At 46.2% G+C, this 144,179-nt stretch overlaps 1 protein-coding gene across 1 annotated transcript; it reads right to left on the minus strand.

The window, feature by feature from the left end:
• Window positions 1-12,177: 12,177 nt before the first annotated feature.
• LOC119373621 (cyclin-dependent kinase-like 4) lies at window positions 12,178-98,579 on the minus strand. The gene is made up of 10 exons (XM_049410970.1): window positions 98,453-98,579; window positions 43,174-43,369; window positions 39,442-39,563; window positions 34,788-34,860; window positions 33,495-33,585; window positions 27,840-28,037; window positions 21,223-21,305; window positions 17,997-18,056; window positions 15,057-15,188; window positions 12,178-12,622 (listed from the first exon to the last, which is right to left on the minus strand). The coding sequence occupies exons 1-10, from the start codon at window positions 98,536-98,538 to the stop codon at window positions 12,449-12,451; spliced, it is 1,215 nt and encodes a 404-aa protein (XP_049266927.1). The 5' UTR covers window positions 98,539-98,579; the 3' UTR covers window positions 12,178-12,448.
• Between the last annotated feature and the right edge of the window lie 45,600 nt (window positions 98,580-144,179).

Genomic DNA, 144,179 nt, shown 5'->3' on the forward strand with positions numbered 1-144,179 from the left:
CAAGCAAAAAATTCGAATTGGAACCCTAGCACGTGAGCTCGAAAGGGCAGGGCCTTTTACGGGGTATTTACCGCAGAGTGATTACAAACTCGGATGCGCCGGCGGAAGGAATTGCGAAAAAGCTGTTCTGGATGAAGATCCATGGATAAATATATCTGAGGAAAAGCGTCAACGCGTTTCCAGCGTTCGCGTGCTCTTCCATAAACGCGAAGCAATGAAAATTCGATATTGTCCCATATATATCTACTGCGAGCGATCACAGATTTCATTCCGCGATGTCCGGAAACAGAAGTGACAGGCATTTTAGCGGCACTCATGTAGTTATTACTGAACATTGCTTTCCTTACGTGCCGTGCGACGCTTGAAACGAGCTATCAGCAGCGTTTCTGGAACAGACGACGTCCGCCGATGAATCGCGGTCGCACTTTCTCGCTACCGATAAGCCTAGACGTCACGAGCCTCGCGAGCCTCTGCGGAGAGCGCGTTTTGCTGTCGAGCCGACTTGCAGAACAGAAGCTGCGTCGGCACCGTGCATGGCATCGTGGCTTACTCGGAACGCACGCGCGAGCGCTATTTATTCAGCGGAATAATTCTTGGTCCATGATTGCGACTTTATTGGCAGCCCCAAGATCGAGCTGCACATGTTCTGACGCGCCGGCGGTGCGATTGCCGGTGATAGACGCCCCCAAACCCGAGACTTTGGCGCAGTTTGGCGCAAATTTCGTCGATATTATCAGGATGGCGCAGTAAATACAATTGGGCGCACTTTGGCGCAGTTGGCGCAGGAGTGGAATCACTGGGAGCAGGAATAATGCTGTTTTGGAGCAGCTTCGGAGCACCAAAATGTGTGTTTTGGAGCAATGGAAGTTAGTTTTGGAGCAGAATTTTAGCATCAAATATCACTGCTTTTTTTGTTTCTGGTAAACACAAGAAATTCTGACGATTTTAGAAAACATTCAATACAGATGAACCAACCACAATTAACACAAATGATATATATATATATATATATATATATATATATATATATATATATACGCGCGTGCGTGTTATCATTAAAACGTCACAGCTGTGATAGAGCAATGACTCAGGAAAACGACATAAGCGATGTGTTCTGAATAGCTACACTTGACTAGACTGACAAATGAAAAGCGTTAAAGGTAATGAACGTTTTTCAGCAGCGCCGTTTTCGCGCTGCGTTTGCCGGGTTGCTACATTTTCGTCAAAAGCCTACGCCGGCTTCAAAAAGTTCCTTCGAAATGCGCGGAGGTCAGCGCCGTCTGGAGGCATTGGAAGAAACCAAAGAAGCACGCGTCTGCACCCTAAACCCCACTTGGCGGACGAGCGGGCGAATGTGCCGCGCGAGGCATTTTCTGTTCTACTTCGTGTAGGAAGACGCGGCGGCGCGATTTTGAGATGGCGTTCGTCAAAATGACGCCCGCAACCCTCCGACCACGCGTCAGTCGCGCATGAAATCACGCCATTCGGGACGCAACAGCGCGATTTCGCGAAGGCGTTCGTCAAAAAACACGCGCGTCCCTCCAAACACGCGTAAATCGCGCCCAAAATTGCGCCATGCGGTTCCACCTTTTCTCTTCAAGTTCCCTTCAAATTCCCTTCAAAGATTTGTCAATTATTGGTGTCGGTTATGCACGCAAATATGGAACTTGAGATGCGATGATACTAGATGTTGCAATCGCACAATTTGTATCTCATGATTCTGTTTTCGTACTACCTCACATTTGTCTTTTCAGTAATAAACGTTCCAAGTGTCTAGCTTGTTCTTTTTGGTATATTTCTTCACTCGCCACCTCATATACCAAGCCACACACAGCAACGGCGGCGAGCGGCATGTCATGTTGTGCTGCGGATGGTACGAGCTACAGCGTACTCGACCACGAGCCGAGCGCAGGTTCTGACGAGCCAAAATCGAACAACGCGACCGATCTCACTCGCGAGAATAAGCTCGTCGCTGCACTAGCGCGTTTACATGCTGCATTTATAACGTCTAAAGGTTTGTGTGCAGTGCAACGAATTCTGCACGTGGAGAGGCAAAAAACGAGTTTCGGTAATGGTCCAACCGACTCACACAAACCGAAGCCCTGTGAGTGGTTTCGCAATTGGTAGTGGCTTCATTGACCGCAAACGCAAAAACAAATTTTTCTTTCTCATGCAAACTTATGACACAAAATCCATATTACACACTCAGCTATACAGTGGTTTCCTTAATGCAAAGTTTCTGAATAATGGTCGCGCGTACAAGTCCGCGGCAGCTGCTCGCACTATCCTCATGGCTTCACATCAAATTCAATATTCTCAGTAAATAGAACCTTTTCGACAATATGAAGCGTCAACGCACTTACTTTTATTCATGTTCGCAATCCCAGGCCACAATAACAGCAACCGCATCGTGCGCGCAGCGCGCCAGAAAACTCCGTTACCGCCGGCACCGCCGGCGTCACAATCGAAATATGGCCGCACAACTCACTTTCTTGTAGTTAGCTCTGAGGCTAGCTCCTGTACAGACTCGCTAGCTTTTCTGCGCCTTCGACAACGTCACGAGAGTGCGCCAAGTGATGTGATGATGATATAAGCTCGCATAGGCGCGCCCTGACACGGATGACAGCGGCACATAAAGGCACCAAACGCAGCCTCGATGATCGGTTCCGGAAGCGCACCGGAGACCATCGCGGGGGCCGTGCACCAAAGACCGCTTGGGAGCAGTTTCGGCGCAATAATGCGTTTTGGAGCAGGATGGCGCAGCAGAAGCGGATTGGAGCAGCGTAGCGCAAATGGCGCAGTACTTCCACCCCTGCAGTAGTGAATACAAATGAAAAAGCAAGGTTAAATACATCAGCGTATTCTTGCTCAGGAACCGCAATGTCGTCATGGTCAGTGATGATAACAGCAGAAGGTGGCTTGGGGTTTAAAATTTGCCAGAACCTTTGGGGCTTGCTCATGAGTACACAAGGTAAGGTGTCATAAAAGAAGGAGGGTCATCAGCCACGGTCATCAGCCATCGAATGACGACTCCATAGCCTCAAACGATTACCGTTCTCAAACGCCTGTTGCTATGTCTGTGGACTCCCACTTACCGCGTTCGTATTGCATACAGTATTCTTTGCAGTTACCGTGCTTCGTCGCTGCTTCTGGGAGTAAAGGAGGCACTTGCGAAATTCCAGCCACGATAAAAATTGAAAAAGAAAACATGCGAAAAATTCGCTCACTTCGGGAGAATACAGAAATTATCAAGCATGCGTTAAACAGATGTTTTGAAGGTTTTGAACTTGACAGTACAACATGCTTATTTTTTTTTATAGGTACCAACTTCCATTTCGGCACCCTGTTGTTCCCGAGCAGTACTTGATAATGTGGGACCTCCTCTATTTTAATAAGATGCACAGAGTTTTCACTGATGATGAGAAGTACGCCCACAAGTACGTGTTTTCCAAAGAAGGTATGTTTTACGTCGGTTCGTCGTTCACTCTCATGCGTGGCTTATTGGCGTCTGAACTAAGCCCGGCCAGAAAGGTCCCGGGCAGGGGAGTAGTGCGGTCCAAACCACGCGCAAGTGATATCTCTAGGGCCGAGGCCCTTTGTAATTTACGTTCGCAGCTGGAAAGCAACGGCGGCGGTGCTTCCGCTCTCTTCATTTCAGCTCCAATAGATGCGTTCAATATTGGTGCAAACTAGAAAAGTTAACATGACATATTTTAATGATCAGCATGAGTATATATTTCTTATATATATTGGATAAACTGAAGACTTTACACTCTAAGAAAAAATCGAGTATTTGGGGAGTATTTCTGCTACACAACAATAATCGTCATCCACCTCGCGTACTTTCCTCGCGTTATCACCGCGGTCGCGGCACTTGCCGGTCACGAACGGCGCGCGGGTTATCAGCGTGACATAGCATTCTTGATAGGAAAGTGACGACATCCGGGTTTTCAAGAAAGGAAATGCGAGCAAGCCAAATGACGATTATTGTTGTGTAGCAGAAATAGTGCCCAAATACTCGCTTTTTCTTAGAGTGTACATGTGAAATATTTACATTTGGTGATCGTGTCCAGAATGTAATGTACAGCATCGTAGCTCCGCTCCGAATTAGGTAAACAAAATAATGCGCACAAGTAAAAGTGGTGAGGGGGTGATAACTTGGTGATGACGTCCCCGAGGTCGCACTGTCTTAGAATATTTATGAAGCTTTCACATAAGGCCAGAATTATATTTCTATTCAAAAGCCGTGTTCGAGTCACGACAAAGCACCTAAAGCATATTCTATGAACAAGCGCCCTGTGCCGAACAATATCCCGCCTTTGTATGCAAGTAGAAAGTTGTTACGAACTAGTTGACCCCGGCTCAAAAGTAATGTGGGCTCAGGGTCAAGACTTCGGGGCCAACTGCATTCAGCCCCCGGGATGGCAAGAGAGCATGCAGCCGACGTAATAACGGGATAATGCTTTGCTTATCGGCAGGGGCGTAGCCAGAATTTTTTTTTTTTGGGGGGGGGGGGTTCAACCATACTTTATGTATGTTCGTGCGTGCGCTTGTATGTGTGCGTGTATATATACGCAAGCAAAACTGAAAAATTTCGGGGGGGGGGGTTCAACCCCCTCAACCCCCCCCTTGGCTACGCCCCTGCTTATCGGCAAGAAAATCAGTTTCGCGGCAAGGGTGAAACAGTCAATGCGATAGCAACAAATTGTAGCGCTATACGAAAAAAGGCTAGCACCTCACTCCTTTAGCAAACCGACCGCAGGAGCGAGCAAAGTCACTTTCGTACTTCCTGTGGCTTAAACGCAAACTCTAATGATGAGGGAAAAGTACGTACTACAAAGCTATGAGCTATCTGTTGAACTCCCCTCTAGAGATAAGCGCGCGAGTACAGGCGACGACGTGTTGTAAGCCAAAGTGCGGACGCCCTCCGGCTCCTATATCTATGCAGCGCGACGAAACACGGGAGGGGCAATGCCGTTTAAAGCACGCCCTTTGGCCCTTTGCACCATCTCGTGGCTGATAGCGTACGCGCCTCGACCACGCTGAACCACCTCCGAGACGTGCGTACCACTAACGGCAAATGGTGTATAGAAATAGCTGGCAGTTAGTTTGATAAGGAATGTATCTCTCTATGGCCGAGTGGCTTAACACGTCGCGCCACGGACCGAGTCGTGACTAGTTCGAATACGTGGTTCCGCGCTTCCGAAAATTTCTCTTCTGAATTATTGTTCCTGATATATATATATATATATATATATATATATATATATATATATATATATATATATATATATATATATATATATATATGCGGAACCGCCCGGTGAAACCTGCCGACAGTGTCCATATAATTGGTATCGCAATAAAAAAAAGTTCTTAGGCCCTAAGTATAGAGAAAATCACAATAGCAGAGTTGCCTAAATGTAACTGGCTACAAGCAGGATAGTCAAGTGCTGTGAAATGAGGCATGCTTCTTCAGCGTTCATAAGCTAGGCCAATTGGAGAGATGGGGCTGCAAGCTTTAGCGTTAGTTTAGCCTTCGCGAATTTAAGTATTATTTAAAAGGAACTGCTCAAAATTTAGGGTGAAGTTTCTTGACATATATGTCATGAGCAGCGGCAGTAACCTGTAATGAATGCAATCAGGTCATTATTCACTGATAAAGAAAATATGTATTATGTCCAGAGGGCTAATTGTATTATGTTCATTGTATTATGTTCAGATGGCTAATCATAATGCGGAACTTCAGTTCAGCTCTCTGTAAAATGACATTTGCGTTAGACGTGGGAACTAGGAATAACTGCGACACTGGCAACTACATTCTGAAACAGCGAATCCGAAACCGGGGTCCTGACTCAGCTGTGACCGCACTCTTCGAAGAGATGTTAGTGCTTGTGCTACCGACAGGGAAGCACCCAGCGACTCGCGGCTCCCCGCTCTCTGTAACATATATGCAGACCGAACAAACGAGCTCGTGTGTTCCGATGCTCGGGGACTTTAAAAGCGACGCAAAGTCCTCCACGTGTACTCTCAAACATTGCGGCTTCGCACCGTCTGTGAGCAGGAGGTTTTTTTTGTCAGTGTTTCGTGAATAATAGCTCTTTTTCTGTGGAAAGCATGATTTAACTTGCGCGCAAGGCAACGCCAGTATTCGAGGGCCGATGATCCCCATGAATGTTTCTAGTTCGAAAGTATATTAATAAATATCTTTATTAGCAGCTAAATAACCCGTATCACGAGCAACGTGATGACCGCTGCCGCGACTATCATGTCATCGACAGAACTGTGCCTTCATTGCAAAGCTGCTATTCTCATATCTTAGTATTCAAAAACACTCCGCATATTCAAGTAAAAGTTTTCGTGTTGATTTATTATTTTAGCATCAACGGCCCGCCGTGATATCTGCATTGCTTAGAGCAAAGTTACATTAAAAGGAAGACGGGAGGAAAGATATCACTGTTGGCGCGGGCGGTTGCGGGATTAGACAGCCGCGGAGTGTGAGCGCCAGGCCCGTAGCCAGGAATTTTTTTCGGTGGGGGGGGGGGGGGGGGCGGCACTTGCTGAAAGCCTTGACTATTCGAAAAAAAAACGCCTATTTTCATTTTCTTATTTTCGGTAAAACACCATGTATCATAAAAATTTCGGGGGGGGGAACGCCCCCCCCCCACCCGCTTGGTGAGCGCGTGCTCGGTTTTCGTGTTTTCTCAAGAACATCAAATAAACGTTTTATTCTCTCTCTCTTTCTTGTTTTTAGTGAGCATGCGGTCTGCGCCGTTTCCAATTGTTGCCCTATTTGTGTGACTATCTTCGTGTATTCATTTTCTATTTCTTTTCGTCTTTTCCAAGGTGCACTGACAGGAGCTATAAATTATTACCGTGCCTTCAACAACGACAGCAAGCAACTGGGGAAGTTGCCTTACCGAAAGATTAACGTTTCCACTCTGATTCTTTGGGCGGATGCGGATGAATACATAACGAGTCCTGTTGCGGAATATAACCAGGAGTGGCTGAATACTTCAAGGATCGTATACTACAAAGGTGCTGGACACTGGCTGACAAGGGAGTGCCCATCGCAGGTCACTCAGCGCATCCGCGAATTCGCAAAAAATATAAGTGGAGCAAGCACTGCAGGTGTCGAAGAAGTGAAAATGGAGACGCAAAATGGCGGGCAATGCGAAGAATCAAGCTATCCAACTGAGCATTCATTCCTGTCGAACTTATTTCCTTGGCTTCCACGTGACGCCAAACTTCCGAAAAAGATGACCGAATGAAATTCGACCGGCGTGCACCGACGTACACATTCAATCCACTGTAAGTCGAACACAAAATTACGCTCGTTTCCGTGTTGCACATCTCATTAATAAACGCACATATATACCTTGCTGCCTTCAGTGAATCTAGCTACAAGAAGACGAACGTAAATCTGCTCTCTCTTTTGTTTTCCTTCGCTCTTCTGAACGGTGCATATGCGCCCGCCTATATCAGAGCCTATATCTTTCGGGGGCAAGCAACTGCTCGCTTGTCGGTGCCTAACACTTTGGTTCCGCCCCGCCACGGTGGTCTAGTGGTTATGGCGCTCGACTGCTGACCCGAAGGTCGCGGAATCGAATCCCGGCCGTGGCGGCTGCATTTTCGATGGAGACGAAAATGTCTGAGGCCCGTGTACTTAAATTTAAGCACACGTTAAAAAAACCCCAGGTGGTCCAAATTTCCGGAGCCGTCCACAACGGCGTCTCTCATAATCATATCGTGGTTTTGGGACCTTAAACCCAAGATATTACTATTAACATTTCGGTTCCAGCTATGTAATGTGTGCACAATTATTTAACAAAAATCTGTAATAATAACATTTGCCTTATTATGCTTCGTGACAGCACACATTTTATTCCCAGAAAATCCGCGAAGAGTGCTGCATATTCAATGCAGAAACGCGTGCACCGGCATGGTGTGGCGGACGAACATTCATTGTTCTAATTACTGTTCGTGGCAATGAATGGAAGCAAATAGACAAAATAAAAATTACGAGGTGTCAAGAGGCACGCCTGGTTTTCACCCTACAAAGCAATGGACGATGATGTCGGTAAAAACAAGCAAGTTAGGAACATTATAAACAACGTGCTATGCACCCGAGTATAGGCAAATGATGTTGTATTACTGTACGTAGGTTATAAATGTATTCTCGTGCGTCGGCAAGAAACCATTACATACGGTGCTTGGTGTACAGTAGAGTAGCCTAACAAACCTTTGTTTCACTAACAAAGAAGCTTGAAAGAAGATACAAGGACCGCAAAAGAAGAGATTGTGAAGAAGTCTAAGTTCTACCCAAAAGATTAAAGGTCCGCATCAGTAAAAATGTATTAAACTGCGCGAAGTAAGGTTCACAGTTGAATCGGCCGCTAACATTCGCTAACGTTCGTTGGGAAGTGATGCAAACGGATGTTAAGAAGCCCGGTGTCAGGCGTGTAGACGCAAGTGTAACCATGCCGTCTGGATGACTACAGACATGCAAGGCGGATAGGTTCAACAGCGTGCATTTCACAGGTCGCGGTCCCGCTTTATCATTAAGCATCATAGAGTACCAACCAGCCTAAATGGGCATTCAAGTTACATACTTGAGTAGCAGGTGATGAGAAGAAAGCGGCTTTTTATTGAGCTCCAATGTAAAAGTTGCATCTAATGCAAAAAAAATAGAAAAAAACCTGGAGCTTGGGTTATGTGAGACCCAGCGATCAGGGCCCCGAAATTATATTATTGACGCGCGCAGCACGCCGCAAGAGCGTTTTTGCATTCTGTGCATATCACAATGCGGTCGTCGGGACCTGCTACTTCCCATCAGGATGCCATGAATGCCTTTGATGACTTTTCGCAACATGCTACTGATGCAGTGCGGCAGACGCGTACGTATAGTGTCCTTTGTAGATTACTATGAGATGCAAGGTACATTCCTGCGGAAAGACCTATTTAAAAACTAGCCAAATAATCATTTCGGCAACACTTCTCTCTTTGTGTTACGGCGTTGCTTTAATTTAAATACTCATCAGTGACACACCGAAAATGTAAAAAAAAAACAACGGATACTATATAGTGCTATGTAATAGGTTATACATTTCGACAGCAGCGCAATATGCCATAATATGTCATCTGTTGAGCGAGAAAAAGACGGTTCGACTAACAAGATATGCTGGAAGAATATGAATGCAGTACAAAATAAAGAAGGCAAGTGGTCGTCGAAGACCTTCTTGCTAACATTAACCAAGCAAATAAGAAGAAATTGCAGAATATGCGATTATCGGGTGTATGGTGTTGGATCATCAGTTCTTTTCCGCCACCTAGAGAAATTGTCCGCTATACTTATGCTGCTCATTAGACAAAATAGTTGTCAGATGTTTAATTTTCTAATCAGGGCGCGTCAGACAAAGGCTGTCATTGCATTCTGAAATAGCATGCTCAGTCGTTTTCGTCACGCTCAGCCCTGATTACTTTTTCACGCTTTAGTGTTACCGCACGATTATTAAATAGTGCGACGGGATAATGTGCTTGCGCAGCGGGACGCCAGTGGTCACACTAGTGATATGAATTTATTAACTAAACTGAAAGCTTCAATGACCAGCCGCCTCATCGTTGCGATAGGCTGTCATGCTCACAGCAAAATTTGGCAGTTCACCATGAGCGATAGCCAGTTGAAACCCACCACATGCCACTTCCACACGGTAGCGATTTGGGTGAAATTAACTGGAGTAAGCTTTGCGACAGCTGGTGCACGAGCGCGCGGTCACGCGACACGTCTCGTGTACCAAAAAAAATTAGTTAGACAAACTACGAAAGAGACAGATGAATTTACAGCCGCGGCTCGCAAAATGATACATAAGCGCAGTTGGCTTTCCTTGAAAGTAATCACCAATGTTCACACACCACAACGCCGCTGTTTTTTAACCTTTTGTGGGAAACTTTTATTCAAACAAATTCACTAAAACATGCGTTTTTCGCCAGAAAAGATAATCAGTCACTAAAGCAGGATTGTAAAACAATCGTTGAGTGTAGGTAGAGCAATTTCCCCATTTTATGACGACGCCAGAGACAGACCCTCGCTCACCCTTGCCACCTAAAATGAAGGCGAACAGATGGAAAGGAACATATTTATCTCTTCTCAGGAGGTTGTGCTCAAATTTCATTTAAAAAAAAGCTTTTAAAACAAGAGCGTTTAACGTATAGTACCCCTCCCCCCTTGTAAGGACGGTTATCCGTAGAGATTCTGAACGTGCAATGCCGTTGCAGTACTTTTTTTTCCACATTCTTTTCGCGAGACCTGCACACGGACCTGTTTACGTCATTTCGAAGGTTCACTTTATTTCTCTTGACACATTTTTCATTCACTTTCTATGAAGTAAAATGACATTATTTGACCACACTTGTATTTCACATTCAATAATTACTAGAACTATATGCTAGCATTCTCATCAACATTGATTCTCCGGCATGGCACACAATCACTGTACATTAAGACTACCAAATATCAGGTATGAGAAGAGAAGCATACACAGACATAAAAGCGCCGTCGTTAATCGCCAGCACAGGAATGCTTTGTCGTCGAACCAAATAATGCAATAGCAGAGGCCTCCATATACTCCTGCAGAAAATGCACATTGGTTTAGACCCATCCAAGTAGACATTCGTCCAGTAACAGAGAGAAGGCACTTTTGAGCGCCACATTTGAAATGAAAAGTAATTTGTTCTATCAATATCCCTATAAGGCCCATCCGCTGGAGATAGCGGCCAATGAATATTAGTACAGTGTCGTGTCCGCCCTTACTTGTCTTTGTGTTGCTTCGACGCTAAATATTCGTTACATTAAAGATGCCCGCGTTACATAACGTGTACGGTTTATTCCAGGGTCCTTGTTTAATTCTGCATCTTATACGGTTATTGCGATGAACAACAATTCCTTACTAAAATAAAGCGGTCCTAGATCAAACCTCATAACTTCGCTCTTATACTGTTACTTCTACGTTTTCATTATTAGAGTTGCGGCACTTTTTAACAGGCCTGTGTCGCCACTGTTGCATGCTTTGTCGCATCAAGTGTGCCAACAAATGTGGTGATTCTGAATCGTAAAATTTAAACGGAAAATTCGTAGTGCACGTAGGTGCTCGTGTTTAACAGAAGTCGAATGATTTTTTACACAAAACCTCGATTTTTGCGGGGAATGCAGATTAACAGCGGTGCGTCTGAACTAAAACTCATTCGTAGAGTTTTCCAAGAATGTGCTCAATGGTTAATGTTAAGCCTTTGATTGAAACACACGCGTTTTTTATATTGAATTGATGAATACAGTACAGTGTTTGTCCTATGAGGAATTAGCATTTTTTTCTCTTATTCCATATTTACGGCTTTGAACAAATATTCCCTAATAAAAGCATATTAGTGGTTGTTTATGATGGCGAGCTATCGAGATTCTTGGCATTCTGCCTGTTATTAAGCAAATGTAGATTCAGTGTTCTGGAAGTGATATCAGCTATATTTCCTGTGCAACATCTAATGTGTAACAAAAAGGTAGCACAATTATGGTCAACTCATATGAAGTACAGGGTTCCACAGAAACCCGTCTGGTTGGGCAAGGTCATGGCAGAAAAATGAAGCGCCGACCAATCATTAGAACACACGCATACACAAATACAAAGACGTTTCGGTCCAGCTACGGGAACCTTGTTCACAGCGAACAAGGTTCCCGTAGCGGGACCGAAACGTCTTTGTCTCTGTGTTCTTAAAGATTGGTCGGGTAAACTAACATATATTTGCAGTTTTAAAGACGTGTTTACGGGCACCTATTTCATGAATACAGTTTACACTGGAACATCATAGGATCGCATAACTTCTTCCAGTCGTTCCTCACATGGTATCGGAATGTAACTGCTACGTATGCCCGCATAAAGCAGCTTCGCATGCATATCGTAAGAGTTTCTGTACACTTCACTGTTAATTTCAAGCAGTCAAATTTCTTGACATAACAGTGTGCCAGATACGCATTGTCACAAAACCACTCATCGCTTCAACAATTGTGGGCGACCTAAAGAACGAGGTGGCTGTCTTGAATTTCTCCAAAAAACAGTTGCGGAGTTTTATTTTGGAGAGCACTGAGGCACGTGAATAGGAATGGTCGTCTCTCATCTCACTGTGCGAACAAAAGCAAATCACGAAAACGGCCGTCTGGCGCATCAATTGAACATAGCCTTGAAAACACACGTCCTCTTGTACGGGTCACACAGTCTCAAACTTCCTGGATATACAATGACAACTCTTGCAAATCACAGCGTCGAGGTCATCACGGTATTCAGCACGGAGAGCGCACATCATTACAGAAATTATGCCAGCCTCTGCCTCGGGACTACTTCCAGGACCATCCGGTGAAGGACTTTGGGACCGAGTGGTAGAGTGTCCCGGGACCTAGGCGTCAGATGTTTGGCAAGTGGTCGAACTTGCGCGAAGACGACTGCTGCGACTGCTGACTCTGCAGCGGCTGCGAATGTCGGGAGTGCAAGTGCGATGCCCGGATGTCTGGCGTCGGGTAGCCACTGCCGGAGTGACCAGGAAGGTGTGGAAATAATGACTGGTGTTGAGCACCGTTCTGCATAGGAAAGAATCGTGCAGTGCATACAGGTTTCATCAATGACAATAAAGAGAATAATCGAAAATGTTCACCGTACGCCAGTATTCGCAAGAGCGAGAGGGAAAAAAGAAAGCCAGTATTAGTACTGCCATTCAAGCAGCCGTTCAGCCAATGTCTGGTGTAGTATTTCTGTGCAGAAAAAAATGATGTAAATAAAATCGATTGAAAAACGCTATCAGACTGATGAACAAGACGTTTGTCGTAGTCGAAGCCAGGCCTTCGATTCGAGAGAGTCACAGACGGAACGATATCTACTATTTAGAGCGCCTAAAGTCATATGCATCGAAAATGTAGCCGAGTAGACTAAACAATGAAAGAACACATAATTATTAAATATCTATGTTTGTCAGTGTCTACTTGCACGTTTGCTGAAACAGAAAAAAATCACATTCCCACGTCTATTTTTTTCATATAATCTGTACAAGAAACGCCATCTGCTTGCCTGCAACAAGCGAAGGGCCGGCCACACGACTGACCCTTTATGCAGACCCTCTCAAGGCTGCATCGCAGGCAGCACGATGACATCACTGCCAATATTAGCAGGTAAAACAGAAAATTTCACTTAGAAATGCTACCGATAAGTGAAGGCAACATTCCAGTTTAGTACAGTTGTAGAGTAGCAGCTATCCAGTACATAAATGAGAAATGCTCTAAGCCAACAAATTCAATTTCAAAGCAGCATTCTCGGGCTAGTTCCTTAAGTGCACACGATTTGTAGTATTTACCATAGGGTGACTCGCTCTTCTCAGGACCAAATAAAGTTCAGTTCAGTTCATTCACATGTTCCCACAATTTGCGCTCGCATACCGCATATACAAAGACTGGAAGAAAACAATTCGGCAGGTGTTACAAACTTCCAACGGCGAAAGCCGTTGGAAGGTAATGTAGGACAATATGCCCAATAATGTAGGACAAATGAGCCGCGACGAGCAGGTATGTATGTTTTGCATTAAATTGAATCTTTGAACGCCTCATACGAGCACCTTTGTCTGCATTTGTAAAGGTGTGCAGACTTTAGCGAAGTACCCACTACGCGTCTGTAGGGCTGGACGTGCACCTACTTAGCTGCACACTTTTTTTATGCTGCAGCCGGCTGATGATAATGATGAGAAACGATGGCCGAGCCCTTTATAAATGCGTGGAAAGGTTTACAACACCCACTCGTTACACGATTGACGGGTGTTACGCTTGGTGCGATTGTACACTTATGCCACGCCATATTGCGTCGTACATTGCGTCGTATGGTCGTACATCGGCAGTGAATAAATGCTACTTCCCACACACAATAACGCTGTGGAAGACGCTTCCTAATGGCATTGCTTGCTGCTCAGATCGAGAAAAATTTCGCGAAGAACTAACCCGCCACTTGCTCAAACCATGTGCACCTACCGTAGTGCGTTGTTAAATTGTCCTTGCATTACCCGATGCTGCATTTGCTTGTTCTCTTTCTCTTCCTTGATTTGTTTCGAATTACTTTTATTCTACTGTTTATAAACCTGTTTATGCCCCACGTTATGTAATAAATGAAATGAAATTAACTGAAATTCAAGATCTTAACACGCGCGATGTGTCCACAATACGCGTGTCATCAATTTCGAATCCTGTTTCACCGTTTTAATTTGAGATCTGCCAATTCGTTAGAGTCAGTCAACAGCGACGGAATATTTTCGCGGGAGAAGGTCTTAACAGCAACCTGTCAATACACATGGAATTCGGTGTGATCCAGCAAAAACAACACAGTAAGTTCTTTGTGGCACACATATGCAGCTGAAACTCCTTCCGGAGAAGCCTTACTTGTAAAATACTAAAGTGAAAAGCATGTCGAGCGTGTTCAATTACTGCAATTAAGCCGTCTACAATGCATTTTCCCCCCAACGGCTGTAGTAAAAGAACGTTTTCACTTCGAAATGTTCTCGCGACTGAGACAGCGCTTCATGCGCGTGCACTGAGGGGCCGCGATATCTTGAGCGCTGTGCCGAAGCAATACTACATCGCACCGGTTAGTTGTCGGTGAGTTCGTGACGGGGAAAGGGATAACTACGCTTTCCCTGCCACCATACAGTCACGACCTCTCCCCAGTGATGTTTCCCATTTCCACGGATGAAACGCCCATTGAAAAGACACCGATATGACATAGCCGAAGGTTGCCCATGGTCGCAATAAAGGAACTCAACGGCACATGAGCCAAGGACTTCCAAGGTACCTGCCAATACTGGGAGACAGCCTCTATGATCCAAATTCTTAGTCTGACGAATAGTAGTGGTATTCAAAAACTTGGTATTCAATAACCTAGTCCCCTGAATTTCCAACTATATCCTGCTTAATTTTCAGTAGTGTGAAAAAAATTTTGAATAAGTAATGTTTCTAGACAGTAAAACTCAGAGCTACGTACCCTGGACTTTTCCCTTCGTATTCGAACGTTGTCCTCGACGTCCACCTCCGAAGCTTTGCAGTCGGCGAGGTACGGGTGCTTCAGCAATTGCTCGCACGTCCATCGTTTGGCAGGGTCCTTGTCAAGACATTTCTGCAAGGCCGACACGCTCTTAATGTGAGCTTTTCGAAATTTCCTAGTATGATTTCCACCAGTTCTAACAGCCAGTTAGTGAATTTCGGGAATGTTCGTACTGTTCCTCGAAGCATTAAACTCTTGCAATTTAATATATCCGATCGTAGGAGTGCAAGCAATAGTTTATTAACAGGATGACGAACAATTTTATGACTTCCCGCATTATAGTTATATGCGGGAAGTTATATGTGCCTCGTTATATGTGCAGAAAAATAGCTGACGTACTCTGTAGCCGAGAAAAACAAAAACCGACGGCACATAAAGTGACACACGACTACTATTGTTCCTGTATTTTTTGCAATCACTAAGCGTAGAGCATCAGTTCATGGCAATTTACTGCATCTTATTCTCCCATCCGTTCTCTGAGGGCAGTAAGCTATCGGCATCATCGACAAAGCGCTCCGGTTGGCGCAGGGGCGCCGCGTTGCCTAAATGTGAAATTTGCAGAACATACCCTAAGTAGAACGTTGGTGAGTTCAATTTCACATATAGCGTTATTTAGTGAGTCGGTTCGAACAAATCTACCCGCACACAGCGAAAAAATAGCTGTCTACGACAATAGTTGAACACCCGTGTATTTGACCTGCAGCGGAGGCAAGATAGCCTTCCTGTCATAGTTTTGTACTGGCGTCGCCCCTGGCCCGGTATCGCCTTCTTTTCCCATACAGGGCTGAAATGCGCGATTTAAGCTCACTGTGTCTTTTTCTAAGACGCCGGTAGGTGTGGCGTGATAAATGTGGATAATTACGATCCGATCGTAGGAATACAAGCAATTGTTTATTGACAGGATGGCAAACAATTTTATGACTTACATGGTTTACTCCACCGCTCAATGACCCGTGGTAGGTATACTATGATGAGAGGAGACGCAATTAAGAAGTACCAGACGCATAGAAATTGAATGGTTCTTTGGAGAATTTACGAAGCTATGAGAGAGGCCGTTGTGGAGGAACTCCTGATAATATCGATCGCCTGTGCTTCTTTAACAACAGAACCCCGCGAGAAGTATCCGTCGACAAAAGAAACCCATGTGCTACCGCGGCATGCAAAACAGCACTGGCTCATGCGTCGCGAAACGACCCAGTCATTTCGGTGACCATCTCAAATGTATCCGAAAAAAATAGTGATGACTTGTGACACTGAAAACAGTGAATAACTGCAATATTTCGGTGAAAAAAAATTGGTCATGTGGAAGCCTTCCGAATTTCGCAGAGTGTGTTATGAGTGTTGTTTGTCAGAAAATGTATTCTGAGCGCATCCTTCCTCCTTCCAGTGTCAAATTTGCTTTACATATTAAGCGAAGGCGTTTGTGTAAGGTGTTCGAATTTCAATAATATTACTGCCATTTCTGTGCCATAAACGCCGCGAGAAATCTCACCAAAATGTTCGATGTTTGCCTTTCTTTCCTTGTAATATTGCACTATGTATGAATACTTGAGTGATGAACGCTTACTATACGGAAGGCATATCCATAGTTCCAAAACATCGCGAATTAAACACAGACAAGATGTATGCAGGACTAGCGCTGACTGTTAACTGCTTGGTTTATTGTCAAAACACGCAAATAGACATTGAAATGGTACACATGGGGAGAGGAAACTATGAAAGCTTCTAGCCACGCATACGTCCAGCGGCACAATATTGTTTAGTCGAAACAGATTAGTTACGGAAATAGGAACACTCCTTGTCTGTTAAATTAATCGAGAGCGCGCCAACACACAGCATCTTCACACTTAATTGCGAAAGCTTCAAACACTTCACGTGCAGTCTGGTCTTTGTATGTGCGCAGGACCCGGGTCTCTTGAAAACGTGGTAGCCAGCCCCACCTTGTACAGTGGATGGCTAAATTGCTGCCACGTGGTGCCTGCCGTTTCCTGTGTGAAAAAGCACTCGAAGAAATATGTCCCATGGAGGTGTGAAGTAGTGCACGAGATCGCGAATCATGAGGCAGTTTCTATATGGCCACACGGGCCGTTGCCTGAACAACCATCTGCGCGAACACGCCAACAAGCGAAAGGTAACAAGCGGCAGCAATTCGGCCATCCACTGTGCAAAGTGTGGCTGACTACGACGTTTTCAGGAGACCCGTGTCCTGCGCACATACAAAGACGAGACTGCACGTGAAGTGTTTGAAGCTTTCGCGATGAAGTGTAAAGATGCTGCATGTGTTGGCGCGCTTTCCAATAATTTAACAGACAAGAAGTGTTGCTATTTCCGTAACTAATCTCTTTTGACAAAAAAATATTGTGCCGCTGGATGCATCCACAGTTGGAGGCTACGAAAACTTCCCCTCCCCCGTGTGTTCCTTTACACAATAAACCGAGTAGTTGGCAGTCAGCGCTAGTCCTGTGTGCATTCGTGTGCGTGCCTACTTCGCGCTGCTTTTAGCTATAGATACGTACCAACTGGCTCGCATTCGCACGCTTATAATGAAGGCATATTTTGCGTTAAACTTATTTTCAGACCACTGATCTTTTTCAATTTTACGAGAAAAAGGTTCACGAATTTGAGAAAATCATCGGTTTGGTCTACATTGAGAGGCAGTTTACACCGCGTGGTGTTCAAATTAAAAATGAGCTTTATGACTCAATCGAAAGCAAATAAGCAGTTCTCATAAGGTAAATTTCATCATTAGATTTGTTGCTTTAAGAAAAAAAGTAATTTTTGAAGTTCCCATTTGACGGGAATGGCGAATTTCGATGAGGAAACTGCCGTGTGACCAAATGGGACGCAATCCTCTTGAGGCGACCATTGATAACTACTCACCTTCAAGAAATCGATACCAAAAGTGTCTACGGCTGCTGGTATTGCAGACTGTAGGGACTCCTGCAAGGATGCGTAAAAAGACTGAAATAAGGAATATGTACAATAGAATAGAACTTGGCTCATGACCCTGCATTATGGAAAAATACTTTAGCATCCAGCGCTTTGAGTGCTTTGGTGCCAGTCATCAGCTTGCCGCGTTTTTGAAATGTGGCAACCAAGACATCAAACTTGGCACCCTACTGCTAAGCATATATTCGTAAAAAAAAAACATGGCTGATCCCTCCGTCATAGGAATCGGTATAACACGAAAGTGAAACATGTCTTCACAGAAGTAGTGCTTATTGTGTAACGATATATGAGAGCTTGTACAACGTCTATTCGTGTTTGGCAGCTATAGCACCGTTTGATGTGGATGCACCCATGTTGACAGCATGTCTCTATCGCGACGACTAACGCCCATGATCATGATTAAACCGTTGTGGTAGCTGACGGTGTGAACATATATTTGGACACAGCGAATCGTGAATTTCGCGTAAGGATGATGTCAACAAGCTCATAATCAACACTGGTACCCGGTATGCACTTCTTCAAAGCGTCGTCAATTAAGGAGAGAAACGGCACGGTGTGCGCTTTCTAGTAATGGGTAGCCGACGCCTGTGCTCATGCATACACTAACACACACTGCGCTTCAGCAACACGGGAGGTAGAGGTTGGTAGCCTGAGCCGCAAACGCGTGCGTCCCGCTGGCCTCTGTCTCGCAGGCGCTGCTCTAGCTCCACCAAGGCACGACATTCGCCCGTCGAAATCGCGTCCTTTCTGCAACGCATATTGCAGCAGTTTTGTTAGTCGGTGCTCTCGCAATTGAAGCAGTCGGCGGGGTCGGCGGCGGAGAAATCCCGTTGGTGCACGTGGAAGCCGCACTACTCCGATGAGCCGACGCACGCTAACACGAAGCCAAAGGCAAAGCAGAGAACATCGGCAAAGAACGTAACTGCGTCAAGGGTGCCTCGGCGACGCCAGCGCGGCCACTCCTACCTCTCCGGTATCGAGACGCTTTAACCATGACCTCAGATATAGCGTGCAATCTCGGAGTAAGCGCTAGTAAGTGTCTATCCTGAAGCATTACTTCTTTTCACCTCTCACAGACGGCGGCACTGCCCCGCTCCGCCCGCCGCGAAAGAGAATCTGTGAAAGATATAAGGCGCGTTCGCGCCGTGCATAGCATCTCCCGAGATGGCTTAGTGGGTAGGGCGTCGGGCGCTTGCCGTCGCGGCCGCAACGTCGTGGGTTCGATTCCCAGCGGGGCATCTTTTACTTGTTTTTCTTTCTCACCCGTTGGTGTCCATTTTATCAACGTCATATCCGTGACGGATGTACTTGGTGGACCCCGGCATAAAACACTTTCGTGTTAAAAAATAATAGAACGGCACTAGACGTTTGTTGCAAGGACTGTATACAAAGTTCTTGGTGGCATGAACGAACTATGTGAGCCACACATCTTAAATTTGGAGGAAATAAGATCCATGTATAAGATTCATCTTAATAATAAATATTTAACCACGTCTAGGAGAGCGCCACGGCCAAGTACCAAAACAACACCTTCTGGATAACCTACGGAATGCAGTACAAAATTTGATCCGCACATTTGGTACCATATGCACTTTTTCTTTTATTGAGATCTGAGCAGAAACTGATTTATAGATCTGATTTAAGAAAAAAAAACAAATATTCGTATTTTTCGAACTACGCATGAAGTCGTTCCACAACACTGGGACAACTAAATGTGTCCACTATATTATATTTGGCGAAAATACGGATATAATCGCAAATACTGTTCATGCATGACAAAAGTATAGAGCTGAGGTTACTTCCGTATTCAGCGCATTGGTTAGTTCAGCCCCTAGAGTTATACAAACGTAGTATTCTTGTTTTTCTGAAGCTCTGAACGACGGAATTGTGACACTAAAAATGTAACGTAACTACTGTCCCTGTTACGCCTCATTTGCTAGTAAACGTCAAAACCACCTGGCCTAATCACTGCCAATAAAGTTATAACTACGGCTGCTTGAATGAACTTGCATCAGTTAAAAATGTCTTCAAAACGCAACAAAAGAACAGGGGAAAATGAAGGCTTCGAGCGATGAGAAATCGTTGAACAGAGAAGGTCGACGTGGTCCAGGCTTCTACAATAGGACTTGCATTTGTCCAGGTAGCAATTGACAAATACACTTGTCGAAACATTGGCTCCGGCGACATTCTCTGTTCAACGATTTCTCATCACTTCGAAACGCTCGTAATTTTCCCAAGTTGCCTCAGTCAGACCCGCAGCCAGCGGCCCGACCCCCCCCCCCCCTTCCTCCCCCCACCCCATGCCTGCCCAAAAAATATTCCTGGCTACGGGCTTGAACTAAGGGTACCGCGTTTTATCACCTCTATGTCTTCTTGGAAGCAAAGGTCGGACCTCGACTTTCTTGTTTTTGAATGCTTATTTTCACTCGCTAGATCAGGCTTCTGCCATTTTACCGTCGACTTTTCTGACATGTTCTGATGTGTTCTTGACACTATGTGTCATCCTCAACTTCATCACTCTGCTCGGTCTGTCGCTGGCGAGTTACAACAGCCTTCTAATGTCCTAAATGACGTGCACACCGCCGCTCGTATTTCACTTTGTCGTGTTTTGAGTGGTAAACTTTTCGCTTTCACTGTCTCTGAAGTATCCAGCCATAATGGTCAGTCTTTAGAACTATGTTCACGCGTAATGTCATTTTATTTCCACACGGCCTGTTCCTTTTTCTGTTATTTGTATCCTCGAATGCAATGAAGAAAATGCGATCGGTGGAATGTCCAACCTCTGTGGCAGTTTTGTGATGCGTGCGTCCTGAAAAAATATTACCCTCGGATAAAAAAAGCCTATCATTTCCTTTGTTTCTTTCAAAGAATAGCTTTGCATTCTTTGGAAGCCTGTATTTAAGAACACCTCCGATATTTTTCATCTCCGATGTGCGTACAATTTATGCCAAACGCGAAAGTTTCACAGAATAGTGTCCTGGTTTTGATACTTTCTCATGCTCTCTTGTCATTAACTAAGTATTACACAAATCCAAATTCTTCGGGCACTTTTCGCCCTAAAGTATTCATAGACCCGTAACAAGACGTAGTCATTGTCGAAACATGTAGACAACGCGTCTTCTATTGTGTTATCGTTATAAAAGAAATATCGGCTTACGACTACATCCGGGTCCGGAATGCTGACCCCAGCGAAAAAGTCGTTGGTTTTGAAGATCTGCAAGTGCCTGGGTATGAGCTCGCCTGCGAAAAATTGAAAACGACATTGACAATATACACAAGACAGAAAAAAGTCAACGGGCAGATGGACGCTTCAAGTGATGAGAAGTCGTTCAGCAGCGAATGTCGCAGTCATTACCTAGAATAAGACAACTACATGCGTCGAAATATTGGCTCCAGGGACACTCCCTGTCAACGACCTCGCGTCATTTCAAAGTATACTGTTTCACTGGGCACATTTGCTTCAAGGTGCCGCTATGCAACAATCTCGCAGTAAGCATTGACGTGCATATCTGATGCATAGGTGAAAACAGTGAGGGACGCCGACCAAGATGAACAATATTTACTCACGTTTTGGCTCCCACACAGAAGCCTCTGATTTATATTCATATCCAACGCTATCGTCCCCATTTAGTTGGCCAATTAGCAGAGTCATGGTATAGTGGAAAGTGAGCCAGAACAGCAGTAATTTCAGTAATGACCGTTATCACTGGTATAAACAAAGGACGCGTGTGAAAAAAAATGATTCACAGGTAGCACTGCTGATGAATCTCAGGGTGTCACCAGATAAGACCGAACACGAGGTCCCGGTCACCATTCCCGATTGTGATGAAATTTACTGTCGGTCGAGGCACTACACCCAGAACAATGGTTTCGCAGTTAGTTTTGCGAAAAAAAAATTTGTTCGCCTGAAAAAAAGATATACAACTTTGGCAGCAAAAAACGCTTTTCCGCCAATTTCGCGATTTCTGAATTTTGAGCGCACCTAGGAAAAAAACGGTGCACTTCTTCGTCACAATATTTATTCTCCTTAAAGAACAAGTGAAATACAATCTTATGAGTCTGTTATTTCCCTTGCTTGTCGAACAACTTTTGAAGAAAAAAATTACGAACTTGGCAAATCGTACAAAATACCTCTATTTCAGGAATTTATTGCTGCAAGCAAGTTAAAGTGAGGATAATACAAATCGGCACATATTATCTTTGATACTTTCACTCTCTTTTAAAATATTTTGTGTGGTTTTATCGCGCTCCCTTTTGCTTGATAATTGGGCTGAAACGTAAGTGATTTACCAAAAACGTCCAACTTTGAAAATGATTTTCTCGAAAAGGCCATTCTTAATTTTTTTTAAATCCCTCTGATTGAAGTCAAGGACGTCATCTACCATTGTGCAGAAAAAAAACGTTGCATTATTTTGGTTGCTAACAAGTTATAGTGCGTCAAATGTGACCATGCCAGACTAGCGGCCGCGTGGTTCGTTATGGGCTGAAACTCGGATATAATATGCTAAAAAAACTTGTACGTGACACAATCACAAATAAGCAGCTCCACACCAACAAATGCGCAGCCCGGTGTCATGGTTAAGCAAGCTTTGTCTTGGGATCAGCCGCTTGACAAACCCGCAGCAGCGGCCGCTCGATGCTGCGGGCACTGACATTACATGAGTGCCGCTTCGACGGCGGATGAGCTCCGCTTGCGCGCCAAACTACGCTAAGCAGTACGCGCAGGCGCACGAAGCAGCGCTAGCGCAAGCGTCGTCTGCCAGGCTGTTCCTTTCAGGATGAAACACTCCCTTTCTTTGTTAAAGGCATCCGGAGTGCGCACAATTGCAGATAGAAACGTCACGAACGTTTTGCTTTGTTTTTATTTCCACGTTTGCGTTCAACAGCATGCGCTGCTGCCAATACTAGCACTCATCGTTCTTGTGTATTACTTTTTTTTATTCAAATTTCCCTACGCATCAACTTTGAGCAGTTTCTCTGACTGCAATCACAGGAAAGATTAAGAGAACATGAATCGGTAGATCACGGTTTAAGTTGTGCGCATGGTTTCCTTCACACCGCTTTTTTCCTTTTTTTTTTTTTTATCTAAGGAGACTAATACAGTCATTAAGTTGGGCGTGCATCGTCCTGAAAGGAACATCGTGGCAGGCGACGCTTGCGCTAGCGCTGCTTTGTGCGCATGCGCGTACTGTTGCCGGTCTCGCAGATTATCGCCGTTGTAAGGCTCTGATACTGCGTGCGGTCGACGCTCGCGCGATATTATTAAGAATGCTGGAGGCTGTACAATACCAGTCTGTCGGTCGTATTCACAGGTTAGGCAGGCAAGGTGACAGGCGACCGATAATTTTATATCTTCAGAATTTCAATGAAAAGAAAGAAATACTTCAGAATGCTAAAAAATTGAAGGGACCTAGCATATTCATTCAAAATGACTACTCGGAAGCCATCTTAAAGAAGCGCAAGCTTCTGTGGGAAAGTGCAAAAAATAATAAACTACAAGGGAAGAAGGTGTCACTTATACATGACAAACTCAAGATACACACGCTTACTTACTTTTGGGACGAATGGCAAAATAAACGCGTGCAGGCTGCGCAAAGCCGCCCTCGGCACACAGAAGCATGAAGTAACGTATATCCGCGAAATAAACGTCTGCGTTTAATTAATGTTAACGCTAGAAGTATCATAAACAAAACAAGTTCGCTAGAGATACTGTTGCTTCAACATGACCCCCATATTACAGTTACCACTGAGACTTGGCTTCGCGAGCAAATTAACGATCAAGATGTACTTCCTCCTTGCTATAATGTTTACCGAGTGCATAGGTCTTCTAGGGGAGGAGGTGTGGCAGTCTTAATTAAAAATCAGATTGAAGCTGTCGTTTTAGAAATAATACCTGCGTTGGAATGCTTGTGCATTAAAGGGGTCATGAAGCACCCCTTGGGCTGATTGAAAAAACACATCCTGTGGAAAGCTGACACGGCTATGAACTGCTCTGCCAAATATTACAGTCGTGCGCGCCGCGTAATGGCCACAAGCGGAGCGCGAAGTTGCCGTTTCCCCAGGCACCCTCTTTTCAAACAGAGGCCGGTTCTCACTCTCGTCGGTGGGCGGGTCGTCTGTCCGCTGTACGTCGCAAGAGACATCGCATGCTTATTGGCCGATAGCCGACGTAAATCGAGAGCGGCGTTCGGATCAGATGCGCTTCTTGCCGCGGGGTGCCGCCACTTGCCGGCGCCGCACTCCTCAGTACACGGTAGCCGCACTCGCGCAAGCGAATCACAGCGGGAGAGCGATCGCGTTTCATGACGCGCGCTGGCGTAACTTCTTTCCCCCATGCCATCCCTCCCTGTCTAGCTTCCAGTGCGCTCGCCGGCACGAGAAAAGAGAGAAAGCGCTGGAAGCGTGCGCCAAACCCCCGTAACTCCGCTGATTCTTGACGGATTCGAGAAATTTTTGCGGCAATCGATTCGGGAGGCAGTACACTCCGACACTGAGGCCATTAGATCATTACTTGGAAAAGTGGTTCATGACCCCTTTAAGGTATCGCTTTGGGGCTATAACTTCGTACTTTTCGCGATTTATAGGCCTTCAGACGCCCCCACTGAATTTGTGCATGAATTGCGTTGTTCTATGAATAAATATTTGAGTAGTAAGGTTATTCTTGTTGGTGACTTTAATTTGCCCGGTGTAGACTGGGTGCGCCTCGACTCTGGGCTTCATCACAGTCGGGATGTTAACATACTTTGTGATATCATGTTAACCCATGATCTCGTGCAAGCTGTTCTTGAGCCTACACGTGTACGAGGTTCTTCGTCCTCAGTTTTAGACCTGGTTTTCTTTGCTCGCAAATTTGTTGAATTCACAGTGGTGGTCGAGCATGGGCCATCAGATCACTATCTCGTCTACATTTCCTTGCTACTTGCTTCCTGTACAAAAACTAAAAAAATCATCTGCCCATTTTGTCAAAGATTATTCTCGCGCAAACGAAGCATGTGTGATTCATTACTTAGAAAATTGCTTAACTGAATTTGACGAAAATAATATGAACATACTTTGGACTCGCTTCAAAGATATGTGTCATTTTTGTATAGACAATTACATAGCAAATAAGAAAAAACGCGCACACAAGCAAACACCATAGATCAATCGTAATATTATTCATATGAAGCGCAAAATTAAGCGATTAAAGAAGGCCCATGCGCAGTCAAACTTGATATCCGAATTGCAAGGCGAGCTTGCACTTGCGGTGCATAGTTCGAAAGACTATTACTTTAACTCATCTCTGCCAAATTTCATTAAAAGTGACCCAAGTAAGTTTCGGAATTACATTGCCGAGAAGAAAAAAACCAATAGCACAAATGACAGTGAACGGACAGATGGTCACTGAAAACATAGAACTTGCCAATCACTTTAATACGTTTTTTCACAGTGTTTTTTCTAATTCTGGTAATTGTTCACACAACTGTATAGTGCCGCAATGTTCTGATGTAAATTTTATATCGAAGCCGGGTGTACTTAATATGCTGCTAAATCTCAAAACCAAATGTTCCAGTGGACCTGACAATATCCCCAATTTGTTTCTTCGTAGATATGCGGTAACTTTATCATAGTTTCTTGTTATAATATTTCGTGCGTCACTGTTGTTGTCAGAATTACCGAGTGACTGGAGGACAGCCCGCATTACACCAATTCATAAGGGAGACCGTCTTCTCGTAGAAAATTACCGTCCTATTTTTTTAACGTCATCATGCTGCAAACTTATTGAACATATTATCGCAAAAAGCATAACTACATATTTAGATCAGCATTCTGTTTTAACTAATTCAGCATGGATTTAGAAGAGGGCATTCGATGTCACACAGCTGATCACTGTTGTTCATTCTTTTGCATCAACTCTTGACAAAAACCGACAAATCGACATAATTTTTCTAGACTTCCGGAAAGCGTTTGATACTGTCCCACACGACTAAATTAATTCTTAAGCTTAAACATGCAGGAATTCCGGGAATGTTTATTTCTTGGGTTGCTGCATATTTGTCTAACCGGAATTAATTCATAGAGATTAATGCTGCAAAATCGGGCTGCCTTCCAATCACATCGGGTGTGCCGCAGGGCAGTGTCCTTGGCCCTCTTCTTTTTATTATATATATTAACGACATTGTTAACATGGTTGAAGGTGGTGTGCAGATTCGATTATTCACTGATGATTGCGTGCTTTTTAAAGATAATAATTCTGTCAATGACCAAATTAGTTTATGTGGTAGTTTAAATAATATCCTTGAATGCTGCATGTGCTGGGAAATGACGCTAAACACGACAAAAGCGTACTAATGCGAATGACTCACAAGAAACCACCTTTGCTTCATACGTATAAATTAGGTTCATCCCCTCTGCACGAAGTAACACAATATAGGCATCTAGGAGTCACCTTTAACAACATGTTAACATGGAATGACCACATTAGTAACACTTGCACCTCAGCCTTCTGAACCTCTTGAGGCACAAACTTAAAAAAGCCCCTTCCGATGTAAAATTACTATGCTATAACACCTTAATCAGAACTGAACTGGTGTATGCATGTATTGTTTGGGATCCGTATACTAAAACTAATATCAATAACCTCGAGAGAGTGCAGCGAAAGGCAGTTAGATTTATTTTTTAACAAATTCTCAAGATTGGATTCACCCACAGAACTTATGAAAACTAATCATATTGAACCACTCGAGATAAGAAGACAAAAAAAGAGAGTGGGATTTCTTAAACTGCTTTACACGAATAATTCACAACTAGACTCATCTCTATATCTATCACCCCTATTAACCAGACCCACACGCCACCATAGACAAGATGCATTAACACCTTACGTCGCGAGAACCAATATATTTAAGAATTCTTTTTTCCCTCGTACTGTAACTGAATGGAATTGTATAATCAAATCAACATCATAATCCTCATTATTATTGATTTGTTTTATAGCGTTTTGCCGGACATATCGACTCTATTTCTGTAATATTGTTTTTGTTTCCTTTGTTCTTTCCAAGTTTTTTTCCAAACGTGTTCAGTATTGTACCATTTATTGCCCTCCCTGCTTGGACTACGTGTCCGCAGTATTTCATAAATAAATAAATAAATAAATAATTAGTTCTATGCAACTAATATATTTTTTTTTGCACTGCCACACCCCACTTTACATCAACGTATTCTGAGTGCTGCAAGCAGATTTTTTGTAATAAACAGCAAGATGTTTCATTTCATTTATTTTTCTATTCTTGGGCACTTTGTTCAGGTTTTTATGCCGATGACACTAATTTGCGCGCGTATACTGAGATCTTGTTCAGCAACGGATGTCAGTTTCTGCTGCCCATTACCGAAGTGTCATTGGAACAAAACATTATTTTCAGACCCACAGCAGCCGACGGTTATAGGTCCATTCGGTGCGTGCCAATGTTTTACAAAAAAGAAATAAATAAAGTTTCCTCAAATTCAATTTGCTAGTTGAACACATGAAGCTTTATTTGATAATCAAACATTTACCTAGTTCGAAATAAACCTTGCAAACGTATACTACGTCCCTCGTGTACGCGGTGTTTGTTTCCACGTCATATCGAGAAAGGGGCGACCTCGCTTTCTCATTGTACCTTGGAATGGCCGGGTGTATTATATACTGCTTTCCCTCAAAGACGTAGTAATAAGTCAACACAAACCTACCAGGCTTGAACAAACAACTACTGCTTTTTACAGGACATCCTAAACAGCCGTAGTATTCACTCTCACCAAGTGTCCTGCGGATGAGGTAGAGTTGGTCGACGTCCGACTTTCCGGGCCACAACGCCTCGCCACGCATCAACTCGGCGGCGACGCAGCCCACAGCCCAGACGTCGACAGGCGGGCCGTACTGGGTGTCGCCCACCAGCAGCTCGGGCGCCCGGTACCAGCGGGTGGCGACGTAATCCGTATAGTTCTCCCCTGGACCTTCATGAGGAAAGTGAGAAATACTGATTTGAGACACATAAATGGGGCAGCGAAAAGCTGCCAGATTATGAAGTAAAATGATCGCCCCCTGTTCATGTTGAAAGGAAAAAAATAAACATCACCTCGTTCAGTTCTCACCTTTAAAGAGACTGAGAAGTCAGAACTAGTGACAAGAGAGCGGTGAAAGTGGAAAGACTGTGAATTATTGGGACAGAATCGAGTATTCCTTTCGCGTTTTGAATAGGACTCGTTCTTTTTTTTTAATTGCGTTTAAAACACACAAAATCTGGCACGTCGGCTCGCCTGTAACATGCCTCAGTACTGCCTGAGTTAGTCGTTCGGATCTCTGTATATAGTCTGCTGTTATGTCGGCGCATCAGAATTCTGGCTTAAAATTTTAGCACGTAAATTATTAGGCACCTCCGCTTTATTCCATGCTTATTACGAAGTAAAAGAACAGGACGTTGAGAAGTGGTGCCGCCTTCACGGCAACTAGTGCAACTATGTCAAATCTCGGCGCATGCGCATGCTGTGAACGTATGCTCAGCGAGCCTCAGCGCACGAACATGAACCGCCACCGCGTTTACGACATTATCGGCGCTGCAGGTAATGAATTGAGATAAAAAAATATTTCAGCGGCATTTGCCTCGCGTTACCGCTCCGTGATTAGAAAGCCTGACCGGTAAGCGTTAAGTTGCGCTAAAGAAAGCAGGTATCACGAAAATTCGTAGAGAACCCTTTTAAGACACCTGCGGTACTGAGTTTAAGAGAAACAAGGGAGCGGCTGGTGAACACATCTTTATAGAAATGGTCTCGCGAACAAGAGAATACGACAGCAACGTGCGTCCCTTGAAAGGATGAAGGAGATTGATTCCCTACACAAATAATGCACAAAATCAACAAAGTGCAATATAGCGTCCATATAGGCCACAAGCGAGCTTCGCTCAATAAATGACGGTATATTATAAAAAGATGTTACGTGCCCTTGCGTATTCGCTTGGAAATGATGTCCGTCCGCAACCACATCAGTTGCCCTTCTTCAGAATGATTGTGAACAATCGTTGCTTCCATTATTCACTATCTCTCGATAGTAATATAAAATGTTTTGTCTCTGATCTATTATAAAAACAAATAATCAGTTTCGCTACAATGGCGAAGCAATGAATGCGATAGCGAGAAATTGGAGTCTCACATAAAGAACGACAAGTAGGTCGAAACTTGCAGCGCGCCGCTGAAGCACTAAAAAAGGACGCTCGAAAAGAACGCACAGATACACACAGGTCAAGCGCGAAGTAACATATGTCACAATTGTTAGGTCTTTGTGTATGAGCAGCGCGCTGCAAGCGTCAACTATGCAGAAGCAGACGCTCTTAGATATTTCTCTTTCTTTTAAACTGCGGCGCGTGGAGTGACCCCACTGCGTCTCCTGCCACGCGGTGGCATGTGACGCTAGGTGTGCCCGGCGTTCTTTTTTACAGCGAAAGCTGTTATGAGATCACAACAACGGCCGTTTTTGGCGCCGTAGTTGTCCGCCGCCGCCGCCGGTGTCCGTAACCACTATCGCTCGAAATAAAAAAAAAAACGAAATAAGAAAAAATTTTCAGGATGGAACGAGGTTCGAACCTGGGTCCTCTGCGTGGGAGCCCAATATGGACCCAGGACGTGGGAGCCAATATGGGCCCAGGACGTGGGAGCCAATATGGACGTGGGAGCCGTGGGAGCCGTGGGAGCCCTACCTCAGAGCCATGTCAGTGCTTGAAACTGCTTTGGAAAAGACCCTATACCGGCTTCATGTCAGGAAGGAACCATATTAACATATGTAATGTAGCGTGGTAGAAGAGTAAAACAACAACCAAGTGTCACACAACGCGAATTCTGTAACAAGGCGTCACACAATGCGAATTGCGCAACGAGTGAGTTGTTGAATGCTTCCAACCCATTACAAAGGGCTCTGCCATAATTATTCATCGTCATTAGCCACAGCATCAACAAAGTGCACATAATAACTTACAGGTGTTAAGCAGGTACCACGGTTCTTCGCAGAATGAAGAAAAATTGCGTAGCGGCTGCTTCCTTAATTCTCAAAAATTATGATTCATAGCGTAGTGGGTTCCTCGCAAGTGCACCTCTATTGGTTGACAAGAAAGCCCATAAGGTTCCCATGATACATTTTCTCACGGTTTCAATAAAGTTAATTCCCCTCTCTCTATCTCTTTCTCACGCTAGCGTATGTTATAAAGCGTGGTGGGAGAGTGAAATAACAACCTGACGTCACACAATGCGAATTACGCAACTAGTGGGTCTTTAAAGCTTCCAACTCATTACAAAAGGCTCAGTCATAATTGTTCATCGTCATCAGCCGTCGCATCAAGAAACTGCACATAATGCCTTACAGATGGCACCTCGCTTCTCCGCAGAATTACGAGTAATTTCGTGGTGGGTTCTTCCCAACTTCACAAAAATTATGATTTGTAGCGTAGTGGGTGCGTTGCTATTGTAATTGCATTAGTAGCCACAAGAGAGTTTATAACGGGTTCTAGAAATGCCGCTCTTCGAGCTTTCGCTGTGACTGTGCTGCGCTTTCCGCGCAGGCCTGGCGTTTTTTTTTTCTTTCCACATCGCCAGTGGGTACAGAAAGGGGCCACTTTTTCACGTGTGCCTCAAGAGGAGTTTTCAAATTTAAAGAAAATGTAGAAGCGGCGCGTCATATAGGACACGCCCAAGCTACTCCAAGATCTGCGTACCGCCAACGGTAATTGCTGTACATAAATAGCTCGCCGATATTGTGCCGGCAGATGCGTGGCGTTTGGTAGAGTCCTCTAAGGAGCGAGGGGTCGCTCGTTCGAAACCCCGGTCGGGTGATTCGGAATTATTTTCTTCTGACTTATTTTTCTTAGAGCCTATATATATATATATATATATATATATATATATATATATATATATATATATATATATATATATATATATATATATATATGCACAGCGACCTCCGGGGGTGAGCGCGCTGCTGATCGACCGTTAAAAAACCCTCCTCCGAACAGCCTGCCGACATCCGACGACTCCCTTTCGCAACGTATACCATCGACAACGAGCGAGTATCTGCTGACATCTCCATTCTTGTCGACAACTACCCAGCACCTCCACCAGAAATGTCACGTTATTACTAATAGTACCGAACCTTTGTCTATCGGAACACCAGGACGTCGAGCAGAACCGATCCCACGAAACACGACTTCTCTCTCCCGTCATTGACGGATCAGATCGCCGGAACAGCCGGGACATGTCCTCAACGAACATGGCAACACTCTCGTTCGGAGCGCTGATTCAGGGAATTGAGGAGACGTTCTGCTTGCTCCTTTCGGTCAGAACTTCGGAAGGTGTTCTGCAGCTGAGTGCAAAACTCTGGCCATGTTGCCATGGTAGCCTCATGGTTTTCAAACCAAGTGCGCGCCGCGTCCTCGAGGTAAAAGTAGACATACCGAAGGTTCCGGCGTTCGTCCCATTCGTTGGCGCTGGTGCAACGGTTGTAGTGGTCAAGCCAGTCGTCAACATCCTCGTAAACGACACCATGAAACGGCCTCGGAGTTCGTGGAGCCTTGGAAAACCATGGCGAAGGTGGGGTCGATGCCTCTACGGTGTCGTTACCTTTCTCAGCTGAGGAACGAGGTCAGCGCTGATAATGGAATAATCGGCGCCCGTGTCTACCAATTATATATATATATATATATATATATATATATATATATATATATATATATATATATATATATATATATATATATACGGGCACGGCGGCGACGGAGACGGCAAAAACCCGCCGAGAGTGTCCATATAATTGCTATCTCAGTAAAAGTGAATACCGAAATCGAACCCGAATTCAATATTACGGTCCATTCCATTCTTTGTGACAAATTTGAAAATTCGGAAGCTCCTAAGGCATTTCTTACATATGAGAAAGTGAATTAGGACTCACATATAAGCATCTATCGATTCCAACGCCGTTGTGGTTCTAAACCTTTCGAAGCTGCGTTGCGATGTTCTAAACGTAGACATAGGCGCGCAAAAAAGAGACCTGCTCATTAGCATATATACGCGCATTTTTGTCGGCCAAAACGGAGGTATACGTGACTTTTCGCGGATAACATTTACTTTATTGCAATGCATATGAGGCAATACAAAGCTTCTAAGCTGCAATAGGTTCCAGGTTACAGAAGCGTACTCATACGACTAAGTGGAAATAATATTAATCAGTAGTACTGACTGACGGGGCTTTCCAAAACCAGAATATGATTGGAAGGCACGTCGTAGCGGGGGAACCCGTAATCGAAGCCCTTCATTTACAACTCGTGCGTGACATTTACAGATCGATTTTAGTGAAGCGATATCGTACTTGCCCAAAGAAACAAGATTAGTTTCTGATTTAGCGCGTTTAACACCCTATACCTGGTTTTCATTAGGCGAGCCCTCAAAATTCCTTAGACACGCAGTAACTGTGGTCGCGAAATGATGCCCTTTTTAGTGCGACTAACGTTAAACAGTTCCTTACAATAAATAATCTATAGCGTTACTTTCTATAAACATTTTTCTACACGTTTTAGAATGCAAGTCGGCATAGTCCTCAAAGAGGTGATTTGATATTGTATAATGACTAATGATTTCATGCTGCGTTTGATATATAATAAATGGGGCGAAAGCCTTTGTTAAGCTTTAATGGCTAATGGCTTTTTGCTTTCGCCCCTCAGCATCACAGTTGTCACTATTGTAATGTCTCCTGTCATGTCGAAATAAGCTGACGAATTGAAATTGAATTTTAAGCACTTGGGTTTCCTTAACATGAGTCCCTAAGTGCACGGTTATTCTTGCGTCGCACACCCATGTAATGCGGCCGCCGGGGCCTGGACGACGTCGAGCTTAGCAGAACGACACCCTACATGCTAAGGTGCCGCGTTTGGCGCTTAATGGGCTAGTTAGTTAATGGAGTTTAACTAACGACTCCACTAAGCATCCAACGCACACTAGTTAATAATTGACCTAGTTAGCTGATGGGGTTTAACATCCCAAAGCGACTCGAGAAATGCCTTAGTGGAGGGCTCTGGATAAAACCTATTACCAGGGGTTCTTTAACATGCAGTGACATCGCACAGTATACGAGACTCTTAGGATTTCACCTCCATCGAAAGAGCGCCGAGAGCGGGACCAGAACCGCGTCTTTCTGGCCAGCAGCCGAGCACCGTAATCACTGAGCCACCGTGGTGGCATTTTTCTGTCGTTTACTTATCCATGAACGGAGCTCAACGTGTTTAAAACGCAGGTTGGAAACCAGCAGTACTCCAGACTTGCGTCTACGCCTTGCTCGACGCCCCAATAGTTAGCAAAAGAGCTCCCACATAATATATTGTCAAAAAAAATCAGTTGCAAGCAAAAAAACCTGCCTAGTTGTAATTAATTACTCACTTAGCGTCCTAGCAAAGCCAAAGTCACAAAGCTTGACAATTCCATCCTTGGTGAGCAAGATGTTCTCCGGCTTGACATCCCTGTGAATGCACTGTGGAAGAAACATGACGAAGCGACCGGAAAATTATTGAAGCCTACGATGTGTGGCACTAATTAATCCCAAAACAGCCAACTCATTTTTTGCTGACCACTTCCCGCCCTCACCCTTAATTAATGACCATTGCCCCGTTGGCGAATAATCGCCGAGGAATAGGCTCACACCAAGAGACAGATGCAGTTTGAGCGAAGCTAAGAAGGATCGTGCCTAGAAAACAAGTAATGCGTACAAACAGAGCGCTTACGTCCGACCGACAACATGTGATTTCTGAAAATTAGGCGCAGGCTGTAATTCATTGTACATATGGACACTTGTGCCGCCTTTTTTCCAGCCGAATTTCTGTTGCGCAACACTTATTCCACCACGCAATGACCAAGAACTAAATGGTGAGGCAGAACTCTGGTTTTAAAAGGGGCCTTGCATAGGAGGACTTGTTCTTGGGGCGAGGTGGTGCCTATGTTTGCTAAGCATGTTATTCGTGCCGTAATGCCTGACATACATGAAGGAGAACGGAGAGAGAGGGAGAGCCCCCCCCCCCTCCCAACTGTCGCGCTTTACAGGGGAGCAGAAGGGGGGGGGGTGGACTCGACAACGGGGTAAGTTTTCCAGTCAGCGCCGAGAAATTACGCCACGATAGAATTGGAATGCATTATGTTTCTGCAATAATAATTCTGTGCTTGCTTGTTTCATCTTAGCGCCGGCAGATGACCCACCTATCCGGCCTCTGACGTTTGCGGCTATGGTAGCCCAGTATAACGCTAACGTAAAATAAACAAACTTCAATACTACAAAGAAAGAACCCCCAAGTAAGCCTCCTGATTATCACATGCCCGACAGTTGTTATAGGAAAGGTGGATTTTTTGGATATAGCAAGATCGTCTATTGTTTAATGTTGACAATATTGTCTTATTAGCAATAAACTCCAATGCGGCATACACCATCCTGTTGTTTTCACCAATAATAGTATCGAGTGTATGAAGGCTTCCTTGCTGCAAGTGAGAGTGAACGGCGCACTGCTTATCAAGTTTCCGTATGTCGGACTGAGGTGCAGTTTCGGTGCAGTAGCGAGCGCTTTCAAAGTTTCACTACCCGCGCATTTTGGCAAGCTCTATGCAACCTTTTGTTTGCATTTTGTGAGAAAATAACATACAAAGAGCATTCCAAAGACAGCGAGAAAGGTACACGGCAGCACCTACGTTATGCGAGTGGCAGAAGTTGATGGCTTGTAGCGTCTGGAATATCATCCTCTTCGTAAGCGCGTCTGGAACGCTGCAAAAATAATTTTTGAAGGGATGCCGTTGAGCGCCCAACTAAAGTCATTGACTGGCAAATACTATTTCGGCCTATAGAGTTAAAACTCCATTTAACGAAACCCTACTTTACGAAGTTCCTGGTCTAACCAAGAAATTTTTATTCCTTGGCAGCTACCAATAGCAATCAACATTGTCATCAACCCTATTAAACGATGCCAACATGGCACTAAATGTTATTTAACGAAGTTTGCCCAAAATAAATGAGCAATGAAAGGGGGATGTCTTTCTAATTTTGACGCAGATGGCTTTTACTTATAAAAGAGGGCCGCCTTTGTCAGGACCCCGGTTTTATTTTGACGAAGCTGCACGCCGCGCCCATGCACGAAACAACGAACCCAACCGCGGTAGCGCAGCATCATTGCATTCATTCTCCTCGTATTTGTACCACGGCGACTTATCACAGCTTCTCGTGGCCGTATACCTGGCCTGCATCGCGCTGACATGGGAGGCACCATGTCCGCGGGTCGCTCTCGCGTACTTTTCAAACGCGCAGGCGTGGGTCAGATGCAAATACAATGCCGCCAAGGTTTTTGGATTTGCTACGATATAATTTTAAGGACCGAGATATCTCTTTCTCGATTTCACAAACTTTCCGATTTAATCAAATGGTTCGAGCGTGGTCATTACTTCGTTAAATCGTGTTCCAACTGCATGTATAATGTACAGACGGGCCCATTGTTAAAGGGAACACTTGCGTGAAGTTTGTCTAGATTTAGATCCCTTGAAAAAGCATCTGGGCATAAGGAAGGAAGGAAAACGGGAGAGAGGAAAGACAGGGATGTTAACCAGTTTGGCGTAACCGGTATGCTACCCTGTACAGGGGGAAGGGATGGCGGAGATTGAAAGAAGAGTAAAGAAAGAGAGAAAGAGAGGGGAACACACACGCACACACATAACTTTACAGCGCAGAGCGGCAGTCTTGTGCGGTATGCGGCATCGTTAAAAAGTCTACAGCCGCTCGTGTAAGCCTGTTGTCTTTAGGAATTTGAGCAATGCCTTGGTTGCTTGAATTCCCGATGACTTATCAGGATGACATTGTAGAACTGTTTCTAGTGTCAACGGTCTGTTGTGAAGACGAGCGAGAGCGAATATGAGGGATCTTCTCTGCGCATCGTAGCGAGGACAGTCGCAGAAGATATGCTGAAAGGTTTCCTCGGTGCCGCAGGCGTTGCAAAGAGCGTTGTCGGCCATGCCTATTCGAAACGAATATGACTTCGTGAAAGCCACTCTTAGCCACAAGCGGCATAGCAGAATGGCCTCTCTTCGGCGGAGTCCAGATGGTAGTTGAAGTCGCCACAACTCGTTGAGGTGGTGTTGCCGATAGTTTTGGCTTCTTGAGGCATTCAGTTTTGAGTGCGAAATATTCTTTGCGATCCTTTGAAGCATTGCAGCAGCATCAGACCTTGAAAGGGGTATAGCCTCTTTCTTGTCGCCTTGCAAAGCTGACCGAGCAGCATTATCGGCATGTTCGTTGCCAAGCACGCCGCAGTGACTTGGCAACCATGGAAATGTCACTTGGTGTCCCTTCTCGAATGACGTATGAATGAGGTGTCTTATCTCGAATACCAGTTGTTCATATGGTCCACGCCGCAGGGCTGACAAGAGAGATTGTAGGGATGCTTCGGAGTCACTAAAAATTGACCATCGCTGCGGTTGTTCGCGATTGATAACACAAAGTGCAGCGCGAAGAGCTGTCAGTTCAGCAGCCGTTGATGTTGTTGGGTGGTCGGTCTTAAACCTTTCGCTGGGACTACTACTGCTCCGGACGAATCACGGATGGTCGTTGAGCCGTCGGTGTAAATATGTATGTGGTCGGTGTATTTCTCGTGCAGTAGAAGCAGAGATAGCTGTTTCAGGACAGGCGATGACAAATCAGATTTTTTTCTTGATTCCTCGTACATTGAGGTGTACTGCAGGACGAACCAAACACCAAGGTGGAATTGGTGGTTTGGATGCAGGGCTGAAGCCTGACGGTACGTTGGCGGAGTAGCTCCAGATTGTTGCGCAATATGATGCTAGCGGTATTTCTGAGGGCAGTGTTGCCAGGTGGTGGTTAGGAGCTCGAGCAAAATGCCTGATGTGAGCTCTCAAGGCTTCTAACGCAATGTGCGTTTGTATCGGTAGATCCTTGGCGATGGCAATAGTCGCCTCCGTTGGCGCACATTCGGGCAGACCTAGGCAAACTCTGAGTGCCTGAGCTCGTGTAGCCTGTAGAACGCGAAGAGTTGTCTTGCAGGTGTTGGTTAGTACAGGCAGACTATATCTCAGAAACCCAAGAAAGAGTGCTCTGTATAATTCCAACATTGCATCTACTGACATGCCCCAGTTTTTCCCTCCCAGGAACTTGAGCAGCTGGGCAATGGCCGTCAGGCGCTTCTTCAAAAATGCCACGTGTGGGCTCCAATTGAGGTTTCTGTCAATAATTATGCCGAGAAATTTGTAGGTTCTGGCATAAGAAATCGACTGCCCGTCAATAGAAATGGCATATGGTGTCATTGGTTTGCGCGTGAACGCCACCAATGCACATTTCTCCGGGGATATTCTGAAGCCTTGTTTGCTAAGGTAGTGCGCTGTCAATGTTGCAGCCTTTTGAAGTCTCGCACGTATTTGAAGTCGTGTAACGGCTGAGGTCCAGACACATAGATTTACATACGACTACTGGTGGTTGACATTTCTGACTCTTTTTGACTGAGTAGTGTTGTGCACGAACCAAGTTTCCACGTGGACGTGCATTTAGGGGGCCAGCAATATGAGAGGTGCTCATTTGAGTGTTCCCTTTAACAGCGGACCGTACTGTACACGAACCACAGCAGATTCTAAGGTGTCCCATATCCCTAACTTCAAAATATAGCGAAACATCAAAGTGGGAAATGTGAATCAGATTCGTTACATCGAGCGCAGAAAATGAGAAGTGTTTTGTATGGCTGTTTAAAGATTAACAGGTTGCTTCTGAATATCTAAAATGAATAAAACTGTAAAATAACCAAATAGAGGTAATTGAAGTTACGTCATTTAAGCTTCAATCTCCATTCTTCGTCGTATCTTGCTCATTTACATTCTACTGCACGTGATCTTTCGAATGATCTAGAAGATTTCCATCTATATTTTTTTCTCAATTGAATGTCCGATGTCTATTCAGTTATAGGGCATGTTTGCAGCAGATTTCGAGGAAGAGGACCTCATTTGATATTTCCTCTATTATGGATCCATGTACGCGGATTGCTGCACTGAATTTTGCCGCGAGTAACAGTGAACTACCGGTGACTGTTTTGACTATTTGCTCAGCTGGAAAGAACAGCTATCATTCATTTCACGCAGAAGCCGAAAGCTCCACTCAGGCATTGGAACCTCATGTCTTGTGAGTGCAATCAAGAAGGTTGGTATAGCAAGCGTGCACCTACGCTCTTTCTTGATCATCAGAAAAACAATGACGCAGAAAGAAATCACAGCATATCCACGGAGTGAATGATGATGAGTGGGCGAAGCTGCGGAGGTTCATCGGTAAACCGTGAATCTTCCGTGAATTCTGCCCAGTACATCATCACCGACGTGAGATCGGGCGCGTTTATACTAAAGGTTCGATGAGACTTATGACGACTTGCAGCTCACTTTAATTTTACATGTACGCTGTGAATTTTCATTGTTTAGAAAACCATTGCTTTAGAAAACTTCTGGCGTCTTTCGTTAAGCAGCTGGCGTCTTTTCGTTTTGCTTTAGAAACATCTGCCGTTCTTTCGTTTTGCTTTTAGAAAACATCTGGCGTCTTTCGTTGGTTTACTTCATCAATCAACGGCGTTTTGAACAAAATTTTTATTGTTTAATCACGCACACGAGAAATCTCACCAGGCACTATCTTGGAGGTAAACAATGGCTGCTAATGGGTATGAGAGACAGAAGAAGTCGGCTTTTAGCTAACACTTACACTTCTACTTCTACCAACGTTTCCTACTGGAACATTCCAATGGCTGCTAATGGGGAATGAGAGACAGAAGAATTCGGCTTTTAGTTAACGCGCACGCTGCGAACTTTTTTATTGTTCAACAACGCACAGGAAAAATCTCCCACCGGCATCACCTTGGAGGTCAAGATCTGGTACTAGCGTTACGACTGGATACGCACTACTACGACTACGAGGGACGAACGGGTGCCGCCTTAAGGAGCTTCGCCCCTAAAATTTTCATATTTTCAATTTAGCCCCGAAATCTCAACCTTGGTGTGACGGGGTGATGGCGTAAACCTAAGATTTTCGTACACACTCTGCATGCGTAAATTGCTGGGCTCTCTGACAAGCAAATCTCTAAAAATTTTTCACAGCCTGCCAAAATACCGCGATATACCATCCTATATCTTGTAAATACTGTAGCGCGTTATTTTTAGCCCACACGCTTCCTTTGTAGCGTAGCCATTTCGTTAGCGCGCAGATGAAGCCAAGCAGGCGCCAAGTGCTGTCATGTAAGTGTAACGAAATTGCCGGACATACACATAACAAATCTACTGTAGTCTTCGCTACACTAACAGCAGATGCATGCAGTCTCACCCTTTTGGATGTTTGTCCAGGAAGTCTAGGACGGTGTGTTCGCAGTACTCGAACACTAGGTGCAGCTTCCGTTTCCGCCGGAACACCTCGATCAAGTTCACAAGGTTTGGGTGCTTCAATTGCTGCACCGTAACGTAGAAAAAAGGCATATTTTAGTAAAAGCGATTTTTATCCTCCGCATGCAGAGGAAAAATGAGTGGTGCGGCCGGCTATGAATTGTCTGCCTTTGTTCTTGTTCTATGTGTAATAAGACTCTATACTTAACACTACCCTACTGTAAAATATCCAGAAACGTTTTGTTCGCACACACTCATAATTTATTTGACACACTATTTGAGCCAATTGCAGCCAACAGATTGTAATGTTCTTGAAACACAAAATTTGCGGTGAGCGTACACCTGGTGATTCATCTTAAGTACAGGACGCTTATCTGTAAGTTGCCGAAGCATGGCAAAGAAAACCAAAGAAACAATCATTTCATTGCAAGCACAAGAAACATTGCGTCTCATGCCGCGAAGTCTGGATTTTACTGTGCAATCTTTGTTCCTGCATCACATCGTATTTTCAATTTTACAGAAGTTTAGTAAGTGGTTCTTAGGTAGATAAGTTAGGCTGGTCGCTGTAGCTGTTGCTGGCCTGTCTTGGTACGTTTCTGCGCTGCTACCACGCCAAGTTAAACATCCTTATGCACATAATACGCTGTATATTCAGGATGAGCCAGAAGGAATTCAGGATAGGAGACTTCGCGATTTTAAATTTTCTGCTCCTCTCTTCTTCGGAATCTGCACGAGACCCGATCGTGCAAAATTTCGCTACAGGGACACAATATAGCGGTTCGATGACGTATTCTCCTTACAGTAACATTCATTTTTTTTTCAATGGAGCTGGCGTAATCACTTCAGTTTCTTCGAGTTCGGAAGAGTCGGTGAGATTCTTCACACAACAGAATCATGGTCGTTATCTGTGGATACCTCTACATCACGACGCGACGTACCGAATTGCTTTTCTTTACCACCGCTGTGATCTCGTGGTCATTTAAATTCCATGTTGCAAAACAAATATAAAAAGTTGTGCAAACATCTATGTGCGAAGAAGGCAAACACAAAGAACACTGTAGACACGGCGGGCATAGGCGCGACTCTAGCTCACTCTAGAAGGTCATTCTTCATCGCCTCCTTTATGTTCTCATGCTTCTATGGTGAACTAGTTCGTACTAAAGCTTTGCTACAGATGGAAAGGCATCCAGATGTCTCCTCTCACAACTTGTATCCACAAACACGTTACCAAGCGGTCTACGCTCACCAATTTTGCCCGCGAACGTTTACTCGCCTTTAACACCCCTGATGAACACGAATTTTGACTTTCAGTGCTTTTAGATGAATAACAAGGGCACTGGCATATATTGGCTGTTTTTTTTTAGGTATTACTCATGTTTTAAAGAATCCTATCACAGTAAGGCTCCTGTCGTTTGCGCTCACGAACTCGATCTCGAGGCGGAAATACTTTACCGCAGTTAAAATCACACTGTTGCGACTAATTACCAAAAACTCCTTAATTAACTTTTAGGAGCTCGCTCGCCAGGTTCTTAAGCTGAGGCAAAGTCCCGCGCCGTAAGCGTTACCTTAACTCCAGATATGACCGCTACAGGCGCAACTCGCGCGATAGAGAAGTCTGCTTCCTCTTGTTCTTCGAGAGCCTTGATGATGATAATAACGCAGGCAAAACACGGTTATCTCCGAGCCAGCACCTCAATCATCATTCACTTCGTGGAAATGGCGTGATTTTTTTTTTTATTATTGACTTGAGCAAACGTATTTACATTACAAAGTTGTAGTACGTGCCAATTCATGGCATACCCATTTTTATCACGAAAGTTGCACGTAGTTCAAGATACTAATAATCAAATTTCAATGGTGAAATCGAAACTGATCGTGCGCGGCGCGCACGAAGCGCGACCGTTCTGCTACGGGAGACCGGAACTGCTCGCGACAAGGGAGTGACGAAACTTGAATGAAGGCGCGTCGCGGCCGTATATTTTCGTGAAAGGCTGCAAGTAATCTCACTTGTCCCAGCGCATGGCCTAACTTTTGCGTGTAGTGTTTAGTGCTTATCCATTTCTTTCGAACTGTGCACAATATAACCGCAATATCAACCTTTTATTTGTCTGGGAAGCATAAAACTCAGGGTCAGCCTCTCCGGGGCTTCTCCTTGCAGACAGGTGAAATAGATGTTCGCGCCTCTTTGTAGTTTAAGAAAGAAACAAACAAGCTCCTCCCATCGGACGCAAACATTAAGCTATAAATTGTGTATTTCGGGGTGCTTCCCGAGTTTTCTGACCGGATTCTGCTTCGGGGCGCCTTGATTGAAATTTCGTCCCTTCCCTGTCACGGGTCGTTCCGGTGTTGCGCTGCGCTTGTGCTCGCCGGGCGCGATCAGTTTAGATTTCTACTTCAAATATGATGATGAATATTTGGAACTACGTGCAACTTTTGCGATTTCGAAAACACGGGTATGCCATAAATTATCACGCACTACAACTTTTTTAATAAAATACCCGCACTGAAGTCAATTACTGAATATTTAATTACCGAGTTTTTATTATTTGTCGCGTCATGTCATTTTAGCTGCGGGAAAGTATTTACGGCTCGAAATAGGATTCATGTGCGAAAACGACAGGAGCCTGACTGTCATAGAGTTTTGATAAAAAATCTGTATTGTCTAAAAAAAAAACACCCTGTATTGTGGCTACATTATTCTGCATAAGCAGCACTCATTACAAAACATAGGAAAACTTAGGGCTTGGTCGCCGCGCGCTGCGAGACCTGCTCACCACGGTTTTATTTTGTTTGCATCAGCCGTTGATGTTGACTTCTGCTGCTCGCTCTTGGAGTATGAGTAAATGAGACTAGCATACGAAAGCGCGAGTTTTCAATGGCGCTCAGCGGTTTGCTGTGTAGTCTGCTTAAGAAGTCATGTCCACGGTCGTGGACGCTAGCAGCGAAGAGGTTATAGGAGGATTCGCGGAGTTCCGCGACACATACACATGCGTATTCAGGCCGCTCCTAACAGCAAACTCCTGCGCACTTTATCAAAGCTAGAACATGATAATTCGTACATTATGGCTCCGTACTGCGTGTTTCTTCCTTTGTTCATTTCATAATGCTTTGCGCCAGTCATAAATACTTCCACTGATCAGTAGTTTCTGTGAATGGCATGTGGCTGTATAAACACTACAACAAATAGATGGGCAAGGTATATAGAATTTGCACTTCTCTCTCCGTTATTTTTTCAATGCAACGTGGAGAAAAAAGGCACACATCTGCCTCTCCCTCATTAACAAAGGTAGTGGATTGGCGTAGATAATCTTTCATTGTGCTCGGTTATATAGTTTAAATGAAGATAAACGAACTACGAAGAACGACCATGTGCCTTTTATTCTATGTTAGAGTTACATAAATTCCAATGATGGAGACAGTCCTTACTCCTTTTGTTAACAACCGGTGCATTCCACGATCCGCCGAACACTTATTCTGCCCAAAGTTTCTTTCTTCGTATATTTTGTAATCATTTTCGAAAGACACATCAAGAACGTTTTTCCGCTGCCTTTATTGTCATAAGTTTTTGTTTCACCACAGATGTCCCACTACGTTCGTTCACGAAAACATCGGCCCCAAGCTAGCTGTGAACATTTTCAGTTGCACCTATAGGTTCAAGCATTTGATGCGTCATCACCTTGAGCATACGGATCTCCCGCAGCGCGATCTTCTTGATGAGCGGATCGTCCTCTGTCTCGACGTACTTCTTGACGGCCACCAGCTGACCAGTGTCCCGAACCCGGCACTTGAACACCACCCCGTACGAGCCTTCTCCAATTTTGGATATCTTCTCGTACTTCTCCATCAGCGGCGTGTAGTAGTATCGGTTGCGCCTGCACAAACGTAAACGTAAGGTGGGGGTATGGCTAGCATTTACAGCCTTGCAATATGAGTCATATCTAATAACTAATACCAAAAAAGACCTCTGGCAACGTCTTCCTTTGAATGTCACTCGCACAGTCACAAGTATTCCATGTGCTTTTCTTCGTGGTTCCTAGTCGTTGGCTTATGAAGACTGCCCAGAATATATATTCTGGCTAGCTGCTTTGATACGCTTGCTGGGCAATATCTACTAAGTTACGCGAGAAAATGAAAAAAAAAAACCGGGCGGCATGCAAGAAAGATAGGAAACAAGTGATTGAAGGGCCAGCAAGGATTCTTATGGAGCGCGCCTTGCAGCGTCTTCTTTCCCAATAAGCCAAACGATGAAGATCCTTACAGCTTTCTGTAATTGAGAAGCCGAAGATAATTTGTAGGTACCGGTGCGCCGGCCGACGCTTAAAATTAAATCTGGGAAGAAGATCAAACAATTCATACAAGGCTTGCGCACGTACTGGTATACTGTTCCTTGGCGTATGCTTGATCCAAAACACTAAGTCGTCCAGTAAAGGTTACCGTGTTTGCCGTGTCACTAGGCGTACTTACCAGGCGGTCACTATTGAATTTTTTGCCAGATTTCTTCCGGCTGTTCATGGATCCCGTGAAAAGCTAAGCTACGAACAGGTACACTGCGATAGTCTTTGCACGCGTCGAACGAACGCTGGCGACTCTGTTTGAAGGGCCAATTGATTGCCTCGCCGTTGCTACCAGAAACAATTACGTGCAGCGCTTTGCGAATATCACCTAGTGTGCATGATCAAGTATTTCAGACAGAATATACGCCAACAATCGGCAAACCGTTACAGCTTTTAAGCAAACAAAACTGTCAATAAAATTCGTAACTTGTCAAAGGACGTGCAGAAATTATTTGTAATCATTCAAAATATCAACCAACATGAAATCGTTCTAGGAAGCTATGAGCTTCATTATCGAAAGAATAGCATGAGTTTGCACAGGCCGTGTTTCAAGAAATGGTGTCCGAAAATTCTAAAACACAAGGAAAAGTAAATATTTGCTCGCTGCCTTCATGATTGCTTTTTCTGTAGCAGCAGGCATCTTAAGATGGCTAGATAGATTACTTATGTCAGTAATTAAAGAAATTAAAAACTAACTTTTTTAATTATTGGATACAGGTGGTCCAGGCAAATGGGTGAATTGTAGCTCTTTCCGCGGAAAGCCCATTGGCACTTTGTTGATGAACGTTGCTAGTGGCTTCTCTGATGGGCGAAAAGGTGCAGGTGTCGAAGCATTCACGGTTTTATTTTGATTAATGAGGCGATTTCACGGGAAAGCATCTTCTTATCGGTGTCTTTGTGCTCAGGAACTCAGCATACTTCGACACGTTGAAGATAGAAAATAAAGCGAAATAATGCGGGATTTGTTCTTTTCATCAGAAGAAAAAGTTAGAGCAAAATTTTAGAATCCTGGCAATATTATTTTCCGTAGTAGTTTCGGTTCTTGAACGCGTTTATAGCCGATAGTATTACGTATACTTCGGCCCAAAAATATTAAAATAACGTTTATGCACTCACTGGATGTCACCTTCTGAGAAGAATACCTAGACTTACAGAAAAGACAATGGAGTACACCATTTGCATGCTGGCTAAAAGGACGGGGTAATTTAATTTAAATAATCCTCTTTGGGACGTTTCGTGGCTTCGATAAACCAAGCGCCACATTCAATGTGCTGCCGCTGCTACATCGGTGAGTCATTCGAGGGGACATTGGGCGATACAAGCGCTGGAAGTCGATTTCTTTACGTAGTTGCGTATGGCGCTGTGAGAAAGGCTCTCTTCCTGACGGCTGAGAACGACAAATTATAGCCATCTTTACGGTTAGAACGCACTTTCAGGAAATATATTGAAATGATGTGTGTTTTTGAGGCGAAAGCCTTAGATGCCTCATCAAAAGCAAAGTTTGACCATCGGCGGTGGCATTGGCAGCGTCAACAGGAGTGGTGCCAAGTATCATCATCATATAGACCAAAGATCACCAACATAGCGCCGAGACTTCTGACGTCACATTATGACGTCATCGCATGTCATCGTCGCTTCGTCAAAGGTGGGTTGATCATGGAGGCAGTGCAGAACCAGGTGAGGTGCAGATAGCTTGCCATGCATACGATCCTGGATGCCGTGCAAAAGCACGTTAGTTGCAGAAAGCTATGGGGGGGATCAATACATCGATTGAGAAATAAAAGAAGAAGATGGTTTTCGCCATCGAGTCATCTTATGTGAATACATGAGGGACACTGTGAGTTTTTGCAGATAGTGATGACTCAATTTATTTCAATATGGATACTCTGTAGGAGTTTTTTTTTCAAAAGTTGCTGTAACAAGGCGGATGTAATAATGTATTTGTTGTGAGCATGTTTTCACTGAACACAACCAAAGTATCTTATGTTCATTGGCAGTGTGATTGTTTGCCAGTTTTCTTCTTGCTTTTCCGCGTTCTTCCTCTTCTATTTTATATCTGTGACTGCCATCCACATGTACATGTTTACAACCCACTTTTGAATGGGCCTGTGCAAAGTCTCATAGTGTTGTTAAATAAATGAATAGATAAATATATAAAATAAAGAAAACGTTTACTCAGCGACTATAGGTACATCTCTTCGTTAGTACTGAAAGTGAAAATCTGGAAATAGTTCGCAGTTTTTCCGTGAAAAAAAAAAACAATACGTTTTCGAAGAGTAAACTTCAATTCGCTTCGCGTTCCATTTTCATAAACTTTGTTTGAGCCTCACGACCATGTTCGTTCTATGCTACAAGGCTATACTACTTGAAGCTTATCTATATGGAGTGCACCTGACCACTACAAGATGCATTACGAAATGGCGGGAGGTTGACACAACGCGCGCGAGAGCTCATATTCGGAATGAAAAGCGTATAGAAGGCAACACCGCTGTGAGGTACACCAGTATTCTGCGTAAATAACGGATCGCACTTCTGCGACAAACCAAGTGTTGCAGTTGAAGACATCAATGCTAGCGTATTACATTATTGATTCACTTATACGACGGGTATGAGGGCGACGACGCCGTACACGGCATATACGTGAGCGGCACGGCAAGCGGCATATCGAACTTGTTGAGGTCAGGTCGCATCGAGTTTCCCTTTGTGCCTTTTTATAGACACTAACCGTTTCCGATAACTCCACTGACACTTCGCGGAAATGTGTGTGTCTGCTCTGGTTCAGCAGCAAGACTAATCTAGCCGACGGAATAATGCAACCCTTCGCGGTGCTCAAATTTGACGTGACTTCTTAAGCTTTAGTGATTCTGTGTACTAACCGTCAATAAAATGCCCTTGCAGCGCTTTTCATGTGGTAGTTCAGTGCTTCAGCACTAAACGCATATGCGCCACATAGTAAGAAAGCCGTAGAGGCAAGACACTGCACGCCATTTGTTAGGCGCGAAAAATTGATCGGCCGTCACAGCCCGAACCATGAATGAAGGTACACCGCAGGGGCAATCGACCTGTCAAGAGTGATCTTGTAGATGCTCGGTGTGACAGGTTCGCAGCCTCTCGCAAAGACGGCGAGGCAATTTATCTCACCATATGTAAGCGCTCTGTCACACAACGCGAAGGAATTCCCTGCTTAACATTTTCACAACTTAATGTATTTTGCATGACTTTCCAAATGAGTACAAGCATAAATTTTTGCTTAGAGCGCATCACCAATCTGCATGAGGGAGGGAATTCACGCATTTTCCCTTATTTGCGCCTATTCCACTTCAAACGTAATCGGTCCCCAACCTACATATTTCTTGCAGCGCTTATTGCCAAGTACCCAGCCATGTGATGCAGCTGTACTGTGTTTCTATACTTTGCAGAACTCTTAAAAAATTGTTAAAATAGGCACATGATTGCTGTGTTGCTCCACCGCAGAGCACATCGTGAGACAAAGTAGTGTACGCCGGTGGGAGAGAATTAAAAAGCGCCACTCCTTTTCAAGCGACCAATCGAGATTTAGGGCGCTCCATGTAGTACTGTATGTAATATCGGTAGTGTTCTTTGGCAACCTAGGTTTAGCCCACTATCCCAACACTTAGTTGACCGCAAATGCGCAGGAATTCTTTTTTTTTTTTACAAATATACTCTATGAGGGCGAAGAGGGGACCAAAATGATGGCCTACAATTTTTCGAACAGTATCTGAGTGGGTCAAGCGCAATGTCTGAGCCGTTTGGCATGGACTGATTCAGAAGCTTGACTATAAGAAACAACAAGAAAAGCATCAAAAAATAATAATGCAATAACTGTGAGATAACTTAAATGGAATAATAGACGTAATACAAAAGAATTATGATGCCAGACGGAAGAAACATAGCACGTTTTTGAAAGTATACAGGTTAGGTGACTTTACATAGGGGTGGCAAATACTTCCACATTGAAATGGCTCGAAATGACAAAGTATTTATGTCGTAACTACTAAAAATCCAGGTAAAAAGAATTTATTTTGGAAGCAAAACGTGTAAGGTAAGAACTCTTTAATAGGTCATGGTTGATGAGGTGGAAAGGTAGCTATTGATCATTAAAAAATAAACATGTGCTACAAATTGACAAACAGGAAACGAACTTCATCGTGTGCAATAAACAGAGATAACATTAGTAAGGCGAGGGCTGCAAGTAATAATACAAATTGCTTGGTTGTGGACGTGTTGCACTGATCAATTGTAGGATAGGTAAGCGTTCTCTCAGGTATACCGGCATACCTACAACAGAGTATAAATGACTGTGGATAAAAGCGGACTAGCGAGATGATAATGCATTAGTGGAAAAATATGGTCTAGCTTTAATGAATGCATGCATACCGAAGGCGGTCGTTTTCTTGATGCTTGTCACGTGTAAACCATTATTGAGAGTCACGTCTGAACGTACTCCAAAAATGAAACAGGAGCACAAGAAGAGATAACAGTTAGGTCCGATGGTTAGAGTATCAGGAGTAAATATGGACTTTTGAGACAATCTTGAAATCATAAATTGAGTTTTGGAGGGGCTAGTAGTGAAGTCACTATTATCACACCGCTTATTAACTTTTTTTAGCACAGTTTAGCCTTGATATTTGAGGGGAAACCGTTTTTTTCATTTACAAGACACCGTAGTGTCGTCAGCAGGTAACATGCCATGCTCAGAGCATATGGCGTCAGGGAGGCCATTCAGACAAATGATGAATGATAGCAGGGGACCAAGAATGGTCCCCTGAGCAACACAAGTTGATCAGCAACTTAAACGCTAGACTGAGCGCCACCAATGAAGACCACGTGTATTTTTATCAACAGTATGCTGAAGACTCACTGCGTTCCGTCGAGCACTTGCGTGTGCTGATCCGTGTGTGCGGTTTGTGGCTCTACAAACACTTTTCCTCTTAATCGCCTTCTGGAGTTTTTCACATTGTGGTATAAATGTGCAATGACTTCATACTGTTGGAAATTTGCAGCGAAATGCGCGTAGCATGACAAAAGAGGCGCATTATCTCGTGATTCGTCGCACGGGAAGCGCGGCCATCTCTTAGTGCGTTCCGCTGCTGCATGAACCCGTCTCGTGCGAAGTAGTTACCAATAGTAAAGTTCATTTAGTGTATCTGCTTCTACAGGGTGCCCCAGCAAATTTTAGCCAGTTTAAACATATGCAGATGAACTCTGAGACAAGCCGACCACATTGTTGCTGACTCTTGCAGGGAGTTGGTCAGACTGTTTTTGTGTGCTCGATACTTAATTATTTGGCGAGATTAATTCACCAACATATGAAGCGACGAACGAAGGTCGCGGGATCGAATCCCGGCCGAATTTTCGATGGAGACGGAAATTCTTGAGGCCCGTGTACTTAGATTTAGGTGCGCGGAAAAGATCACCAAGTGGTCGAAATTTCCGGAGGCCCCACTACGGCGTCCCTCATAATCGTACCGTAGTTTTGGCGCGTTAGAACCCCGGTAATTATTATGAAGCGACGATGCGGCGGAAAAAATTCCCATGTCATCGACGCAGGCAGTGGTTGTGCAAAATTATTGACGTCAGCAACCGCTATCGGCTTGCTGAGTAAAGCGACTGACAGACGTTGCAGTTCCAGAAAGTGCTAAACGGATCATTGCGTAACGGCTGATGAAGTGAGAACTGTTTCGAGAGGCCCTTTTAAATGCGAAGCATTTCTTAGCGAACCTCAAGCACTTTGGCCGTTTCTATCTACGTATCTATCTATCTATCTATCTATCTATCTAGCCGCCTACGTCTGGGCGCTCTCCTGGTCGTCTCCGTAACTAGTAATATACCAAAATTGGCACAGCAAGGGATCAGTGTATGACGAACACGATTCACTGACCATGGCATGAATAATACAAAATACCTGTCGCGTACGTCATGAAACCCTTTCTCTCAGTCACGTGTGGCACATACCTGCATATCAGAGTTCATGTAATGCGGGTATGTGCCACAGGTGATACAGAGTCCCACCGACACAGTAACGGCGAACACACACATTGACACGCAAGGAAAGTGATAATAATTATAATTGTTGGGGTTTTATGCCCCCAAACCACGATATGATTATGAGAGATGCCATAGCGAAGGGCTCCGGAAATTTTGACCATCTGGTATTCTTTAACGTGAACCGAGATCGCACAGTACACGGGCCTCTAGCGTTTTGCCTCCATCGAAATGCGACTGCCGCGGCCGGGATCGAACCCGCGACCTTTGGGTCAGTAGCCGAGCACCGTAACCGCTACACCACCACAGCGGATGCAAGGAAAGTGACGTAGTTCAAGACAGAACACCTCTGGAAGACGCTCAACTATCATCCACTCGTCCACGTGGATTAAAAAACACCGGGGTCAATGCTTCCCTACAATAAATATGCGGAGAGTACCAGGCCTCTCATCATTACCGGTGACTTCAACATTGATTTATTAAAACCTAACAACGCCTGATCTCTATACTGCGTGAAAGACGGCTTGGATGTGCTCAGGGCATCAAAAGACCTCGCTGCCACGTACAGGACAGGAGACATCATAGATCATTTCGTCGTAAGAGGCATCCAGGATTTCCACCACCTGTACTATACCTCGCGCTTCGCTACACTTAGACCCCTCGTAGCCGCAATAACGAACGGATTCGATAACAAGTCTGGTCCAGCTGCTGGTGCTCGCTGATCACCGTGATGATGACCTTGTTCAAGAACTGTCAAGAACCCCTTTTACACATACACACAGGTTCGTGAAACGTGCGTGCGTTCTCGGTCATAGCCGACAAGTATAAGCACAACAAGTGTAACACAACTGTAGCAACTGCAACTGTGACTGTAACGTACGTGCAGTGCGCCTGCGCGTGCCACTCTGCTACATACCATATATCTAGGGAAACCTTCCAGAATGAAGCATGGTTGTGAGTAACGCCTGTCCTGTGCATCTGTGTTCCTTCTCTGTCCGGGTCGGATTCGCGCTATCCAGTATTGAAGAATATAAGCACTACATATCAGCTTATTGCTTCTGGTGTTAGTAACACCTAGGTTGCTGTTGGCATCGTTACGCAAATGTAAACAACTAGTTATATATTACATATGTGACTCTTCAACATATGAGTGTGCCTATACCACTTCCACATTTCTGTACCGTCATTCTGTAACGTTTCGGTCAATGTGAAAAATTACGCCACAGTCACCATCCCGCGCATGCTTCGCATAACATCGGTTCCCAGGGTACGTGGGATCTGCCGAATTTTTTATATCAGGAAAATGCAGGTATCATCCTCGTGCTAGGAGCTGCAAGCGGGCAGAGAGGCAGGCTGCAAAGATATTCCGAAGCTGCCACCTTCAAACGGGACCTAACGCGATGAACAAAGCGGAACACCACGAGGGACTGAAACAAAGCGGCAGCTTCACAAGAATATGCAAGCAGCTTCAACCATAAATGATGTGAAGTGCGCTCCAACGATTTGGCCCTCATGGCGGCTAATCCATAGGGTCGCGACGGATAGTACGAATTAACTGCCTAGAATATTTAGCACACAGTTGGACTGCACCCTTTTGCAGTTGCATCAATGCCTGGAGACCATGGATCTGCAAGACAGACTGAACTTCGAGAATTGGATTTTGATTCAGGTGGGGCAGGATTTTACTTTCTCAGCAAGGTTCTCTAGACTGACGAGGCCGCCTTTTCCCAACAAAATACCCAAGTAATTATCCACAACGCACACTACTGGAGTGAGAAAAATCAGTTCTGGCTCGGAAAATCCCGCATCCACTATCAGTGGTCTTTCAGCGTTTGGTGCGGGATACATAACGGCAATATCATTGACCCACTACTTTTCAACACTCGGACCGATCGGAGTGTTGTAAGTGGGATCCTAAATGGGCAGCTTGAAGGCTTACACTGCGACATGACGCTTGCCCAGGTCGGCACGATGTGGTATCAGCACGACGGGGCTACAGCCCACATCTCTAGTGAAGCAAGATGATTGCTTTATTTAACCTTCCCAGGGCAGTGGATAGGCAAAAAAGGGCCCGCCCAGTAACCGGCAAGGATCATTCGATCGTAACACTCGTGTTTTCCTTGCGGGGCTACATTAAGGACCGCGTATACACAATAGTAACGACGACTCCATAAGCCTTATTTAATGTGATGTTGTCAGTGGGCTCACGCCTCTTGCACACAAAGGTCTCACAGAAACGTCGAGACTTTAATGAGGACGCGGGACGGAACTGACGAGCACGTTGAACAAGCACATACACATAACACACACTTCGGTCTATACGTTTAGTGAGGAGCGTCTATCGGCGCGGCGACGGCACACTCACACACTCACGGCACGTCGACCGCGCGGCAATGCTGTCACCGACGGTCCAGGCGTGCGTGGGAACGAAGGGCCGGCGCCGGTTGGTCTGGAACGTCGCCCAGCACGGCAGTGGCCCAGGATACGGCTTGACCGCACCGGAACCCGTTGACGCCCGTGGTACACAAGACCCAGGCACAAGTCTTCAGTGGCCGCACACTTGGTCGGGAACGCGGGTCCCGCCCATGCAGCTCAGCTAGCACTCAGCCGACCTCTCCCGCGCGAGCCAAGCTCATCGTCCTCTTCTTCTCGCGATCAGACGGCATATACGCGCAATCGGCCGCGCACTTCAAATATTCTAAATTGCTATCGCAATAAGAAGATAACTGAAGTATGGCGTTGCATTTCACCGACGGTGCTCAAGGCAGCGACAGCAAACCTACGCAGAAGGTCCCAGTGCTATATAGCAACAGCAGGCGGCGTGAAACATTGCCTGTGGACATTTCAGCCACTGTTATTTCACCATTGTTAGAGTTCTGAATAAGGAGCATTTTTCTGTCAAGAATGTTCAGTATGTTTACAGCTATTGTAGAATTACGCATCTGTTGTTTGCAGCAGCACAGGTGATATGCTACGCGTTCATTGTTAAGCACAGACGTAAGGGCCGCACGCCGAACGCGAACGAGATTTTAGCGAGGAGGCATTTGAGCATGTCATTGCATGTAACTGGAACCATATGAAACCACATTTCACAGAACAGTCAAGTGGAAGAGGTTTCCTTCAATAGACGAAGAAATAAATCTATGCAGTCGAGTTTTGTGGGTTCGTCATCGTTCTGATTGTAACTGCCAGCTGCATAGCGAACACTACGATGCTTAAGTGCACGAGCAATAGCTGTGTGCGTACGGTCGGGACCCATCGGCACTCCCCAACCGGCTCATCTTCTCAAGGTGGGATCGGTGTCACGTGATGAAAAACATCCAGGCTGCGTTCCTGGATGGGATGGCTGTGATGTCATGGGTAGTTATGCAGAAACTGTATGCATATCGGAACCGGCTCAGAGTCGAATTGGCTCGAAACTTCATGAGAAATCAAGATGATCCATTCGGCTAGTTGGTGATTCATGATCTTGGTTTCGAGCGCACACGAAAACAGGGACGAAGAAAAAGACAGAGGCAAGCGCACAATCTGTCCAAAAGACGAGCGCTGCCCTTTTCTCTTTGTTTAGCGGTCTCCCTTTTCGCCTGAGCCGTAAACCAAGAAGTTGACAAGAAAACTTATCCGTCCAACCTAGAAGAGGAGAATCAAGATACACAGCACGCCTTTCAAGTGTTCTCTCATTGCCGCTGCACTAGTGTATTTGCAGGAGAACAGCTGTCCAGATTGTAATTTCTAGATTTTAGAAGGAGCAGGCTATCTTATCTTTTGAGAAGACATTCAAGGAATGGTTCCACATGCATGGCAATTTGTACAATGAAAGTGGTTGCAGGTGATGTGATGCGATCTGTGATGCGCAAGATTCTCGCTTATTTTGCTTTAAAACAACTTCACTTTTATTTTAAAAAACTAAGCAGGCAAGTTTGGTCGCTTAAGGCAAAAACGCTCCTAGAGAAGAACCATTCAGACTTTGGTTTTTTACAATACAATCGACTGTGAAAATAACGCGATTCCCCTTGCATAATGGTACCAGTTATTTGCTTACACTGAAATTAACACTGACCACAATGGGTTATTTTACGTTGGAATCCCGCAAATCTGTGTTATATGGTTGCATAATTTGCGTGCCCTATGCCCATACATCCTACACAGCGTGCACAAGCCGTTAACGTGCCCCACCGTGCCTTCCTCCCTGATACGTTTTCCTGAAACTCGCACCAAAAGGTTGAAGCCGCATACCCACTGTCTTTAAGTTAGTGACTCACTACATTTTCTCGAAGCACTAAGAAACGGCACCTATATATTTCTTACGCATACCGCCTCTAACACCTCTACCGACTCCAAACGAACCTCTGACCTCAGTCTAAAACACGAGGATGTTGGCCCTGAGACGGTGCAATATCGCTCACAGTGAACACGAGAAGAATGCTATGAAAATTACCCCTCACCACCAGCTTACGAAGCGCATGAACGCAAACGCAGCTGCAAGCACTCCTCAAGGGAAGCCTCGACAAATATATCTGTCTGACCACAGATCGAGTCATGCCACGCGCAGCAATACCAAATCAAAAGCCTAGACGAGGACAGTTTCGACGTCGTTCGAACTGTGCATGCGTGCATGGATAGTGGCAATCCGTCTTTCACTAGAGAAATCGAAAATGTCCGCGGCCTAAAGGCAAGAGAATGCAATTAGAGTTCCCTTGCACAATACGAGACAGTTTGGCGAAGCCCCGAACAGAAGCCGTTCTACTCAGCGAGCGCCATTCCTTATCGACGTAAAACACAAACACATGGCATTGTAGCCCAATGCAAAATAACTTCCAATGTGATCACCAGAGAGCACATTTTAGGCAAATGGCTATTTTGTTCCTTGCGCTCCTATCGCGCCACTTTGATATATGAGCATGAATTACGGGCTGAGGAGAGCTTATATTTTGTTTCTACAGTGCCTCTAAATGCATATTTTTGGCGTTCGGGCCTATACGCCTATAAGTGCCTATAAACGCCTATTTTCATAACTGGCGCCTATATGAACACTATTTAACCTCACGTTTCGCTTCCCGGTGCAGTTTGAGCCCGTTTTTCGTGTTACCACGGAAAATGGACTCTTTTGAACTCTTTTGTCCTCTAGTTCCACCAACTCGCAGAAATATCCGCTATCGGCAGTGAAATCGGACGCGCCAGTGAGCATACGCCGCCGCACTGACATGGCGCGAGCGGTTGGAGAATGCAAAATTGCGGAGAGCCGTCAGCGGAGAGTGCAGTGCAAAAGACAGGAAGAGCAAAAGAAGAAAAAAAAATGTGATGTACACGCGGCTTTTCTTTAGTTTTGTAATATATGTTTTAAGGTGTTCAACCCCAGGGGGAGAAACTGGTTCTACGCGATTCGACCCGGCAAATAGGAAGAATCCCCTCCTTCTGGCCTTTTAGCGATCAGATGCCTGCTCCTAGTCTACCCTTCTCAGTCATGCAAATATAAAGGCACAGAGGTGTGTGTTGATTTGACAGTGGACACTTGATTAACCATGCAACAGAAAAAAGTCACAGTTTCACCGCAAGGGCGAAGCAATGAGTCCGATAGCAAGAAATCGAAATGTCACGCGAAGAACCAGAGGCAGTTCGATACTTGCAGCGTGGCGCAGAAGCACAAAGAAGGATGCCCTAAATGAACCCACAGGCATGCACAGGGCAAACGTGAACTAACAACTGTGACAGTTGTTACGCCTATGTGCTTGAGCAACACGCTGCAAGTGTCGACAATGGAGAATCAGACGCTTGCTTGCTTACTTGCTTGACCATTAATTCTTGGCTCTTACCCACTACGGGGGATTGGCCATCAAACCGGGGGTTAATATAAGTGGGGAAATTTATAATTTCGACGCTCTTAGACGTTTCTTCTTTTAAACTGCGGCGCGTTGAGTGACCCTGTGCGTCTCCTACCCCAGAGGGCGTATGAAGCAAGGTGTGCCCGGTGGTCTTTATCTTTTTTTTTTCCCTTCCACATCCCGAGTGGGTACAGAAAATGGCCATTTGGTCGTGCACGTCTCAAGAGCAGTATTCGAAATGAAAGAAAATTAGGAGCCCTGCGTCTGCAAGTGTCGACAATGGAGAATCAGACGCTATTATATATTTCCTTTTCTTTTAAACTGTGGCGCGTGGAGTTACCCCCTGCGTCTCCAGCCACACGGGGGCGTCTGATGCAAAGTGTTCCCGGTGTTCTTTCTTTTTTTTTCCTTCCACATCACGAGTGTGTACAGAAAAGGGCCACTTTTTTGTGCGCGACTCAAGGGCAGTTTTCAAACTGAAAGAAAATTAGGAGCGTTGCGTGATAGAAAACACGCTCACGCTCATCCGAGATTTGCTCACCACCAGCTGTACATGGTGTATATAAATAGCTCGCCGTTATTTCGCATTTTCATACGCATTTTATCAAATACCATGATAAAAAAAACGTGGCGTGTGGCTAAGTTGTCTAACGCAGCATGCTGGGAAGCGAGGGGTTGCTTGTTCGAATCCGCGGTCGGGTACTTCAGAATTTTTTTCTCCTGCTTCATTTTTCTTCGAGCCTTTTTTATATATATACATACATATACATGTCAGGGATATCATGGCGTCGACAGAAGGCGACGGCAAAAATCAGCCGAGAGTGTCCAGATAATTGCTATCGCAATATTAAGCGGAGAGATGGTGTTATGCAAAGCGTGCGTCACAAAAGACAATTGCACGGCTACGTTCAACTGTTGGTGCCCGTGTACCAACTTCAATTTTAACATTTGTTTTTCCTGTCGTGAATGCAGGTCGCGCACGCCTTCCTTTGAAATTATTTGCATTTATGTAAAAAATGTTTGTGCCTATATTTACGACATTGGAGGCATAAGCCGTTGTTCTGCCTGCTACTTCTAGCACCTAAAACGCGCTTTTTTTAATGCAAAAAAAATTCGGCCTCTAGTGATCACCGCTATCCTTGACAATAAAACCTGCTAAAGAATACGCATATTGCAGGTGCCCAGATAAAAGCTCATGGCCTTCAAAGCACAAGCAGTGTTTCACACAACAAGAATGAATCACCGGGCATTAACCTAACAGACTTTGCGTTTCACGGTTGGTGCCAACACTGAGTGTCCCGACCAAACAACTCTCGACTTCAGAATATGTGAGGTCATTTTCCACACGGAGAAACAGTAAAGATAAAGCTTGGAATGAGGACAGTGCGTTTTGGCAGTGAAGTTTCGGCTGGCATTCAGCGCGTATCCTGGCTCTTACTCTTTCCGTGCGTCCTTTTTGTGGCACCTTATTTTTACTAGGCAATCATGCCAACTAATCACAATCTGCACACTCCTTAAGAATCTCGCATGTATAAGGCGTGAACGGTTATTTCACTCAGCTATAGATCAGAAGAGCAACAAAAGCTTCCATATCTGAGCGCTCATACTGCCATGCTTCGGCGGTCACATCCTCTGAAAGAAGACGCCGTCAGCCGCAAGGTCGTCCCTGTGCCGCGTAGTCGCCCACATATCAGAGCCATGCGTCACTGCTTTGTACAAGCGCAACAACGCGTACAGCTCCAAGGCTTGCGTGCGAAAAGCATATTAGCGGAGTTCCAGGAACTACCTCTCCGAGTGTCACGCTTCAGAAAGCAGCAGAATGATCAATGGCGAGCGCGGTATTCCCCGAATAACCGATGTCGAAACGTTATACATCTAGCCGCGAAACAAGTCGTGATCGGTTCGTGCAACTGCAGGAGAAATGACGTCAAGTGGAGAAAAAATAGATGGTGCTGTTTGAGCCTATAGATAGGAAGGAACAAAAGCAGAGAAATTTTAAGGGCTCGTTTTTCTTTGTTAGATACAAAAATAATGGAAACTAAAAGGAAAACACTTTCCTTGTGCGCAGAACGTTAGTGCCAACTAACCATCAAAGGAAAGTATAGGGGACCTTATTTGTAGTAATTGGGGCATAAATGAGGATACAGTTGAAACACGCAAAAACGATTTTGGCGGGGAAAGCACAAAATTTCGCTCTTGCGGGAATTTCGTTGGCGCGAGAATGCAGCAGTAAAGATATGGAATTTACAAAAAAACACATTTTATTGCGAAAAGTCAGTAAGTTTGCTTCGCAGACCTTACCATGCAGCAATTTCATGCCTCTAGATCGGGAATCTCGTTTGCCACGGCACAAAGTTCACCCCGTGCACTGGTCAGTGACGGCGGCCATGGAGGAAGGAAAACTCAGGAGAGGCCCTATCGTATCCCAATGCATTGCGAAAAGTGTGGCGGAAGTGACGTCAGATTTATGGGGCAAACAAACCGGTATGGGGCAAACAAAACAGCAGACGCCCCGCGGCGTGCTCTCCGCGGTGGTTCGCTTCTGCTCAGATTTGTAGTCCCGGCGTAAACTTAGCGCGTATTGTGCGGTTTGCACGTAGTAAAACGTTGCAAGCAGACGTTTACCAGGCTGTTCGTGCGTGGCAGGCCCGAGCGAGCGTTTTTGTGCAACAGTACAGAAAGTACCGGTACGTGCCGTAATCAAAAACATTCAGCCCCTGCATCATTGTATTCGAACTCACCTAGCAGTGACTTACGCGTTCTACTGGGCGTTAGATCTCTCTTTTCCGTTCTCGTAGCCCGATTGCCCGATTAGCGGTTGCGGCGCAACGCCAACCTATAGTTGACGTAACTTCACGTCGAAAAGAGGACACCGCTGAATTGTATAGGCGATCGTGCACGTAAAGTTTGTAATTCCAGTGCGCACACAACACAAGCACGCAGCGAGCGCACACCGAACAATACATACATCACGTAGTCCGATAATAACAACAAAAGTTTATTGCCCTTTCGTTGAACGACACAGCCTCTAAAACGTACGATGCCTTCAGCGCATGTTATGTACGGCGCGTCAGAGGCCAAAAACAAAAGTTCACATGAGTTCTGAGTTGACAGAATGAGTAACAAGCAACAGAGCGCACATCCGAGAGCTTCGCACGCAAATACCATGCCTTAGTGATCAGCAATGAAGCGAACGTATACGTACGCATGAAAAGTGACACCAGGTACTGTCCGCGTGCACGCGATTTGCACCGGGTATACGCAACAGCTGGGCATTGCGTAGCTTTCCTAAAGAACACACACAAAGAGCAGCATGCGTGAATCGACTACACCGCTCGCACGGCGAAAAACAAACAAACACAAACAAAAAGGCTGCAAAGTTTCGCGATGCGCGCATGCGCTTGCAAACATCGAGACGGAAGTCGCGAAATGTTTCGCTGCGCCTTCGCTAGGAGGCAATGCGGGTGTTTGCGATGTGGAGGCTTCACGAATGTGACGTCAGGGCCTCTCCTTAGTTTTTCCTTCCTCCATGACGGCGGCACTGCGCTGTCACCAGTACCGCCATCAAGTGCGCCTAGGCGAACCTTCTTCCCGCTCCGCTGGATCAGCGCGGATCAGCGGAAACTCATGGACAGCGAGCTGCACGCAACGCCGAATTCTTCGGCGATGTCCATTTTTTCCCTGCCCTTTTCCACCTCATTGATAATTGCAGCCTTATCTTCCAACGTTAAGAACTTCCGCTTTTTAATTGGAGGCGGCATCTCCGCAGGCAGCGAAATCGGACGAAGCAATCGCAACACACAGTTCACGTTGCACCAAGCAAACGCTCCACAAATGGCTCCACACATGCGACCATGTGCGCGCAAAGCCGACAAAGCCAAGCACAGAGCCAAACCAACGAACGAAACTCCATGAGCAACGTGGATTTGGCTACGTAGATCACGATAACAAGCAGGTGTTTCGGCAAGCCACCATCATAATGATTGTCGCCAGCTTTATGTTTTTTTTTGTAAACAATGATGGCGGCTGCTTCTCAAGTGCGCTGTAGCGACAGTTCTGCACAATTTAAGTATGGCATGAATGCATTTCAGCAGTTTTGGAATGTAGTTATGTTACTAGAGTAGATTATTTGCGCACTCGTATTTCAAAAATTTCGTTAATGAGGGACTGCGGTATGAATATATTTCGTAGTCGCGAGTTACCCTATGGGCGTTCGCCGGTGCTACGAAAATATTTCGTTGCAGTGAGAATTTCGTTCCCTCGGGATTTCGTTATGGCGGATTTCGACTGTAAATTAAAGCGGACGAAAAGACAACTTGCCGCAGGCGGGGAGCGAACCTACAACCTTCAAATATCGCGTCCGATGCTCTACCAATTGAGCTACGGCGGCGGTCATCCCTCCGTGCACTTTATCGGGTATATCTGTGCATTTAAACCTCGGAGTGTTAATCAGCACCGCTCGCGACCTTGACGGCGTGTCTAGAACACTCTTTCTTGTGCCTGCTGGCGTCACGTAGTACGTGATATATTTACGAGCTGGCAGCCGACCAATAGTTCCTCGCAGTGCTTAAAGTCTCCCTTCATTGGAGGGTGGTAGGGCGGCGACCTGTATAAATACACACATACACACATAGATACAGCCCCTCCTTAAGAAATGGAAGGGGGGCTGGACCCCCGAGCGCCCCCCCGACTTTAAGCCCTGATTCCTCGCATATATACCTTTAAGGCATGAAGTCTGTCAGAATGAGACCCTTGCTATGAATGTACGAAAGAAGGGGAACTTTAAGAGGTCGTTTTTCTTTGTTATATAAACAACAGTAATTAGAACTAACAGATCAAGCGAAGATCAAGAAGGGAGCCGACGGATGGATACACGTTATAGGTTTCAAAACAGGAGAAAGTGCCTCAGATCAGGCTGGCCGACGTTTCGATAGGGGACCTATCTTTGTCAAAGGCGCCTTGTCATCCCTGGCGTGTTAGTTTTAAGGGGTTAGTGATGACGTCATGTCCACGGTGGCGCGTCTGTTGCTGGTGGTAATTTCTGCCTGGAAAGAGAGAAACTCGAAAGCAGAGGAGTGTAGCCCTTGCCACATTTCAAGAGAGTTTGCAAACACGTTCGGGTCTGCCATGTCAGAGTTAAAGGTAGCTGCAAAGAAAGAAAAAAAAGGGGGGAGGGTACAACCAAGCGAGAGGGCGAGTGCAGCCATCACAAAGAGCTGCAGAAGGTGGTGAGGAAGGAAGCATAGTCATTTGGCCAACACAGAAGTACAAGCACGAGGCTTACAGACAACTCAATAGCCCAGAACACTACCGCAAACTAGACAACGATCCAACAGAACAATACACACTCACAATCACTAACACACTTAGATCCCTCCTTGCTGATGAATTAATAACTCCATCAGAATTCAAGTTTCTGAAACCAAACAACAAAGCAGCAGGGCGGTTTTACCTCCTCCCCAAAATTCACAAAGTACCATCCACCGAATTATACACTGCCAATATTCCAGGGCGCCCAATAGTATCAAATAACAACACCCCAACCGAGAGCCTCTCCGAATTCCTTAACCACTTTCTCGGGGACATTCCGAAGACATTCCCGTCATTTGTACAGGACACCCCACACCTACTGCGAATAACAGAAGAGATTAATAGCAAAGGCACTCTACCACAAAACGCCATCCTCGTCACACTAGACGTTACCGCTTTATACACGAATATCCCGATCCCAGAGGGCCTAACCTCAATAAAGCAAACTATAAATCAACATAATGTACAGCATCCTACTGAAGTATATTTATCATTACTCGAACTAGTACTATCACACAACTATTTTGAATTTGAAGAAAATTATTACCTTCAAATACAAGGAACAAGCATGGGCAACCCATTCGCACCCACTTATGCAAACATATTCATGGGAATTCTGGAAACAGACTTCCTGGCTCGCTGCGCAGACAATCCCCACACATACCTTCGGTGCATTGATGACATACTTATAATATGGGGTCACGGCAGGGACAATCTAGCTAAATTTACATCATTCCTAAACTCCTTTCATCCAACGATAAAGTTCACGTCCGAGACCTCAGCTAGGTGCATCAACTTTCTTGACACAACCATATATCTCGAAAATGGTATATTAAAGACAACGCTGTATAAAAAACCATTTGACAAGCAACAATACCTAGATTATGCTAGCCATCACCCAAAACATTGTAAACAGTGCATTTTCAGGAGCCAAGCAACAGGGTTACGTCGCATATGCGTAGAGGATCAGGATTACGTAAACAGACTTACTACCCTAAAAGAAACACTAGCAAACAGAAGCCATCCAAACGCGTTCCTTCATAAGGCTTACACGGACGCACTAAAATTAGATCACACTGAGACACTCAAACCACGCCCTAAAACCACAACAACAACAACGCCTCTTCTCACTACAAAACTTTCCAACGCACTTCCGAACATAAACAACATCCTCGCAATATACTATCCGATTCTAACAACCAACCAGCAACTTAAAAAAGTCTTCCCCGAACCGCCTAAGGTTGCCTACAGACGCAACGCCAATTTTAAAGATATGCTCGTACATGCAAAACTCGCAACAAGAACTACACCAACGTCTGGACCCTTTGGGCGTCCAAGATGTTCTACATGCAAACATATACAGCCCGCCACCAACGTAAGAAGCACAGCATCCGATTACCTTCACAAGGTAACATCGAACTTCACGTGCACCTCAAAAAACCTGATCTACTGCATTGAGTGTGCCACCTGTAAAAAACAGTACATAGGCGAAACTGGACAACCAATTCATGTGAGATTGAACGGCCACCGCGCAGACACAAAGCACAACTTACCAAAAAGCAGTAACCAGCCACTTCAATCAACAAGAACACAATTTCGATCAAGCCAAACTTTACATTCTACAAACAAACTTCCGGTCACCACGTGAGAGGAAATACATGGAATCGTATTTGATACACAAATTTCAATCCCTACACCCATCAGGAATAAATCTAGCTCGTGGTAATTTGGAATCATTAAAAGCCATAGCATGAGTCCTATAATATTAAGAGACATGAAGTACGCTCAGCTTTCAAAAACCTTAACCTATTCGCAAAATAAAATCCCGACCAGCTCCCATAATACACTATCAATATTCTTTTTTAATATCTCTTAACCTTGCATGTATAAATGTGCACATACGTGTAGATATTACACTCTTAAGATGTTTTCATTTTCTAGTGAATCCGAACCACGGTTTCCTTCCCCCTTTCCGCGCTCCAAAGGCCGCTTCTGGCCAGCATTGTCACAGCCCTCGCCTTCTCAGGAAGTTCTACGAGTCTTATTCCGATTGTTCCCCCCCGGCCGCCCCTCGTTCCTTTCACCTTTTTTATTTCTTTTTTTCCCCTCTTAGTTGACGGCCGCCCAATTTTTGGAAGCCACCGACGACACTGGATGCATATGCCAGCCAATTACTTCACCCATTAAGCAGGAGCTTGCTTGTCAGGCAACCCTTTCAATATCACTTAAAGTAGGCAGGCGGAATTTTAAACGTACGCCGCCCGAGTACCTTTTTTTTTCGTTTGTAGCTGCCTTCCCCACCACCTTCTGCAGCTCCTTGGCGGACATTTAAACGTAAGCCGCCCGGTTTTTCTCCCCGCCCGTAGTTTCCTTCCTCACCACCTTCTGCAGCTCTTTGTGATGGCTGCACTCGCCCTCTCGCTTGGTTGTACCCCCCCTTTTTTTTTCTTCTTTCTTTGCAGCTACCTTTAACTCTGACATGGCAGACCGGAACGTGTTTGCAAACTCTCTTGAAATGTGGCAAGGGCTACACTCCTCTGCTTTCGAGTTTCTCTCTTTCCAGGCAGAAATTACCACCAGCAACAGACGCGCCACCGTGGACATGACGTCATCACTAACCCCTTAAAACTAACACGCCAGGGATGACAAGGCGCCTTTGACAAAGATAGGTCCCCTATCGAAACGTCGGCCAGCCTGATCTGAGGCACTTTCTCCTGTTTTGAAACCTAGATCAAGCGAAGGAAATTTAATAATTTTATGTGGTGTTTAACGTCGCAAAACCACCATATGATTATGAGAGACGCCGTAGTGGAGGGCTCCGGGCATTTCGACCACCTGGGGTTCCTTAACGTGCTCCTAAATCCAAGTACACGTGCTTCAAACATTTTCACCTCCATCGAAAATGCAGCCGCCAGGAATCCCGCGACCTTCGGGTCAGCAGCCGAGCGTCATAACCACTAGTACACCGTGGCGGGGCCAATCCAAGGAATGTATAATTCTTGTTAACATATTGACATATTAACATAACACGTGACAATATATAGGAAAAGCCCTTATCGATAAGGGACTTGATGTCTGGTCAAAAATATTGGAGGCGACGACATTAATCCTTAAGTATCTGGTCGCGTCACTCGCACGTAGGCGTTCGTGGGCCTTGGGTTAACATTGCGTTTCGTCGCTCTGCCGAAACGGATCTCAGAGGCCATGTAGAAAGATGCACGTGGTTGAGAGGTGCTCGGCCAGGTACCGCTACGATCTCCGCTGCTTACAAGAAAGCCGTCCGCTCTCCCCATGAACTCTTTCAATTAATTTTCATTAGTAATCCTGACCATTATTTCACCCTTACCTTAACTAACTAAACTTATGCTCCGATATCATGTGTATTTAGTATAACTCCTAATGAGGTCCAATAGTCATCATTTTGGTAAGAGTTTTATATTTTAGGAGACTTTTTTTTGAATATTCTGAAAACCGGAAGCAAGTGCTCGACCGGAAGTGCTCCGAAAAGAAACAAGGGTACCACTCGGTACTCTCACCCTAAATATGGCCCGCTGTGGAAAGCACTTTTACGTCCTGTTCTATGAGAGCGTTTTCCAGGGTTAAGCTGCAGGCGCACAGACCGCAGAGGCAGGAATGCTAAAAAAGCTCCCTCCGTCCATCACTAGGGGTGTAGCCGACGTATTTGGGTTTAAAACCCCCGCAAGTCTCGTTGCTTAATTTGAGCTTTGATGAGCGTGAAATGCCCATTGCGGCCGTAAAGGAAGGAGTTCCTCCCTTGTTTGTGCTCTACTTTATGGGTGCAGGGTTTCTTGCCAGGAGCACGTTTTCAGGACGAAGCAAGCGTTGCCCATAATTTTTGTCACCTTTTTCGCGAGCCAGGATTGTACCGATTGTACTCTTGGCGTTTCCAAAGCAGCTGTGAAGTTTCACTTCGTTTCGCTCTTCTTCGAGTCTCGTGGCACACCAATCAACCACTTTTAGGTTAAAAATAAGCTTAAGTGCATGCCTGCGATTGGTCCCCGTGCTTTGTGCATCGCTTGCTTACGGAGTTGGGTGTTGTAACATACAAAGGATAGCAAAACATGCCTCAAGAACCTGATATTGGCATTACGTTAACAAACTGTGCAGACATTTCTCATAAAGTATGTGCCCAAATGCGTTTAATTACGTCCAAACCATACATCCTCCTTCGTACAGTGTAGGTCTCAGCCGAGTCTGTATCACTTATTCTGGAGCAGCTTCAGGCCGTGCTAAGGGAAGTGCACGTAAGATAGTGCTATCTTACCCTATCGGGATAATGGGGGCAAGCGAAGCTAGCGGACCTGCCTTATCTACTATTCATTCATTTCTTTCTTTATTTATTTATTTCCTTATATAGCACTGGACAATGCTCCCTCGTCACTTTTGCGTTCCCTTATGCGTTCCTCTATGCCGGTGATCCGAACTTCACCCACGTGCTTAGCAGCGCCACACTCGTGCTGCTACAGGCAACAACGACGGTCGTGCGTGAAACAATGAAATGTTGCAGCCTGAAATGACAAGTGACCTCGATAAAAGATGACAATTGCAGAACTGGAAACGACCGATAGCCCACAAGCCCACGGTCGAGAGAACACGAGTCATTGGAAAACGGCGCATAGGAATGCGCATGTGACCGGCGTTTCTTCGAGGGCCGATTTGTGCGCACCCTCACTTCTGTACGCTAACCGGCGCCGGGTATTTTCGCGAACTATGCCGCCGCCGCCACCACCTAAATCTGTAACTCATAGAAACTTCTCTTAAAAAGAAGTCGACGGCAGAGGCAGCGCGAATACGAATTCGACAAGACGACAAAGACGAAGAAACAAGCATGAGCGCTTGCTGTGCAAAAAAACAAAAACAAAAAAATTGGGGGACGCTTAAGCTCCGCCTTTAAGAGTTGAACGCGATAGCGATATTCTGTTCCTAGTGCGCAGTTCCAACACTACGAGTGTTTAACAGAATGCGCGCACTAAGGTGTGTGCCTTATGTAATGGGTAGCATGCTTTAAAGCAGGAGCAGTTATGCGCGAGAAACTTTTTCAAAATTGCGATGCACCCACTACGTGGTCTTAAGGGAATACGCGCAGTAATGTGTCTGCCTTTTGTAATGGGTGGCTGTCTTTAAACCACAAAGTCGTTAGGATATTGACATGGTGTGACGCCCGATGGCAATGTACGCTTGTACCACGCAATATTACTGCGATATTACATCTCGTATTGTGACACTTGTATACAGGACGCGTATTTTTCTGTAGCATGAAAGTTACTTTCAGTGCAGCTCCAAGCAGATGCGTGGCTGTGTGGTAGAACACCTGCTTGCCACGCAGACGACCTGGGTTCGATTCTCACTCGGACCCAACATTTTTATTATTTATTTTATTTGCACTTTTTCGATTTTTCGGGCACGGACAAGATGACGATTTTTCGCTCACAACCAACGGCCCCGACGCCGACGGCGGAATTTCTGCGATACGAGCTCTTTAACGCTATCGCGTTAAAAGAAGGAATTACTAATCCCGCAGACCACGGACCTTACCCTACTGAAACGTTCCGTATGCCATATAGATTCCGTATGGAAACATATGGAATTATTGGAATCGGATACGGAACGTTTCAGTAGGGTAGAAACAACCAATTGTTCGGAACAACTAAACTAAAGAAAACCAGCCGAATACTAGCCCGGCGCTCTGGAAAGTACTAGAAGTACGAAGAGTTTGATGAAACATGGCGTCGTTGTCGCATACAAAGCAAGAATTAGAGCAATAAATGGTGGTGTTAGACTTGCCGTCAAGTACGAACCGCCAGGTTTCGCACCGCAGACACCAGTACTTCATCCCAGACTGGAGCAGCTAAAGGAGCCTGTCCAACACGGCAGCGACAAGTGTTTATGGTCGGCAGAAACGTGATGGAGGTGCTTTAGGAGACACCAGGACGGAGCCGGCCGCAACTTGCCTTCGCACACTCTTTCTCTCTCTTCGTTAGTCATCGTCTTCTTGTGGCAAGTGTGGGTCATCTGGATGCGGTAATTTACTAATACATACGAAACTGTCGTTCTCTTTTGCGTCATTTCAACCTAGGAGGATTTGGCCAGGGCGGTGCCTCAGTGGTTACGGTGCTCTTCTGCTGACCCGAGAGACGCGATCGCATTTCGACGAAAGCATCGTCACAGAGGCCCGTGCACTGCGCAGTGGCAGTGCACGCTAAAGAAGCCCAAGCGGTCGATATTACCGGCACTACACTGCGCCGCCTCTCAATAGCCATAATCATTTGGGTCGTAAGGCCACCGTAGAACAACCGCAATTGACGTGGACTGACTGCTCTTCCGTTGAATAAACGAAAATACTATGAATCCAGTAGCTATACCAGATGGGAAATCAGCGTAAAACCAGCACCAAATTGTTAAATGCATCACGCAGTTTCTAAAGTCACCATTTCACACGCGGTCGACGCAAAAAAACAGGCACTGTCCAGTTTACGGCAATAGCGTTTACTGGACGTGAACCTACGTGAAATACATTTGTTTCATTGATAGACATTGGAGCTGTAGCTAAGAAGTCGCCTGCGCTTCAGTGATCGTGTTTCTTTGTCTAAGGCTTCTGATTGCCATCGTTTCGAATGACGCTTGGCAGAGCCTATGGGGCGAGCCAGTGAACAGAACTCGCTTGGCAGAACCCGAGCCAGTGAACTAAGTCGCGGCGGTTGCTCCTTCGCGCTAAATAATTATGTTGAAACGTGAGGCACACTACCTATGAAATGCAGCTTTCATACAGAGTTCCCAGGCCTGCATTTGTAAAAGAGGTCAACGAAGCCATCTATGAGTTAGGCTAACCAAGTTATTGGAGCGATGTTAAGTGCAGTGTTCGATGTTGTGAACTTGTTGAAGCAACAGGCATCAGCTTGCAAGCGCACTTGAGCATACTGGCCTTACCATTTTCAACAATAGATACACATTACAACGTATCTTCTATATGCGCAGGTTCATTTAATGATATGAAAGCTTTTAAATATGCTTATAGCAAATCTTTAAACAAATCAGTTGAATAAACTGTATACTAAACTACTTGCTATAAAAATACTTTATTGCCAATGAGTTCTACAGAATACTGCAAGGTGTACAAAGAGTAATGGAAGGCAACACTGCAATTCACCAGTTTCCTGTAGAAAGCGACAAGTGCAAATCACTTTCGCATACGTAGAGCTGGAGTGGCCTTCTCGGTGGATGCATTCGGATCCCCAAGCTTTCACCGAATCTCTATAACTGTTGGAACATGAGCATATCTTACATGAAAACACTGCGTAATGAAGAGAAAAATTGGTATTGTCTTTGAAATTGTCACATCGACGTCACGATTATTCTAATTACATTAAAAAGCTATCATAATATATCTGGAAACATGGGCTCTACAAACATTGGGCATTCACATTAGTGACCGGATATTTATCCCTTGAGCTTGAGACCTGCAAGTCATGTGTGTCGCTGGTTTGAACAATTCGACTAACGTCGATGTTTGAACGCAAATAAAAAAAAAAGCCTACATATGATTCATAGCATTAAACATTACAGCAGTGAAAACGTAACAGCGCGCAATAGATACGTGAACTAGCATTTTTCTCGACGAATGCGTTAAGAATATCAGGTGAGCAATGCCTAAATATAAAAACGAAATGTTACTGCAAAATTCTGAGCTGACGTAACAACCGTGCAGCTTAATGAAGTGCACTACCCAGTTCCTTCTATCAAGGACGAGAATATCACTCCAGAAATGCGCAGTTGTCTAGGAAAACACACATGTACCTAAGCGTGCATAACTGTATAGACGCCGTTTATAGGAATGGCAAACTTTACCTTAACCACGAAAACATTTTCACTCCGGTCCACTGCTGCATTCGAACACTCGACTGGGACTGCTTCCATAGCTCGCTTGCTCCTCTCTGACGAACGTCTCGAATTGAGGTTTAAAGAGGATCGGCTTCAAAGCGGTATCAAGCGCTGTCCTCACTGCCGACGTAGCGTAATGAGCTGTACGCGGAACATATCGCGTGAGACTCGCGAAGAGTGCACATTATCTGAAATACTTCGTCTTTCTACAAGTCACGGCGAAGGGTGCACCCGGCAGAGTTGGCGGGGGGCCAGCCGACAGCACAATAGACGCCGGCATTTGCATTGTTCGGCCAGATCACGTCATGGCGGTAGCGGTATGGCCAAGAGACATGCTTCCACACACGCGTTGAATTACTTGCTCGATACGCGGCTCCCTCAGCGACGCTTGCACGAGCCCCCGCTTTAGGCCTATTCGGAGAAATCGGAGCTTATCACTCACCTCGGACACTGCTTACTTCAGGTTGGTGACACAATTTCTCAATGACAACGTTCCGCAGAAACAAGCACATGTAGCCTTCTCTTCAGCGCCTCTCCGTCTTCGTCCCTGTCGCTGTGTCTGTCTACTTTTAGTCCCGCTTGACTTCTCTGTTGCCAGATGACGGCCCACTTCAGGCGTTCATAACGATTCGATGAAGACCATAATTCTGGCGACGGTCATTTCGATCTGCTGAAACTGACAGATGACGTCTGATGACTACAGTGCTTCAATTGGTTCTTCAATAAGGACACGGAGTGGGATGTCCGCGACGTCGATGTGATCTCACGCAGTTGCCTCTAGCAGTACGATATGGGCGACATGGTTGCGAACGCAAAACAAGGTTACCCATGACTGGCTCCGCGGTCTAATGTAGACAGTGCATGATAAAGTAGAGAACACATAAATATGACAGGCGTGTCGGTTAGCTAGACTTGCTCGCCCGACGCGAGAGATGGCACGTTGGCGAAGCGTCCGCCGAGGCGCCGCCAACACGCCAATGCACGTCGATACGGAGCGTATGGAATCCACGCACGCGCCAAAGAAATCACAAAAAAACGATCCTAGGCGTGCACACAGCGAGAAAAAAGTCAATAGAAAGGAAACAAAATTTCGCGATACAGGCGAAGGGTCTCTCTCGCGCTGTCTGTTTATCCTGGTAACGGTTGCCATGGAACTTCAAAAAGATTCCACGTGGCCGTTTTTTTTTCGCCGGTGCTGCCATCGTGCGGCATATTCTGTATACTTAGTATGGGTGGCGCCATCTACTGCCACATGGATTTACTTCTCGAGCTTGTTGGGTGAAATTGGTTTCGGTTTCGCAAAGTGGATCGATTCCTGTAGCAAGCGAAGTGAGCCTTTCGGCTTTCGAACGCTTTCGATGTAAGAATTACGTCGTATTTTCAGTTGCCTTTATTACGAAAAACTGGTCGTTTAATTCGTGCCACCAGTTTGCCATAATGTCAGCGCTCTTCCGTTGCTCCCGATTTACATGAAGTAACAGAAGCACGAGCAACCGGTTTTCTATTGATGGTCTCAGCGACAGGGAGTTATTTCTACAGGCTTTTTCAAAACAAATGCAGTAGGTACAAGAAAAGTCGTTACGGATTCGATACCTCAGTTAGAAACTGAGTTACCTCAGTTAGATGGATAGTTAGAAAATATTTACAAGACGTTGCGTTATTGCATATTTCAGTGTACATTAGAGCCAACCTCACAATTCGATAAAACGGCCACTACGTGCATGCATATACGGGATCTTTTTAAGTGTTTGCTCTGCTATGCCCACTAGATGAGAAATCTATGCGAACCACCCGTCGGTCACTCTGTTGCCTCAGACGAATCGCTAGAAGGAAGTATGCGCATAATACAAAAGGAAATTTGCTTGGCCGTGGTGGGTTCGGAAAGAACGCTCCCACGCTCAGAAGCCGACTGTCTTATCCATTACGTTAAACACACACGCTTAAGAGTAGGTGAATGTATCCGATCCATAAGTATGCGTTGTGCTGACGGCTATCAAGTAAAACTGCAACAATTTCAATGAAGGCATTGTGGAACTATTTCGTGATGGCATAATAAAGCCCTTCTCTAGGACAGCCAAGTAAAGCCGACGTGGAGGAACGGAGACAACATGAAAGTTACGAAAATTTAATGCCAAGCACGCGCTTAGTTCATCGCGGGATGCGCCTGCCGTTCTGCCATTTCAGACGCTGACGAACGTTACACAGAAAGTGAAGAATATCGTACCAATGGCGCTTGACAACAGCCTTTTACGGGAGGCAGCCACGCGAAGCAAGCGCAGGGAGGGCAAGCACGTGGCACTGGACACATTTTGTTGCGGTTCTGGATGGATGGTTTATAATTGCTGGAGCCGCCTTTTCTTTGAAAGCGCGTATGTCTTGATCAAGGCTATCACGTTTCAGTGCAAAACTACTCCGCAGAAGCAATTTAGGGAGAACATCCTGCATCATCGTCTTTTTCGCTGGAATTACATTTCAGGAAGAATTATTTCCCAGACGATTCGCGAGAGCGCCATGCAACGTCGAATGCTTCACTGCAGTTGAAACGCCGCATATGCAATTTAACCATCCTTTGCTGCCAGATTTGCGTATTTGTAGATGTGCTTTCGGCATCGAATACGTTGCAAGTAGTATTTTCAGAAAGACGGATAACATGCTGCTTCCCTGAAATGCAAAAGCGCGCGACACGCCTCACGAATGGTGTGAACTTATCGATATTTTAGTTACCCAGGGGCGGCGCGGAGGGGCAGCAGCCCCCCGACCCACAATTTACACCTATGAGGAAGTAACTTTAAAACACAAGTTCTCCGCTCCCCCCCCCCCCCCCACCCGTCCAGTAAAAGAAAAGTCTTGGCGCCGCCCCTGCAACTATCCCATGAAGAATCCCAGGTTTTGTCGTTAGGACCAAACTTTAGTCCCTACCGGATCTTACAACGAATTTCGGCTCAATACCATTTCGGAATACCAAACTTCATAACTTCCTAGGAAACAAACGCTTGCGAGAATATCTTTTCAACCCCCTAGCATGCGAACAAATAATTTCGCGCTACCACTAGCTCCGCCTACTCAACGCGACAGATGCCTGTACTTATAGAAAGTAGCAATACAGGAGTAAATACTTAAAGCGCGTAAATTAAGGTCATCGTTCCGGCATAGTATGGTCGTGAAAGAAGCTGAAGCCATTCAAACGTTGGCAAACCGCGAAAGCAGCTAGAATAATTAAACCGGCAGACAAAGGTGCAGCTGTCGCAATAGATACCGGTAACTACTGGCATAAAGGGGCAGTGGGGCAGGGGGGAGGGTTCTTATTTTCTCCCCGAAAATTTTCAGCTTTGCATGTGTATTTGCAGTGTGGTAATGCTGTTGCCGATCTTAGTAAAGAAAACAGAATCGCGTATTCTGCATTGCGTACGCTGATTCCACATAGCCCTGTAGCCGGTAGGTTTAGTGCCCTACCAAAAGTTCTTGAACAAGAAAATATCGGCGGATCGATTGTCTGGATTAGGTGCGGCGACGGAGAACCTGTCAGGCTACGTCGATAGCCTCATTTGTGCCTTTACACTTCCCGCTCCCCCTCCCTTTCTGCTTCCTCGTACGTTAAACACACGAACAGTTTTTTTTATGATATCACTGATCTACCCGTTCTTGTCGGGTCTTCTCGGGTGATAGTTGGCGCTTCCACCTTCCAATCTAATACTAATAATTGTTCGGTGTCCCAAAACCACGATATGAACCACGATAGGCGCCCTATTGGATGGCTCTGCAAATTTTCACACACACACAAACACACACACTAATATTGCCCATTCTAACGGTATCCCTGCTGTTCTGCGTGAGCACAAGTCCGAGCTCGATAAAACAATGGACTCACATACACTGGCTACGCTCTTTCGCTTAGTTATTCAACTGAATAACTTAAAGCTCAACGGCCAACACCACGCTCACGTTAGCGGCACTTCTGTGGATTGTAGAATTGGTCCTAATTGCGCCAACATTTTCATGGGCCTAACAGGAAGCAAGTTTCTTGCTCGCCACGATCTGAAAACCTTTTATTATAAATATTTCATCCACGACCTGTTTCCAATCTGGCATCATGATGAAAGTGAGCTTCGTTGTTTATTGAGAATTTCAGTAATGCCCACACATATAAATCTTCCTCCCACTCATAAACGGCTATGTCAACTTTCTTGACGTAACAGTAACATTGTACAAACGGAGACTGCCGACCAAGCTTTATGGGGAAGCTACCTTCGTTTCGCTTGTGCCATGCGCGGAAACAGAGACGAGTTATTACATGAAAAATGTAAGAGTGCCACAATGTGCTACTGAATAATAGATAATGGCGTGGCGTTCCATTCTACTTCAGGACGCGCTAGTGAACGGTCGCAGAATGAACGGCTCCAATGGAGCCGCGATAGCGGCCCGTGCATGCCGCGGTAACAGGATGACCGTCGAAGAAGATAATCAATACCAAATCGAGCTGACTTCTCTGGCCACCGGTCGTGTTGTTCACAACACCTTGTTCTTGCACTGAGACATGCGTGAGCGGCGACACAGGGTCGAAGACTTCCTAGACGCCCTCGCTACTGCTGGTGTGCTCCCCTGCATCGTGGCGTTAGGGCCGTGCCATATCAAACATGCCTGGGCGGTGACCCTCATCACTGGAGCAGCGCGAAGAGACAGGCGGCATTTAAGGAGCTGAAAGTCAAAGGCCGCCTCTGTATCGTGTTTGATCTTGACGACAAGCAGGTGAAATTTCGCCTGCATTGGATGCTTCATGGCGTCCAAGATGAAGACATCCGGACCGCACTTGCAGTGTTCGGGAACGTCAACGATGTGACGCGAGAGCGTTCGCGCGTCTAAGGCATGAGAGAAAAGGGGCCCACCACGAGAACCGTGCCGCTCATGTTGAAGCCGGGAGTTAAGGTGGACGACTTGCACTATCAGGTCTGAGTCGCCGGGGACTTGGCCCTCGTGGAGGTGCGTGGGTGGACGTTGCACCGCCCGCGACGCCACGGCGCGCGACACGTTCGCCGAGACTGCAAGGTGAGCCGGTGCTCTAAGTGGAGGCGTTACGGACACGCGGACGCTGACTGCGTCCGTACCTATGCGTCGGCGACCGGATCGGCAAAGGCGGAAGACAACAAGGAACTCGTGGACGTCGCCAAAGCTGAGGAGGAAGCGAGGTGAATGGACGAGGCGGGAAAGTGGGCGGGGCCACTGGACATGTCGGTGCTTTCCGGCAGTGACGCCTCGAAAGACGATGGTCCAGCAAGCCAACAAGCTACGAGGTGACTCGTCTGCTTCAAAGGGCAACCAGCCGGACACACAGGTTCGGCCAGGCGACATATCAACGCTTGAAAAAGAGGCGGGCGACTCATCTGCGTCAATGGGCCTTTTTCAGGAGGGTAGTCTGCGCATGCGCGGCGGCGGTGACGACACGCGCGCCATGTTTTTTGAGGGTCACAGCGTGGCGACAGGAGCGGACTGAGCGCCACCTGGCGTGGAAGATTTGCAAATTTTCCCGGAAAATACCAGGCCTCCGAGAATATCTACCGGCACGCGGTGGGCAACTTCGGAGTCCATGGACCCTCAGTTTCGATTTCAGCGATCTCCACTAGAGGCGCTATTCGGACCTGAAAAAGGCCCATTGAGACGACGGTGCAAGCGGCGGAGAGCACACCATCACCCAAGATCGGCGAGCTTAGGAGATCGAACGAGCCACAACCAGAGGAGAGTGGCGTCTACACGACTACGAATGTCACCGCGGCTACGAAGCGGCCCCGTCCCCCGACTAGCAAAGATGGCTCTCAAGCGACGACGTACGGCGTCGAGGAACCCCCCGCAAAGACTGCGCAAGGACGGCGGCTATCTCGTCGACCACGCCCGCGCCAGATGGCACCGCCTAGCCAGGTAGAGACGAGAGGTACGCACAGTGTTGCTGGCGTCCTTTCGTTTCGTTAAAATGGCACCTGCCCGTTAAAAGTCGCCACCATAAACGTTAGAACATGGGCAGAGAAAAGAAAGCAACGCCAGCTTTACCGACTTGTAACGGAACGCGACATAGATGTGCTGGCAGTGCAGAAATGAAAGTTGACGGCGAAGAAGTGACCGGCAGCATGGTGCAATGTTTCCCGTCTAGGTTCTTTTTTTTTTGGGGTTATTAGCCACACGGTGGACACATCGGCTGGCTGCGTACTTTTTGTTAAGAAGTTGCCCGGGCTTCAGTTGAACGCGCGCTATTCGTGTGTGGCGAGCCGGTGTGCCACTGTTGACTTGGTCTTCACTTGTGCCTTTGTTGATCATGTGCTTATCCACGCCCAACAAAGTCGAAGAAAAAGATTTTTTTCGTTTCACGGCCTACATGCACAAATCAGTGCAGGAAGGCACCTTTTATTCCTGGGCTATTTTAACTGTGTCCTCAGTGCACACGAGAAAACAAGCACTGGGGATTTTTTAGATAAGAGCACCGATATTCTGACGCGGATAGTCGAGAACTGGATCCTTGAAGATGTCGAAGAAGGTCTTGAAAGTACAATTGCAGTAAGGTATAGCCTTACGAGCTCCGACCCCATTTATATATGGGGTCGGAGTAGTAGTCCCAGTGTCGCAGAGTAGCAGAGTAGTCCCAGAGTAGCAGTCCCAGTGAGTACGGGGTCGGGACGAAGTAGTCCCAGTGTCGTTTCTCAGGGCACTGGTTAGCTCAATGCTCTATTGGAATTTCAAGGCGAAGGAACTCATTCTCGTGATAAACGTGCACATTGAATAGTAAGCTGCTTCAGGAAGAAGTTTTTCAACCTGGTAGTAAAGGCGGCAGTGAGCAGACTAAACCCCAGTGAAAACCTTCACATTTGGCAACAGTGGGGTCTGTGTTAGGAAACTTAAAAACTAAATGCAATCGACTGGTCCACGTGGATTTGGTACGTCGCTAAAATGAATTACACTGAGTTAAAAGAGGTACTTGATAAGCTGCTCAAATAGGAATGCCGAGTTCCGATAAAAATGGATGGAAGATAGTAGAACCGTAAAACAAAAGATGCAGGAACTGCATGAACAGCGTTATCGGGGTGCGCTTCTGAGGGCAAGGGCAGAGACCAGAGCTGCAGGTGAAACGCCATTGAAACGCGCGCTATGCTTGGAAAAAGCAGGAGCCGAAAGGAACCACATTAACGAAACAGAATGGGGTGGGGCCGTGTCAACCAATACAGAGGATATCAAACAAGCATTTATTCAGCATAATCGGGGGCTCTTCGCTTTGCATGAGATGCACTTTGAAAAATTCAAACAGGAGTTTCTGCCTGGTACACCCTTGCCTGGACGACGAAAGAAAAGCGAGTTTGGAGCGGACAATAACAGTAGCCGAAGTTGAAGAAACAACAGAGAAGTTAAACCCTGGATAATCACATCGACCTGACGGATTCACCGCCGTTTTTTATAAAGATTTTGAGCATGAAATCAGCCCTATTTTGATTGTTATCTTTAATGAAGCGTACACTTTAAAAACATTTCCTCCGTCATACAGGTCGTCCCATACTGTAGTCGTAATCAAAACAGAGGGCATAGATAAACTAAGGTCTGTTTCAGCGTATCGACCCGTAGCGCTTACTGACGCCGAGTATAAAACCTATATGAAAGTATCATTAGTTCGAAGATTACAGGCGCTGATGCAGATGATATCACCGGTGATATCATCGTTGTAGGTCATTGTACAGTGGAGGCCCAGGTTTCAAAGAGAGTGAAAAAAAAAATGCATGTAGAGCTCGGAAAAAAACATACATACTGTAACTTCCCGCGGCAGCTTTTTTGGAGAGAGAGAAAGGGATGCTTTTAGGTGCGAAGCTCCTTAAGGTCGAGGCTTGTCTGCCGTCGCGTCGTAGCCAGCCGCTAGTACTCGGAGTGCCCACTAGATGGCCCTGCGGCGCTCGCTTCATTCCTACGCGTGCTCTAGTTTGATAGGAGACCGCTAGAGGCGCAGCTGCGCTCGTGCTCTCGTTGGATAGGCGACCGCTAGAGGGCCACAACTGTAAGCCGCGTTCGCTCACGGCGCGCTTCCTCTCTCTTTCGACAGTCGTCAGTCTGTTCGCGAACGAAGAACACAAGGCGGAAGGAAGAATATGAACGAAGAAGACAAGGCAGCGGAGCGGAGGGCTCGCAAAGCGGGTGCAGCGCGGGCTCGCCGTCAAGACCCGGAGGTGAGATCTCGAGAAGCCGAAGCGGCACTGGCTCGCTGTCAACAACAACGAGCCACCACGGATCCAGGGGCGGCGAGGGCTCGCGCAGCCGAAGCGGCACGGACGTGTCGTCAAGCCGACCCTGAGCTGAGAGCCCGTGAAGCGAGCTCTCCGCTCAGTATATACACAACATTTTGTTGTGTATATACTGTATCATCGCCGTGTTTGTCACGTCTTTACATGATGATCGAGTGGGCAAAATGTACGGATGATTCACGGTTTACCAGATTTACCTCCGGAGCTTCGCCCAGTCATCATCCTTCACTTCGTCGATATGGCGTGAAGTCTTTTGCCGTGGGGCGCGCATTGTTTAATTTGCAAGCTGCCAGAAAGAATCGATCATAATTTTTTACATTGTTGGGAATGGCTTTAATTTTGGAACGCATTACAGAGAGCAATCAACAAAGAATTGCCACTTGGCCCGTATGACAATTGGTTCTTAAATTTAGATAATGATGATGGGGTAAGTTTTGATGCAATTACGCTTATGAACCTCCAATCTATGTGGATCTCGAGAATGACAGGACGCCATTTTGATAAGGATGCGCGGCCTGTACGACTTTGTTTTAGATAGAGCGTTCATTTGTTTCTCGAAATTGATAAAGCAGTGCCGGAACCAGCCGAGTGGCTCTGAAGGGCAGAGCCGCCGGTGACATTGCGCGAATTTTAATCTGACGACAGCAGCACGATGCTGACTGACTACCCTGTCACCATATGTACATTGCACATTGGGTGGTTTCCTTGTCAGTGTTTGTTTTACATGTTATGCGCCAAAGCGAGGTAATAAACAAAACAAATATCGTGGTTTTGTGGTAATGTGTCCGATTCGCAACGTAGGACACGTAAGTGGTTTTTCTGTGGCATTTTCCCTTCGTAGTGTTGCATGCTGAGTCGTGTATACCATCTGTGCACGATCAAAATTGCCAAGAGCCTTCTTAAATCCCGTTTTCTGGCTTCTAAACTGTGCCACGTGCAATGCGCCACTGTTTTAGTGTCAAACGCCACACTTGTCCAATAATCACACATCGCACTGGGCCAGTGCCAACGGGTATTTAATAGGTATACTTGTGTTGCCTGCGCGGTTTTTCCGCATGGGCTGCATAAAAAAGCGTCATTTCCTCTCCCTAACCATTATATTATTACTCATATGTCAAAAGCATCTCCTACATCGTTAGCTAATCAAAACTAGAAAGAGCGAACGTCGGTGCCCTTTCTGTCCCTTTTTATTTATTTCCATGAATTTAACATTGTGACGCGCGTACCCTTCGTACACTCCTTAACATGGTTTACGTTCGTAGCGGTATTAAGAACACGGATTGTTGGTAAGCTTGCCACGGCACAAAGGCGAGAAAGGACGCGCGTGAACTTGAAACTGTCTGAAGATGGAATGCATGGACTAAAGATCCATTTTTATATGCTAATAAATATGAAAGAAAGCGGTCCTCGAATACAAACATTCACAATTGTTGAGGCCATTGTGAATTGTGGAAACAACGCTATTGAAGAAACCATGCACATATGCGTGATTTCATGAGCAGCGTTAAGCGCGTTTGAGTTTATGGTTGTTATTATTGCTCCCTTTAATAGCCTGATATATCATAGTAACAATATATGTAAGTGCAATAAAAATTATCTGTACGGACTGTATCCGCTTTATGTACTGGACTATGCCTTTAAACTTTGCTCATGCTTTACACGCCACATTTTGTATATGTACATAGTGCTTCTGATTATCTTCTATTTTCGTATTCTTTTATTCTTCCTAATTTTTCGTGCCTGTGTGTTCCTTAAATACTAGTATCATGGTGGTAGGATAGCCAGCTCTAACGTAGCCTACCTTTCCATATTTTTTTTCTTATAGAACTTTGAAAAATATATTTAAAAAAATGCATTAGTGAGGCTATCATGTTAACTATGGCCTTGTCTAACCTTCTACTAAACAGTTAAATCCGGACAGCGAGAGCATTAGGATCCTCGCTTAGTATAATGCAACATTCACGGCCGACAACACGCCCACGACCTTCTGCAGAGCAGGTGAGCGTCACAGCCACAGAACCACTGGGGTTGGTCTTAGAGAAAGCTTCGCATTTTTCCATACTGATTGAAATGTTCACTTGTAACATCGCTTTATTATCTTGAAAGGCAGCATGGTGTGGGCGTAAGAGCTTCAGTCAGTACGTCCACTAAATGTATGTTGTGTCAAGTTGGCATTCGATAAGCAATCGCCATCTCGATCACGCGGAGGAAGTCCAGTCGGTAACAGAGAGTCCTCGCAGAAACGCGCTTATTTGCGTATCGATTCCAACAGCTTATTCCCTTCGGGCCAAGGTCGCGTTTATCTCTAGCCGCACGCAATGAGCACCGCGCCGCTCGATACAACGACACGCCTGGCGAAAACGTTTGTCATGCCTGCCGGGCTGTCCGTATGGCCATGTGCTTCATTGCCTATCTATATTCCATCGTTTGTGCTAGAGACATTTACATATAAATTGCTACCATGAAATGCATTTGCGCTATTCTCTTATCACAATAAATGACATTGTTGATTGGATTTCATTAATTTCTAAAAAGAGCCGATATATAAAACCCTATAAAGAGCCGATGAGTTCCTGGGAGACACATGGCTGCAAATGATGTTGGCTGCATGAAGAGATGCTGCCAGTCGGTGCCACACCCACGCAGCTTCGATTACTCATGCGATGACAAATGCGCTTTGACTGCGGTTGTCCATCAGTTCATGCTCCCATTGATACATAGATCTGTAAGTCGAATTGATCGCCGGCTGTATAAACAAAATGAGTCTGTTTAGCCGCTATGGCGAGGAGAGGCGCTTGCTAGCTAGCACTCCAGGATGCAGATCCAGAGCGCATTCACGCTACACTATACACACATTCACGAGAAAGAAGACCGACAGACACTTAGGCCTACTGTTACAGGGAACACGCGAGCGCATGGCTCACGCTCCGCGCAGCGCCATGTACGTGAAGCGTCGAAAACTAAGCGCATGCGCAAAAGTGCGCTGGTGCAGTGCATGACGAGCGTCGTCTGCTTGCGAACCGCCCCTTCGCTTTGCCTGCGCGCGGCATATGCGCGCAAAACAAATCTATCTATATAAATAAAGCATTCGAATGTATCGCTCTTTTGAAATGCCAGTACCGAGGTGTGTGTTCGTGAGCGGGCTTTTTGCCCGTGGGAATTGGAAGATTACACAATGACTAGGGTGCTCGTCCACCATTGAAGGGAGGTCGCGGAAATTTCTCTTCATGGGTACAACCGCATCGTTCAATTTCAACGATGAAGCATCGATCGCTCAAGACGGCCAACATCGTACAGGGCTACAGAGAGGAGCGAATGATCAAGTACGCTACTTGCGAGCCTACGTCGCACCTAACAATGGAGCAGCAAGACTGCGAAATGGTTGCTTTTATCCCCGATAAGCCAAGCACTTCTGTCCAAGAAATCCGTACAACCTTACATTGCAAGCATCGAAAGCGACTGAAGCGACAAATTACACAAGCAGGTGTGAGTAGTAGGCCATCACAACGCGGCGGCGTGAGAGCAAAGCATTGGGATGTGTCGCAAGCAGACGACGCTCGAAATGCACTGCCCCTGCGCATTTCCGCGCATGCGCTTGTGTATTCGTACATATCACTGCGCGGAGCATGAGCCGCGCTAGAGTGTGCTAAATCCGTTTTCTTCTGGTGCACTCTAGCCACGGGCTCGTGTGTTCCCTCTAACAATGGACCGACCTGTACGCTTGGCTCCCACCGCCAGCAAGCTTTCTTTTTCTTCGCTTTCATTTTTTAGCTGCTTCAGAACTGCAGTTAATGAATTTGGAAGTTTCGCGCGGAATGCGTTACACAGAAAATGTTATCAAGTTATTCTCTTGTGCTTGAATAATTAACCACAGGCGCGTGCGAGGCATGCAGGCGTAAAAAGAGGGAAAATAACATCTTTTCGAAAGAAAGAACCTTTGGAAGCCGCCTCGCGACGCTGGCGTGACGAACGCCCGACGAAGTCGTCACGATCCGACGGCGCACGAGGTGAAAACGACAGCAAACCATTTACGTAAGCAGTGTTAAAGAACATATTTCATAAATAACATTATCTTTAGCCTAGTGTTCCTAGTACACCGCCGGCTGTGCAGCGTCTTAACAGCAACGGCAGTCGCTTGCATAGGCGTCCGCAGGGCTCTCCATTAAGGTAATTAAGGGGGGGGGGGTGCAAGCTTCACCGCAGCGCCCCCGCCTCTGCTTCGTTGGCCGAGTGCGAAAGAAAACAAGCTCTGCCATGGATGCAACTATGAAAACGAAGCGATGACGTACTACCCAGAACGGCCTGGCATTGCTCTCCTGCTTTCCGGGGTACAGCTCGGAAGCAAACAGTTATTTGAATGGAGCATCTCGGATCCTCGATCGCCATTATCGTCGAAATGCATGCGTAGCCATAACCCTGTGCATTATAAAATGGCGTCGAAGGTCCGACTGAGTAGAGGTATGCGGCAGAATTGGCGCCCGTTGCAGGTGACTAAGGGGCGGCCACGCCCCCTTATTCACCTGAATCAGCATTTGTAGTATCAATGGCTAAAATAGCACTTTGTGCAGGTATTTCTCAAGAAACAAATCCACGTGACTGCTTTACAACGAACTCGCCCCTCGTAGTGACTGCATGAGTTGAACCAGAGATGTAACTACGCCAATTGTCTTATCTGACGAACTGAATTATCGGATCTTTGTGCAAAATGTAGCAAGCGAACATTTCCTTCGATCCTTCGAATTTAAGAGAAAATAAACGTCTGATCTGCATCTTCACATTGGCATGTATGTAGCTGACATGACAGTCGGTCATCATTCACGTAATAGTAATAATAATTGTTGGGCTTTTACGTCGCAAAACGGGGATATGAACACGAGGTACGACGCCGTAGTGGAGGGCTCCGAAAATTTCAACCCCCTAGTGTTCTCTAACGTGCACCTGAATCTAAGAACACCGACATTTAGCATTTCGCCTTCATCGAAGTGCGACGGAAGCGTCGAGTATCGAACCCACGTCCTTCGGGCGCGCTACCGAGCCGAGCACCGTAACAACTGTGTCACCGCAGTGGCACAATTCACGTAATAGTGCAGCGTGTTGGCAATATAATGCGATGAGTAATATTTTTACTCCGCGAATGGGCCTTCATATTATGCGCCGAATCTTCGCGGGTGTAGCGTGCTGTCATGCTTATAAACGGTCGCAGGCGAGTCAGAAGACGGTCGATATCTCGTGAATAATTCATTACACGTGCATTTGCTTCCAGCGCTTTGGGCTTTTTATTTTGCATTTTCGATCCATGCGCACCACATCCCTGTAGCAACAGTAGACAGATTCCGTTCCATCTGTGCCTTCTCTTTTATATCACACGTGTCACATTTACAAATCTACGCAATGACTACTCAATCTTTTTTACAACTGAAGTATTTTCTCAACATATAATCAGCAAGGGAAAGCAGAGACAGCCACTGAGAGAGCCATGGCAAATAGCTCGGCTATGGAGGTCAAGGTTAGGGAACACAAGGACGTGCTGTTGTCATAGCAGTACTTCCAGTCACGCTCTAGTTGAAATGCGTAACAACTGGGCAGTTTTCCGAGGCCTTATTTGGGGTATCTTTGTCTTGTATTTTTATAACATTACACTATTTTTTCATCTTGAATCACATATTATAACCTTTCCTATCAAATCAACGGGAGCTTGAATATTGCGCATTGAGTACGGAGCCTGTGCTGAGATGTCTATTATTATATTGTGTAACGTAGGTGTGAAACTGATGTTTAGGACCCCAGCGTGTAAGCACCGTTTCAGCTCCAAAATTACGTCGCTTCCGCAGCCACAGGAACGTCCAGACTTCCAGCATTCTCCTTTTTCGCATTATTTAATTGTGCAACTTATGTACTTCAAACAACACGAGTTGCCAGGGTGACGGGCAAGAAAGCACACACATGGCGATTCCTAAAAAAATCACCAGGCGCATTTTCTCCCGTGGCACTTGGGCATAAAGAAATGCGCACGCAACGTTTGTCTTTCTACGCGAACTCCCTTGTGTACCCTACTGCGCCGCCCTCTTCCGTACACCCGGTAGATTGGTCAGTGTTATTTAAGTTCTGAATGTTTTGTTACCCAGCACATTGTCGTTGTATTGCCTTTTTCCTCGAGTACATCTCAGTGCTGCATGTTGCTATAGCAATGACGTCATGGATGCGTTGGATAGAACGGGAGACTACGAAGCGTGAAACTCCTTTACGGGCAAGTGCTTAGAACTGTCGTTGGGAGCGCTACGTTTGTAGGTGAGAGAAGCGGGAGCGGGGGTACAGAGAGCCCGCGAAGATCACAAAGACGGCAGGCAATTCGTAGGAATTCGTAGGCAGTGGCGTAGGACAACAATTTTCAGCGGAAGAATCAATTCGGCTAACCCAGCGTTTTCTATCGAAAAGACGGATATCGTGTAAAAGTAAACATCATGTTGCATACGATCTCGCCGACTGGGTAGAATGACGTGGACACTTCCTTGGTCAAAGACAAAGGCAACGAGGCTGAAACATTGTTTTTCTTCCCAACTTTTATCATATACTTTTCTTGCCGCAACAGAAGATTTCGCGGAAATCTTAGGACTTAATAATCGAAACCGCACACCACATTTATTTCTGCATTGTAGCAGTAGGTGCCAAGTTTCAGCTGTACACGTGCAAATTTTGCTCCGCATATGCCCCTGTGTTTCTGTTCTGGTTCAGTGGCAACACGTACTGTTAATCGTCCCCCCACCCCCTTATTGTGTGTGTAACTGCAGAGAGTCTTGCGACGTGCATTGAGTATATCAGTTTATCATAGTATAAGCTAATGAGACCCACTCGTAAATAAGCAACCATTGCAATGTTCTTGTATCATTCGCACAAAGGCCGGCCCGCGGCCGAAACGGCAGTAAGACACTTTTCACTTGTGCCTCAATACCCCGCGTCTACTATTATCCACGGATCCGGCGACCCCTTGTCCTCCAGTTTCTCGTAATGCGGATTCCGGACGACCCATTGCGAAAAGAAGAGGAGCATGGATGTTTCCAAGATGCCAGACACAACAATCTTGGGTGATTCCCAGCACAAGGTATTTGCACCAACACTTCGATGCCGTAGTTCCTGGCACCCCTGCATTCACCTCTGCGCGCGGCGCCGAAATTAAGGACGTTGAAAACTTGCTCGACTTCATCCCGGATAAGGCCCAAAACTGCGATCCTTCATACTGGCAAAAACAACCTAGCTGCAAAAACAACCTAGCTGCCCGCCTTCAACAAGTCCCGTGCGCTACTACACGTCGTTGCCCAGCATCATCCCAAAGTCCGGCGATTTACGTAAGCCCTATTCTTGCATGTTGCGAAAATAGTCGAAGATTCCGAAATACATCATTCATTAACCACTGCAATAATAAAAGCTTACCGCCTTCATTCCTTGCTACGCAATTATTACAAAAACTCCCGGCAAGTGTTCTTCATTGACCATTGATTGGAACGTCTTCCCCTGGCCACGCCCAAAGCATGAGTGGATTGCACCAAAGTTTCGAAGAGTCATATATTCGCCGGCTATGCGGTCCTTTTACTAAAGTCGACCCTCTTCGCGGCATAATTCCGCTTCGGTTACCACTCCCCGAGTGCGAACTGCACGCCCGAACGTCTGGTTCAGCCACCCGTGACGAGTGCACACTAGAAGCAACGCCATCCGTCGTGGCTTCCAGCGAGTCCTGCTTATTTCAGTCCGGTGCTACCCACTTCTGCCCTGGCAGGTGTCCCTTCTACTATAGAGGCTGGAAAGGTTTTCCTAGTGTCGCGAGCGGGCGCCCTTTCCCTAAGCGACGGTGAAACCAGTTTGCGTGCTCGGTGAGCGGGTAGATGAGGGCGCTGCTGCTCTCAGGCGGGTGTAAGCCGAAGCGCCGAAGCAGTCAAAGGAATGCAGACCAAAGCCGCCAGTTTGCTGTAGCACGTGTGTCGACGGAGTTTGCCTTGTTCCTGTCGCATTTTTACGTTGACACCGTTGTGCTACGACCTGATGCGATGCAACGCGCCGGAATTCTTTGACAATGCCTTCAAAAAAAAGAGAGGACGTGTTTTGTTCCACGCTTTGTAAAGGCGGTTATAAGTCGTCCTCCGAAAAGGTTTCGTTGTTCCGCGCTCCGTCTTGTTAACAAGTACTTGTTAACGGCTAATCTTAGTCAGGATAAGATGGAAAACATGTTCGGTGTCGTAAGGCAATCATTTGGTTGTAATGACCACCCTTCACCTGAACAGTTTTTAATTATAATAAACAGCCTGTTATTCTACAGTATGGCAAGGCCTCCTAGAATGGGAACTTAACAGGAGACTTCATAGCCTTGCTCCTAAAGCCAGCTGATATTGGAAAAGGAAAGGCTGACCGTCTGATAGAAATAATTGATGAGCTATTGCATGAAGGCAATTTGGAATGTGCAGAATCTGTGTTAGAAACACAAAGCAAGCAGTCTGACCATGACAACTGTGTCAAAAAGCACAGCGACAGTAGGTTAGTGCATTACATAGCTGGCTATGTTGTCAGAAAGTCGCTGAGAAGATTTGCATGTCCCGAGTGTGCCTCTTGCATGCCTTTCTATTTTGCCCGTAGGCAGAACATGATGAGAATTCTGTGTTGACAATGCAGTTCGATCACGGGGGCTTAATTTACCCTTCTAAAGCTGTTGAGGAGCTTGTTGCAAAAGTTGAGGACACATTCACTGTGTACTTTAGCAGGAATGAGCTTCACGCTGAAAGCTTGCTCTGCTTTTTGCATTTTCTACAGGGAGTGAAGCTTAAAGAAGTGGGGTGCAATGGACATGGGAGGAAATTGACAACTAACATAATTAAATTCTATGCACTGACTCGGCTACACTTCTTTGCTAAAGCAAAGAACATCGACCGAAACACGCGAAAGGAAAAGCACAAGCTCCTGAATATGAGGCGATGCCAGTAGAATAACATTTTGTCTAGCGCAATTGCTCCTTGCATTTATGTACACACCTTCGTCGTGGCATAAACAAATAGCCCTCGTAACAGGTTTTGAAAACTTCTCATTATACAGTGTTAGTCTAGAGCAGTATGTGCAATTTTGTAAGGCATTAATAAACTGTGTGCATGAGACGAACACATTGCATTCAATTCATTTCCTCTTCTTATATTTGTGGGCTGGTGTCACTTTTCCCGTTGAGGAAAATAAATCCATGTTACTATAACTGCTTGCGTAGCCTTTATCACTCTGGGTCAAAGAACAGCGCAACAGGGACGAAGTCTAGATATGCAGAAACACATCCCAAGCGCACGGCCTCGTTTGTGTATCTTGTAAGTCATCTCCGTTGCACTGCTCTTTTATTTCATCAATCCTCGTTTTAACATGCTAGCTAGTTATGGAAGACTGCTGGGACCTCATATGTGATTGTATGCCTGTTTCTTCGAACTTGTCTGTCTGTTATTCTTAAGGAGAGGAAAAGGGCGCTAATTTCTGTCTGCCTCGTGGCGACACGGCTAAGCGCCCTGTAGGGGTGGGGGTAAGGAGGGAATAAAAGAATAGTAGGAAATTAGAGAGAAAAGTGATAGAGCCATCCATACAACGAAGAGAAAAGAGGACAGGAAAGATGTGGAAACGGTCACGGGAGTTCAGGGACGGGTCCGCGAAACACAGCTAGAGGCACATTGCACAACACCGACGAAACGGAGAAGGTCCCGACGATGAGCGGCGCACGGCATAGCGGGCAAGGAGTCCGTCACGGGGCACCAGTCAGCGAGAGGTACGAGGAGTAATCCAGGACATCGCGGTTGAAAAATAAATCCCAGAGTAGCGGCCGACGGAAAAACCTCTCACTTGCGAACGCCCGCCGAAAAGCACACCCGCCTGCGAGCGCTGGCGCCACCTACCGGAGCATAGCAAAGTATTTCACATGGCTCGCGCCTTTCACGACACTAGGAAAACCTTCTAGCCTCTATACTTCTACTACGACGTCTGCGCCAACAGCGTCTTCCAGAGATCCCTCCGGTTCTCCACTTTCTGCCTACATGTGTTTTTCCACTTGATAGTGCGTGTGCTTCGACCCGTTACTCCGCTTTGGTTTCTAACCATTCAACCTGTACCCTTCCCACAAGTAATGGAAAGAGACAGCGGCGTCTCCAGGTTTTCCAAGACCCCCCCCCCCCGGCAATAGGAAGAAATCGGACATCCTCTCCGTCAGGCTGCATGCGTCTGCAGCCCATCGTACCAGTTCAACATCTTGCCCATTGGAGCCCGAACTGTTCAGTGCAGCAACTCTGCTGATGTGGCCATTACGTCACTTACCGAATAACTACCGTGTCCCTAGGAATTATGGCTTTTGGTTTCCAGCAATGCCAATTTTTTGCGCACTAGAGAGGTAGTCGAAAAATGGATATGGGCAACAACACATGTCCCTACGTTGAAAGTTTACTTGTCGGTATCAGTCGCTCTGAAAGCTTTTATGATTGTACATGATCCAGCCGTTGAATTGTAACCCGTTAACCAGAAGAAATGGGATGACAATCTAAGGAAAGCATCCTTGGACTTAACACCCATTGTCCTAAATCACGATGAACACTTTGTCATGTCTTTGTCGCACACTTCCCAAGGTCCTACCCAAGGCATATCGCCTAAAGAAGCAAGATGGAGCTTGTAAGAATAAGATGAACAAACTCGTTCATGATAATGCGCTTGTGTAGGCTTCGCTGACGACTGTCGCGTCACGAGCCACGTCGGAAGTTTCCTGTAGCACATCCGATCATAATAACGTAGTAACCCTTTGTAGCCTGTGCTTGTCAGATGAAGAGACAAGAGTAAGTACTCTCGTGTGGTCTTAGTTCTTGTCTCGTCTATGGCGCGCATAACAAATTTCATTTGCTACATGATCTAGATCATTTTACCGGCAGCATGAGGTTACGACATTTATTATTGATAAGTCTACATCCGGCAACTCTAAGGCTTCCACAATACATAATGAGCAGTGGACAGCCTCAGTTCAGCGCGAAATGTGCCTAGATTTGTACATAGATGGGGTTCAGCGTGATTAATCCAAGTCAACAAAAGCAACAACCGTTAAGAGCAACATATCCGCTAAAGCAAGTGAGTCAATAAAGAGGTTGGTCAACAATGCAGATAGTCATCAAGGAAGCTGACAAAAATGGCGCGATTGTACTTATTAATCGAAAAGGCTACACATCTAAGGCTTCTAACATCTACGTTATGAAACTTTCTAGAGACGCTTGGAAAATGACCGCATCAGTCAAATAACGTTATGAAAGAAGAAATTGAACAACTCGTAGTAGATAAAAAATTTAGAGATAAAGGCACGCCTTTCTTGCTCCCGCTAAGTCCTGTAGCCTAAGGGTTTTATCTGTTGCAAAAAATCAGAAGGCAGGCAAGCCCGAGAGACCCATAGCGTCGATCACCGGTTCCGTAATTGGAATGATTTCCTGTTGTGTTGACCACACATTAGCCTTAGGGCCCGCTCACGCTAGCGGCACGGCAGCTTGCCGCTTGCCGTTTTCCGTTCTCAGGAGGCCGTGCGCAAGCGATTTCGTTCGCGCACGTCAGCCGTTCTTTGCCGTTCGAAGAATAGGTCCGTGACCCATTTTTGTGCCGTTCTGCGGCTGCCGGAGCGCACCGTGGCCAATCAGCGACAGAGGAGCGGTTGCCATGACTACGGCGCGCCGCGTCGTCTGCTTTCGGCTTTCCGCGTCGTGTGCGTCTGCCGCAGGACGCTTCGAGCTGCTTCCTTTCTGCTGCGCGTTTTTCACGCTAGAAGTTCGGATGTCGTCCGTGTCGAGGCCAGGCATGGTTCCAGCAGCCAATAGAGTGTTTGAATCTGTCCGGCATTAAAGAAAGCGTCGCGTAAAACCAAATAAAGTGTCCCCAAGCAGGCGCCCGTTCAAGTGGCGCCAGCTATGGAGGATTAGAAACAACTAATAAACGCGGAATCTATGTCCTCCGAGCATTAGGAAGCGCCCATCTCGACTCGCTACGCCTACAGCACCGATTATTTGAGCACGGCTCTCCAAAACGAGGCCGAATCGGTACGAATACTTTGCTGTCGAAGCTCAATGACATGAATCTAAAGCAAATTGAAGCATCAGTTCGGAGCTTACGCGCTATAGAGCGCACGGTGGCCACTTGATATATTCGAGGTGGACGAGAAGCGCTTTTAGCAGTGCGGCCATGTTTTTCGGAGGCTCGCCGGCGAAGCTTGCCGTGAAAGTAGGACAGCTCTCGCGCGTGCGGCGACGCGGACGTTCTGCGGCACCGCGCCGTTGCGGCAGGCTTGCCGCTAGCGTGAGCGGGCCCTTACTCGGCAAGCTTTCTCGACATGGGTTAAAAAATGCGGGAAGTTTGCACTAAGTTGCGCGAAGCTTGGCACTGCGAAGCTGGTTGATTCTCAGCGCGTCGTGCTGCAGCACGCGAATGACAACGTCGGCGGCGATTGGATCCAGCGTGCTTGGCGGAAGAAGCTGCAGCCAAGAGTCGGCGACGGGCGGATCCGGAATACGCGCAAAGCTTGCCACTCTGAATATGTTGTAATCGCTGTCCCTGAGTCACGGTGTAAACGACTGTGGCGCTTCCTATGGCGACGGCTCGGCGGCGGCTGCTCCTCGACGCGGCGACGGTTTGGCTATTTGTACCACAGGTGGCGCGCAGCGGTGGCGGTTGCTATGGCAACGGTGCAGCAGGGGTTCTTTTTGCTTTTTTGTTGCAAACGCACGTCTTACTGCCACCTTTAACCGCTTCGCTGTTATAACTACGACCGTTTCTTACGCGATGTTGCTGAGTTCACCATTCCTGGAGGCTCCCTCGTAGTTACTATAGATATGTGTTCGTTCTACACAAACATTCCCCACGCGGATGAAATCTGAGCAGCTCGTCAGTAATTTGAGCGTGCAAACTCTGACCGTTCCATTGATGGTGTTGAAAACGAAATTCCCAGAAGAGGCCACCTGTGCGCACTTCGGACGATGTGCGCGGACTTCGGCGTCTGTACGACACTGTGTCAGCGCATATCACGGGACTTGAGACTCTCGGCCGGAAGCTCGACAGTTTCAGCTCCATGCTGCTCCCCATTGTGCAAAGAGCGATGCCGAAAGAGATCCTGCTCGACTTCAGCCGTAAGTGCGTAGTGGAGACAGGCGGCCCCATGGACGATCAACAGGCCGCAACCGAGGGTTCATCGTTGACGACGGAGGAAGGAGACAGAGGTAGTGTAAACACCTTCTCGAAGCTCTTGTCCTTTCTCCGAGTGGAAGTTGAAAGCCGTGAGAACCTGGCTGCCCTACAAAGCATGGACGTAAAGCAATCTCCGAAATACAGTCCTAAAGAAGGCCCCTCATTGCACGCAAGAAAAGAGAAGCATGCTCCATCTGCTGCAATGCTGCACCAAAATGCCACTAAGGAAAAGTGCTTCTTTTGTGACGCAAGCAGCCACACAACACAGCACTGTGGCGAGAAGAGAACGATAGCAGAAAAGAAGACACTTTTACAATCGAATGGGAGGTGCTTCAGGTGCACGAAGAGAGGCCATCCGGCTCGAGAATGCCGATCTAACATTCGATGCGCGAAGTGCGAAAAAAGGCACGCCAGCACGATGTGTGACCCAACGTATGCAAAAACGAACGCACGAGAACCGAACGACCCCGTCGCAAACCCGCACATTACTCTGGAAGCACATTACTCCGCAACGCTTCAACACCACTTGAGCAATACCCTCAAACCGCAAGTAGGCTCAAGAACAGTCTTTACGTGGACGACTTGCTAACGGGAGCTGAAAGCGAAGAAGCAGCATTGAGGCTGTACAACGAGGCAACCGAAATATTTGAAGCTGCGGAAATGTAACTGCACAAATGGTCATCTAACAGCGAAACGCTACGCCAGCAATTCCAGAGAGACTCCCGTGGCGCCATACATCTCGGCTATTTGTCGGGAGTGCTGAAGGTTTTGGAACTGACGTGGGATCCATGTGCTGACCGCTTAACGTTCTCTCCGTGCACGGATCGCATTCAGGATGTCGAACACCCCACAAAAAGGTCCATGCTGCAAACAACGGCGCGGATATATGACCCACTGGGGTGGCTGTCTGCCTGTATCGTACGCGCCAAAGTCCTCTTTCAACATCTGTGGCGCAGAAATATTGACTGGGACGACACTCTACCTGACGACATCGCGGCAGCCTGGAGAGAGTGGCTAGACGGAATCCTTCATCTGCACGATGTTCAAGTACCCCGGTATTACGGGTCACAAACGAACGGAGGGATGACGACCTGCCTTCACTTTTCGCCGATGCAAGTCCAGTGGCATACGGAGCGGTCGCCTACCTCACTCTGAAGGGTGACAACGGGACAAGTTCGACCATTCTGATGAGCAAATCAAGGGTTGCGCCAGTCAAGGAAATTACTCTGGCGAGATTGGAACTAATGGCATGCCTGGTTGCAGCTCGATTATGTCGCTACATATTGGATACCCTCGAAGAGCAGCCCCCGAACATCTGCTTGTGGACGGATTCAACAATCGCGCTCCATTGGATCCTGGGAAATGCCAACCGCTGGCAGCAGGTCGTGCGCAACCGCGTCACTGAAATTCAGCATCTCATGGACGGGTTCGCATGGAGACATTGCCCCGGAAAAGAAAACCCGGCGGATCTTCTTACACGCGGAGTACGAGCTGCGCAGCTGGCGACAAACGAGCTCTGGTGGAACGTAGCGCCATGGATTTGCCAGGGAGAGATGAAATGGCCCCGATTGATTCCAGAGGCGACATTTAACGAAGCTGAGCTAGAGCAACGAAAGGAAACAAGTGCATTGCCGGCTACGACATCGCCACCTGCTGGTTCGGCCATAATTGACCTGAAGCAATACTGCAAACTCTCAAAGCTGATCAGAGTGACAGCGCGGATTTTTCGGTTCATCGCAAGAACGAAACGCCAAAGCCGAGAATTGGGATCCCTCACATCGGACGAACTGAATAAAGCGGAACAATATTGGATACTTCGGGAACTGAGTGAGGGATTTCCAAGAGAAGTTGCGTGTGTCGCCAACGGAACGAGAATTCCACCTGACTCACCTTTGAGAAATGTTTCACTGATGATTGACAGTGATGGAATTTTAAGAGTTGACGGAAGGCTGCAGCGTAGCCAACTCGACTACAACGAGAAGCATCCCGCTGTATTACCTAAGAAGAGCAACCTGGCCGAGCTTCTCGTCTTGCAGTGTCACCGACAGGTGTTGCCCGGAGGAATACGGGACCAGGGTTGGCAATGGTGGCTACTTTTCGCCAAATTGGCGAATTTGAGAGGCCCGTGGCGACCTAAAATTATGAATGGCGACATGGCGAATTTTTGGCGATTTTCAGCTTAGGTCTCCACTGAGTTATGCATCCTAAGCTCAGTGCCTTCGCAAGGAATGAGCGGCGGCACTATTCTCTGTATTTTTCTGGGTTTTGAGGTGCACATTACGCGCCGTTCTGTATGTCCGTCCTGTAACTCGTGTGTATCTCCTCAATTCAGCTAGGTGCTTCTAACTCAATTCATCTAGATTCATCTAGATGCTTCAGAGCTTCGCTAAAGTTTTGCTTCTGAAGGGGCTATAGCTGACGGGTTGGTCGTGTGTTCCGGCCATTTGTTCCGCCAAAGCTCCAACTGTTCTGAATAGTTTGGCGACTTATTCACTGCTGCAGTATCCCCTAATCGAGCTCGTATAGCGAAGATTGGCGGATACGCGGGTGTTCGTGCAAAAAAAAATTATTTATTCAGGCGTTTTCTACTGTTCTCGGTGAGTGTGTGCAATGAAAACAATTGCTATATAACATTTTACAATGTCTACCTGTTCAATTATAACGCACTGGATTGACGCGGGTAGATATAAGTGATTATAGGAAAGGGACAGTGGCGTCCAGTATCATATTAGTTCACACTGAAAGGTATAAGACTCACTAATGAACGATACCTGTAAGAATTCTGTCCTACTACTTTCAATAAACCTGTTAATCCTTTTTTTCATATAAGGGGATGTAAAGCTGTCTACACACAACGCCTTCGCGGTTTTCGCCCAAGGTTTACCACACTTTTACCTTTGAAACGAGCGGACAGGGATGGAAGGATATCATGAGCGTTTTATCCTTTCATACTTGCGCCGCCGCGCACATCTTGCGGCTAGTCGGAGAACCAGGTGTACCAAGCACTCCCATGGTGAAGGGGCGATGCGCCTGGCATTGAGAAATGTCAATATACTTTAAGGGTTTTGAATGGCACTGTATTCTACGGGGCTATACATCAGTGGAAATTCTTATTACTAGGATATGCCGCACACATCTAGAATGGCGACTTCTTTGGCGAAATTTGTAAAAAAATGGCGACTTTTGGCGACTTTCTGCTCCTCGTTTGGCGACATTTACTCGAAAGTCAGTGGCAACCCTGTACGGGACACACTGACGCAACTGAGGGAGCGGTTTTGGGTGATCTGGGCGAGGCAGCTAGTAAAGAGAGCCTTAAGGGCGTGCGTAACGTGCCAGCGTTTCCATTCAAGGCCAGCGAGCCAAGTGACCGCTCCTCTTCGAAGCGATCGCATCACCCAGGCCTCTCCTTTCGAAGTGACCGGTGTCGACTTTGCTGGCCCTCTTCTCGTTAGGGGGGCAACGACGACGAAGTCGTACATTGCTCTCTTCACATGTGGTGTCACCAGGGCAATACACCTCGAGTTGGTGAGTGACATGTCGGCTGCTTCATTTTTGCTTGCTTTCCGCCGATTCATATCTCGGCGAGGACTACCGAGCACTATTTATAGTGACAACGCGCTCACGTTCAAGAAGACAAGTAGGGATCTGGGCACAATCTGGACAGCAGAGGCAGCACGTTTATCTAATAAAATGGCAAATCAAACATTAGTAGAAAGAAAGAACAGACTGGTGGCAGCGGCGAGACGCATAATCGGCTACAGGAACGTGAAATCGGACAGAAAGCTTTGAGCTCAATGAAACAGCTAAAAGAATGTGACAAGAAAGTCATAGCTCGATATGCCAAGGGGATAAAGGATCCTGAGCCGTTAGCAAGCACAATGATTTTAATGGCTCGGAAAACACCCTTTTTGGCCAAGAAAAGCTACCTCCATTATTTCACTCCTGAAGAAAGAAGGGAAGCCTTCGACGAGAGAGAGGACAACAGAGTTCCTGGGAAAGTCTTCTGCTCAAAAAGGGCCTTCGATATGTGGCTGGCAAAGGACACTCCAATAAGTGAGCAAACTCAGGCCTCAATCGACGTTCTTTACAAACAGTCCAGAGATATGGTGGCCAGCTTCTTCAGTTTTGACTGGAGCGCGCGCCCTGGTGGGGCGGATTTTATGAGCGCTTGGTTGGACTCACTAAACAGGCTCTGAGGAAAACGCTGGGAACGAGCAGTCTCGGATTTGAAGAGCTCAGCACAACGCTAAGTGAAGTGTAGGCCATGTTAAATTCACGCCCCCTAACACATGTCTATACCGAACCCAACGAGCCAGAACCGCTTTGTCCAGCCCTATTTTTGACGGGAAGACGGCTTACGTCGCTGCCTAATCTACAACGCCAGGAGATCGCAACCCTTTCCTCTTCCCACCTTCAAGAGATTTTGTCCAATCGAAGTAAACTGCTGAACCAGTTCTGGAAAAGATGGACAAATGAATACTTGAAAGAACTACGGAGCTATCAGCTAAAAGGAAAAACGCCAAGGGAATTGAAAGCTGGCGACTTGGTACTGCTGAGTGAATCGATGCTACCAAGGCAGATGTGGAAGATGGGAGCCGTTCAATCAACATTTCCTGGCCGCGACGGCAAGATTAGGTCGTGCCATGTACGAATGCCCGGAGGCATGGTGCTTCGACGAGCCGTTCAACTACTGCACCCGGTTGAGCTATATAGCTAAAGGCAAATGACGGCGTCATTTCAGGGGGGGGGGGAATGTGTTCAAAACAAAATTCCCAGAAGAGGCAGAGGAGGGCAGAATGTTTGTATACGGTCCCCAGCCCGGAGAAAACGGTCCCTTTTACGGCCTCTCGGGCGAGCTCGGAACGCGGCCCCCTGGCTGTAACCTGACACCGCAGGGCAGCTGCGGGTGAAGGGAACGAGGGCACTGGACAGCGCTGTGACCACCGGGGGAGAAGGCAGGACGAAGACGATGCGGTGACGAGCCAGTCGCAAATCGCCCTCCGTGCCGAGAGGCATCTAACTCATTGTGTATTCGCGCCGCGTTTTTTCTTGTTATAATTAAACAGTTATACTGTTACCGAACGGACGCATCGGTCTTTCATTTATTAACGAACGTGAACGACAGATGGCGCAGCATTAGCCATAGTATTGAAATTGTTTCACCAATATAAATAATTTTGAATTAAACAATGAACATTCTGTAAAGGTTAATGGGACATATACTGGAAGAAAAACGGTCCCAACTATGCAAATATTCTGATGGGTGTGTTGGAGAACAATTTTTTATGCAGTCAAGCACTAACACCACTCAGTTACAAACGTTACATCGACGACATCTTTCAAATTTGGAATCACGGTGCGCATGCATTACTTTCATCTGCAGCAGGATTCAGCAATGAGCTTAATTCCATATTATTCTCCCATTCATGTTAAGATGAACGTGCATATTTTCTCGACATAACAGTATATTACCCTGCCCGTGGTCTGTGCAGAGCGATGTCTGCTGGTGCAAGCACACTAAGCGAGGGAACCGTGGTTGTCGGAAGGTCGAGGCCAACAGTCGTGCCATCGGCGAGCGCCTACCAGCAATGGACGAAAGCGTGCCTCCACATATTCGTACAAGCCAAGGCCGGACTGCCACCCGGGGAAGGAATGATCAATGCTGGTAGGTGTATGCGCGATCGATTGACGCCTTTGAAGATAGCAGAATGTGATAAAGATATCGAGTAAGTTTAGCTGAAGAGCCTGCGCGGATGGAGTAGCCTGTATCGATAATGTTGGCCTGAGGATTCAAGCCACATACTGTACAGCCGCTGACCTATTTCGCCGTGCAGCGGCAAAGAACCTCAATACAATGAAAAATAAATACAAGAAAAGATAACTGGCCAACGTAACCATATCGGTAATAAAATACACCTTTACAAGTAAGTGACTGCAATGGTAACGAGGCAAGGTACTACCGCCATGGAAAGAAACGCGAACAGTGCGAGATCTACGCGCTGTGCTGTTTCGCTTTTCAAGCAGTTGTAGCCTGCATGGTAATAACAAGCCTCTAGGGTTATTCAAAATCAAGGACCATTCTAGCATCTTTTTAGAATTACGAAGGTCACAGCGTGATGAAAACAGCGCGACGCGCTGTTCGCGTTTCTTTCCATCCCTCCTGTACACTTAAATATCAAGTAACGATAAAAAAAGACGAAAGATGAATGGACGAAATGGCGGCAAGGAACAGGGCATATCAGTGCATTCAAACACAGAAAAGTCGAATGATGTACTTCAGTACATCAACTAAAAATATTACAAACAGAAACGTAGCACAAAAATATATCGGAAAGAAAATACAAGTTATATGTAAATGAGCCTAACAGTATAAAAGCAAAATACATGTAAATAGGCCTAGCAGTAAAAAAGCAATATGCACTACTTCAGAAAAAAAGGCGTAAACAGCAACAATAAATTACAATGTGGTAGTGAGGCAGCTTGATGTACATGTATAACACGTTCGTTAGTGTTCGGTGAAAGCCGTCTCTGTATGTGACAACAATTCGTGACACACGTAGGCGATTCCACTAGAGACATATGCTCGGAAAGAATGAATATGAGTAGGTGACTGTCCTCTCCAAAGGTACATTAAGTTCGAAGCGATGATCAACACGTCGAATGTTGGTTAGTTCCGTCTGCTGTGTTAAGACTCGGCACGCGGCACTTCATGCCTTTTTCTGGCTAAGGGATGAGGCTGTCCTTCACGTGTAAAATGCCTCAGGGAGGGGCAGCTGGTTTTCTTGATCTGCACTTATCGTTCAGTGAGGAGCATGCATGTTGGATGTATTCCCCCAGGAGGGTCAGACCGCTCCTCGTCTATCGTTGAGGACATTCCAGGACGGCATCGCCTCAGCCCACTTGAAATCCGCGCATGATAAATCAAGCGTGGACTTAATGGGCACCAGCTCTGATCACATGTGAGGAGTCTGAAAAAAGAAGCGGGGTTCCCTGGCGGTGTCATTGCAGCCACGTGTCAAAAAATAAAACGCACCAGCAAGCAGAAGATTCGGACTAGCACTTCGAGGGTCGCCTCTCGGGATGTCAGAAGTTATTAGGTAGCTAGATTCCATACATTCAGTGACTATCACATTGCCTAAAAAGACTGGCGTCAAGATACGGCATTACCTTTGTGTTTTCTGTGGATCGCAAGGTGCGACACATTTGCTATGTTGTCAGCAAGCGTGCTGATGGACCGCCACGGCGTTACAGGGGATGCATTGTGAAACACGCGAAGCATTTCGTGCCTTGCGTAGTAGGCGTCGTGTACAGACTGCCCCGACACTGCGGGAGGGTGTCCGTCGGGCTGACCGAAAGATACCTAAATACACGCTTACGGGGGCACAAACGCTCTTTGATTGGTAGGCCCTTCATGCATCGGGCCAGAAACGGCAAGGACTGCAATGAGGGCGGATGCCGGCCCCTTTTTGAAAGGATGACGGTGGTATACAGGCAATATCGAAAAACTCAGAGGGAGTTTACGGAATATTTCGTATCAACCGGGAAGGTTCTAGGTGCACCATCCACCCTTCGATAAGTACAAAAGAAACCGATATTGCGTTCTTTGAACACGTGCTGGTATGACGATGCGCTAATTTAGGCGGTGTAGTTTTTTTATTACCATGGCCAGAGTTATTAGGGATAAGCGTTTTATAAACACGAGTTCTTTTTTAATAAAGACATCACTTGCCAGGTAGTGCGTCGTCCCCTTTCCCGTCCACGACTCGAAATATATATCAAATTTATTGGTGCGCGCAAATACGTTTTTGTTGTATGGGCAAGACGAACACGAACGTCACAAATAGGACTACGGCACAGCTAGCAAACGCCGAAGAAAAAGTCACAATGGACTCGCAAGCCGTCACAATAAAATACGAAACACAATCAAGGAACACTTAGAGAACGAGAACCGAAGCGGATACCTAAACAACGTTTCAAAAAAAGAGAGAGAGAGAGATAAAAACACGCCGAACTACTGCAGCCTGACAACTTCGGCAATCACTGAGAGTTTCCGTTCTCTCATTGTCATGCAATAGGTTAAAACAGAAAAAGGAACAAGTATCAGTGCGTCTCACCTCTGAGAGCTCCCGCGATTGGCCGCTACTTCCGGAAATGACCACCAGAGGGGAGGCGTAAGTGTGTCGTTGATTCTCCTCGACATTTCCGAGTGAAGAGTCTTACGAAAGAGCTCCGCGCGGTTACGGTAAGTCTTTGTTGCGTCGCGCGCACGAACAAAAAACAATGGTGAACAAAACTGTTCAATGCAAACGAGTTTCGGGGCGCACGGAAATCAAAAAGCACACTCGCCCGGGCAAGCCGCGATTAAAGACGTTGACCTTCGGCGGTCGGTACACACTTCCGTTTCAAGATCGCGATATCTTCCGCACCTTGAGCGGTACAGGGTTGAACATTTTGTTGTCTTGAACCATGGGAGTTGGGGCACTAAGTACTATTGGTTTTGAATATTAGCGTTTCCGGGAAAATAACGTGTAGCACTGACGTGTCCATGCACTTCGTCCTGGAAGCCAGAAGGCAGATGCACGCATAAAATGAAGCACAATGTCCTGGAGCAATGTATCAGGGAGACAACTGTAAAGTCCAAGCCGGCAAAGTTCTTGCTTTCAAGAGGTTGCTAAAACATCAATTGGTAGTGTTGATCTTTCAATTGCACAGTCTCGTGTTGTACAGACGTAGTTATCTCACAAATTATGAACTAGTTTCCACGGCCCCACACTGGCGTGCTGAAAGTTCGCTGAGGACAGGACTTTCGTAGGGTTAAGTTTAAAACAGTATGCTAATCAATCGGGGTATTTTCGTCGAATCCGAGATCCGCAGATGCACGACGTCCTGTTCCGTAACCAGTCCAGTGAAGACAAGCGCACTTAAGCACACGAAACAGGAGAGACTAACGACAATGTTATCCCAGTTGACTCAGACCAGAGAGCCGACACAGCATATTGCGTTTCAGCGAGTCCAATGGCTTTGTGTATTGACGACAGTAGCCAGGTCGAAGCATAGGTTCGATATTTTGTTCTCTCTACACAATAGTCAGCTACCTCTCGGATGTGGAGAGAGAGACGGAGAGAGAGAGAGAGCAAAGCGATTGCTGTAGTTGAGTCACTCGCGCTCGAACAAACCCGCCATTGAAAAGGAACCGCTTTACCTGGCGTGCCCAACCAACAAGGAGCGCTCCACATCGATTAGCAGACGACACGACAGCCGCGAGGGAAAGGGGGCCTCTGAAATAGATGAACCAATGAACGGCCGTCAAGAGCGTACGACTTCCGCCGGATGTAGGGCCACGGTCGACCAATGGAGGCGCAGGCCAGCTAGGGCGCCCGTTTTCAGTCCCGGGTCAAGTGATTCGCGCTGTTCCCTGACCGCGTAGTGACAAATGAGACAAAAAGGGAAGAGCCGTAGTCACGACACAGTTTCGGAGCCAGCCAGGTGAAGCGGGCGAACGCTACTTTCTACTCTCGCTAAAGTGTCTGCCATTCCTTTTTTCTCTTACTCTAACCACGACTAAATAACGGGGGCGAAACATCAGTTGTGTGCGTAACGTAAGCATAGCATGTCGTTGATGCTTTCCTGGGTATTTGGTTTTAATTAAAGGCGTGAGCAAAGTACTGCTTCTTCTTTCCATTTGCTCCTGAGAAGTAGATTGAAGTCCTCACGGCAAGGTTTCATTGTCCGAAGCGACATAAATACAAGCCGCCTTCGCTAGAACGAAGCTCAAACAGCCGGGACTGAAAAAAGGTACCTAAAAGCCGATAGGACCGGCGCTTTATCGGACGTGTGACCTTGTTCAGTCTTGTTTTTTTCGTTTATTTATAAATCTGAAATGACTAACCCTCAGAGAAATACAGCTAAACTTGCGGCGGCGTGACAACATTTCCTCGTTAATACTGGTTAGGACACGATCTCGTAGAGGCGAAAGAAAAAAGGACTTCTGCCAGCGCATTCTCTGCGATCAATAGGACCGTTTCCAAAAGCTATTTACAGGCCAGTAATGTGTACTTGCGCGGAAGGCGTGGATGTAGGGAGCGTTTATATACAGTATGTGGACTGTGACATTAAGGAACTAGGTAGGGGCGCGATATCCCTTAGAATATTCGGAAGGCATTCCCTACGAGAACAGTGTGCTCCGGTACATCATGAACGTTCTCATCGCCTGCTACTGAGGTGAACTGACTATGTTTTTTTCCGTTGAATTGTTTTTGTGCGCCAGGTCACTACATACAGTGCTTTCTTATAGCAAAGGGAACACTAAGCTGATGATGTGGGACTCGGAACAGCCTTGATTGGATGCAGAACCCTCGAAAGTAACTGTGCTATATTATGTATAGGTACGTTCGAAAAGCGACCTACCACTAACCAAGTACTGCTACTTTACAGAGCTGCTAATATGATCCAGTTATGTTGGTTGCGATGCTAATTACTTCTTTAAAGAATTCGATTCGCGCTGCATCACGCGTAGAAGCTAGAAAACAGCTTGCAACTTTTTTCCTGTAGAGGCCAATGCGCTTAGTTTAGCCACCAGATGTTACTATAGCAAACACTTACTTAAAAGACCGGACCTTTAAGCAAGTTGGTAATCTACTATGAAGAGATGTTGCCCGAAGAGGACACTAACACAAGACATTATGCTGTTTTTCGTGCACTTCTTACTTGTGGTAGCCTCCGGGTCAGATGAGTAAGTACAGCTACCGCCCCGAAGACACGCTCTTCCTTTTTTTCAAGCCCCGGACCGGGACAAATATACTGTAAACTATGAAGCATTTTTGGCTGAAAAATCCGCATGGGTTTCTTTTTGTAGCTTCGGCGCTACAAAAGAGTGAATGCCTATTTTCCTTTCCATAAACCTGTCGACTTCTCCCGTCGTCTCCTTCAACTGGAGTAACAGCTCGCTGTGAGCCCTCTAAACAGGTCGTGTTCCACAGTGTGCCATTTGACTATATTAACTGTTGCAGTCACGCCATTGCAGACGCGTTTCGCGATGTAGGCTATGTGCCACCAATCTCTTCAAATCGCACCACCATCTAGCGATGATGGTGCGATTTTTGTGTGTTAATTCACGACCCGCAAAATATCGAAAAAACTTCTTTCCGTATGTATCACCCATACTTGATCTGCGCTCGGCGTAGGCGGCGCCGCAATGCTTGGGAAACTTCCCAATTGTATTCGACTATTCCCATAAGACTGCGCGCGTTACGCGAGCAATCGAGTTTATTCTTAGCTACAAACGCACTTCAGATAAATGAGAACATACTTCAAAATAAATAGAAAGCTTAAACACCTCATGTGGTATCATTGACGGGCCTATTTATACTCGCGCAGTAAAAAAAGAAGACCTAAATGCCTAAAGCTCATCATACATGGAAACACACTTGCATTCGTCGGTAACAAATTTATTATAGTCGGGTACAACTTTACAAGGCAGCGGCATTTTCCCCTCAAAGCCGGATGCACACGAGCCTCCACCAATAGGCGCGCACTTCAGTTGACGTGATGAGCCGGCCGGCCGGTGACCCCGCCGATGGAGAACATGCCTAATATGGCCGCTTGGGACTATTTTTTAGTCGCGGATGCAATTGGCTGCTGCGCTTCGGTCATCTGGGCGGGGCCTCCTCTGTCTTCTAAAGTTGCACCCGACTATAGAATCGAAGCAGCTTTTGCTCGGGGCTGTGTCTGGCGGTCGCGTCCGCGCTCCACTGCGCATGCTCCTACTCTCTCTCCTCTACTCTCCTACGCTCCCCCCCCTCTCGCGCGCCTCATTCTCTCCTGCGCAACGCCGCGATAAGCGTCAGCGCATGCGCGTCTCCTCCCCCTCTCTTTCCTCTCCTACGCCCCCCCTCCTCTAGCACGCCTGTCGACCGCATTCTCCACTCGCCCTGTGAGAATTAACGGCCAGGCTAGAGGGAAGACACAACGCGCGTAGCGTTCCTCTTAGCGTTCCACTACGCTTTGAATGGATGGATGCAGCTTACGGCACGAGACTTCGCCCCAGCTTAAGAACCTGGCGAGACAGCTCCTAAATAAACTACACCATCTCCCGCTCAAGCGAACCGTCTCCCCGCTGCTTCGCATCCGCACATGGTGCCCTTAAGCGGGAGATGGTGTAATTTTTTTTATAGCTCTGCCCAGCTTTCGCCGACCAGGCCTTCGGTTTCCCACGTGGAGACGTCGAGGCTTTGCCTCTCGCCGCCTCGCGGGCTTGCTGGATGGCCCAGAGGGCTGCGCATAAAAGTGGCCCACGTGCCGCGGCAGAAGGGTTCCGGAGTTAGCACCTTGCGGGTTTTCGTTACAGACCCGGAGCATGTGAGCTGAAGTGGCTACCTCAGTGTGGCAAACCTTGCATATATTTGTCGGGTATGTATTCGGGTAGAATATATGATACTGTGCCGGGTTTGGGTACGTGCGCGTCTGCAGTTCTGTGATGGCCGCCGCTCTGCGCCCTGCAGCTTATCGCTGGGTGGATGGAAGGTTCGGCGGGCCAGGTAGATGGCCTTGGAAATTTCGCTGTAGTTCGCCAAGCGGCCTTTGGTGCTGTCCTGTTGACGACGGTCGCCGACGCGGTACGCGAGCTTTCGCTTCTTGCCGTGTGCCATCTTGTTTCGGTTGCGATATGTCTCCTCTGATACTTCACCCATATGAGCCGGGAACCAGTGGATTCTCGTTTGAAATCCTACCCCCCGCCGAACTTGGCTATTACGCAGGTCTCGGACCGCTCGTTTTGAGATCCGTCCTTTGGCAATGTCAGAAATTATTTGTGCTGAAATCGCTCTTATAGGGGGAAGAGAAGCACCAAACAGTCTACCGATCCGCGCTGCTAGAATTACCTTATCCACCAGATTTAGCGCTTCTATTTTCGAAATTAAACGAATATTGGCACATCTCTGGCAGCGCCAATAAAATATATATGAATTGTGTTCAGATTAACGAAGCCGGTCATAATATTATTAAATCATTATTATCCCGAGGGTCTCCTTCGGTTCGAATGTACAGCTGCACCACAACAGGCACAAATACGCCTGATTATGTTGTTTTCCTTGGCATATTGCAGTGACAATCAGCTGCTTAGAACAGACAGCTTCCGCGCATGCGTTGTATTTTTTTTTTATAACTTCGTTTGGGAAAATAAAGCAAGCATTACCTGCACCCTGAAGTCGTTTTCATTTCCGACACTACTATGTGTTGTTTTAGAAGCCGCAGCAATTTAATAATTAAGTCATTGCGTGAATGTTATTATTCTTAAATTTTTTGAAGAAATATAAAATTTTTATCTTACAATGGTGAAAGTAATGGAAACTTCGCGGACATACGTAACTGTACGTCCGTAACATTTGCCATTTTGTCTTGCTTCGCTTGTACACACGTCCACGTTCCACTCCCTCCTATAGGTGTGGTACTTCGTGGTAGAGTGCATAAATACGCATACATTTTGAATGCGTTCACTTACCTAAATGGTAGTTGCGGAGCCGAGTCCCCGGCGGACCGGCTTTCTTCTAGCACCATATTAAGCAAACTTTATGGTTACCGAAATAGTCATTCACGTGTCCAGATTTTTATGGTGCTCTGTTCTTGGGCAGCCTGAAAACAACGCGCAAGGGTTCAAATTAGTTCGCAAAAGTAATAACATCTGTTACAGTAATATACATCTTTGATTCCTATTACTGACAAATAGAACCGTGGGCCGCTTCGACGAAAATGCGCTTACGTAAACTTTGTTTGTAAGAGAATCTTCTAGGCAAGCCTGACCTCAGACATGTCCCTGGCGTTGGCGAACAGCCAATGGCGATAGGCGTTTACACTAATGAAAACCTTTTGCGAATACGCCAAAGTCGTGAAGCATTGACAGTCTCCATGAACAATGCGCGTGTGAGCGCATGATGTTTTTCCAACCAAATTCGCCGAATATGTCTCATTTTGCCGTGAAGCCATTGGCGCGCGCGACCAGTTGTGTTCCTGGTGAGAGAATGAAGCCGAGAACGCCGTTGGTACGTTCTGTAACAGACATCCTTACCAACAGGCATCGCCGGGAAAATGAAGCTTTAGTGGCATACTATAAAGAAAAACGAACGTTTCCTGCATGAGTAAATTACCCTTTCACGATGCCAGGAGCACCAATCCTGCCGCGAAAACATTTTTCATCAGCAAGGAAAAGGGAAAAGCCCAAGCGCTGAAACCATGTTACGCAACAAATTTAAATATCATACGCTTTGTTTCGCCGCTTTCACGGGTGCTGCAGTAATAATGAAGTGTCATAGTAAGGAAGCTTAACGATAGAAATCGCACGCGTAATTTGGGGTCTGGGGCCTGTTTTAGGGGACAGCCTTCGCGGACGTGGTGACTGGTTACGCAACCCGCCGCCGTTACACAACATACAGCCTGAGAAAGGAACACAAGTAGTGAACACAAAAACAAAAGTCGGGTGCCTCGCACTTATTCTCGATCCAAGGTCTAGGTAAACGAGATTTCCGTTGAATAGCGCCGCTCATTTACGTTTTTCTGCAAGTCAATCGGATATGAAAGTGATCTGTTCTTCGTTTCGGTTACGACTGCGACCACAGCGGTATGATTTCCTAGGGCTTCAATAAAATGTGTAATGTTCCTCTGCTCCTTCACAGCAGAGACAGATTGCTTGGCGGTGTTTAGTCGGGCGTGGTTTCTGGCTTGGTATGCGAAAACATAACTCAATTCTTGCCTTTCTTCTACACCGACGAGCATGTAAGAGACTATGGGTGTGTTTGATTACCATGTCAGCAAAATAAAATCATTAGCGCTGCCTCAAGGACTGGCTCCAAGAAATCCTTGCAGTGCGCATTGAGCATATCGAGGAGAGTTCGCATCGTCGTCATGAGAGACCTCAACACAGCCAGTACTAGTAGGTGTTCGTCATGAAAATTATCTGTGCATGACGAAGTGAATTGTGGGCCATGCTGCACTGGCCCTTTATGAGGTGCGCAGCGGTGGTAGTGAGGGCCACGCGACATCCCCCGCCGCTTTCGAAGCCTCCGCGTCTTTTCGCCAACATATGTGATTCCAGTCTACCTTTAGACAACCGCAGGGAAACCGATCGCAAATATTTCCCTGTTGTGACTGCCTGGGTGTGCGCGGTGAACGCTGATATGTATGTGCGCGTGTTACTTCTCTCTCTTTCCTCCTTGCTATCTTTATTCATTTTTTTTCTCCTGCTCCTGGCCGTCTCCTAGGCGGGGCCATCGGCCCGCGTCACCAACTCGCGGGACTCGGAATAAAGTTATTTCCTTCCTTCCTTCCAGCCCCTTCACTTCGTGTCGGTTGGCCAACCGGGTACCATCTGGTTAGTCTCCCAAACTTTACTTTGCCTTTCTCTCTCTCTTAGCTGTGCTTCAAACACGATATTACGCTGGCGCAAAGCTGTATAACATCGTTTCGATTGATTTTCGACTAAGCAGCGATATATAAGCGTATGTACCTGGCAAAAAAGGCAGGTCGTATACGGCCTACAGTAAAAAAAAGTTCCGTTTTGAATTCGCAGAAGGGGCTGTGCTGGTGACACGGAGATTACAAACAAATTTTTTACACAGTATTTTTGACCTGCCCTCCTTATGTTGAGCCACAAGACCAGTCGCCAGGATGTTTGCGATGCTTTTTTGTTGAGATTTCAAGAAGCGATTTTTTGAATGATGATTTGTTGATAGTGAAGTTGTTTAATTGTACAGCGTGAGAAGAAAAAAACACCGAAAAGTGATTTTTCGCACGCAATATTAGCAATATTTTGGTCAGTGGCCCACCCAATTTTAAAACAAGTTTGTGAGATCGTAGAGCCATTATTTTTCCGCCAGGCATGTTTATGAAACTGTTTTCTGCCTGGTTCCCTTCCCTAAAAAGTCAGCAGAAAAAATGAACAAATGATTAATAAAACGAGAACATATTCAACATTTTATGAATGTGAAATATATTATACGCACGGCATTACCGATTCTGCCATATGAAGCTCAGCCAAGCCAATTAGAACGACTTCAATTACACATTGTTAGGCTTCTTTGGATTAGTCAACCAGAAAGCAGGTATCGCTTCATATCTTCTGCAGTGCTGCAAAATATATAACACCTACATTTGTCATGTTTAAGAAAGTTTCACAAATACATATTTCTTGGCCCATTCGTGATAATGTGTTCAGTGTAGCGAGAGCTCGCCGGAACTGGCAGATTAGCATGTAACGTGTTGCGCTGACAATCTTGAGGAGGCGTGTTCCGATTCCCTGCTACTGCGAACGTATCCACATGTGGGAGAAATGCGAGGACACCCGTTTACGCGTAAGAGATCCCCACGTGGTCAAAATGTATGCGGAGTCCTCCACAACGGCGTGCTTCGTAATTGTATCGCGAGTTTTCGCCCGCAAAGCGCCCGAAGTAATTTTAGCTAGACATTGAATAGGGATTTTTTTTTAGGATGTCACGACCTATAAGCGCTTTGATATATATCACGAATCTCCTTGTACATTTGTTTACAAATATGTAGCTCCTTCCCCCTCTTACGCATTGCACACACACAACATAATAGATTATTCATCCGCAGCTGCAACTATTGAAGGGCATCACAAAAGATCGAACGAAAAGAATGAAAGGCTTCCTGGCGGTCGCTGCGTTATTGATTGTACTACGGTCGATGACCTGCGTGCGCGCCGTTTTGGAAGCGTTCTCACCACGCCAACTCATAAGAACAGGCCCTAATTGACCGGCTACACGGCGGTGATGGTAGAGGACCACAGCTGCGCAGGTGTACCGTTTTTTCGTCGCTTTGCGCTTTATTCTATCGTTGTACGCTGCCCGTATCGCCGAGTATGTACACGTTGTCTGCTGGGCTACCTTTACGTCAGACCAGCCTGTAGCCCACAATTCAAGGTCTGGCCGACCATTAGGCCACCATTGCGACGCCATCTTGACACGCGAAGCCCTTTTTCTGTGCTGCGGTGTGGAACGTCACCGTAGATGACATTCAGACAAAAACTGCGGTGACCAAAACGTACAAATGAATTCGTGATAGATTGTGATTCCTCTCGAACCGGCACCCGGAAACGTCTTGACCGGACACGTCTTCTAAAGCTGTGACAGACTACTGCTGCAGTCACGATATGCATGTGTCTGAGGAGAAGAAGATATTTGAACAGAAACAGGACTATAAATTATGTTTTGGTAAGGTGTCACAGCAAAAGAAGTCGCGTCGAGGACTAATCAAAGAAGAATTGAAGAGACGTGCCATATTGTGGAGGTGGACGACACACGAAGCTGTGGGAATTGGCATATGGCTATTTTCATCATTTCCTAATGGTTATTGGAAACGCTTTGTGACTTCCGCGCTATACATTGATTGAAGACGTCAGACAGACTCTTAGCCTAAGTGAAATTCATACAAGACCGCTGTGAAGCAGCTGAGTTATTTGCATTGCTGGGGCACTTCAAGCTATACTTTTCTAGCACAAACTGAGTGAACCACTGGTAGTCTTGTTTATAAATATTTAAAGTGAACTCTCACACTGTGACGACGGCGGTAGTGGGAGGCATTTCGAGGTGTAATGATCTGCATACTTGATTTTCATGGCGATTTGGTTACGCAACCGCATAGGCCGCGGCTGAATGCGCGGGAACATTCAGGTGTGCTTCCGCACATTCTGCACAGATAACACGCAAGACGCGTATAGTTGACTGCACTGTGAAACTTATGCGAGGACATGCGATAATGTTGGAAGGTAACATAACGCATGTAGAAAAGCTGGAATGATGAAAAGCTAGAAGTATACCAACGGCCAAAGACTGTACTCGCCGCTATCGTTCTACTGCTAGTGTTACTGTAGTTGCTGCACAGAGTTTCGCGTCGCATCTGAACACTGTAGTGCTAACTCGTTTGCCCGATTTTCCATGGCCCGTACACCGGAAATAGAACGATTAAAGGTTATTAAGAACTACACTAAGAAAACATAGCAGCGACGAGAGGACGGTCGCTTAAAGGAGCCAACGGTATACTGCAAGCCTACAAGAAAGAAGGCCCAATGACCGATGTGTCTCGCGGACGTCATCCAAGAGCCACAGCGGACGAGGAGGATTTGTACACTGTTGCGGCTGCTGTGTCCCCCGCCCCCCCGCGCCTCGCTTCAAGAGCTGCGACAAAGCTTGAAACGCAGCTCAATGAAGCCGGCCTAAGGAGTAGATCAGCCGCCCAAAAGCCTTTAATTAGGACGACAAATAAAGCCAAACGGCTCGATTTTGCACAACGACACGAAGGGTGAACTGTGGAGCAATGGAAAATAGCTGTATTCAGCGATGAATGCACGTTTACTACCGCTGGCGACCAGCGAGAACGAATTTGGCGCCCTGCCAAAATGTGATTAGTTATTTCCAAGAATTAATTGTCATTCATGCATGCAATTAAGCATCTAGTTCAAAATATTTAGGTTGGTTTACCTCGCTTTCGAGTCCAGCCTAATTGTTTCGCTGAGGGAAGACAAATCAGTTTCACAATATTTCTCCACTTAAGAAGAAAGAACTTCAACTATATTACGCTAATATATTTGCTTATTAAAGCGGGCCAGTTATCCACGAACAGACAACAGGTTCCGGTCAGTACTGAAGTTTAGCCGTCGAGCGTGTTTTAAAGCTTCTCACACATTACAAAGGGCTCAGCCATAAATCTTTATCGTCACCAGCCACAGCAACGAAGTGCACATAACTGCCTTGCAGATGTGTAGCGAGTACATCGCTTCTCTGCAGAGTGGAGAATAGTGATATACTGGGCACTTTCCTATTTCGGAAATTTATGATGGTTCATGGCGAAGTGGGTACCTTGCAACAGTACTTGTATCAGTCGCCCTGAGAGAGTTTACAACGGGTTCAAGAAGTGCCGCACCTCCAGCTTTCACTGCGACTGTGCTGTGTTTTCCGCGCAGGCCAGGCGTTTGCTGGATAACTTGAATACCCCATGTAAAATGTCGGTACTCAGTATATGCTTTTTTTAGGAGCGGAGCTCCTTATAGCACCATCTGGTCGGTCGTCGCTCCATCCGGCGTGTCCCCGCCGTCGCGTCTGCCGCGGTACCTGCGGCAGACGCGACATGCCGCGGTACCTGCGACTAGTCACCGTGAGCGGAAGCACTGATGTGAGCTTGTAGGCTTGCATTAGCAAATATGGTCTTGGCCCAGTGATACGCCTAAGGCAAGTTCACCGCTGAAAGGTACGGTTCAATCATAGACGACGACCTGATTTCTTACGCTCTTAACGGAAGGCCACTACCTCTTCCAACATGATAGGTCGCCGATACCCATTGCTCGTGTTGTGGAAGAACTTCTCGAAGACCGCGCCGTCACTGTCCGGCAGTGACCGCCCCAATCCCTGGACCTGATTATCATACAAAAAGCCAAGGGCTCATTGAAAATATCGCTGGCGCGCCATCCTGTGCACGTGCTCTCCGCGGATAGGTCCTGGTCTAGCATCGTCAGTGAGGAGGACGCGCTACGAATGAACAAATCGCTCATCAAGTCACTTTACGCCTCTCTGCACTCCAGAATGAGCGCTGTCATCGCTTTCGATGGGGACAGTGACGAGATACTAAGTAAAGCTTGAAGCGTGCCGCGCGCATTTCCCAACCGGCGGGCAGGGCCTGTCTGCTGTGAACTGCTTGTCGAGAAGAAGCACTTCCAGCTCATTTTTGTAACCTAAGGCATTCCTTTGCTCGTAGCCCATTTCTTCATCGAGTTTGACCCGCACACGTCGTAGCTGCGCGACAGTTATTGCTTAGTGGTTCGGTTTCCTTTCGCGTGACATAAAAACTGAGCACGGTGCGCGCAGATTTAGGCGTCCCTTTCTTTTCGCAGCGTGTTATGGTAAGCACACTGTGAACAAATCTGCGTGCGTGTACTCTTTACGCCGGCCTTCTGAAACAGCAAATTATGCACGCTGTCAAATAAAGTCCAGACGGTGCTGTAGTCTGGGAAATGACTCAAACGGTTTGCATGTATCATTTTAAAGCAGTTTGAAAACAGGCAAAATATTGTAGCAAACGTTACGGTATGTGCAATGTGAAGAAGTTTATGCTATTTGCCTGCGAAAAGGAAATGGTAAGCTGGCATCACAGTGGCACCATATATTGTACCGTGGCGTTCTTCTGCTAATGCCGAGTACGTATTGCCATGTTCTGAAAAATGCTGACTGAAATGTTCTGGAGTGTACGTCGAATGCTGTGATTTCCTTCATACGTTGATTGTACATTGGAAATAAACTGCCTTGGTGTGGTTTACCGCTCATTGCGATAGCCCAGGACATGTTTCACTATTCATAAGTGCCTGCTACAAAATTGTTGCCATAGGTTGTCATGCAGTAACAAGAATAAGTATCTGTTGTATACGCTGTGCCTCCTTACGTTCATATTATATTTGCAATGTCCTTATTTGCGTTATATATTCAAATACTGCTCTTACGCTTAGCTTATTACATTGATTGATGCATTAGCACCCCATTTTTGTCCTATTCAGGACTAGAACCCTGGGATCTTGTATAACCCCATTCTTGCATCACCTCACTCGAATGTGCACTTCCGCATTTACCAGCTTCATAACCACTCATCATATAATAGTAAACGTGTATCACTCATCATCCCTTCCTACTACATGCGTCGCCTAAAGTTCCTCCATCAGAAACTTTGTTTTATCTGGGGACCTTAGTCTTGCTGAGCTGCATTCTCTCTTCTCAATGTCTACTACGATGGCGGCAATGACCGGTTCGTTTGTCATGCAGACAGCTCTCTTAATATCCCCTAACATTCACTTAAATCTCTTTAGTTTCACAGTGCTTCGGGACGCGCTCGGTTGCCCAATTTACGACTCTTTTAATAGATCCGCCTCCTTTCATGACGAAAGAACAAAAAAAAGCAATCGGAACCGAAAGCAGCAGATCGCTTGTTCTTGATTATTGAAAAAATCGGCGGTGTCATGCAGTTGAATATTTTCAAAAGAAATGTTGAGCCATGATGACGTAAGTTTTGTGAGGGTAATCGGAGATGTGTAGATGGAAATAGCTTGAAGTGACAACGCCTTTTTGTTGTTTTCCCTGCAGGCTACCAAAAGAAAAGGGGCACCAACTCACAGCTGTTATATGCCTGTAACACGGGTACTTGAAAGTCTTTTGAGCTAGAAGACTTCCTCAGAAAAAGTTTCGCCCGCAAACACACGAGATAGATCAATATCCTCTTCATAAAAGGTCTTTTGTCGAAACGGAGTTCGATCTCTTTCAAGCCGTAAGATAGTAGCCTCGAAGGCAGAGGGTGCCAGCAATTACGAACTGATTTGAAAAACGCGCCAATTGTTTCCTTTTCTGTGACAAGGCACATCATAAAAACAGACTTTACGTCTAGTAAAACGTTTAATAAACGCTTTAAAGCTTATTTCGTTGTGTACTGTCGCAAGCAGGTCGTATGGTTCGGGAATATCACTAGGGGGATGCTTAGCGCGTCGCATGCACGGGCGCAAAGAAGCACGTCAACGCCGGTAACGAAACAACCCTAGACGCACACAAAAAGCAATTGCTACTATGGCTGGAGGGGGACATTTGGACTTTAATTACGCTGAGGGAAGACAACCTGCACGCGCTGCACGCGCAGAAGAACGACGGCGAAGTCCACGCCGACATCACGTTACTTTATATATCGAAATAGACAATGTTGGTTTGACTTATTCTATTTCGAAAGCACGTGCTACGCTTTCCGTAGCGAGTTTCGGTGCCTTGTGTCTGCGAAGCAACGCCTCTTTAATATACAGTTAATCAACTTTGTGAAAGACCGCTTACGCCAAAGAGTGTTCCCGCGCTAGTGTGACATGGGTATTAGACGTTAATCGACGGAAAGGTTCAATCGCTTTGCCCAACTGAAGGATAGCAGGAACCCTACAACTCTGGTTGTAGGGTTCCACTGTGTGACATACCAGTCTCTGATGCGTTCAAATGGAATTATTTGCCGACTGGATGTGCTTTACTCCGAAGGACGACACGATGTGGGGAGTGAGCTTTTGGCCGTTTGTGTGAAGTGAAATATTACAGCGCTGTCTATTCTGTTTACTTCTGGATCAGCCCTAGCTGCCAGCTCTGATGACTTCTTTCGTGAACGGGACGTGTACTTCCTGGACGGTCGTCATGTAGTGCCCGCTCGAGATTTTAATTGTTCGCTTGATACCGAGGTGACGTACATATATTAGGATGGGGCGGACCCGAGAAAACGCACGTGACCTGTGTCGCCTAGTGCATCAGTTTTCATTGATATGTCAGGGGTGGAAGTGCTGCGCAACTCCGCTTCTGCTGCGCCATCCTGCTCCAAAACGCAATATTTCGCCGAAACTGCTCCCAAGCGGTCTTTGGCGCATGGCCTCCGCGATGGGCTCTGGTGCGCTGCCTGATCCGATCACCGAGGCTACGCTTGGTGCCTTCATGTGCCGCTGTCATCCGTGTCATGGCGTGCCTATGCGAGTTTATATCATCATCTCATCACATGGCGCGCTCTCGTGACGTTGTCGAAGGCGCAAAAAAGCTAGCGAGCCTGTACAGGAGCTAGCTACAAGAAAGCAACGTTTTTAGATTCAAGAAAGTGAGTTGTGCGGCCATATTTCCATGGCGCCGGTGGCAACGGAGTTTTTTGGCACGCTGCGCGCACGAGGCGGTTGCTGTCATCGTGGCCTGGGATTGCGAACATGATAAAAGTGTGTTGACGCTTCATAATATCGAAAAGGTTCTATTTACTGCGAATATTTAATTTGATGTGAGGCCATGAGGATAGTGCGAGCAGCTGCCGCGGACGTAAACGCGCGACCATTATTTAGAAACTTTGCATTAAGGAAACTGCTGTATAGCTGAGTGTGTAAGATGGACTTTGTGTCATAAGTCTGCGTGAGAAAGAAAAATTTGTTTTATCTGTTTGTGGTCAATGAAGCCACTACCAACCGCGAAACCACTCACAAGGCTTCGGTTTGTGCAAGTCGGTTGGACCATTTCCGAAACTCATTTTCTTTAGTGAGAGCGTGCATTGTGGAGAATTTTTTGCATTGCACACAAGGCCTTAGACGTTATAAATGCAGCATGTAAACGCGCTTGTGCAGCGACGAGCTTAGTCTCGCCAGTGCGATCGGTCGCGTTGTTCAATTTTTGCTCGTCAGAACCTGCGCTCGGCTCGTGGTTGAGTACGCTGTAGCTCGTACCATCCGCTCACCGCCGCCGTTGCTGTGTGTGGTTTGGTACATGAGGTGGCGAGTGAAGAAATATATACAAAAGAGAATAAGATAGACACTTGGAACGTTTATTACTCAGACGAATGTGAGGTGAAAACAGAATTACGCGATACAAATTGTGCGCTTGCGACATCTAGTATCATCGCACCTCATGTACCATATTTGCGTGCATATAACCGACACCAATAATTGACAAATCTTGGAAGGGAACTTGAAGGGAAAAGGTGGAACCGCATGGCGCAGTTTTTGGCGCGATTTACGCGCGTTTGGATGGACGCGCGTGTTTTTTGACGAACGCCTTCGCGAAATCGCGCTGTTGCGCCCCGAATGGCATAATTTCATGCGCGACTCACGCGTGGTCGGAAAGTCGCGCGCTGTATTTCGACGAACGCCATCTCAAAATCGTGCCGCCGCGTCTTCCTACTCGGAAACGCCTCGCGCGGCGCGTCGCTCGCTCGTCCGACAAGCGGAGTTTAGGGTGCAGACGCGCGTTTGCTTGGTTTCTTCCAGTGCCTCCAGACGGCGCTGACCTCCGCGCATTTGGAAGGAACACTTTGAAGCCGGCGTAGGCTTTTGACAAAAATGTAGCAACCCGGCAAACGCGGCGCGAAAACGCCGCTGCTCAAAAACGTTCATTCCCATGAACGTTTTTCATTTGGCAGTCTAGTCAAGTGTAGCTATTCAAAACATCGCTTGTCTCGTTTTTCTGAGTCATTGCTCTATCACAGCTGTGATGTTTTAATGATAACAGGTACGGGTATATATATATATATATATATATATATATATATATATATATATATATATATATAACTTCTAGTTTTTAGCAGAAAAAAAAGTTAAACAACAGTGATGTTTGACCCTAGAATTCTGCTCCAAAACTAACTTGCATTGCTCCAAAACACACATTTTGGCGCTCCAAAGCTGCTCCAGAACAGCATTATGCCTGCTCCCTGAGCTGCTCCAGAACACTCAAGCCCGATCCACCCCTGATATGTACCTAGAGGCTAGTAGTGGATCGCAATATGTCTGGTCTTCGGGGCACAACATCGAACAGCTGGCCTCGACCGCGAGATAATTTTCTCGCGGTAAAAATCGCAAACTGCAAGACCCTATCCTGAACAATAGTACCATATCCTCTTTTAAACGAAACGTGAAAAAGGGTTCTTTACCTAGAGAAAAAGACGATGTCAGCAAATATAGTTTCAATTTATATCTCCCTTATAATCTCGCGGGGAAAAAAAGAGAGAATTTAAAAAAAAATAACATAATAAAAAGACACGAAAAGAGACAGAACAAAAAATAACACAAAGAAAAAAAGAGAAAATGAAAAGAAAAAAAAGAAAAAAAAACAGAGGGAAGAAATAGAGAAGAAAAAATAGAAGGAACACGAAGAAAGAAGGGAGGACAAAACACGAAAATGAAAAAGAAGATAAGAAAAACAAACGAACCATATATGTACTGGACATATCGTTATCAATCCTTGCCATGAACGCGGCCTGCCTAATTTGGCAATTATTATATGATTGACATTGTGTCATTATACTACGTGTGCTTGTATTGATGTGATTTGAAGCCGATACAGTGCATCTCTATTGCGATCTGACAATACCATATTACATTCATGAACTTGTGTAATTATACATGTACTTGTATTCAAGTGATTTGAAGCCGACACAGTACATCTTTATATCGTTATGATATTAATATAATCCCTCAATACCTTTGTAAGAGCCGGTGGAGTTAGGGAGGAGCCGGGGTAGTAAATAAAAGTCATAAAAAAGAAGAAAAAAAAAACATAACAACTAACCTGTATTCAATAAAATCCTGTTCAGTCACTTATCAGTTTGACGAGTTTTGCAGTAAGCCTCAAAAGGAAATACTGGGGGACAAGCTCAACACGGACCCATCTCTACAACAATGTGACCCAACAAAGAGAGGAATGGAAAGCCTACACAAAAGAGACAAGAGGAAAAGAAAAGAATGGAAGACTTGTTAGTCAAGACGAGCTCACCGGAGATCCATTGTATCAAAACAATTGTAAGTCAAGATGAAGAGAAACCGTAGTATGTAATCTAGAGAATATTTCCCTTGGGGATGGCTTCGCTAGGTGGTGGGATCAAATTGTTACTTTTTATTTTCTATTTTTTTCTTTTTAATAGAAATTTTAGTACATTTTGTTCTTTTATCTAATTTATCGATTGTGGCCTGCGATACTTAGGTGGTGCAGGCAGGGCATAGTTTTTTAAATTTATATTTCATTTATTTTCGCCCAACTCCACTTTAAAGTAAAGTAGCGGCGAAGGACGGCTGGCAAATGTGATGTAGGCTTATTTGTAGACAGTCCTGGTCTTTTTAAGGTAAAGAACTCGAATTACCTGTGTCACTTCGTGGAAAAACATAATCCTGGTTGGCGTATTGTTTCCAGCGTCAATGTCGAAACTTATACCAAGCATATCACACGAGGCTAAGTGTGTATTACTAAATCACTGCAGGAGCTCGATTGTGTCAAGCTTGCAAGCGTCGCGGCTATGAAATGGAGAACAGGCATTCCGCTCGGAGCACTCCTTCGTCGGGGATAGCCCCGACCAAGGTTTGGCCGGGGATAGCCACTTCGGAAGCCACATATCGGGAATGTGTGAGCCGGTTCAGTGTTGTGGCAGAGGAGACAGCCAGCAAGGGGGAGAATCTGATGAACACATATTGTGTAGCTGAAGGAGACCTTAGCCACGGAGGTACTGCACGAAGAGAATGACACACCTGTCCTCCCATGGCGACTTTAAGGACAAAATCACATTAATTTCGCGCTTTCCGTCTACGTCACTTTAACGGAAGAAGCGAGAGAAATTACAACACCGAAGGAGGGCGGGACAAGGAGCTAGAGCTCTTAAGACTAGCTCCATTGCCATATTTTCGGCCTAGGAAAATGGCCAAGGCCAAGGAAAGTTTCACATTTCACATTTTCCTTGGCCAAGGCCAAGGAAAATGTAAACAACATAGGCCCTGTACGGATCCCCCGTCTGACATGACGGGGCGTCGCTACAGAGCGGTCCCATATTTTTCGGGACGGGGAATTCTGTAGAAGACTCGTTACAACTGCATTTTGAAAATAAGAATAAGTAAATGATTACCCGTAATGAATTAAAAGAAAATGTAATTGAATTACCCAGAATGTTACACTTTCAAAAAAAGTAATCGATTACATTAGAAAATGACAGGAAAGTGTAATTAACTACAAGTTATCGATTGCTTGTAATGCGTTACGTACAACTCTGTCTCCAACAGTAAAATGTAGCAAACGACGCCGATCAATGCTTCAGACTTATCCCGCAGGAGTAAGTGACCAATATTAATAAAAATGTCAATCATACCTCGCTGCTCACGATGAAGTGCGAGCCGACGACGGACACGTGCATGATTCTGACAAAAGCTTGTGACTCCTCTTCGAAGCGCGTCCGGGAGAATGGCTCATGGCACGGCGCTGAAGGTTTAGCTGCGTCTAATTGAAGCCACCGGGAACTTTCTCACTCGCCACCATCGGTTGATCTGGTGCCCAGGGCCCGCAGGCCTCGAGGGCAACGAAAGAGCGGACGCTCTAGCTCGCGCATTTTGTAACCGAGCGGAGAATCCCTCTATTTCGTTGACCGTACCAATTCTACCTAGGGAGATTCTTGCTCACCAGCGCTTTACGCGACAAAAATGTGGTACGCCTTACAGATCCCTCAATGGGGAAGAGGCCGGTGACCTTCGACAAATTCCGACGGATGTATTCCCGCATCTACTTAAATTACACGCGATCCATCCAACGCTTTACCCGGCCGTGTGTCCGTGGTGCGGCGCAGACCGACTCTATACCACATCTCGTGGGGATGCGACCATAAACCAAGTGATTTAGCTAATTTTCTCGGCAAACCTCTAATACCTAGTACGGAGCAGTGGGAGGCACAACTCGCCAGCTCGGACCCGGGAGTGCAGCTAGCGCTCCTGGATCATGTCCGGCGGGCAGCTCAGGCTAGTGGAGCCCTGGATGTAGGGCCCCAGCCATAGAAGCTCCAAGATCCCCTTGAACAAAATTTCACTCTCTCACACTTCAAGTCCCTCGACCACTGTACATTCTCAGCCATTGCTGCTTCAAGCGCTGCGACACTACTCAAAGCGCGGCGGTCACTTTCTTAGTTCTTCGTGGACGGGCACGGAGATCAAGCGATGGCCGACAAACGTCGGTGAACGATCATGACGATTAGCGCCGCATTGCCAGACCGACTTTTCTAAAGGGTCTATTAACCTTGATAATAGACTTTTATGAAGATGCCAAATTTTCTTATTGTCTCCCTAGGAAGAAAGATGTAAGAGCAGGTCGACAAAAGCGACTGCTGGACCTGAACCTAAAGGACCTGATTGCAGAGCGGAAAGAGATCTATGATATCAAGCACGGATTTTCAACGTTTGCAAGTTTCCGACCGGCAAACTGCGCAGTGGCAGGGGCATGTGGCCGCACTCGACTTGCGTCTGCATAGGCCACCAAAATTTTTAGGTTTGTAATCCAGAATTCCGGATCAAAGTCATCCTTGGATAAACTGTTGGCGAAAACTGTCTGCAACATAAACAATGAAGACTGTATGTGCGGAAAGTGGCAGGGCTGGAAACCGCTTGTTAACCAATCATCACTTAGCACTGGTTTAGACCACATACGTGTACAGCGGTGTGTCAGTGCTTACGATGCAAACTTGAAACACTTCTGCTAACCCATGGCGACATTAGCGATAAACCCTTCGGGATACTAGACAAATTGAAAATTCATCATTATGTGCCTTCTCTGACCAGCATGGCAGACGATGGTATTAAGGTCCAACCTCACATTCCACTCAACAAGGACATGGTGGTTGGCTTAATATACGATGTCGACATCACCATTCCTTGCGTGAAGATTATGTTCAGAGACGCAACTTTGCTGTACCACGTGAAGGTAGGACACTTTCTACACGTAGTTCGTTCATTTGCGCCAAATGCACTCCAGTGCCGTAAGTGTCAGAAAATTGGTCATGTGAACGTAGTGGCTTGCTCCCATTGTTCAGGGCCCCACAATGCAGAATTCTGCCAAGAAACTGCCATGAATTGTCCCAACTGCCATGCATCACATTAAGCTTCATCGAAAGGCTGTTGGTGAATAAAACAATGGAATGTGTTTAAAAAATGTATGCGGAAGCTCCATCAAAAAATGGCCGTTAGTGAAACAAGAATGGAGTGTATTGAAACAGATCGTGAGGGATGGCTCAATACACAAAGAAGTTCCGATATTGTCACTAAAGCGACAACTACGTTTCCGTCGCCGACGGAGGTTAGGAATACTGCTGCACAACCTGGACCGTCACCGCGATTTCATATTCCAGCGGACCACCAGACTCCTCTTTGCCGACATCTACCATCACTGCCGCCACCATCTCCACCAGCCGACGCGTTACGTTCGGAAAGCTGAAAAGACGCAGAGACGATGTAGGCGGCCGATGTCGCGTGGCCGCCATTACCACCATTGCGCACGCATAGAGAGCCGCCGCAAAGATTCCAGTGATGATCTACCCAACGAAGACCTACGTGTCCTCGCATTGTTAGGGGTGTGCGTATATTCGAAAATTTCGAATAACAGTGTCCTATTCAAATCGGTACTCGAATCGACTACTGCATATTTGAAATACCGAAAATTTTTCCAATAGTTTTCGAATAATCAGCAACGACGAAAAATGCTCGAAGGAACGAGACGTTGTAACAGCGAGGGGTAATTTTCTTGTTCTCAACATCGAATGAGCCAGATACATGCAGATATGTCCTTATGGGACTATCCATGCTACGTGGACCACAGGATGAAGGCGTTTTGAAAACTTCAGTGTCGCCGAAGAAACAGTATCATCAATCCACTATCTTCACCGTGACAATGATGATGATAACTCATGAGAATTCCTTAATATTTATGTGTCAGTTTTATAAAAAAACTGTTGACAAAGTGCCACCTTGCTTACTGTAGTCATTGCAATATTTGAGCCTGCAGACAGACAGGCAGACAGAGAATTTTAATTAGCTCCTGAGGAACGCTACCGCTCAAGGCGGTAGAGCAGCGGGCAGCTTCCACGTCAGGACGGGTAGGCCGAGCCTCACCGCTGTACGCAGCAAATGAAGCTAGTTTTAAGAAAGAAAGGAAAGTCAATACAGCTATAAGAAGTGACACTAAACATAAAAACCCACGATCTACAGCTGCGATTCGAACCCGGACCTTTGGAGGGGAAAGCGGGCATTCTACCACAGCACCACTTTGGTGGAGCCGCGCGCAACTCTAAAACGACGACACATCGCTGGCAGGCTACCGATTGCACGCAGCGCCACAAGCGGCTTGACCCTGCTTGGGCTTCACTTTTTGAAGCTCGTTTGGAGCACTCCCCTGTTTCTAGTACAATCTAATCCAGGGCTATATGCGATGTCCCGAGCTATGACTAATAGGCCCCAGGAACATAATGAAGGAAGTAAACTCCAGATCAAAAAGCTTGTGTCAGTACCCCTTAAACCACTGCTCTACACCCATTAGCCTAGCAATTAGTCAACCGGAAAGAATAAACGAGCCCTTTGTACACGATGGTGTAATCATAACTTCATATTCCCAAAAACCGATCCGCTGCACGGTAAAGCACAATCTTGAGCGGGACGTTCATCACACTGACTCGCGTGGAGCGTCATCGATTGCGGGGCGCAGACATAGACCGGTACCTTGGCGGTGCAGCATGCTGCCGGGTTCGTTGACCGCTCTGCCGAATGCTTCCGCTTTCTTGCTCGGTGCTTGATAAGCCGTGCGACGGCCTCTGCGACGGTAGAAAGAACGCTGCATGTACGAACATTCGCGCAGGTGACTGGACGCCATCTTCAGAATCTTTTGTGCAACTACGCTTAATGTTCTAAAGTATGTTTTGATTACCATGAGGAAGCGCTACAATCTCCGCAGCATATATTTTGTGAAAAGCACCTCGCTAATACTTGTTCAGGGTATAACCGCTTTATCAGAATCAATGCCGATGAGCGTCACATCATATTAGTGATCACCTCGGCTGTGTGTAAAATAACTGGTATTTTTAGAGAAAATATCTGTTTTACGCCGTTGAATGAAACACGGTCATGAAGAAAACAGTAATTTCCTCTTTTTCAGCCGCGAGCCCACACACCAAACTTTTGGTCACGTGGGCATCTTTGCTTTAAAAAAAATGATTTGAAAAACGCCACGCTTCATCTGGTACTTCGCATTTTTGAAGTGATAAAAATGTTATTGTGCGCAAAATTAGGCCACATTCCGCAGTCTGCTTTTCTGCGGTCCTGCAGTCGGGGTTGTGGTGGTAAAACATTCATTGGGAAAACAAGGGATCTATTGCTGGGCATCGTCCCTTAAGACGACGGCACCTACAAACAACAAGTGGGGATCCCTAGTTCGGGACCCCATTGGCGTCGGCTGCAGCCTGGGCTTGTCGGACCAAAGCCGTTTGGGCCTGTAGGTCAGATCAGCCAAGCAAGGTCGCCTCCCTCTCCTCCCGGGTTGGGTTTGGGATAAGGGGTATAGCAGGATTGGAGATACAGAACAGGCCCACACCACGTGGTAGATGTCCGAGGACTTCTCCTCACAGAGCGAGCAACTACCGGAAAAGGCGGGATCGAAGTGTTCGAATGCTGCCGGACACAGCATAGTGCTTGTGTCTAGTCGGAGTAAAAACCGCTCCTCCGCTTTGCTTAAGCCTTTACACGGGCGTGGATAAAGGCTGTGGTCGGATTAGTAAAGCTGCACAATTTCGCGGAAAGAATACACAGGATTGAATTTGAGGTCGTCCTGATCGCGGGAGGCGAGTGGAAATGCCCGATAACAGAGCACGCGGGCGGCGGCGTTGGGTGCCTCATTCCCTTCTAGTCCCACGTGAGCAGCAGCCCAGACTATAAGGCGCGGTGCGAGGACTCCCTGATAGTCACAACGCTTCAGTAGTCGATAGGCTAGGTACACAACACAGCCGTTCCGCAATCGTGGATTGGCGGTTGGCGGTGTTTTTCATTGACATTGAGTCGGCATTCGGGATTTTGAAGCCGCCCCGAAACGCGAGCACAGACCGGTTGGGCAACGGCAAGATCTCGTCTTAGGGTGTGCGAACCCGTGTGCGTCGTGGTGAGGGGTGGGGGGGGGCGCTGGTGGGCAAGGTGTGGTTAAGGGGGGGGGGGCGGGCGTCAGGCAATGATAATTGCGCAACGAGTGTGTGGTTCAGAGCTTCCCGCCCACTACGCAGTGGTCAACCATAATTCATCGTCATCAGTTACATGAAGCATCAACTAAGTGCACATAATGAATGCCTTAAAGATATGAGAGGGTACCTGCCTTATCCGAAGAGAGACGGATAACGGCAAGGTGGGTGCTTTCCTACATCACGAAAATTATGATTTGTGGCGTAGTGGATACCTCGCACGTGTAATTCTATTACCTTCCCCAAGATAGTTTATAACTGGCTCTAGAAGTCCAGGTCTTCCAGCTTTAGATGTGACTGTGCTGCGCGCTCCGCGCAGGCCTGCTTTTTTTTAAATGCGAATGCATTTCTTAGTCGGGCTATGTCAGGCGTCCGGCGTTGTCCGCGCGCCTCTCCGCTCTCACTCCCTCTCCCATAGCAACAGGTACGGGCGCGCGCGCTTATCCTCGCCCCTAGTAACCGGAGCAGGTGGTGCGGGCGGAGTAGCGGAGGAGTGCGCTCTGGCGTGTGAGGGCGCTCGCATCGCGGGAGCTCGGCGGAGCTCCCGCGTGTGTGGAGAGAATGTAGGAGAGGGTAGGTGCAGTGCTTCGCCGCTCCTCTCGCCGTTCACTCTCTCTCCTCCCTGCGCCACCGCCTCAATGCAGTGCGTTTGAAACGCGTTTGTGCTGCATTGAAGGCGGTGGCAACATCCCTGAGGTGATTACGAACGCACGTAGGAAGCGTTCGTTGAAAGAGGCGCCCAAAAGGGAGACATTTGAGCGCGTCGATGTGTCCAGCTTTACGCCATTAAAATTACTACGCCGTGTACTCTCGGCGCAAGAAATGCATTCGCATTTCCTCACGATTCCCTTCGGGGAGGTGGGGGCGTTTTTGTTAATTAGTCGCAACAGCGTCATTTTAACTGCGGCAAAATATTTCCGCCTCGACGTGGACATAGCGTGCGAAAACGACAGGAGGCTTACTGTCATGGGATCTTTATAAAAAATCTGTATTGTCTAAAAAAAGCACCCTGTGTATTTCTGGTGACAACTCCGCACCTATGTGGATTATTTGGTTGGGACTTGAGGTCTTTATGTAAATACTCATGAAACGTTGCGAAGTACATTTTTGTGCGTCACAATTATTGCTGTTATTTAGTCATAAGAAAAAGCTCAGTGTGGTCTCGCGGGCTGCGCTTACATTTTTTTCTTGAGCTGTAGCACAATATTCGCGCACGAAAGCACACAATCATGCCAAAGAAAATGCAGTCATTCGTACGACTGTGTTCTATCTCGGCTAATGACTGAACAGGCAAAGGTTCCAACGGGGAAAGCTTAAGGGCTAAGATTTACATCACGAATTAGCCGGTGACGCATTGAGGGTTACTTTTTAAGCACTTGTGTGCACATGCGCACTAACGGTAATTTAGGTATCATGCGCGCTATCGCGAATACTGCATACACTGCGGCTAAGGTCACTTACAACGCCGAGGTCTTTTAACAGTCGTTGCGAAACAGAGTTGCTCTCCGTGGTACTAACTTGCTGCCAGAGCGCTGTGCGTATGTTCTGAAATTCCTACTGCTGAGAATCTCACACCATCAGCCCCGTCACTGCGACCGTTCGTTTGCGATCGGCAGCGCGTGCGCGGCAATCCATTCGTAAGTATACAGGGAACGTCTCCAGAGGTGCTGAGTGTGTTTGGCTACAAGAGTGACGAATCTAAGTAGTAAGAACATCAACGCTACGCAAGGGTCTTGCTGGCACGCAGCGTCAGCGCCCCCAGATAAGAATTTTAGAGTGTTTTCTACCGACGTTACAGATCTGTACTACTCTCTACCTCACGATCACATTCTTATCTGCATAGAAAGAGCCATTGACGAATACGGAGGTATAGCCTTCCAAAGCGAGACAAGACTTTCAAGGGGGAATTTTTTAGAGCTTCTTCACAGTTTTATCTGAAATATACTTTTACTACGTGGGAAGACGGCTACTTTCTTCAAAAGAAGGGCATATGCATTGGATCCTGCATTGCCCCAATTCTGAGTGATCTGTTTCTATCGCATCTGAACAAAGCTGTTTCTGACGAATCGCTACCAAGAATGGTGTGCAAGGGCTTTAGATGAGCTGATGATTATATGTTTCTTTTAAAATGCAGTTCATTCGAGTTTAACCGAGAGGCCCTAAAAGTTCTGTCCATCGCAAAAAAATGCCTGAAACCCCTAAAATCACTCACGAGATGCCCACAGACTGAAGCATCCGGTTCCTAGACAATTAGATTGTTGTTAATGACAATCATTTGTGTTGTAGCTATGAACCCTGAGCTAACAAAGTCATTTTCCCTTGTAACTCCGCACATTCGAAATTAATCAAGCGGGGTATTATAAATCTTTGCTTCAAGAACGCCTTGGATAAATCGTGCACCAACCAAATGGGTAGTGGCATCAGCCAACAGTGCACTTGTCTTACTGAGGTAGGTTACCCGAGACATTTGTTGATATCTTTTGCCGAAAAGCTCCTCAGAAATATAAGGGTCATTAGTAATGGGACACAATCAGCAAACAAAGAAAAAGAAGACTACGGTAATGCCTTACATTCACAAAATTTCTCAAAACTGGAAGTGGGTAGCCCACCAGGTCGATGTTAAGGTGTTATTCTCCGCCCCCGATAAACTCGCTAAGCTATGCCAAATGACCAATAAAAAATGCAAGGAAAAGAGGCTTTGCAGTAAGCAACATCGCACCTAGTTTGTTGCATGCAATGAAGATATTATGTAACGAATACTTTTAACTTGAAAGCGCCATTATGTAGGGCAATCAGGACGTTGCATTAATGACAGGCTGCGCGAGCACGCGAATAACGTTAATATTCAGCCAGGGGGTTGGTTAGCCATTCACTGCAGGGATTGCGGATGTAAACCTGTGTTCGAAGAGTGCACCATAGTTGCCAGAAGTAGAAATGAAATGACGCGTTTGATCATAGAAGCGCCAAATATCTTGCAATTAGAAGATAGGTGCGTTAGTGAGGCTTCTGTAGCATTGTCAGCAAAACAACTTGCTACTTTGAGTGCTTGTGCACGTGTTTGATTGTGTTCCTTGGGACATGCGCATTTATGCACATCAAGTATAAAAGGATCACTCTGCTTCAAAATAAATTGGTAAAAGCTCGAGCCCTGTGTGTTGCGTCGTCTCTTCTCGTGTCCGTGACCTTTATGCACAGCGTTCTACCTACTAATGCTTATAGGACATAGCACTGTTCTAGCTGGGCTAATCCTGCAAAATAAATCAACAAGAGGTAGTGTGTTTCACACTGGTTGCATGCAAGTGTACATTGTTTTCTAGTCGCTGCAGTCGTCAAAACTTGGCAGTTATAAATACAAAAACTGTTGGGTGTTTGTGACATGTACTCCTGTGTGATGAAAAAGAGCGAATTTTCAGTGCTGAGAAAAAAAATGCCTAGCCTAGCAGGCAATAGAATTAGTGCGCTGCAAAATGTAGTGTGAGTGCAGTTCTATATTCATTACATTGCAGCCAGAGGACCCCCCTTCCCAGAAAAAAATTAATGAAAGTAAACAAGATTCTAGCATAGGCAAAGCCCACAGGCGGGTGTTGGTGCCTAGAAGTAGGAATATAAATGTGCGATCACCATGTCTCTTTCCTCATGAAAGTCATTCGAACCATTTACTTTGACATTTATGCGACAATTATGACATGTATTCAAAAGATACTTCTTGGAACACTTATTACGACATGCTTTCTAAGCATGCCGTAATAAATATTCCCAGAAGTATGTTTTAACTACAGTCCTTTTTTTCCTATTTATTACTGCAGCCCGAAGTGCTGTCATATCGCGAAAGAAAAGCGGAGGGCAGCTTTTCGTAATCGTGGCACCGCGCAGTATTGACGCACGGACTTCACAGTCTCCGGTCGCGCTAGCGGCAGCGAGCGCAGGTCACTGACCCCAACGCATCGGAATACGTCTGCAGCGTCGCACAATGTGCTCCCGTAGCAGGACGTAAATAATGTTTTCATAAACGTCGTACTTATGCAATATCATCGATAAGCGAATTCTGATAATACTGATTACATAAATTAAATACAATGAAAGCCCATCTGAGAAGCAACAACTTTTTAAAACGCGCAGAAACCGCAATATGGTGCTACAAGTAGCAAAGCACGGCGACGATAAATCGAATTGTCACATAGATATGCCCCGAAGGACACAACAAAATTAAACACGTTCTATCGTTAGAAACAAATCAGACACAAACAGAACGACAGAAAACACTCACCACGCTTAGCTTACGCCAGATTATTAACCACTTCCCACTATAGTGAAAGTGATCACAGCAAATACCTAAGTCATTTGCGACGTCAAACGCTTACCTTAGGGCAGCGACATGACTAGTAGATTGAACATCCGAAAAGAACCGAGGTTTGCTTTTCAAAAGACGACCGCACTTCGCATTGAGAGGTACACAGCACGGCCAGTTCGGCCAGTTGTCTGAGTGCTCGTCTCCTCAGCCCACGCGACGATCCCAGCAAAAAAAATGTCAAGGAACTTCCGCGGCTGCTCGCTGGCTCTCTTTCCCATGATCGCCAACGCACGCGGTGCGCGGGTCGATTTTGGCTTCCGCGCGTCGCTAGGCACGTTCTTCATTGGACAGGACTTGCAGGCACGTGATCAACGCCCCAGAGCGATGCGTGCCTAAAGAAAACGTAAACGACCCGGAACAATCTGCGTACGGGCAGGTTTATTCATAGGACGTGCTTTTTCGTTCTTTCGCTATTGGATATTTTCACTGTTTTGCAGGGTTAGCCCTTGTTTAGCGTGCGTGTTTTCTTTGCAAATTCATCTCAACATCGCACACATCCCATCGTTGTAGTCCGGCGCTGTACAATGTAAAAAATGCGGTAATGAACGCCTGTTTCAGATTGTGCTAGACAGACAGACAGACAGACAGACAGACAGACAGAGAGATAGATAGATAGATAGACAGACATAGATAGATAGATAGATAGATAGATAGATAGATAGATAGATAGATAGATAGATAGATAGATAGATAGATAGATAGATAGATAGATTTATTCTATCTACGACTTTCTGCTTTCGCGGCCGTTTCGTTTTATAAGATGTTTACCAAAATTGGTATTGCCCGACGTGACTGTATGACGAACGTAAATGACCGTTCATAACATGAAAATAATGACATGCATGTCAAGAACGTAACGATTTACATGCTACCGTCATGGTACTCTTGCCGCTGTTCATTTAAATGAATTTATGGCAAAATTGGTTTCCCGAGACACTTCTGTATGACAAACTGCCACGTTCATGGTGCGCTGGCGGCCGTTCCGCTAGCTTGATGTACACCAGAATCGATACTGCGTGACTGTATGAACACCATAAGAGAGAGGTTTTAGAACGCAAATCATGACATGCATGTCTCGTACGACATGATTTACATGCCAAGCTCATGGTGTGCTTCAGGCCGTTTTACTACCTGGATATATATCAAACCTGGTATGGCATTACATGAGTGCGTGACGAACATAAATGACAGGTCATGCGCTATATGCACCAGAATAGACGTTTTAGCAGCATGGTACATACCATATTGCACATGCATGCATGCATGTGCAATATCTTCGTTATACCTGACTCAAAACTGAGTAGTGTTACCAGAATGAAGGATTTCTGGTTTGTCTCTGAACGTTCGGCTGTGGCAAACAAAAACGCCGAGGAAAGCAGTGCAGGACAACCTTTCAAAATACATCTTGCGCAAGTGCACCCAGCGAATTCTACAATTAAGCCTCTTATTTGCATTTGTTCTGAGCCATCACACATATACAGGTTTGTGAAGAAAATTATGTCAGCCATGCATCAAAATAGAACGAAAAACTTGAACTAATTTTAAATTTCAGTGACGCCTTTATTCAGAATAACTTACAACGTCACTTCGGAAACAGATCCGAGAAATTAAAAACACAGGAACTATAAAATAGGCTCCACTTCCACAATTGATGTCGATTTTAAGCCGCACGTGAACTTTGTTATGTACTTAATTCAACAAAAGGAAGTTCAGTTTCGTCTGTAAGTTGCATGTTTTATTTTTTTTAAAATAATTTTTGTGCCTTTGGAATTCATCGATGCCGACGCATCTCACCAGTGCTAGAATGAAGCCTAGCAAAGGCCAGAGAGCAGCCAGATACGTAAGGTCCTTTAAGTAATGGACGCACAGACAAAGCTCCATGGCCTTTTCCGGTGATGAGTCCGGTCGCAGCGTCAGGATTTCGCTGGGCTCTTCGTCGTGTACTAGCCGATTCACGTCACTCCATACAATGCACGGCCCAACGATGTCAGCAAGTGAAACCTGGCAAAGATAAATTTAAAAAATAAAGGAGTACCCCCTGGAATGGACCACGACAAATTTCACGTCCATAGAACTACACATTCATAAGCATTATTTGATCGACAAGCCTCAAACTTTGACAGCTCCGTTAAATCTTCGTTATTCATGGCTGAAAACTGAGTTGTGTTAGCAGAATGAATGTGGTTGAATTGTCTACTAACCTTGGGTTGTGACAAAACACTTTATTTACCGCTGACGTTAGGGCGATTTTCTGTGCCTCGGCCGCACTACTATCTGGGGTTTAACGCCCCAAAACCGCGATATGATTATGAGGGACGCCGTAGTGGAGGGCTCCGGAAATTTCGACCACCTGGGGTGCTTTAGCGTGCACCTAAATCTAAGTGCACGGGCCTCAAACATTTTCGCCTCCATTGAAAATGCAGCCGCCGCGGCCGGGATTTGATCCCGCGACCTTCGGGTCAGCAGTGGCGCGCCATAACCACTAGACCACCGTGGCGGGGCATGCCTCGGCGGCAGGTACGAATCGACGCCTATGTAGATGGCTCTATTAAGGATGGCAGAGCCGCCTTTGCTGGTAGGATTATCCTGATGCGTTTTACGTGAGCCTGGACAGTTTTCAAAATCTCAACTCATTTTCGAAGGCAAGGTGAACGAGAAAACATGAACACATGAAACATGGATTTCGGATTTCTGCACGATCGCGAAATTTCATTTCTGAATCATTTCACAACTAAGATGAACTAACAATGCCTTCAATCACTTTTTAAAATGTTCGTAAGTTCACCAGAGATGCTGTTGTAAGGATAGGAAGGTGACGTATGAATTCACGTATATTTGAAGTGACCTAAGAAGGTGACGTACGACGTATATTTACGAATATTTTCTTATAAATGCAGTCAACAAAATTACATCTTTCGGTAATCATTCCAGCTTACTAGGGAAATACCGTCATTGAACTTTGCCTCACGCACGTCGATGCCTAGTATAGGCTGACGACATGACTTGCACTGCAGTTCTTTACATGACAATGCAGAAGCTGAGCTAACTGTTCCGAAATGAAACCATTGTTTTTCACGTGACAAGATTTCATTTGTTTGCTTCCCGGGCACGTTAACCCGCCTCAGAATTAGGTCAGGGATCGAATCAGTGAAAATGATTACCACTTCCTCCTTCCATTTACTCTGCGTAAAATATGTCAGCCATTACCTTCTTCTGCTTCGAGCAAAGGGTACACGAAGGCGAATCTTGTCGAAGAGCTCTTCTTCGTCTACCCGTGGTAGAATAGCAACACCTGCGGTCAGGAACAGTACAGTGAGAACAGTTGGTTCTTTGCACGCTTAGAAGTGGATTTTCAAAGGATTTGCTTGTTATGCCACGTTGAAATCATGCGCTGCATGAAGTGAACACATTCCAATATGCAACCGGATATGCAACAAGTATTTAGTGCGTATATTGTGTATCACGTACAAAATGACGCATGTTACGGAACAAAAATATTAGTAGCCTGGAAAGGAATATAGGAACAGACGAACAGAGACACGAGAGACCACGCAACGCTGCTGCACCTGTGGCGTCTCATAAGCGAGCAGGGGACGTAGCCCATGGTTGCCAGACAACTATGTAATGTCCGCTGCAATATGTTTAACAGAATCCACCTAGCCGAAATGTCAGTTCTGCTCTTTTTACTCCCTGCCGCGTGAGTTAGTGATGCACATGTGAGGGAGTGCATCGTTAACGATGACAAGATGGAGTTTAGGAATGCCTCTGAAACGATGTTAGAAGCCTTTTTTTGGATCTGCTAAGCTTCTACATAAGTAACACCTTGGTAGAAATTAAAGATAAGGGTTTCGCACAAAGGTCAGGCGTGTGCAGAGAATCGACACTTGCCCCTGTACTGATTAGCATTTTCTTGAGCAAGGTCGATAGGGACTTGCAAATTGATTTGCAAGACATAGCCAAAAAAGTTTTCCGGTATGTCGACGATTTTTTTATGTTGGCACTAAGTGTTAGTGTTCGCAATTATATTTGACTAAGGCGTGGCAATGAACAAAATATCACTCCACTGACACATTGATGTCCAGGTCAACAGCCACTGACGGCGCTTCATTTCATTGAAGAAAAACGTGTGACTAAATGTGCGAACGTTGCCCTTTACAAAATCATTTAGAATTTCATATGGATACCGTCAGTATTGGAGACTATATCAAGCGTGGTGATTTTACTTGCGTCACTAGGGATCAGAATATTTTACTTTCAACGTTATTTCGTTTGATATGCAGATCGGCAGGTTAGAAAAGTTTCGTGCGTGGGTAATAGCGTGATAGCGTCGCGTGAGCGCCATTTCACTGAGGTGATAGTGAGCGGTTTATTACCCTTTGGAATACATTTTATATGTATGTGGGCAGGACAGAAAAGTGCTAATGTGAATCGGAAGCGGCTTGACTCCACGTGAGTCGCTACTGATCGCGTGCTAAAGTACAAGCTCAGAGAGCTGTCATGAGTCGCTAGTCAAGTAGCTGAAGAATTGTGAGCAAGCTTTTACCCCAGCAAACAACTTCGATCGATATGCATAGCAATAACGATGGAAATCGTATGTCACGATTGAATCCAACTCGCCCAATATCTGTAACGTTTGTAACTCACCTAGCGAGTCACTTGTCACTGGGAAACGCGTCTCGGAAAACAGAAAACGAGTTACATACCATAACGTAATGACGACGTCATGGCGACTGTTAGGAGCTTTTTCGCAAGGAATGTTCTTTCTTCAATCAATTTTTAGAATTAAATTGACTGGCGCTGGTATTATCCCTCTATTGCATGGCGTCCCATATTGGGCACATGCCGATGAACATTTTTTAGATGTGAAGCATCTTATAGCGGAGTTCAATCCGGTGGTGGTTGTGTGCGGCGTGACCACCCTGACTGCGCATGCGCAAACCTCCGCTTCCCCTCTCCTTTCCCATCCCCCTCTCCTTTCCCTCTCTCCACTCCCCTTTCCCCCTCACCACTCCACCTCTGAAACGCGGGCTCTACATGCCGAAACACTGCTTCACATCGCCTCATGGTCCCCTTTAGCGGCAGATGGTGTAATTTTTTTTATTGCGGGGGCAAGAGACCCATGCTCTCATACTTCTTGGGCAAAAAGAATATTCTTAGACAAAGGACGAAACAGACACGGACAGGTGCCTGTCCGTGTCTGTTTCGTCTTTTGTCAAAGAGCCTTAATTCAGATGCCGTTTTGATTCTGTGGTCGCGCCTGGATTAAATTATTGGCGTCCGGATTAAGAGTCTTCGCGTTCAAATTAAGTTGGCTCGCACCTGCGTTAATATTATTGGCGGTTAGATTAAACTGAGTGGGAAAACCTCTAGTGATATGTTCTGCTTGATGTTCCGGCACTTTCATATTAATGTTGCATCATGGGTATCAAACGAAAAGTCCATGAAAGCGTGATTTCATCAAGATGGCTAGAGTAAAGCACGGGTGAGTGACTAGTGTTCACTTTCTCTAGTGTGATATACAGTGCAATAAATCCATCTCGAGTCGGCAAATGTTCGTCAACAGGAACCGGTTACGGAGGCAGTGTTCTTGTTTGACAAAGCACCAGCGCACCGTCGCGTTGAGCAGGCTGTCCTCGCAGCAAGTGAGCAAACAGCGACGCGACTACTTCCATACAGCTCATTCTTCGATCTCATTGAAGAACTTTTGTATAACTTCAAGGCAGGTGTCAAGGGCTTGCTCTCTGAGGGGAGAGTTACCTCCTTAGGACACCGGGAGGCATCTGTAAGTAGCACCATCGCCGTGCTCAGCTTGTTGAGGCCGGGGGGCTCTCCATGCCTGCACATCGAGCCTGTGGACTGTGCTGATTATGACAGGCAAAACTGCACTTTTGTGCAAGCTTCTCTGGAGTGCCGTGATATGTAAAACACCGCTCAGTACCACAAGGACGGCTGTGTGTTTAGAAAACTGTTTTGTGTTCACAATAACAAATTTAGTTTTTCACGGACTTGCTCGTGGTTCTCATCATCATCATTTCGATTACCATTTGAAAGACCTCGACTTTATAGGACCAATGATTGTTTCGTAACAAACAGCGAATGTTTTACCCGGGCATCGATTTCTGTTGATTATTGCTACAACATGCCAGGTGGACCAGTATACTGGTAAAGAGATCATTAAGGAAAAAAGGTATTGTCTTCTTTCTGATGAAAATGCTATGAAAAGATGGGTAAACCGCTCCTTCAGCTCTATTAACATTTCCTCAGTTTATCATATTCACCAATCTGTTTTATTATAAGGTATTCTCCGTACTTAAGGTACATACTTGGCATCGCGAGAAGCAAGCAGAACAAGACATCATTATAAACAAACTTGCTCTGTTATTCCGTTCAATTGCAGTTAGCCTTATATATTTACGTTTTTTGATGGTGTCCTAACGAAGAGGATGAAAAAAAGTTAAACCCTTATGAGTCATGACTACCATCTTGCCTTAGACTGCAGGGAATATCAGTAAACAGTAAACCACTTCAGAAAAATTCCGCCGCTTATGAAACTGATAAGGCTGCAACGGAGGCTAGCTGGTGAGGCTTCATCTTTCAAAGCGCTGCCATGAATCTCAAGAATGATGCAAACGAAACACAACACATCCATCACGCAACACAGCGCATCACGCTCTGTTGTCTATCGTTTTCTTTGGTATTTGTCATTCCTGGCAGCGCATTACAAGCTGAACTTTTTTATGTAATTACACGTAACGTACGTATTCGATGTTATTTGCATACATATTTTGTAACAATGAAAACTCTCACTTGATGAAATTTTCACTGACGCTCCATTATTCAGTTTACTAATGCCAACCACAAGATGTCAAAGTTATAAGCACGTCTATGAAGCCAGCCAAGGCGACTCATCATCACTAGTGACTCCGTCGCACCATGTACGAGACCATCGATCAGAACGCACAGCTAATGATCGCTAATACGTCAGGGTTATTAGCCATCACTACCGCAATTCTCATTTAATGACAATTTGTTTTGTACCAAAGAGTGAACCCTCGAAATATAACTGTGACCGCCATAAAAAACGAAGTCATTTCTTAGCACTAGTGACTTGGTCATACCATATTTTACGCAGAACTAAATCACCCTTTCAATGACATTTAGTTTTAAACCTATGATGCAACGTTATAGGAAAGTAGAAGGCCATCAATGTGAACGTATCGCTAGTGATTGTTAATACGTCGGGGTGATTAACCTCGCAATGGTGACTCCTGCAGTGCTCATTTAACAACAATTTGTTTGGTACCGATAAGTGCACCCTCGAATTATAACTGCGACTGCCACGAAAAAAAATCATGTCTCATCACTAGTGACTCCGTCGTACCATATGTTGCAGTGACAAACTGAATCGCCCTTTCAGTGACATCTCGTTGGATACGCATCATGCACCGTTATAGGAAAGTGTGAGATCATCGATGTGAGCGTATCACGAACAATCGTTAATACACTGGGGTGATTAGCCTCGATAAGGTAACTCCTGCAATGCTCATTTGTTTGATACTAATGAGTAGAGCATCGAATTATAACTGCGACTGCTATGAAAGACGAAGTAATTTATCACTACTGAATCTCCAGTACCTTGTTTTAACTGACAAAGTGAATCACCCTTTACATGACTTTTATTGTGATCCCCTCGATGCAACGTTTGAGACATTCCACGCCAAGTGACCCGGACGTGGCGCTCGACCATCACATATCTTGCTGAAAAAAAAATGTCTTTTGGCGTTACCTTATAAAGCATTCAGGCAACACATTTTCGAGGAACAAACATTTTTAGAGCCGCAGTGCCTCTCTCAAATTTCGCTCGCTTTTATAAAACTGTGCGTGATAGAAAAAAAATATTACAAATTTATCCTTGCATGTTGAGCGGGGAAACTTCGCCTGCGCCTCTATAGAGGTCCCCGTTACACGTCCTATTATCAAGGTTGCCGAACTTTTTATGCTCCACTGTCTGTTGCATAACCACAGAAACGAAGAAATTATTCTTGAATGTTTACCATTTTTTGTTAAATAGACTACCGTCTCCGTGACCAAGATAATTATTATTTGTCATTATAAAGAAAGTATATTCTTATTTAAAAATGCTTGCGGGCAAAGCTTTCAGCAATGTATGATATATGGGACATCTCGTTGCTGCTTTACGTCTGTCAGCGCGCATCACTTTTCGTAACCTACAGAATGCACATGTGACACCATGTAATAGACATTTTTGTACAATTTGTTATTTGTGGAGGAAAAGCGAAACGGTCGTTGATATGGTCGTCGGTTCAGCGGAAGGCAGTGCTGGCCGAACTGCCGGCTGTTTTGACCAAACTGCTGTCTGCTCAGGGGAAGTTGCCGTCTGCTCCGCCGTCTGTTGTCTCAGACCTTCTGCGGATCCGGAGGCTGGTTCAGAGCGACGGCTACTTGCAGCAAGCTTGGATGCGCCTTCATATATATATTTGCGCATATCCATTTCCTTGATTTCAACTATGATATCCTTAACCCCGTTTGTTCCCTGACCCACTCTGCTCTCTTCCTGTCTTTTAAGGATACACTTATCATTTTTCTTTTCATCGCTCCCTGCGTCGTCCTCAATTTAAGTTAAACGCTCTTTGTAAGTCTCCAGGTTCCTGCTCCGTAGGTAAGTACCGGTAAGATGCAGCTGTTATATACCTTCCTCTTTAGGGATAGTGGTAGACTACCATTCATGATTTGATAATGCTTGTCGAATGAGCGCCATCCCGTCCTTATTCTTCTAGTTATTTCACTCTCATGGTTCGGCTCCGCGGTTACTACCTCTCCTAAGTAGACGTACTCCTTTACAACTTCCAGTGTCTCGCCACCTTTCGCAAAGCGCTCTTCTCTGCCAAGATTGTTCCACATTGCTTCAGTTTTATGCATATTATTTTCAGATCTACTCTTCTTCTTTCCGTATCCAGTTCAGTAATCACGAGCTGTAATTCGTATCCCGCGTTACTCATCAATGCAATGTCATTGTGGCACGTAGCACGTCGGCAGGATAACCGGTGGTCATGAAGGGTAACTGACTGGATTCCAAGAGATGGCAAACGCGTGAGGGGGAGACAGAAAATTAGGTGGGTAGATGAGATTAAGAAGTTTGTAGGTATAACGGGGCAGCAGAAAGCACAGGACCGGGTTGATTGGCGGAACATGGGAGAGGCCTTTGCCCTGCAGTGGGCGTAAACAGGCTGATGATGATGATATATTTGCATCAGTACATTGATTTTATGGCTCAAATTTATGCCCGCTTATAAGTTCCCCTGAAAGGCCCCTCATTTGCGCTTGTCTCCATGAGAAATGCAAACGCCTGTATTCCAGTCTTTGATGTATCCTAGGCATGTGACTTCAATATGGAAGATGACATGGAAGGTTGAGGCGAAGCTTAACGTTCAGTGTGCTCTAAAGAGGCAGTCTACATAGGCAGTCGTAGAACTAGATCCCTCTTTAAGCCTTGTACCAGGGGAACGACTCTGCCAGAGCTGCAGTCGTCAGTGCTATCAATTCAAGAGTAGAAGCACTACGCAACCCTCGTGCCAGCAAACTCAACTGGACGAGGAGAGTCTGGAAGCCGCAGATAACTCAGTGGCTGAAGGTGTTGAAGATAATAATGAAGCGCTCAATGCAGCGGGAGAGAGCCCTGTTATACGCAGGAGACAATGGAAACGAAGAGCGCCCTAAGTTAAAAGAAAGGTCACAAGCCTCCAGAAGAAACGTGGAGAAAAAGATGCGCTCGTACCTTGGTCTCGACGTCTACGGAGCAGAGAAGCGAACATTTCGAAATAAATGACTACGTATCCTTGATGGAAGGGTTAAAAAGTATATTGCCGAAGAATCCAGTAAGCAGGAGAAATTACATAATTCTGACATTGGCACTAGATTCGTGCGTCAGGGAAAAAAATCATGAATTTCTTCGGTGTCTCAGAACGGCAACGGCGTGAAGCACAGAAGCTGAGGTCAAACTGTCGGCTACTTAGCACACCACCGAGAAAAGTGGGCCGTCCTGTAAGCGAAGAAATAGTCATCTGTGAGGCAGTTCTATGAAGATGACTCAGTCACTTACTGCTTTCCTGGAAAAAGCACGTCCTACGGGGCCAATGAAAGCGTATGCTCTTGTTTTACTAAAGGAAATGCATTTTAGTGGAATTTCCGGTATAAATTGCGGCTTATCTACATTCGCAAACTTGAGGCCTGCGCATTGCGTTTTAGCAGGCGGAAGAGGAACGCACACTGTTTGTGTCTGCATCGAGCACCAGAACTTCAAGCTATTCCTCCATGCAGTTGGCTTGAAACACACCGACGAAATACTCGCCACTACAGTGTGCGCATTGGAGAATGAAAATTGCATGTTCATTAAGTGTTAGAGCTGCCCAGGAACGCAAAGCGCTGAAGCGTTGCTGCGGAGTTCCGCAGCTTTGAACAAAGGAAGGTTTGGACTCTTTGCAAATGCAGCAATGGGTGAAGGGAAGTCGGTGCTCGCTTGAGACAATTTTGTTGGCTCCAGATGAGTTATGCGAGAGGTTTTTGGAAATACTGTAGCAGACAAAGACACATCACTATATCAGCAAACAGAAGGCACATCACTATATCAGCAAACAGAAGGCACGATACTTGCGCGAGCTGAAGTGCGGCTTACTACAACACGAAGCGATCGTTCTGATGGAATTAGCTGAGAACTACAGCTTCTTAGTTCAAACCGTCCCGCAAGCTTACTACTGGGTGAATACTGAAGCGACAATTCACCCCTTTATGGTCTATTTATGCCCACAAGGAAGCACTCCTCTGGACCTTTCTGTGAAATCATTTGCTGTGATGCCGGACTGCCGGGAGCATGACTCTTCTGCCGTGAACGCGTTTTTAGCACAACTTCTAAGCAGATTGAAGAATGATGTGCTAAACATTGCAAAGATTCATTACTTTTCAGACGGTGTGCCATCTCAATACCAAAACCAAAAGAACATTGTCAACCTTCTCACCATGAAGATGAATTTGGTGTTTCTGCTGTTTGGAACTTTTTCGCTACTTCCCATGGGAAGAATGCGTGTGACGGTGTTGGAAGGACCACAAAGCGCCTGGCAATAAAGGCAAGGCTTCAAAGACCCTACAAGGACCAAAACATGACGCCAGCTCAGCTCTTCGCATGGGCTGACCGCAACGTCAAAAAAATCACATGCCTTTGGGTGCCAACAAGCACGGTTGAGGAACACTCCAACAAAGGTTCGGCAACGCGGCTCTTATTAAAGGCATACGGAAGTTTCACTTGTTCCGGCATACTTCAGCCTACACTGCTCTCGCAGGAACGACGTCGTATTCAGCGAAAGAAGTAATTCAAGTGGTGAGATAGTTCATGGTCTTACATGACTCCGTTCTGATGGCACACATTTTCACATAGGCGCGAAAGCTTCGTCGTGAAATTTTTATGTCGCATACCATTAAGGTTCCTTGAAGCACGCAACATGATGGAATTCTAGATGTACTTCTCCACATAAGGTTATCTTTGGAGCAGTTTTCAAGTGTGCTTGTACAACTTCTAAGCAACTTCTGTGCTTGTACAACTTCTAAGCAGATTGAAGAATGATGTGCTAAACATTGCAAAGATTCATTACTTTTCAGACGGTGTGCCATCTCAATACAAAAACCAAAAGAACATTGTCAACCTTCTCACCATGAAGATGAATTTGGTGTTTCTGCTGTTTGGAACTTTTTCGCTACTTCCCATGGGAAGAATGCGTGTGACGGTGTTGGAAGGACCACAAAGCGCCTGGCAATAAAGGCAAGGCTTCAAAGACCCTACAAGGACCAAAACATGACACCAGCTCAGCTCTTCGCATGGGCTGACCGCAACGTCAAAAAAATCACATGCCTTTGGGTGCCAACAAGCACGGTTGAGGAACACTCGAACAAAGGTTCGGCAACGCGGCTCTTATTAAAGGCATACGGAAGTTTCACTTGTTCCGGCATACTTCAGCCTACACAGCTCTCGCAGGAACGACGTCGTACTCAGCGAAAGAAGTAATTCAAGTGGTGAGATAGCTCATGGCCTTACATGACTCCGTTCTGATGGCACACATTTTCACATAGGCGCGAAAGCTTCGTCGTGAAATTTTTATGTCGCATACCATAAGGTTCCTTGACGCACGCAACATGATGGAATTCTAGATGTACTTCGCCACATAAGGTTATCTTTGGAGCAGTTTTCAAGTGTGCTTGTACAGTTCCCTGTGCATGCTGTGCGCTAATGGCCCTGTAGCACAATATTGCTACAATAGCGGAGGCTCGGCTCTGGCGCCTTTACGTTTTATTGGGCCCACTGAACATGTTCACATTTCAACGCAGTCGGTACAAGCAACTCTGACATAAAGCGACACGATTTCCAAGCCCTCACCAGCCACTGTAATCCATTCGCAACTTGCCGCTCCTCGGCGCCGATGAGTCAGCTACAGGAGCAAGTACTTCTAGTGAGGCAAGGAAGCATCAAGCGGCAATGCCGGGTGCGCTCGGAGGACCAACTTCAAAACTATTTTCTTTCATAAAACAAAAAATAATTTAATGAGACTCATTAACGCTTACAGACAAAGTGTTGTATGAAATGCTACATATGAAATATTTTTGCTTGGACCGCATCAGTGCAAAGCATGCCGTCAAAAATGCAATAAGACGCACATTTTGTCTGGTTTGAGAACTTTTTTTCACAGAAAATTGCTAAAGGTCTTACCTGCAAACATTTTGAAATAAGTATATGCTTTCTTTAGAATGACAAATCACTAGTGATCACGATTAACTCAAGGTCACTAGTGCTGGAACAGTATCAATACAAACCCTCATTGAGTCACACTTTGATAACATTGATCAGAAAGTGAATTTATTGCAGTGACGGTCACACAACACAAAGCGATCACTGGTGACTCACTCGTGCTTTAGTCGAGCATTCCTTATCAAATCACTCTTTCATAGGCTTTTCTGATGATACCCATGATGCCACATTAATTTGAAAGTACGAGAATATCAAACAGAACATTGCACTAGTGATCACTGATAATTCAGTGTTGTTAGTGGTGACGTAAAAACTCCGAAAATGCTCATTTAATGAGTTTCATTGATGTCAGTGCCTAAATGTTGTAATTATAGGCTACACTATCGCACTAAGCAAAGCGATGATTTTTTTCCCGAAGAATTTTTCTCATTCTGTACTGCGGGAAAGCCGCCCTACAGGGGTAAAGAGATTGCCTGTGGCTAAAATGACAAAAAGGTGCGTGTTGATCGCAATAAAACTCGGGAAAAGTGAACAGATGTGATACAAATTGTCACTCAGACGTACAGGGAATTAGTAATATTAAAAATTAATAATAACGAATCGAACAATTTATGCTAAACTTATGGGGCCACACGTCAGTGTGGAAGCACATGTCGATAAATGATAGATAATAATTTCACATAATAGACTTGTACTGTTTATTTTGTGGGGATCGCGGATAAGAACCCTCACCCTCGTCCGTACCGGCGGTGACAAGGCACAGCAGCGAGGGCCACTGCGCATGCACGCGGATGAGGACAGGCTTCATAACCAGGCATGACGAGCGACCAAGGGAGAGTTGCCGGCGAACTGTCGAGAGGTGCGCGTGTGTGCGCGGCGTGCGGTCCGCCGGGGCCAGGGTTTGCTGGACTGGCGCGGAAGTGTTGTCGGAAGTTTTCTTTTACGTATTGTCATTTTGTTGCCCTCACAGTTTTTAGGTTTATTAATAAATGTCCTTTTGAGTTATGTCGACGAGCGCCCCAAATTTCATTGGAGTGGACGGGGAACCCCACAATTGTTATGATTAATTATCAATGCAGGATAACTATTATTATTTCATTGTGTGCAATATAGGGCTCAGGGGCCGGCACGTAGCCAGGATATATCTTATGGGGGGGGGGGCAAGGCCTAATTGTTCGAAAGAGTCTTTCCATGGGAATGAGACGTCCCCCCTTTCTATCGACCGCCAAAGAGAGGAGGCCACTACCTACACTCGCTCGCCCCCTCTAAGCTACGCATCTCAACAACTTCGACTCGAAAGGATTCGTGCTGGGGCCGGGAAGAAAGAGAGGCAACGTGCTTTCTTTGTTTACAAACAAATTATTTAATAGTAATTATGACATACGCACGTGCTCTCCTCACACGACACTACACAAAATCATAACAAAGAAATACAAGACTCGCAACGTAAAATGCAGAAAACAGGAGGAGGATATCAATGATAATACCATAACGCGATCAGCACAAGAGGGTGAAGATAATATTTATTTAAACCGCGCAATGTCCCAATACGCTGCTTCCCGCTCCACAAAGTTCGTGAAAATAGAAAGGGTTGTGGCACATCTCACGAGTGAGTGCATGTCGCAGGCCTAGGGGCTCGTTGTTCGGGTCGAGGCTTGAGAGTTGTCCTCCGCGTCACTGTCCCATTCGTCCGGGGGCTTTCCTAGGTCGTCGCGACGGACTTCTTCGTGCTCCAAGCACCTAGATATTCATTTCTTAACACGAAAGTGTTTTATGCCGGGGTCCAGTGACGTATTTCCGTCACGGAAATGACGTCGAAAAAATGACACCATCAATGGCAAAGAAAAAAGTTCCGTCAACGGGCATCGAACCCACGACCGCTCGGTCCGCAACAACAGATGCCTGGCGCGCTATGCACTGCGCCACCTTAGACTCTAGCGGCTTTAGAAACGCGCCTTTTATATATCTACCACTCTCCCGGTCGTCGGGGTGGTGTTGCCCTCTGGGAGCGGCAAAGTAAAGTCATTCGTCATTACTGTGGCCTCCGCGATTAGTACCTGCAACGCGTTACACGTTCCTCCCATTCGGCGCGTTTTCAATAGAAGTGCAATTTTGTCAATGCCTTAACACACCGTGAGATGGCGACATTAACGCAAGCGTCGTAAAAGCGTCTGCCTCGCTCATAGCATCATGCTAATCAAACCAAAAATAATAGCTCTGCGACGTGCGCCTGCCTCGCCTGGCTGTAACTCCGCGTTCCCCCCTACGCGCTCGCCCCGAGGAAAATTGAGGCCCGGCTACCGGGGCGGCACGACGCGCTTAGCGTTACCCTCTAGTGCGGCCGTGGTGTTCAATCACATTTTAACATGCCGCCGGATGGCGAGCAAGTTCTGCGTCCAATATGCCACGCTCTTCTGGCTATCACAGCTCGTTCTCTGATTACGCTTTCATTGTAAACTACTACAGCTACCACAAGGGTTGGTTTAATCGTTGAACATGGACGTTAGTCGTCGGCATGGAGATATACCACCAAGCATCAAAGTGGGCGCATCCACGCTAAACGGCGCTATAGCTACCAGATATCAATATACATCGTGCAAACTCTTATATCAATGTACGGTAAACATTCAGTTACTTCTATGAGGGCACATTTTACTTTCGTGTTACAGTGAACTCTCAATTGAGTGAACTTCAAGGGACCCAAGGAAATAGTTCACTTAACTGAAAGTTCACTAAACTGAATATTCACTAGAATATGGAACAGCATTGGGCACAGCAGACATTAGAGTCAAAAGTGTGAAATGCAATTTATTTTGAAAAGAAATCTGTACTTTTCATTTGGACTGGTGCCCTTAAAGCGCAAGAAGAGACAAAGCTTTCCAGAGAGTCTACGTTTCTGTGCACTGCCTCTGGCACAGCTTGTTGCTAAGACACGAAGTCTCGACACTTTCTAACATACTCTACCGCCTCGGCTAGAGTTACAGGATTTGACCCTGCCTCAGCCGTTACGACTTCCTCGTCGCACTCTTCTTCTGGTTGATGTTACAAGCGCGCACGGCGCGTTAAATGCCCTGTTGTTTCCCGAAATGAAGATGACCGCACAATACCGATGATGCCGATAAGACAGACAAAAAAAAGGGGGGCGAACTGATGCGCACGTGGCTCGTTTTCGTCACCCGCACGGCCGCTTTGCCTCGGCGGCGCCGCATGCACAAGCGATGTCGCGCCGCCGCCGATGGATGGGCGATTTAGTGACGGCTCGCATCGGCTATGCCAGTGCTGCAGTGCACAAAACTTCGTTGAATTGATTTAAAAAATGAGCCTGGGTCCGCGGATCAAGTTCGTTCAACTGAAAAATTCACTATTCTGAAATTCGTTTAACTGAAAGATTTTTGCATAGAATGCATAAGAAAATCGCCGGGGATTTTCTAAAAGTTCGTTATTCTGAAATATTCATTAAACCGACGTTCGCACAAGTGAGAGTTTACTGTATTCCGATTCCTATGACGGAGGGATGAACCATGCTTTTTGGGGACTTCCAGCGACCGAATTTTGGCGGCTCGAGAGGGGATCCCTCCCGAGCTACCAAAATCAACCTCCAGCTATCTCCCGACTCTTTTGATCTCCGCTTTTCCTCCGCTTGACCGTGGTCCCGCGGTCGTTTTTCATGGGCCCTGACTCCGCCCCTCCGTAACGCCCAACAAATTGTCACTATATACGCAACATATTTCATTGTCGATCAGCTTGTATAGCGGTCCGACGACCGCCCTCATAGCCCACAGCCACGCAAAACCCTCTTCTGAGGCAAAGTAGAGCAAGAAAATGTACAAGCGCAAAACTTGGAGAGGGCAACTGGCAAACTTTCCGTAGAGGCGGGGGCGTCCAGGAATTTCAACGCTCAAACAAAGCGCGCCGTCTCATGTCCAACGCGCAGTGTTCTGAGCGCTGTGCAGAAAAGCCTCTGGCAGTCCCCATCGCTCTCATTTCCCCGGTGCCTGACGATCAGATGACAAGGTCGTGTTTCAACGCTTGTAACAGGCGTCTTCGGTACGGTTCCCCGTAGTTGCCGCTTCTCTCTGAGTGCCGCAGGTGGTCATTCACGGAAGACGCGATAATGAGCCCCGGGAGCAGTGGAGGCAGCGGCCCCGCTCACGGCATGGCTGGCTGGGCCCTCCCAGACAAAATGTGCGATTTATTGCATTTTTGACGGCATGTTTTGCACTAATGCGGTCCAAGCAAAAATATTTCACTTGGCCTTATTGCGGATTAGCAATAGGCGCTCCGCATTGTCCATGCCATAAAACTGAGGGGCGCGCCGGCACCTCGGCTCCACAGTGACCGCTGCCCAAGGACGCTGCCACCCGATCCTGGTGTTTGCGCGGTGGGTCCCGCGAGGACAATTGACAGAAGCTTTAAGAACCCCGTTGCAGAATGCGGTCTTCGTCGCCTCCGGCGGGAAGGGGCCTTTTCCTCGAGGTGTCGATCAAGAGAATGGGTGTAAGCACTTCACAAGGCCCAGTCAGCATAAGTTGGACATCGCAGCAAAAAGAAAAAAGTTGCCCGGGAATATAGAAGGCTGCACGAATTTCAGGGAGGGGGGCGCCCTCCCTGCCCCACGTGCCTGTGCTGAAGTGCCAGGGACACGTCAGCAGTTACGGAGAGATAGCAGACAACATACGCGGTTATCTTACGGAGGAGTGCCGCTGCAAGCGTCACTTTGACCGTACGTTCACAAACTTCAACTTACCGCTCTAGTTACCCCTGTCCCCGCAGCAGGCTAACAATTCGGACTGTGGGGTGTTCGTGCTGCTGAACTAGGAGTCATTTTTTGCCAGTCAACCGAGCATTGGCGAGCCCGTACACATGGACAGAGTCTTATTCTCGGCCGGGGACGAAGTACTCAAGAGGGCATCCATGAGCGATCTAATACTTCAGCCACAAGACAGCACCCAGTGTCGGACTTTGCTGCCACTTGGTGCGCAAGGCAGGCGGCGATTGGACTCCTGCACACGTCTCACGGGGCAGTAAGCACGGAGTTCACCCGTGCCGTTTCACCCGGGACAGTTCATCCGACGCTGTGCGTCACAGCGGACGCCTGCAGAAAAGAACGCCTGCAAGGCAATGCCATTTGCGGGGGTGT

This window comes from Rhipicephalus sanguineus, chromosome 11 (assembly GCF_013339695.2).
Source record: "Rhipicephalus sanguineus isolate Rsan-2018 chromosome 11, BIME_Rsan_1.4, whole genome shotgun sequence".
In the NCBI taxonomy this organism is placed as follows: domain Eukaryota; kingdom Metazoa; phylum Arthropoda; class Arachnida; order Ixodida; family Ixodidae; genus Rhipicephalus; species Rhipicephalus sanguineus.

Excerpts from the sequence above, each read along its gene's own strand:
- LOC119373621 (XM_049410970.1), bottom strand. The coding sequence starts at position 98,538 with ATGTCGAGGAGAATCAACGACACACTTACGCCTCCCCTCTGGTGGTCA. Across the intron at positions 21,306-27,839 it reads CCTCATCCGCAGGACACTTG|GCGAGCTCATACCCAGGCAC; the intron begins GTGAGAGTGAAT and ends AATTTTTCGCAG. Across the intron at positions 12,623-15,056 it reads TACGAAGGGAAAAGTCCAGG|AACGGTGCTCAACACCAGTC; the intron begins GTACGTAGCTCT and ends TTTCCTATGCAG.